General features: G+C 42.0%; 6 protein-coding genes across 13 annotated transcripts in view; 3 read left to right on the forward strand and 3 right to left on the reverse strand.

Moving 5' to 3' along the window:
- LOC109907012 (plexin A3) overlaps positions 1-44,988 on the forward strand; it is a 125,147-nt gene extending 80,159 nt beyond the window's left edge. Inside the window, exons 10-32 of the mRNA XM_020504815.2 lie at positions 9,102-9,302; positions 21,618-21,714; positions 22,547-22,737; positions 22,886-23,034; positions 23,192-23,312; positions 25,412-25,548; positions 25,770-25,940; positions 26,476-26,569; positions 30,517-30,756; positions 31,070-31,213; positions 32,578-32,812; positions 33,245-33,387; positions 33,951-34,207; positions 34,339-34,405; positions 36,215-36,361; positions 42,178-42,337; positions 42,712-42,815; positions 42,946-43,042; positions 43,150-43,340; positions 43,461-43,630; positions 44,268-44,480; positions 44,580-44,730; positions 44,865-44,988. Of these exons, the coding sequence (XP_020360404.2) occupies positions 9,102-9,302; positions 21,618-21,714; positions 22,547-22,737; positions 22,886-23,034; positions 23,192-23,312; positions 25,412-25,548; positions 25,770-25,940; positions 26,476-26,569; positions 30,517-30,756; positions 31,070-31,213; positions 32,578-32,812; positions 33,245-33,387; positions 33,951-34,207; positions 34,339-34,405; positions 36,215-36,361; positions 42,178-42,337; positions 42,712-42,815; positions 42,946-43,042; positions 43,150-43,340; positions 43,461-43,630; positions 44,268-44,480; positions 44,580-44,730; positions 44,865-44,960 (3,576 nt within the window). The 3' untranslated portion in view covers positions 44,961-44,988. The remainder of the gene's footprint in view (positions 1-9,101; positions 9,303-21,617; positions 21,715-22,546; positions 22,738-22,885; positions 23,035-23,191; positions 23,313-25,411; positions 25,549-25,769; positions 25,941-26,475; positions 26,570-30,516; positions 30,757-31,069; positions 31,214-32,577; positions 32,813-33,244; positions 33,388-33,950; positions 34,208-34,338; positions 34,406-36,214; positions 36,362-42,177; positions 42,338-42,711; positions 42,816-42,945; positions 43,043-43,149; positions 43,341-43,460; positions 43,631-44,267; positions 44,481-44,579; positions 44,731-44,864) is intronic.
- A 22,263-nt stretch (positions 44,989-67,251) lies between these two features.
- On the reverse strand, positions 67,252-90,077 carry pnck (pregnancy up-regulated nonubiquitous CaM kinase). 4 transcript variants are annotated; one of them, XM_020506376.2, is made up of 15 exons: positions 89,958-90,075; positions 76,937-77,072; positions 76,473-76,620; positions 76,024-76,159; positions 75,717-75,803; positions 75,269-75,400; positions 75,110-75,184; positions 74,860-74,998; positions 74,478-74,601; positions 74,300-74,375; positions 74,091-74,203; positions 73,795-73,873; positions 73,011-73,098; positions 71,389-71,491; positions 67,252-67,644 (listed from the first exon to the last, which is right to left on the reverse strand). In XM_020506376.2, exons 5-14 carry the CDS (start codon positions 75,791-75,793, stop codon positions 71,390-71,392), a joined length of 1,005 nt encoding a protein of 334 aa, XP_020361965.1. In that variant the 5' UTR covers positions 75,794-75,803; positions 76,024-76,159; positions 76,473-76,620; positions 76,937-77,072; positions 89,958-90,075; the 3' UTR covers positions 67,252-67,644; position 71,389. The 4 variants fall into 4 exon arrangements, with proteins under 4 accessions (XP_020361965.1, XP_020361964.1, XP_020361966.1 ...); XM_020506375.2 differs by lacking the exon at positions 76,024-76,159 and having other exon boundaries at positions 89,958-90,077; XM_020506377.2 differs by lacking the exons at positions 76,024-76,159; positions 76,937-77,072 and having other exon boundaries at positions 89,958-90,072.
- Positions 80,577-90,085, reverse strand: ppp1r3da (protein phosphatase 1, regulatory subunit 3Da). Its single transcript, XM_020506379.2, has 2 exons — positions 89,958-90,085; positions 80,577-83,592 (listed from the first exon to the last, which is right to left on the reverse strand). The coding sequence occupies exon 2, from the start codon at positions 83,562-83,564 to the stop codon at positions 82,656-82,658; it is 909 nt and encodes a 302-aa protein (XP_020361968.1). The 5' UTR covers positions 83,565-83,592; positions 89,958-90,085; the 3' UTR covers positions 80,577-82,655.
- Positions 90,086-90,720: 635 nt separating this feature from the next.
- Positions 90,721-98,641, forward strand: fam217ba (family with sequence similarity 217 member Ba). The gene is made up of 4 exons (XM_020506380.2): positions 90,721-91,194; positions 94,307-94,400; positions 94,519-94,583; positions 94,658-98,641. Exons 1-4 carry the CDS (start codon positions 91,088-91,090, stop codon positions 96,048-96,050), a joined length of 1,659 nt encoding a protein of 552 aa, XP_020361969.1. The 5' UTR covers positions 90,721-91,087; the 3' UTR covers positions 96,051-98,641.
- Positions 98,028-108,815, reverse strand: ttll9 (tubulin tyrosine ligase-like family, member 9). 2 transcript variants are annotated; one of them, XM_020506381.2, is made up of 14 exons: positions 108,482-108,765; positions 108,072-108,118; positions 107,473-107,565; positions 107,138-107,249; positions 106,220-106,405; positions 105,778-105,846; positions 105,489-105,579; positions 105,324-105,364; positions 105,040-105,127; positions 104,415-104,473; positions 104,080-104,276; positions 100,585-100,698; positions 99,047-99,171; positions 98,028-98,857 (listed from the first exon to the last, which is right to left on the reverse strand). In XM_020506381.2, the coding sequence occupies exons 1-14, from the start codon at positions 108,494-108,496 to the stop codon at positions 98,787-98,789; spliced, it is 1,308 nt and encodes a 435-aa protein (XP_020361970.1). In that variant the 5' UTR covers positions 108,497-108,765; the 3' UTR covers positions 98,028-98,786. The 2 variants fall into 2 exon arrangements, with proteins under 2 accessions (XP_020361970.1, XP_020361971.1); XM_020506382.2 differs by having other exon boundaries at positions 98,469-98,857; positions 107,171-107,249; positions 108,482-108,815.
- A 20,130-nt stretch (positions 108,816-128,945) lies between these two features.
- The window catches only part of si:dkey-178k16.1 (protein 4.1), a 102,137-nt gene continuing 86,903 nt past the window's right edge, over positions 128,946-144,179 (forward strand). For all 4 annotated transcript variants that reach the window (XM_020506383.2, XM_020506384.2, XM_020506385.2 and 1 more), the window contains exon 1: positions 128,946-129,287. The gene's annotated coding sequence lies outside the window, so the exon portion shown is untranslated. The remainder of the gene's footprint in view (positions 129,288-144,179) is intronic.

A 144,179-nucleotide genomic window follows, 5' to 3' on the forward strand; every position in this document is an offset into this window, starting at 1 on the left:
TTTCATATTGGCCTTTCCCAGAGGGCCCCTGAGATCAAACAGCGCTCTGCTGGGCTCTCGAAAACAACCCTCTGTTCCCCTCGGTGCTGTGTCTCAGTGGGACGGCCCTTTATTAACGAGTGATGGCCCAGTAATTAATTGTGGGATGAGTGACCGAGGAGCCATTAGCCCGGCAGGAAGCATGGCAGTGGTCCTGGCACTCAGCGGTGGGGACGGCAAAAGAGGTTCAGTGTCTCAGCAAGACAGGAAGTGACACTGTGTGCATCTGTCACCAGTAGCCCATTACCGAGCCCCCTCCACGGCCACAGAAATCAAGTTGGCCCATTACTCACTGTGTAACCCAGAGGCCACTGTACAACCCACTGAGGAGAAGCATAAGAACCCCCCCCCCTGTCTTCTCTTCTCATGCCAAACAAGAAAGATAAGCTACAAAAGACTTTGCAAGTAAAACATCAAGATCAGATTGGTTCCCTGCATGCTTTGTTATTGGTCACAGCCTATATGTGAGAACTTTCTATTGCCTCAGTCTACCGGTCTTTGTGGCACAAAGTGGCTTGAATCCTTCTCTGTCATCAAGGGTTGTTTCCATGTCAGCTATGATATCATAACAGTTCTTTTTTTTCTTCTTGGTTGCTTTTCTATTAGTAATAAAATAAAATAAAAATCTATCCATAAATTGTAGAAGATGCTGGAGTCCAGAATAGCAAACTGTGTTCAATCCATATATTTCCCACGTTGAGTTTAGATGCTACTAGTTTGAGTTTGATTAGGAAGAATTAGGAGCCTGCCGTGTAGCTAGCGTTTAATTGGAGCAGCTCTCAGATGATTTGGAGGGTTGTGTTTTTTTCTACCACGCGTAGGGAGCCCATTTCAAGGACTACAGCGAATGGAGACTGTAAATGGGATTAAGAGAGGAGAAATAGAAAAGGGAAAGAACAGTGGCTAAGCAATGGTGAAGGAGAAATGTACGCATATGTAAGCAGCAACAGCCCGATTTTGCTAGTCACTGCTTTCAGAGAGCGAGCGAGAGAGAGAGAGAGAGGGAGAGAGAGAGAGAGAGAGAGAGAGAGAGGGAGAGAGAGAGAGAGAGAGAGGGAGAAAGCGAGAGAAAAATTATACCTCACTACCATCTCTGGCTTTTAATGTTTCAACAGAGAAAAGTGCTTAGCTGTGTGATAACTGGGATATGCACAATAAGGTTAATGGAAACACTGTCAACAGGCTGTAAACTCCCGGGCTTTCTTAATGGGGTGCTAATCAGCATTAGGGAACGGCCCTGCTGGGGGAGAATATACAGCTGCCTCGGAGACTATACTGTTACTGTACTGTAGGCCTACCACCGAGGAGGGACTGCTCCTCTATTACATGGCTTATTGCATTAGCCTCACATGTATTACATGTCTTATAGCATAGCCAGCAGTGGCAGTCGTGAGGTTTAAGATGAGGGAGGACAAATCTTTTGTTATGAGCATGGCTATTACAGCATATTGGATGACTGTCATTCATATTCCATTCACCCAGCTCAATGTAACATTGATAGGTTTAAGCTACTACATGAGACTCGGGTTTTCTCTTTACCCATCATGAGGTTACGTTTACAACGTTCAAGGTCGAGAGGAAAATGAAAGTAATCATGGTGACAGACAGTGACAGATTCTATACCGCCTTATACACTCGAGCCAACATCTAGCTGATCTAGGGTGTAATCATTAGTCCAACAGTTACAAACAAGAGTTTCCATTGGACAAATTCAGGTATGTTTATCCCCGTTTCATTCCGTTTACATGCGTTTAAGAAACGATTTTCAACACAATCGGCAGAATGAATACAACCCTGATCACATACAAGCAGCATGATATCTATAATTCCTTCTCGCATCTATATGCTCTCCTCCTCTCACATTTTCACTTCGCTTATGGACTTCAGTGCAAAACACATCAGCTGTCACTGACCAGCTGAAGAAAACTTTCCAAGCCAAACTTTCATATCATATCCGATAACCGCTACACACAGCTTACATCGTTGTCACCATATTAGCTAACGCCATAGTCAACATAGCTACTAGAAGTAACTTGTTAGTAAACTCACTACAATCATGGAGTACAGTGTGCAGTCAGCAAGAAGTTTAGCAGTTACACCGGCTGGTCCCAATGTCAATACATTTATAAAACCAAAACCTTACCTTGACTTGGAAGAGTTCCAGTGTTGGATAGCCATAGCCAGCTAGCTAGCATAGCATCCCTCTCTGTTTCAGCCGGGTGTTTGAGTAGGCTAAACTAGCTAGCTGCATTCGCAACAAAATATACAGTGGCAAGAAAAAATCTGTGAACCCTTTGGAAATACCTGGATTTCTGCATAAATTGGTCATAACAATATACAAACACAGTTTGCATAAACTACTAACACACAAGCAATTATACGTTTTCATGTCTAAATATTCACAGTGCAGGGTGGGAAAAGTATGTGAACCCTTGGATTTAATAACTGGTTGACCCTCCTTTGGCAGCAATAACCTCAACCCAGCCAGGATAATAACCAGTTTAGACATCATACAGAACCCAGCCAGGATAATAACCAGTTTAGACATCATACAGAACCCAGCCAGGATAATAACCAGTTTAGACATCATACAGAACCCAGCCAGGATAATAACCAGTTTAGGCATCATACAGAACCCAGCCAGGATAATAACCAGTTTAGACATCATACAGAACCCAGCCAGAATAATAACCAGTTTAGACATCATACAGAACCCAGCCAGGATAATAACCAGTTTAGACATCATACAGAGCCCAGCCAGGATAATAACCAGTTTAGACATCATACAGAACCCAGCCATGATAATAACCAGTTTAGACATCATACAGAACCCAGCCAGGATAATAACCAGTTTAGACATCATACAGAACCCAGCCAGGATAATAACCAGTTTAGACATCACACAGAACCCAGCCAGGATAATAACCAGTTTAGACATCACACAGAACCCAGCCAGGATAATAACCAGTTTAGACATCATAGTTGCGGATCAAACCTGCATAGCAGTCAGGAGGAATTTTGGACCATTCCTTTTTGCAAAACTGTTCAGTTCAGCAATATTCTTGGGATGTCTGGTGTGAACTGCTCTCTTGAGGTCATGCCACAGCATGTCAATTGGGTTGAGGTTAGGACTGACTGGGCCCCTTCAGAAGGCTTATTTTCTTCTGTTGAAGCCATTCTGATTACCTAACATTCTCCTGCAAAATGTCTTGATAAACTTGGGAGTTCATTTTTGCGTCAATGATAGCGAGCTGTCCAGGCCCTGAGGCAGCAAAGCAGACCCGCATCATGATGCTTCCTCCACCAACTTTACAGTTGGGATGAGGTTTTGTTGTTGGCCTTTTTTCTCCACACATAGTGTTGTGTGTTCCTTCCAAACAACTCAACTGTAGTTTAATCTGTCCACAGAATATTTTGCCAGTAGGCCTGTGGAACATCCAGGTACAAGTTTTTTAAACTTCAGACGTGCAATGTTTTTGTTGGACAGCAGTGGCTTCTTCTGGGGTGTCCTCCCATTAACACCATTCTTGTTTAGTGTTTTATGTATCGTAGACTCGTCAACACAGATGTTAGCATGTTCAAAAGATTTCTGTAAGTCTTTAGCTGACACTCTAGGCTTCTTCTTAACCTCAATGAGCATTCTGCGCTGTGCTCTTGCAGTCATCTTTGCAGGATGGCCACTCCTAGGAAGAGTAGCAACAGTGCTGAACTTTCTCCATTTGTAGACAATTTACCTTACCATGGACTGATGAACATCAAGGCTTTTAGAGATACTTTTGTCAACAATTCTTAATCTTAGGTCTTCTGAGATCTCTTTTGATCAAGGCATGTTTCACATCAGGAAATGCTTTTTGTGAATAGCACAGTCAAATTTTGTGAGTGTGTTTTATAGGGCAAGGCAGCTCTAACCAACATCTCCAATCTCGTCTCATTGATTGGACGCCAGGTTAGCTGACTTCTGACTCCAATTAGCTAGGGGTTCACATACTTTTTCCTACCTACACTGTGAATGTTTAAATGATGTATTCAATATAGGGATGCACCGATATGACATTTTTAGCCAATACCGATATCCAATATTGTCCTTGCCCAAAAAAACGATACTGATAACAAATACTTAAAAATTTTAGCGGCCTTTTAAGCATACTAGTACAGTTAAATAGTTAACACACACACATGGACGCAGCAGTCTAAGGCACTGCATCTCAGTGGAAGAGGCATCACTACCTACAGTCCCTGGTTCGAATCCAGGCTGTATCACATCCGGCCATGATTGGGAGTCCCATAGGGCTGCCCACAATTGGCCCAGCGTCATCCGGGCCATCATTGTAAATAACAATTTGTTCTTAACTGGCTTGCCTAGTTAAATAAAGGTTACACACACACACCACACTGACCAAAAAGGTATTTTGTTCGCACTTAGGTATGTCCCCATTACCAGTAAAACATCATCAAAACCTATTTCTTTCAATTACTTCCTGTGCTGTTTCATTGTTCATTTGTTCAGTCATTTCATTCTCAACCAGGATTTCTATGGAACACCGTTAGGGTCTTTGCGTGTCAAAAAAGATACATGTCAAATAACACTATTTGACGTGTCAAATAAACTTGTTGACCAATCAGGATCTGAATATGACTGCACGTCACATAATAATTTAACGCGCTCATACATTTTTTACATAATTATTACACATTGATTACACTATCACTCGTATTTCATATGTCACAACGATTCATCAATACGTATGCTATGATGCTGGTAAAGTTGCTTCGCTCACCTATATTGATGTTCATAAAAAAAGCTAGCTAGCTCATGGATGCATAACACTGTTCTTCCCCAAAAACATAGCAAAATGACATAATCTGTTTCAGTAGCTAGGTGTCATCATCTAAAATAACCCTAATTTATAAGACAGTTCTTATTTGATTAATGGTGGTCGGACCCATCTTTGTGAAGCTAGCCACAATAGTGGACTTTGCGGTTAGCCTTCAAAATCAAAGTATGCCAAAGGTGTCAACCTAGCTAATACTTACTCACAACGATTCCTAAATCATTGCTAAGAATAATGAAAATGACTGTAGTTTCTACTGGTCATTGTTTTCAGGCTGGTTGTATTGGTGCTAGCTAGGTGCCAAGCTAAAGCTTGGTACCCCAGAAGTTGCGGTCAAACAAATGATGCTTTATTACCAACGCGGTATTGTAAACACATCCTTCGTGGCCGATGTTTGCTTGTTTGCAGACTTTTTTCTACAGCTTTGACAGTGCTACTGTATATTTTTTGACACGCAAAGACCCAAACGGCGTTCCATAGTATGTATGTCGTAAATCTAATAGCAGTGGCGCTATTACTGTGTAACTCCGGTAGGGCAACATCTGAAAAATAGTGCATTTGGTAGTGTGTACCGGTGCTCGACCAGTCGGCGAAATCCAACATCACCCACGACAGAGAACGGTTGATTGTCAAGGGCAATGAATTCCATTATCTTTGCTTCAATGGATTTCGCCTTTGAGTTGTCTTGCTGAAATGTTCTTACTCTTTAAAATGACTGCTCGACTTGTTGACTGCTCGATCCACACAGCAGACATTGTAGGCTAGGTTAGGAATGCGCAACATTTTACGTTCCGTCATTACATTATGTACCTACGTTATATAGGTATCCACGGTAACTTTGAAATCGGTTTTTAACATTGGTGTTAAACTAGACATCGGGCCGATACCGATGTTGGCATTTTTAGCTAATATCGGCCGATTCCGATATGTTCACCAATATATTGCGTATCCCTAATTCAATATAGACAAGAAAAATTATATAATTTGTGTGTTATTAGTTTAAGCACACTATGTTTGTCTATTGTTGTGACAGATGAAGATCAGATCAAATTTGATGACCAATTTATGCAGAAATCCAAGTAATTCCAAAGGGTTCACATATTTATTCTTGCCACTGTAGCTAGCTCTCTCTCTCTCTGTCACGAATCCCCCCGAAGATGGTGCCTCTTCCTGTTCGAGTGGCGGCGCTCAGCGGTCGTCGTCGCTGGCCTATTAGCTGCCATCGATTCCCTTTCCTTTTGTTTCTGTTAGTTGGGTCTAATTGGTTACACCTGTTTTGAGTTAGTTTTGTTTGTAGGTTATTTAAGGGCACTAGGCCCGCTGGGTATTGTGCGGGCTTGTTCTCTGTTTATTGGTGTTGGTTTATTAGTGTGATCTCTATTTTTCCGGACAGTTTTAGTCCTGTTTATTTTGGACGGGTTGTTTCATGCGCCCTTGTTTTGCATGTCCGTGTCTCCGCTGTCTTTGGTATAAAAGATCCACGTACGGAATTACCTGCTCTCTGCGCTTGACTCCTCCACTCATCATTCATAGAAGTCATAACACTCTCTCTCTCTCTCTCTTGCTTCTCTTTCATTTTTAAATACTTTTATTTGTTCAAAAGTGTTCAACTATTGTCTTTCTCTCTCTTTGAGTCAACTACCCACCACAGTTTGTGCACCGCAGTGCTAGCTAGATGTAGCTTATGCTTTCAGTACTAGATTCATTCTTTGATCCTTTGATTGGGTGGACAACATGTCAGTTCATGCTGCAAGAACTCTGATAGGTTGGAGTACGCCCCCCGAAGTTGTCATAATTATTGTGTAAGTGTATGGAAGGGGGCGAGAACCATGAGCTGTACCCAGAGGACGGAAACTAGCTAACCTACAGAGTGCTGTTGAGGCAACTGTAGACCTTCATTGCAAAACAGTGTGTTCTAATCAATTATTTGGTGATGTGAAAATATTCAGTATAGTTTTATCTAAAAAGGAAAACTTTTTTAGTGTTTCACTATTTTATTTGTATGAAATTCACTGAGGAGGATGGGTCTCCCCTTCTTTGTCTTCCAGTCAGCCTATGAAAAGAGTCCCAATTCATCATGACAAACCTCACTTACCTGCCCTGGGCTTTTTAGAATGTCACACAAACGTTTCTGATAAACAAACCACTTATCCTGTGCTTGCCGATTAAAGCTTGTTAATGTAATTTTGTAGACGGGAATGAAGGGGAAATAGTGGTGGCGTCTTGGGGTTACGCTTATATTCAATTCCACTGAAACACAGACAAGAGGAATTCATAAAAATTCAAACTTCACTGAGATAAACCAGTAGAAATGCCTTATACATGACAGTGTTGCAGATACAGAGAACACCGTGTTTCGACTTAGAGAAAGCTTAAAGTTTATTTTGAATGGCCAATAGAATGATACATTTAGGATTAAACACACTCTCGCTTTTCTGATAAAAGAAGCAGAAATAAGTACTTCCAAAGCAATGTAATAGTAGTTTGGGGTTTTAGAATGTGTCCACTCAAATAATTGAAAAAAAGAAAACATTAAGTTCCATCCTGAGTCCTCGCCTAAAATATGTCACAGTTGTGACTGTACTACTCTGTTAGATGAACCATGTGTTTCTGTTGTGCCAACCTCTCAAAGTATCTTTGTGATGCTACTTTTACTCTGATGTAGGTAGCCATAAAATCCAATAAACAGGCTCTAAGTAACCAGATCCACTGTACCTACTGTTTATGTCAACCATCGATTAGAGCTCAGAGATGTGCTACTGTACACCATCGCCTGGTTGCTAGGATGTTTCTAGTCTCATCTCATCTCAGTCTCATCTCATTTTTCACCATGAATCCAGTCAAAATTGACAAATGTGGTCAAATGTATTTATTTGGCTGTTACCAGGGAAAGTTTTGCTATTCACAAATGTTTTCACTCACATTACCTTTGATGTATACATTTGTCATACTGGACATAATTGTGCATTTTTTGGCAAACCAGGTGTTGAGGCTAGGTCCCTGATGACTCAATGTGGCATATGTGATATCAGTGGATCTATTTGGTGTTTTGAACGTCAATTTGCCAATTGACGAAGCAGGGTTGAGAAGCGATCTGAGCCATTCATCATTTCATCATTTCCAAAAGGCTAACCATCTCCAGTCTGAAGCCTTCTGTCCTCACTATGGAGATGGAGGTTATTCAATGGTGCTGCTGATAAATCGGATTCATATTGCAGGCAGAACCCTGCTAACACCACCACCTGTGCCCACCACCACCACCACCACCTCCCTGCAGGAAGTAAATCTTTCTCTTCATCCACAGAATATGAAAATGAGATTTATTGATGCACCAATATACAAACCTTTACAAATCGCTTGCCAGACGCAAGATTTATGGCTGTGGAGTTGCATCATTGTTACCATGGTGTTGGCTGGTGCTCGGTGTATCTGTCCTGCAGACAGAGGCTCCTCTCCCTCCCCTCCACCCCACCGCCTTCCTCGTCGCTTGCCGCCTCCACCTGCCCAGACAAGGCCTCTGATTTATCACCTCCAGTCTGGCAAATTGCTTTTACAGCCTCCTTGATTATTGTTCAGCGCTAAATGGATAACAGATTATTTCTAAAGATCCTTTAATACACAGGGGGTCTGAAGGGACATTAGCCTGCTGTGGCATCTCGGTTGGGGATGGGCACATCAGCAATTTTCTCGGATTGTAATCATTGCATCAATAGTGACTTTCCTGTGACTTCCGAGATCCTTTATGTGTTCTTTCCCACAATGTCACTAGTAATCCCTTTAATAAATGCCTGGACCCTAACTGGGCTCTGGAGCTGTGCTCACCTCACTAGCACAGGCAGACATGCAGGACTAAAGAAGATATTCATTTCCCGCTTCATCAGTATGATTTGTGGCTCATAAAATCAGAGATGGATCCAACAGCTGTGTAATAGGGATTTTAACCTCCGTTTGCTTTGGTTTCAAACTATTCCACTTTTAATGGCCTCTGTGCAGATCTTTCACATCTGGTTGGCTGTACCACTGCTCTGTTGGGAAAGTAGAGCTGCTAATGGACATAAATCACTGCTGCTCTCCGCTCAATAAACTGGAATCAATACATTTTCTTTAGGTATGGAGACCAAGTTTTAATGAATGATTATGTTTATTATTCAGTTCTGGCATCCTGTATTCTGATGAGTTTACAAAGAAAATTAGCTGTGTTCATTTGTAACTTTGTTTGTTGATTTTCAGGGCTGTCCTCAGATCCTGCCCACCAGTGACATCCTGGTACCTGCAGGGATCATTCGGCCAATCACTCTGCGAGCCCGGAACCTCCCTCAGCCTCAGTCTGGACAGAAGAACTATGAGTGTGTGTTCAACATCCAGGGCAAGATGCAACGCATCCCAGCTGTGCGCTTCAACAGCTCCTGTATCCAATGCCAGAACACCTCAGTGAGTACATGTCCTATAATTATGACTTACAGCCTTATTTCCAGGCCCTGCAGAATGTTGTTATTTATACAGTATTCACTGTTAAATATGATGTGAATTGTTGTTGGATTTGAGTTCTTGGTCCAATGTAAAAACTATTTTTTCTTACACCGATCTTTTGAACTAGTTTTCCACAGGTATTTTACTAATGCGTGTATAAAGAAAGAGTATGCCTCCCTCTCTTCCTCTCTGTCTCATGGAAATAATAGGCAGAAAAATCAAGGTGACTTTCCACTTTGTCACTGATCACAAAAAAACGTTATCCGCAAAATCAGCAAAGGCATCAATTCAGAGCATTAAACTTGTTTTCTCAATCCCAGTGAAAAATGTGGCATGTCAAAGAGCTGACATTGAGAGTATCATCTCTACCCCTCTCTCTCTACCCCTCTCTCTCTCTCTCTCTCTCTATTGCTCCTTAGAACCCCCTCTCTCTCTCCTTTTCTCTCCTACTCCCTCTGTCTCGTAGTAATGTTACAGACGGCTGCCTTCTGTGACCCATCTGGTTGTCACAGTAACCCCAGGGAATCTTGTAAAATAATTAGCCAGTCACAGGATGCGGGTCTTAATTTGGTTGGACAATGTGACCTAGGGAAAGGGAATGTGGTGTGGGTGGAGGTGCTGGAGCGTTCCTTGGGTAGGGTTTGACTAGCCCTCTGCCACGGAGTGTCTCCCCTCTAACCCCCTTAACCCCTGGAGGTCAAAGGTCAGGCTGTGGGCCACTGTCCTTTGACAGGACAATTGATGTCCCGTGGCAATTTAATAATGAGGATCACGTATCCAGCACACACGCCCTTCCCCAGCGGGTCGGGTTAGGATTGATTGTTGTCCTTTCCCTGGCTGACACATGCTGTCTGGCGCACTACATTGTGAAGGCCTTCGGAAGGACCCTGCCGCGAAGAGCAACTGTTGTCCTTCCATCTGTTTCCACTCATTTCCTCCCCCTCATCGTTATGTCTTTCTCTGACCCCCGCCCCGCGTGCTGCGGCTATGCATTTAAAATGAAATTGAAAAGTCGTTTTGTGGTAGACAATTATTAAGTGAGTGCACAAAGGTTAGAGGATTGGGCATTGGGGTTTGGATTGTTCAAAGCATAAAACTGCAGATGCTGTGTGAACAATGCAACAGCTCTATGAATATAGTGAGGAAATCAGCATTAAATAGATGTGTTCTAGTGTGTTAATCACTTCACCTGTGTAGGCCGTCATTGTAAATAAGAATTTGTTCTTAACTGACTTGCCTGGTTAAATAAAGGTTCAATAAATAAAAAAGTAAAAACCTAAAGGTAAACATTTGAGGCTGTTTACCACACGCAAGGACAGGCTGAAATATTGAGTATACCACATTAAACTGTAAATGTTAGTCCTCCCTCACACTCCCCTGCTTCATCTCAATCTGACAGAAAGAGAAACCACACTTTGAGATTGATATTCAGGCCCTGGTGTTTTTTTACTACTCCCCTCCCCCATTCTGACTGGTAACTACTACCCGCTATCTCTATCTCTTTCTTTCTCCGTCCCCCTCCCCCATTCTGACTGGTAGCTACTACCCGCTGTCTCTATCTCTTTCTTTCTCCCTCCCCCTCCCCCATTCTGACTGGTAGCTACTACCCGCTGTCTCTATCTCTTTCTTTCTCCATCCCCCTCCCCCATTCTGACTGGTAGCTACTACCCGCTGTCTCTATCTCTTTCTTTCTCCCTCCCCCTCCCCCATTCTGACTGGTAGCTACTACCCGCTGTCTCTATCTCTTTCTTTCTCCCTCCCCCTCCCCCATTCTGACTGGTAGCTACTACCCGCTGTCTCTATCTCTTTCTTTCTCCCTCCCCCTCCCCCATTCTGACTGGTAGCTACTACCCGCTGTCTCTATCTCTTTCTTTCTCCCTCCCCCTCCCCCATTCTGACTGGTAGCTACTACCCGCTGTCTCTATCTCTTTCTTTCTCCCTCCCCCATTCTGACTGGTAGCTACTACCCGCTGTCTCTATCTCTTTCTTTCTCCCTCCCCCTCCCCCATTCTGACTGGTAGCTACTACCCGCTGTCTATATCTCTTTCTTTCTCCCTCCCCCTCCCCCATTCTGACTGGTAGCTACTACCCGCTGTCTCTATCTCTTTCTTTCTCCCTCCCCCATTCTGACTGGTAGCTACTATCCGCTGTCTCTATCTCTTTCTTTCTCCCTCCCCCATTCTGACTGGTAGCTACTACCCGCTGTCTCTCTCTTTCTTTCTCCCTCCCCCTCCCCCATTCTGACTGGTAGCTACTACCTGCTGTCTCTATCTCTTTCTTTCTCCCTCCCCCATTCTGACTGGTAGCTACTACCCGCTGTCTCTATCTCTTTCTTTCTCCCTCCCCCTCCCCCATTCTGACTGGTAGCTACTACCCGCTGTCTCTATCTCTTTCTTTCTCCCTCCCCCTCTCCCCCTCTCTCTGTTTGGAGGGGATTTTTAGATGAATTGATAGTGTGATTACCTGTGACACAGTGGGCTGGGGCCACATCATCCCTTCTTCTCTGTCTCTGCCCCTATCTGATGGATCTCTCCTGAATAGTAATCTAGCCATAGTGAAGACATGCCGCAGATTACACTCAGTTCCTGGGGTGTGTGCTGTCCTCCCTCCCCTCACACTCAACGGCTATCAATCAGTATGGCCGTCAAGACGATTGGCTGTCAAGACTGCTGCAGCCAGGTGACTTTGAGGCCATGGGGTCCATGCTAATGCCATTGTGAGTGGCCTCAGATGGGCAATGCTGAATCAATCAATTTCATCTGCTGTTTAGTCTCCCCCTCACTGAGAACTTTCAGGTATCAGTCAGCACTTTTGCTCTGATGGGAGGCCACTGAGGTGGGGGTTAGTTAGGTTAAACATGCTGCTGGACATGTTCACCAGCTGTGACAGTATGTTTTACCAGACAGGGCAACTTCAACTTCTAGTGTAGTTGAATGTTGCAGTTGGATGTGATTTCACTGTCAGGTCTTGCTTTAAAACTGTTACTGTAGGTAGAGTAATGCGGAGATTGAGAGATCGTTCTGTGACTCAGCTGTAGCCTTGGCCCTAGCCTGGGTACCCGTCTGCTTAGTTAACATTTCACTCCTTGTATTCTGTGTCATTGTTTGGCATGACGATTCCATAAGGAGTTGACAGGAGAGCAGAAACAGACTGGCGCCCAGGCTACTTTGGCCCTGCTTGATGATGTAAACGTTCTCATGGGGGAACTAACAGAGATATAACTCTGATTTGATTTGATTCATCCTATGGGAACTAAACACACAGCCAGACCCCTCATATTACCCCATCACTGCCTCATAATTGTCCTCTTATCAGCACTCTTATCCCTGTGACGATCTTCTCTTCTAATGAGAGCCCCTTCCTGGCCCTCCCTGGGAGAGAGGGGCCGTTCTAGTGGCCTCCCGTCTCCCTCACTTCTCTGCTGTTTCCCGCCGCCTGGCCTTTCTCACTCTCACAATGCTCTCTCTGTATGTACACCCTTATCTACATTTAGAGCCAGCTGGTTTGTCCTGGTAAGTACATTTTAAAAGTCCACTATACAGTACATAGAGATGTCATTCACCAGAGAAACTAGCCCTGAGGCTCGTGTGTCCATGTTGGTGTGCGTGTGTTTCCAGGACTGTTGTATGTGAATTTGACCCGTGATGTGCAGTTCAGCATGTGAAAGATGCATCTGCCACAGATCTCGAGTAGCCCTGTGTAAGGGATGCAGACAGATAACAACAGTTTGCCCTCAGACAGACAGACCAGTGAACAGACCAGAGCAACACACATGTCTGACAGCACATCCTGCATAAATACAACACAAGGTTGTGCCCTTGCCTCTGCCCACATACAACTTGAAGTCAAATACATGCCATCCTCTTTCCATGCTCCACCTCTTCCGTCTCTCTGCCTCTACTTTGGCATTTCCATTCATTCATTTTCTCCAGCTAAATAGAATAGATACCGTTACGCTGTTGTACTGGCTTCCTGATGGCGTTGCTGGATACATGTCATTTAAATTTTACTGCAGCAGGTGCATCCTGCATCCAAACAGAAATACGTGACCTTTTTTTGTAAGGTACATATGCATAAAGATGAGACAACACTGTGTGATAATTCATGCTGATCCACATTAATCCATCAATCACATTCCCCAACTGTGGGATATCCTTCAGAAATGTGATTTGGGTATCATGTCAAAAGGCGTAGATGTACTGTAATTCAGCTCAAACGCAGGCCTGCTTGTTTCTTTCTTTTATCTGTCTCCCCGCTTGATTTGTACTGCAGACAATGTGCTGCCACAGCCGGAGTAAATCAGTATGATACACCCCCCACACATATACACACGGCCTTTCAAGTAAATGATAAGTAGGGTCTTTGCCGTTGAAACTCAATAAGCATTTGCTTAGATAATGTAAAGGGTTTTTGTGCATTTTTGCTTGACAGCACGCTTTACGTTGCAGATTACACATGGCACACATGTAAACCTTTGATAGGCTGAATCGGCATACATGGGACTTTTCATCTTTTGTATCAAGATGAGAGGAAATCCAAATGAATCCCATGGACGTAAGTGTTGCTAAGCGCTGCTGACCCCTTAGCGACAGGCATTGGCGGTGTTACCCAGGAAACGTACAGTAAAGCCTTTTGCACAATGACCAAGTTCTGAACTACCCTTTTGATGGAAAGTGCTCTCACAAAGAACACCATTATTCCCGAACGATGGTGGCAAAGCTTTTTTGAATAAAAACACTTACATGTTCTTTTTTTCAGGCTTTCTGAACCGGCATGCCCTCATTATTCTATTATTCTCATCAAGTGTCCAATCAGACTATCAACGTCTTTGGTGCTTCTAAGTGGAAGGTATAGAAATGACCTGCCCTTCTCTTGACACCAAAGGCCCCACTAATGGAAAAGATGTAGCATGGAACAATCTACATGTTAGTGATACTGTGGATATGTCACCTCATGGTCAATGGAAGCATGCTTCCGTGCACACTAAGTAGTAGGATATGATATATTGTACACTGCATGCATATATTTTCATGTAGGTTTATCTTACGCCTGCTCGTTGTATTTACCATAGAAAATGGCAGTCTAATGCTATGGTATTTATCCTTTCCATTTTGATTGTTGCATATTGCACCCCTGTCAGTCTCTGAGGTTGGATATACTGGATTGTGCCTGTGAGGCTCTGTAGCAGGTGGGTTCTGGTGGAATAAATTGTCCACTAAACGAGGTGATCAATCAATAGCATGAATTATGAGCCTGTTTCATCATGTCTGTGTTTCATCCTGTTTGTTTTAGGCACTAGCAATGGAAGGGGAGAGAGCCTCAGCTGTATTCCCCTAACTGAGAAATCAGGGCATTCGTTACCCCTGCTCTGACATTTTTTTTTAGATTCTCAAAGTCATCTACAAAGAATGCTTTGGTGTCCTCATGTGAAAAGTATGCTTTGGTTTTCTTGTGTTAAAGCACTTACCTCAAATATGATGACACAAGTTCAAGCATGGCCTCAACATGCAAGTCATATATTCTGTGTTTATGGAGTGAGCTCTGAACCAGGCACAATTCTTCACGGGCAATAAGACCACTCCATATTACCCTGTCTGTTTCTTTAACCAAAACCTGTGACCTTAAATCTGTCACCGTGACGAACTACACATTTTTTCCTAGTGCAGTAATCATAATGATGAAAGTTTGGTTTGCAGAAAATATAATTTATGTTCACTAATATGGACTCCCTATTAATTACTGTGTATGTTTATGAAGGAAAAAATGCCCTTTTTCAAAGGTAATTTTGCTGAAGTCGGTCGAATTTTGAAACTTAATTAAATGAAACAGGAAAGCCTTCATCATTAAGGTAAATAGATTTTCACTCTGTCACTACAAGGAGCCAGCATAGACGGCACAGTTGCAGCCAATTCTACTACTCACAGTATTTGTCCTCTTCATTTAGACTGATGGTTGAGCCGCTGCAGATAACTACAGTCGATCTGTGTCAATGTTCAATGGCTTAATTGAAATCTTAATGACTTTATTCTGAATAAACACAAATTCTAAATGTGTATTTTTTTTTCTCTGAACGTATCGTGTATTGTCTTTGATATATAGTATAAATATTTTTTGGTCACATACAGCAGAGAAATGTCTTGTTTTACAGGGTCAGCCATAGTAGTACGGCCATCCTGGAGCAAATTAGGTTTAAGTGCCTTGCTCAAGGGCACATCAACATATTTTCACCTTGTCAGCCCGTGTATTCAAATAAGCGACCTTGTTTGGCCCAACGCACTAACCACTAGGCTACCTGCCATTCCAATTCCTACAGTAAAATGAACTTGCTTACATTGTGTACCTCTCGCATGAATCCCTTCAATAGACCCAATTCTCATTCATCAAAAGGAATATCAAAAGGAATATCTTCCATTGTTGTTGTTTGCAACCCATTAAAACCGAAGGATAAGTAGACAATAAATCATGAAAATAGTGTCTCTGTCTCAGAGGTAGCGCAAGTTTGTATCTGTATCCAGTGATGGATTTGTTTTTTTAAAGGTAAGATTACCTCACTTACTCGCCTCGTTGTCATCCCAGAGACATGTCTGACAGAACCAGGCCAATTTGTCTCCACTCGCTAGTCTCAGATCCAGTGGAACCAAGGCCGGAGGAAAATCAATTCACGACTGGCAGAGATAAGCTGCATTGTATGGCCCAACACAAAAGTGTCCCCCCATTTACACATATCCACTAATCTCCTCAAAGCTGCCTGCCTTTCACTTGAAAAAGAGGGAGAAGGCTAGGAAATGCATATTATATTAATTCCAGAAATACATTGTATGGCTCTCCTGTGGCTTTCATTATCAGGGCCTTGGGAAGACTGCATGACAACAACCTAGATATTTACAAATGAATATCTGTTTCTGAACCTGCCAAGGCTTTAACGCTGCTGTCAACTCACCAACCTGATTTGGTTTACCTACTGAACAAATGTAACGCCTCATTGGACTGTGAAGAATATTGTTGGCCTTATCAACCATTTCACGAAATGCTGTTATTGAATGAGGCATTTTCGATAGACTTTCCCTTTTTCGGCTGAATAAACAGAGACCACAAAGGTTAACTAGTTTATATGTCTGTTTGATGGATAGGAGTGAGGATGGTCTCAAGTTGAGTTGAGTTTTTGTTGTGTGACACTGTGAAGCGATATGATTGGGGGAAGTTAATTCAGTGACCCCACCCAGGGAGCTGCAGTTACCTCAATTATGGACTGGTGCCTGCAGAACCAACTGGACCCTATAGAGATGTAAGAACATTTGGAGCCACGTGTCAACAGGTTCAGTGGGCTTTAGTTCAGCCTTTCAGCACCCACACTGTTGCATTCCCTGCTTGACTTGCTCCCAGATATTTCGCAGAGCAGCTGCACAAAGATTCAAGACTTCACACGTGTGCACACGCGTGCACACACACACACACACAGGCATGTGAGCGTACACACACACACACACACGTTTTATTCTTCTTTCCTCGTGGGGACCCAAAATGTATTTCCATTCAAAATCCTATTTTCCCTAATCCCTAACCCTAATCATAACCCTTACCATAATCCTAACCCAAACCCTAAACCTAACTCCTAACCCTAAACCTAACCACTAACCCCTAACCCTAATCATAACCCTTACCATAATCCTAACCCTAATCATAACCCTTACCATAATCCTAACCCAAACCCTAAACCTAACCACTAACCCCTAACCCTAATCATAACCCTTACCATAATCCTAACCCAAACCCTAAACCTAACCACTAATCCCTAACCCTAATCATAACCCTTACCATAATCCTAACCCAAACCCTAAACCTAACCACTAATCCCTAACCCTAATCATAACCCTTACCATAATCCTAACCCAAACCCTAAACCTAACCACTAATCCCTAACCCTAATCATAACCCTTACCATAATCCTAACCCAAACCCTAAACCTAACCACTAACCCCTAACCCTAATCATAACCCTTACCATAATCCTAACCCAAACCCTAAACCTAACCACTAACCCCTAACCCTAATCATAACCCTTACCATAATCCTAACCCAAACCCTAAACCTAACCACTAACCCCTAACCCTAATCATAACCCTTACCATAATCCTAACCCAAACCCTAAACCTAACCACTAACCCCTAACCCTAATCATAACCCTTACCATAATCCTAACCCAAACCCTAAACCTAACCACTAACCCCTAACCCTAATCATAACCCTTACCATAATCCTAACCCAAACCCTAAACCTAACCACTAACCCCTAACCCTAATCATAACCCTTACCATAATCCTAACCCAAACCCTAAACCTAACTCCTAACCCTAAACCTAACCACTAATCCCTAACCCTAATCATAACCCTTACCATAATCCTAACCCAAACCCTAAACCTAACTCCTAACCCTAAACCTAACCACTAACCCCTAACCCTAATTCGTACCCTACACCTAACCCCTAAACTTACAATAGCCTTTGTCCACATGGGGACATGGAAAATGTCCCAACAAATTTTCCTTGTTTTACTATTGTCGTAGGGAGCTTGGGAGATTTTAGGTCCCCACAAGGAGAGAAGAACCAACACACACACACACACATACACACAAATAGTCACACACATTCAAACACAGTCAAACATACCACAGCGTGTTCAAAGGCACTTGCATCGCAGTGCTAAATGCGTCACTACATTCCCGGGTTCGATCCCAGGCTGTGTCGCAGCCGACCGTGAGGCGGCGCACAATTGGCCCACCGTCGTCCGATTAGGGGAGGGTTTGGCCTGCTAGGCAGGATGTCCTTGTCTCATCGCACTCTAGCGACTCCTTGTGGCGGGCTAGTGCGGGTTAACTGCCTTGCTCAGGGGAACAGTGGGTTAACTGCCTTGCTCAGGGGAACAGTGGGTTAACTGCCTTGCTCAGGGGAACAGTGGGTTAACTGCCTTGCTCAAGGGAACAGTGGGTTAACTGCCTTGCTCAGGGGAACAGTGGGTTAACTGCCTTGCTCAGGGGAACAGTGGGTTAACTGCCTTGCTCAGGGGAACAGTGGGTTAACTGCCTTGCTCAGGGGCAGAACAACAGATTTTTGCCTTGTCAGCTCGGGGATTCGATCCAGCAACCTTTCGGTTACTGGCCCAATGCTCCTACCCACTAGGCAACATGGATGGATAAAGGTTAGGTATGGCTGGATAAGGGTGAGCTGTGGATGGATAAAGGTTAGGTATGGCTGGATAAAGATGAGCTCTGGATGGATAAAGGTTAGGTATGGCTGGATAAATGTGAGCTGTGGATGGATAAAGATGAGCTGTGGATGGATAAAGGTTAGGTATGGCTGGATAAAGGTGAGCTGTGGATGGATAAAGATGAGCTGTGGATGGATAAAGGTTAGGTATGGATGGATAAAGGTGAGCTGTGGATGGATAAAGGTTAGGTATGGATGGATAAAGATGAGCTGTGGATGGATAAAGGTTAGGTATGGATGGATAAAGGTGAGCTTTGGATGGATAAAAGGTTAGGTATGGATGGATAAAGGTGAGCTGTGGATGGATAAAGGTTAGGTATGGATGGATAAAGATGAGCTGTGGATGGATAAAGGTTAGGTATGGATGGATAAAGATGAGCTGTGGATGGATAAAGGTTAGGTATGGATGGATAAAGGTGAGCTATGGATGGATAAAGATGAGCTGTGGATGGATAAAGGTGAGCTGTGGATGGATAAAGGTGAGCTGTGGATGGATAAAGGTTAGGTATGGATGGATAAAGGTGAGCTGTGGATGGATAAAGGTTAGGTATGGCTGGATAAAGGTGAGCTGTGGATGGATAAAGATGAGCTGTGGATGGATAAAGGTGAGCTGTGGATGGATAAAGGTTAGGTATGGATGGATAAAGATGAGCTGTGGATGGATAAAGGTTAGGTATGGATGGATAAAGGTGAGCTGTGGATGGATAAAAGGTTAGGTATGGATGGATAAAGATGAGCTGTGGATGGATAAAGGTTAGGTATGGATGGATAAAGGTGAGCTATGGATGGATAAAGATGAGCTGTGGATGGATAAAGGTGAGCTGTGGATGGATAAAGGTGAGCTGTGGATGGATAAAGGTTAGGTATGGCTGGATAAAGGTGAGCTGTGGATGGATAAAGATGAGCTGTGGATGGATAAAGGTTAGGTATGGATGGATAAAGGTGAGCTGTGGATGGATAAAGGTTAGGTATGGATGGATAAAGGTGAGCTGTGGATGGATAAAGATGAGCTGTGGATGGATAAAGGTTAGGTATGGATGGATAAAGGTGAGCTGTGGATGGATAAAGGTTAGGTATGGATGGATAAAGGTGAGCTTTGGATGGATAAAAGGTTAGGTATGGATGGATAAAGGTGAGCTGTGGATGGATAAAGGTTAGGTATGGATGGATAAAGATGAGCTGTGGATGGATAAAGGTTAGGTATGGATGGATAAAGATGAGCTGTGGATGGATAAAGGTTAGGTATGGATGGATAAAGGTGAGCTATGGATGGATAAAGATGAGCTGTGGATGGATAAAGGTGAGCTGTGGATGGATAAAGGTGAGCTGTGGATGGATAAAGGTTAGGTATGGATGGATAAAGGTGAGCTGTGGATGGATAAAGGTTAGGTATGGCTGGATAAAGGTGAGCTGTGGATGGATAAAGATGAGCTGTGGATGGATAAAGGTGAGCTGTGGATGGATAAAGGTTAGGTATGGATGGATAAAGATGAGCTGTGGATGGATAAAGGTTAGGTATGGATGGATAAAGGTGAGCTGTGGATGGATAAAAGGTTAGGTATGGATGGATAAAGATGAGCTGTGGATGGATAAAGGTTAGGTATGGATGGATAAAGGTGAGCTATGGATGGATAAAGATGAGCTGTGGATGGATAAAGGTGAGCTGTGGATGGATAAAGGTGAGCTGTGGATGGATAAAGGTTAGGTATGGCTGGATAAAGGTGAGCTGTGGATGGATAAAGATGAGCTGTGGATGGATAAAGGTTAGGTATGGATGGATAAAGGTGAGCTGTGGATGGATAAAGGTTAGGTATGGCTGGATAAAGGTGAGCTGTGGATGGATAAAGATGAGCTGTGGATGGATAAAGGTTAGGTATGGATGGATAAAGATGAGCTGTGGATGGATAAAGGTTAGGTATGGATGGATAAAGGTGAGCTATGGATGGATAAAGATGAGCTGTGGATGGATAAAGGTGAGCTGTGGATGGATAAAGGTGAGCTGTGGATGGATAAAGGTTAGGTATGGCTGGATAAAGGTGAGCTGTGGATGGATAAAGATGAGCTGTGGATGGATAAAGGTTAGGTATGGATGGATAAAGGTGAGCTGTGGATGGATAAAGGTTAGGTATGGATGGATAAAGGTGAGCTGTGGATGGATAAAGGTGAGCTGTGGATGGATAAACGTGCCACATCTGATACTGCCATAAAGACTTAACGGTTCAACAGGAACCTACAGGTTCTACTGTATCTCCATCTTGGTGCTCATACTGTAGCTGCTCTCTCTCTCTTTGAATCTGCTGAGAGTCATCTTAATGTGGTTTGAAATAAGTTATATTTTTAAAGCTGAATTCAGGGCCTCGCTTGCTTTTAGTCTGCCCTCATTCCTGCATTGCCTCCTTAAGAACACCCATAAGTGTTCTGGCCGTGCATCAATGTGGCTGATCAGCGATATTCTCTCAGGGTTGCTGCTGGCTTAGTGCTCTGAGTATTGCTGCTAATTAAAACACAGGCAGTAAAACCACACCCCCTCCTTCACTTGACAGACACACAGCAGCAGCAACACACTCTCTCTCTCTCTCTCTCTCTCTCTCTCTCTCTCTCTCTCTCTCTCTCTCTCTCTCTCTGCAAAAAGCCAGATTAACTCAAAGCCTAGTCTGTCAAAAAAGCCACTATGTTTCCCTGACTCCCTCACAACTATGGAATGTTGTGACTAGTGGCTAGGCTGGTGGCTAATGGGTTGTTACACAGAGCAGATTAAATGTTTTTCGTTGTACAGTATAGTGTATAGTATAGCATTATGGTTTCCACTGCACTGTGCCAGCCAGCCATGCCAGCCATGAACTCAGTTTATACTGATGAGCCAAGTCATAAACCACAATAAGTGGAATGAGTGCCACTGTCTTTATTAATAGGGCCCTATGAAGGCTTGTCATGCTCTGAATGATGTTGGGCTTTATGCACCATCAGTACAGTATGATGATTGACTCATGGTTTATATGTGTGTGTTTCCTGCAGTACTGGTATGATGGGGACGAGACGGGAGACCTGCCTGTTGACTTCTCTATCGTCTGGGACGGAGACTTCTTCATCGACAAGCCTTCCACCATGAAAGGTATGTTGTTTTATCATTTTCAGAATTAAACGTTCTTCATAATAGTGTTGCAGCTAAGTAGTGTAAAGGACAAGTCGAAGACGTAACTGGCACACAGCAGGGAAACAGCAGACACACTGGTCAAATATGTGGTCATACCTTGCTGAGCCCTCTAGTGGCACTCTATGGGGATTGGGGCTATGGCTACCACAATAAATCATATTCAGTGGGATAATTCAGTCGCAAATGTGGATTAAGCCTTGGCAGTTTTTTATTTTATTATTGTCTTCAAAACTGTTAAATTGACAAAGATTTTTGTAGATGAGTAAGATGTAAAAAATACAGAATTAAATGTGCAGTCCCATGTTTTGTATGAACACACCTTGTATAACTGCAAGTCGGGGACACATAGTGGTTGTCAATACTTCCCTCAAAGGAGCTTTATCTCACTGGTTTCATCGGGCCACTCTGAAAGAGACTCATAGCTCTCCACAATCAGACTGCAGATACCATCTCTCCACTGGGCGATTGGCCCTGCGCGAAGACGAGCTGAGAGGAGAGAGCTAGTCATGTAGCTAGCTGCACAGTATTTGATTATGTTCTCCTCCTGAACTGGTCAATAACTCTGTGTACCATCTTCACCTTCAAACCTGTTTTTATCGAGGCGGCTGCGTAGGAGCGAGGACGAGGCTGAGCAAGGGGATAAAGGGAGATTAGCAGCTCAGGACGTGTGCTGTCACATACAGACAGCACAGTGCCGCGCACCTCACCACTCACCTTTCTGTCTCAGACTCCATCTTAGACGAGTGTTAACCCTCTCTGTCTGTCTGTCTGTCTGTCTGTCTGTGCTCAGCCCTGCTGTATAAGTGTGAGGCCCAGAGGGACAGCTGTGGCTTGTGTCTGAAGGCCAGCACAGCGTTTGAGTGTGGCTGGTGCCTGGACAACAAGAAGTGTCTCCTGAAGCAGCACTGCCAGACACCGGAGCAGAACTGGATGCACCCCGGCAGGCACAACGTCCGCTGCAGCCACCCCCGCATCACCATGGTAAGGCTGGAGCACAGAGATATACTGTGTATAATACTGTATGGGTGTGTTTAATTCTAGAGCCTCAGAACCCAGGCCTTCTGCTGTGTGCGAGCATGCTGACAGGGAGATTGCTTCTCCGTGACCTTGACCCTGTTTCCATGGACAGATCCGCCCGTTGACGGGGCCCAAAGAGGGGGGCACGCGAGTGACGATCGAGGGGGAGAACCTTGGGCTGCAGGTGCGGGAGATCGCCCACGTCCAGGTGGCTGGGGTTCGCTGTAACCCTGTGCCCTCCGAGTACATCAGCGCTGAGAGGTGAGTGTGGTGACTTTGTCAATAGGGTTTCACTTGAATGGTATGCAAGTAAATTAGTGATACTTGGTCATATGTCTTCTAACTTTATTTCCTTTTAACATTAGGCAACATAAGCAGTGGGCCTTTGACTGACAGCTGAGTGTATTCTGTCCCTCAGGATTGTGTGTGACATGGCCGAGGCGCTACTGCCCCACTCTCCAGGTGGCCCAGTGGAGCTGTGTATCGGGGTGTGCAGTGCAGAGTACCGCACTCAGTCATCCCAGACCTACTCCTTTGTGGTGCGTATGACCCCACATGACCCCATCTCTTCCCAGAAAGATGACTGTGAAGAAAGTGTCTGGCCGTTTCCGGAGGCGAAGGAAGGATACCCGATCAATTGCAGTGGTTCTTCCCCGGCAACTAACTAGTCTTATGCTGCAATACAGAGATGGTGAACGTGTTGTGAAAGAAAGTGTGGCCGATGTTACATGTCAGAGATTACAAAAAAAAACGGAAACTGTAATGTTACAGTTACCGGCAAAAAAAATATTGTAATCAGATTACAGATACTTTTGAAAAATTTGATGATTACTTTGAGGATTACTTTTAAATTCAGAAAGGATGTTTGCAAAAAAAAAAGGTTGTTTTCTCAATCAAATTCAAATCAGCATTGAAAAAAGGCGCAAGTTTAAGTTTGTTCCACCTGAGCGTGTCTGACCTCAAGTCAGAGACCACTATGATGACACACCAAATGTGTTTGATGGATCGCGGGAATAGAGCAAGAATAAGCTTTTGTAGACTACAGTCCAAGCTATGTCTTCCAATGGTGCAACTGCTGTCAGCGTCTGAAGATTATCCAACTTGAATAAACGCTTGGAGGTAAGGATGAGAGCAATGGTGCATTCTACAGCGATATTGATATCACTTATTATTGATATCTACATAGCACATTGATGTGAATCACACTGCTGCTCTCTCATTGAGCTATTTGTGCCTTATGGATTCTGGTTGTTGTGGATGGCTGTTCAGAAATCTAAATGTGTATTTGAACCCAATAATGGTTGAATTGAAGAAGTTTAAGCTGCCTATCAATCATTGTTTTTGAAACCAGTGGACAGCCAGTGAAAATGTGCTCTTGCAACAGCTGCCAGTAGGCTAGTGACTCAGCCCCTGTAATAGGGTTAGAGACAGAGAATCCCAGTGGAAAGAGGGGAACCGGCCAGGCAGAGACAGCAAGTGTGGTTCATCGCTCCAGAGACTTTCCTTTTACCTTCACACTCCTGGGCCAGACTACAATCAATCATAGGACCTACTGAAGAGATGAGTCTTCAATAAAGACTTAAAGGTTGAGACCGAGTCTGCGTCTCTGACATGGGTAGGCAGACCATTCCATAAAAATGGAGCTCTATAGGAGAAAGCCCTGCCTCCAGCTGTTTGCTTAGAAATTCTAGGGACAATTAGGAGGCCTGCGTCTTGTGACCGTAGCATACATGTAGGTATATACGGCAGGACCAAATCGTAAAGATGGGAGGAGCAAGCCCATGTAATGCTTTGGGGCAATCTTAAAGGGGCAATCTGTAGTTGCTACATCCATTTTTGAACTTATAAATTAAATATATTGATGTAAATATATAATTTAATCATATTATTATTATGTAGTAGAAAGCAATGGGTTAGAAGAAGCCTACATAACCAACCCAACAAAGTAAAATGTAACATCCATATATATGGCCAGCTATGTAAACTTTAACATTGATTTATCCTGCAATAGATGTTGTTCAATTGATAACATATTCTTCTTCTTATGCCTCTCAAGGGGAAAGTAATCTAAAAGTAACTGAATGTAATCAGATTACACTACTGAGTTTGGGTTCTCCAAAAGTACATTACTGATTACGATTTTGAACAGGTAACTAGTAACTAACGGATTACATTTAGAAAGTAACCTACCCAACCCTGCCAATGTGACATACAGTAATTACCCAGCTATCCCAACAGAGCATTAAGCAGCGGTGAAACAGGAATGTGGCGTTAGTTTATAATCTCCTCAGCCTGCAAGGTGGGCAGCTGACTGAAATGAATGGGCTTGACTGCTACCCTTAAAAAAGCAATCAATAGCAGTCCTGCAGTTCTATTCCACCAGAACCCAAACGCAGCTCCCAGCCAAATGAATACATGTGAATGGAGCAATTACGTATGTAGCTAATTACAGAAAAAAGTAACATTCTCACTCATGTCACTGTCACTGTGCTGTTGAAAACACTTACTGTAGTGCAGTGTGTTGCAGCAATTACCAGAAATATAATGGGAATCGGTTTGTTGTACTGTAGCTTTTCACAAAAACTGTATAATTGTTTTGTGTGCTGGGTGTTAACAGTGAGTTTCCTTCCTCTCTCAGACCCCCAGCTTCAACCGTGTGCGCCCGGAGAAGGGCCCCGTGTCTGGGGGGACCAGGCTGACAATATCAGGCCGTCATCTGGACGCTGGGAGCACTGTCACTGTATTCATCGCCCAGGAGGAGTGTCTGTTTGTTAAGTGAGTAGTCAGTCAGCTTGACCCCACCTCAGGGGAATGGACTGTGGTAGTATAGTAGTGCAGTGTTGTCTGTGCAGTACACTCAGAACTGAACATACTGGACACACTCTGTCTGTGACAGTGACAGTGTGACAGCATGACATTGTCTTGAGTGTCATTTCAGACAGTGAATTCATTCTATGAGATACTACTATATGACATTCTCTGCCTAACCCACACAGGAGGACCAAAAGGGACATTGTGTGTGTGACACCGTCGTCACTGTCTGGCTCAGGCCCCGCGTCACTCAAGCTGTTAATTGACAAAGCTGAAGTCACCAGCAGTGACACACGCTACATCTACACAGAGGACCCCACCATCTCCAGCATCGAGCCCAGCTGGAGTATAGTGAAGTGAGTGGTGGTGATCCCAGCCTGGCTCCTCTCCTCTCTTCTCCTCTACTCTCCTTTCCTCTCCTCTCCCAGCCAACGGGCTGGAGCCTCTCAGAGCATAACCAGGGTCCTGGGAGAGTCCTGAAGAGAAACTCAGCCCAACCATCTATTACTGCCAGTAATGACCCAGGAACACACAGAGATTACAACATGATCCCCAAAGCCACACACAGACGCCCACACAGTCCCATTGTAGCCATTTCACCATGACACTTAAAGCACAATAGACAGTATGGGGGATGATGTATCTAATGTATATAAAATCCGAATTCATGGGACCTTTGAGGGGACTGCTTCCCTTTCCTCTGAATCCCAACAGTACTGTAAGATAAATCATACAAACAAACATGCTGAAGCAAAATAGCACCTCTGCTACACGGAAGTTCTTATTTCATTCCTTTTTCTCTCTCTGCCCATATCACCAGTATGCAATAACTAGCAGGTCTTTAGCATAGCTTGATAGCTCTTAACCACCATGCTTCTGTTTGTGTTTCAGTGGTAGCACCTTGATCACCGTCACAGGTACCAACCTGCTCACCATCCAGGAACCCAAAGTCCGTGCCAAGTATGGAGGAATAGAGACTACTAATGCAAGTGTTCCAAATATAATACATTCCATGTTTGCACAGCATCGCTTTGATTATTACAGTTGGTTAACGTGTATAATAGCTACAGAAATTGAAAAAACGTTTGGTGTTTACACGTATATTTGTTTGATTTACAACTGCACAGGACCAAGAAGAAACTAATCAAAACTGAAATGGAGATTTTTCACTTTGAACTAAAAAGAATGGCCTGGACTAAATTATTCAACATTTAAATTAATTTGGTTGGAGACAATTATTCTTGTTTACTGTGTAATTTATCTCAACTGTGGTAAGTTGCAGGTGTCTACATGGTAAAAAATAGCTAATCAACCAGTTTTGAAATGGAAAATCTTAACATTCTGCTCCATTGCACTCCATTGTAAAGTGCAAGGGTGCCAATATATTTGACCACATCTGTAGCAGCAAGGACTTATGCAATAAGCTTTTGCTACTGAGCCCATGGAATTCTAGTGAAACATCAGTGTTGTGGTTTTACACAGTAATCTATGGGCTCGATTTTTGTCTGGCGCTAAGGCTGCGCAAATGTCAACACACTTTAGTTGGAAATGTCCATATGTGAAAAAGTACCCCTTGTGCCAGGTTCTGCAATTTACCCGTCTAACATCAGATTACTTGCGCTGAGGTGGGAGGATGGCAATATTTGAGGTGTATCCTTAAAAACAAGTGGAAAATGGCTATTTCATTCAGTGCAAATACGGAGATTTGAAGGCCCAAAGCAGCTGTTTGTCGCTGTCTTTTCAAACAGCTCTTATACTAAAAGGGCACTCTCATAATTTTCACAATTTCACAGTATTATTCCAACCTCATAATCAAATGGATTTATATCAATGAAATGGATTTATAAAGCCCTTCTTACATCAGCTTATGTCACAAAGTGCTGTACAGAAACCCAGCCTAAAACCCCAAGCAAGCAATGTAAGTATAAAAGCACGGTGGCTAGGAAAACTCCCTAGATGAGGCCGGAACCTAGGAAGAAACCTAGAGAGGAACCAGGCTATGAGGGGTGGCCAGTCCTCTTCTGGCTGTGCCGGGTGGAGATTATAACAGAATATGGCCAAGATGTTCAAATGTTCATAGATGACCAGCAGGGTCAAATAATAATAACCACAGATGGTTGTAGAGGATGCAACAGGTCAGCACCTCAGGAGTAAATGTCAGTTGGCTTTTCAAGGACGATCATTCAGAGTATCTCTACCGCTCCTACTGTCTCTAGAGAGTTGAAAACAGCAGGTCTGGGACAAGGTAGCACGTCCGGTGAACAGGTCAGTGTTCCATAGCCGCAGGCAGAACAGTTGAAACTGGAGCAGCAGCACGGCCAGGTGGACTGGGGACAGCAAGGAGTCATCAGGCCAGGTAGTCCTGGGGCATGGTCCTCCTCTGAGAGAGAGAGAGAGAGAGAGAGAGAGAGAGAGAGAGAGAGAGAGAGAGAGAGAGAGAGAGAGAGAGAGAGAATTAGAGAGAGTATACTTAAATTTGCACAGGACACCAGATAAGACAGGAGAAATACTCCAGATTTAACAGACTGACCCTAGCCCCCGACACATAAACTATTGCAGCATAGATACTGGAAGCTGAGACAGGAGGGGTCGGGAGACACTGTGGCCCCATCTGACGATACCCCCGGACAGGGCCAAACAAGCAGGATGTAACCCCACCCACTTTGCCAAAGCACAGCCCTCACACCACTAGAGGGATATCTTCAACCACCAGCTTACTATCCTGAGACATGGCCGAGTATAACCCACGAAGATCTCCCCCATGGCACGATCCCAAGGGGGGGGGGGTGCCAACCCGGACAGGAAGACCACGTCAGTGACTCAACACACTCAAGTGGCGCACCCCTCCTAGGGACGGCAAGAAAGAGCACCAGTAATAGGTAGGAGCAAGATAGATAGGTAGGAGCAAGCCCATGAAATGCTTTTTAGGTTAGCAATAAAACCTTGAAATCAGCCATAGCCTTAACAGGAATGCAGCGTAGAGAGGCTAGCACTGGAGTAATATTATCAATTTTTTTTGTCAAGGTTCTAGCAGCCGTGTTTAGCACTAACTGAAGTCTATTTAGTGCTTTATCCTGGTAGCTGGAAAGTAGAGCATTGCAGTAGTCTAACCTAGAAGTGACAAAAGCATGGATTACATTTTTTGCATCATTTTTGGACAGAAAGTTTCTGATTTTTGCAAAGTTACGTAGATGGAAAAAAGCTGTATGTATCATAGTATGTAAATATATATAAAACACTCCACTGGGACTTCAAGACTCACCAAAAGCAGGTCTTAGCAGTAACGTTGTTGGTTATTGCATGAATTTGGACAGTGGAACCGTAGCCTATCCAGCCGTGACTCATAGTGCCCATATGCACATGGAACAGAGAGATGTGCTTTTTGTGCCTGTGAACCTTGTATTTAGAAACACTTTGTTTAATTTAATAAAAACCCAAGATAAGCCTGACCTCCCCTCAATGAAGGCTGTTTTTTTGTCCTGCCAATGCATTCACAAAGTAGCCAAGTCTATCAAGAAAGGGTTTGGCTCGTGAGACCGCTTTTAAATAAATCTTAATCACCAAAGCTTTATTAAAAGATTACGTTTGGGAGCCGCAAATATCTAGCTGACATCCCCATTTCGTATATGTATTGTAGGCCTACATTGTTTCAGCCAGCTACTGTTATTATTTGTGATGTGCGTAAAACCCCCTCCAGTTAGGCTACATGTCCATATGCCCATCATGGAACGAGAGATGAGATGATGTTGATGACCCTCGTATTTAGAAACGTTTATGTTATTTCCTGTAAGAATAGCTTGTTTTCCGTTTCATTTTATTGAAAAACAAGCCCTCGGGAGCAGGGTTTAGGTCAATTCCATTTCAATTTCAGTCAATTCAGGTAGTACACTGGAATTCCAATTCCAATTCTCTTCCATGCTTTTCAATGAGGAAGATTTGGAATCGGAATTGGAATTGGGTTTACTTTCTGAATTGGTTGGAATTTAAATGGTAATGACCCCAACCCTGCTCAGTGAGCTACCCTTAAAGCTGGTTCCACAGCAATGCGTTGAGTGTCTTTCTTGTCCTGGCCATGCATTAGCAAAGTAGCCTATCCATAAAAGGTTTCCAAATGGTCTAATCGTGAGGCTTTTACAGTCATGCTTTTGCATTATTCACAATTCACATAGGCCTACCTGTATACTCCATTTCGCTTGTATCCATCCCCATTTCCAATAGTGCTCCTCTTGTCCGGTTACCAAAGACACGCTCCTACAAACAAAATGATTCAGTCTTACAACGCCACAACGGTGCATAGGCCTATATCTTGCTTATTGCGAATGTGACTCACACATGCAATAGGCTACATAACATTTTAAGGGGAGCCTAGTATTTTTTTATTTCAGGAGAATTGCGATACATCAAGACATGTATGGCCTATACTCATTGAAGCAATTACATCAATGTTGACTGCCAACTCTTCAAACATATTTGGCAAAAACCATTTGTATTATTTGTTACTGTAACCTATGCTATGTATTTAATAAACATATCAATATACAATGGACTAGGACGAGGATATTCCGGCCCCCAGACGAATTGCAGTTGATGACAAAGCAAAGACCGTCAATAACATACTGTAGGCTACACAACTTGAGAAAACCGCATGCAGTATTAAGCCATGGAAGCCGCTGATTGGCCAGTGAATGGTCAAGCCTTCCTCACACCTACAACTTATTTGTTAATCAAAACCCAGCCCTTTCACACCACCGCCACCTCTTGTGCCCATAATTCCCGCTGTGAAAATAGCAAAAAAATATTTCTGACACACCCCCAGACCTATAGCGCTACCGCCAGCGCTAAGATTTACCATTGCGATAGTTTTGGTAAGACAAGGCCCTTTGTCTCATACGTATTCCTGGTTTGACCCTTCATCTTCCTCTTTCTGTCTAGGTGTGCACTGTGGTTAATGATTCTGTGATGACCTGTCTGGCCCCGGGCATCATTTACACCAAGCACCAGGCGCCAGAGTCAGGCCTGCACCCCGACGAGTACGGTTTCATCCTGGATCACGTGGCCGCACTGCTCGTCCTCAATGGGACACCTTTCACCTACTACCCCAACCCCACCTTTGAAACACTAGGGAACTCTGGGATACTGGAGGTCAAGCCTGGCTCTCCCATTATCCTCAAAGTAAGTAGATTGTGTTCGTTTGATTTCATTTTCTGTTACTTTTGTCAGTTGAGAGAAAGGAGAAAAAAATCTCTAGAGATGAAGCGTCTTGGGTATTGGCCCAAAGCAAGAGAGGTCCTGTGAGACAGAACCAGTACAAAGACAACTTCCCTACATGTCTACTTACAAATCCCTGAGCTGAGGATGGACTTACAAGTCAGGATTGAAGACCCATAAAAACACTTTATTGTGTGTGTGCTTTAGTCTGATAAAGATATTATTGTCCCCAAAAAATGTCTTTTGAAAACTAACAACATGCTTCTTTTTAAAACAGGGAAAGAATCTGATTCCCCCTGCTCCGGGCAACACCCGCCTGAACTATAGTGTGATGATTGGTGAAACTCCCTGTCTGTTAACCGTCTCGGAGTCACAGCTGCTCTGTGATTCGCCAGACCTGACCGGGGAGCAGAGAGTCCTGGTAAGACCAGATGTCCCGCCCACCATTTACTGTAATTTGAGTATTTTATGTCAACAATAGCTTTTTGTGAAGTATCCTTTATTGACATTGTCAAAACTGCTCTGGCCATATCCCAGTGCTGTTATTTCCCTAAATATATTTGCCATGTAGTTAATGCACTTTTATCTGTGCTATTTGGGAACATGTCTGACTCTTGAGGGCTTTGTACATCCATAATCAATTCTATAATAGCTCTGGCTGTCTGGATGTTTTTTAACTTGAATGCTAATCCAACAAATGTAAAGGTCAAATGGGAAAGGGTCATCCTGCATTAAGCACTTATGATGATTACGGAGGCCTGCTGATACAAGCAATTTCCCATTTAATCTAACTATCTGTTGACTCCGCAGCTCGGAGCATTATCATCAATGCCAGACAGGACTACCTCTCTTTATTACAGGCACGCCTCAGCGCACAATGATTTCAGCTGTGGGCTTAAGCAGTAAAGGTGAAAAATAATCATCTTGGATTGATGAAATGCAATTCCTTTTTAAACAGTTTTATGGACAGACAACCGTTGTCGGAGCAGGTGATTTAATCGACAGAGGGCAGTCTGGTCAATTTGATAACTGCAAGTGTCATAAGCAGTTATCCATGTATTCTTATACAGTGCCAGCTGCCAAGACAATCATGGCACAGAATGATTAGAAGCAGGTAGATTTAGTCTGGAGTGTGGCAGCTTGTTTACTTTCTGTATCAAAGGCATCGTCCTGATCCTATGGTATTGACTTGACATTAACACGCCTGGACGAGGTAACTGGCTGTTGATTCAGTGAAACGCTCAGACTCAATTTCATCAGATCAATAGAGTCAGCTGTGGAGAGAAGGGTACGTTTACAAATCAAAGCTGAGATCAAAGAGAGGGGGAGAGAGGGAAGATAGAGAGAAGAGAGAGCAGTAGCGGTGATGGGTGAGGTGGAGTGATCTCCCTCCCAGGGGGAGGGAGGGATGGAGATGCATGGTATAGCGAGAAGGCTGGGCCAGCTGTGTTAATGACCTGACACACAGCACCGCAACAGTCAGACACACAGACAGACAGCAGAGTGGTATTCTCCCTGTTCCCTTCCATCCACGCCACTCAATAATTAAAGCACTCAGCAAGAGTGGAATGGGCGGGTAAAGGTGAAACTCGTTAGCCAAACCTGTTGGAGGCCATCAGTAATTGGCCTGAAGTTTAAAAAGGAGATGTTAGAAGGGGCTCCAATGAACCTGGGTCAATTCTAAAAACTTTCAACACGTATCTCTGAGTCTCTGCTACATACTGTAGTTATGAAGCCCTTCGTATCACAGAGACACATTTTTCCATCTCTGCGTTTCTCCTCCAGATTGTGGTGGGTGGTCTGGAGTACTTCCCAGGCACCCTGCACATCTACTCCGACAGCACCCTCACCCTGCCGGCCATCATCGGGATCGGGGCGGGAGGAGGGGTGCTCCTCATCGCCATCATCGCCGTACTTATCGCCTACAAGAGGAAGACCCGGGACGCTGACCGCACCCTGAAACGCCTGCAGCTGCAGATGGACAACCTGGAGTCCAGAGTGGCCCTGGAGTGTAAAGAAGGTAGGAGCACTGGTCTTCCTTCTCCTATTTCTCTCCTGTCCTTTTCACCATGACCACTAACAAACAGGTTTATGTGTATGTGTTCCACATACATGGCTGTCACTGAAATGACACCAGTGCTCGCAGGTTATTTTGATATTCTCTTATCAGAGAGCTGTGTGTACTTTTGTAAGAGTAGTGACAAGGGTGCTATCAGAATTTGCTTGCTCTGAACAGTTTCTGTTACTGTGATGCTCCTGTAGTCGATATGTGACAACATGATACAAGTGAATCCCTCCACATTCTTTACCGTATGTTTTCTCAGACGTTGACTCTGTACGAGGTAAAATAAGTATTACTCATGTCACACGGCTGACTGTGTACATTATGAGGATTATCAAAGCATCCAGACAGTGACTCAGAGATTTGTCTCCTCTGCTTCTGTCAACACAGCATTCGCTGAGCTGCAGACAGACATCCAGGAGCTGACCAATGACATGGATGGAGTGAAGATCCCCTTCCTGGAGTATCGCACCTACACCATGAGAGTCATGTTCCCCGGTATCGAGGAGCACCCCGTCCTCAAGGAGCTGGATGTAAGTGTAAGAGAACTACAGCACCAGTTCCCTTCACTTCACTGCCTTGTGTTTCTATCTTCATTTGTCTTGGTAACTTAGAAGAGTATGCTTTCATGAGGTTCAATTTTCTTGTACTGTAACTCACTGCCCAAAAAATAAGGAATATAAAAAGCGACAGATCCTGTTTCAAAATCCCCCAAGCTCAGTAGCCAGCAGTACTCCTCCTCTCTTAGTGCTGAGCTTCAGAGCAAACTCTTTTCTTTTCCTCTCAACCTCTTTTCTTTTTAATTAAAACCTGAGGCAGAATCAAAGCAGGAGCCCCACCAGGCCTCCGTAGACTACTCGTCTAGAGACTGCCGCAGAAATGTTTGGAAAATAGTGAAGTTTTTATCTGGTACTCCATGTAATACTCATACTACAAAAGACAAACCATTTTCTCTCCCCCTTTTTCTCTTACACTTTCCCCCTCTCTCCCTCTTAACCCTTTGGACCTCCTTTTGTCTATTCCCACCTCTGTGTACACCACCCCCTTTGAAATTTGATTTGTGTACACCCCCATCCTCCTGTGTCCTGTCCCTCAGTCCCCGGCCAATGTGGAGAAAGCCCTGCGTCTGTTCAGCCAGCTGCTGCACAATAAGATGTTTCTGCTAACCTTCATCCACACCCTGGAAGCCCAGAGGTCCTTCTCCATGCGGGATCGCGGCAACGTGGCCTCTCTGCTCATGGCCGCGCTGCAGGGCCGCATGGAGTATGCCACCATGGTGCTCAAACAGCTGCTGGCAGACCTCATCGAGAAGAACCTTGAGAACCGCAACCATCCCAAACTGCTGCTCCGACGGTGAGGCTACTTACCTGTAGAGAAACGGGCTGGGTGTTCTCTTCTCGCTCCCTCACTAACACCTCTACTCATGCTGTATGTGTACAGGACACGTGTTGTTGAAACTGACCGGTGTCTCATCTCTCCTGTAGGACAGAGTCTGTGGCAGAGAAGATGCTCACCAACTGGTTTACGTTTCTGCTGCATCGATTCCTCAAGGTAATTCTAATGGTGCTCCGATTTATTTCTAACTGAGGGTTAATGTTGGTTCAGAGAAGAGAGATTTAAGTACATAGCAGAAGATTTATGTTCGTGATTTATTCGAAAAATGTCTGTTTGGCTGAAACACTAGTAGGCCTAAAGCAACACTGTGGACTGTAGTATTCTTTCTGTTCACGTTTTCATTTTTGAACCTGAAATTCTGTAAAATGATCTTTAATGACTATTATTAGTGTAATCTATGAGTTGTAATTATATTTTTGAGGTGGAGTTCTTTGGCTAATCATGGTCCTGGTGCTGTTAATTCTCACTCTGTGTGACCGCAGCACAGTTGAGTGCACACACAGCACGGCCACAGCATGAACCATATCGGAGAATCACTCCAGGGGCAGTTGTGGTCATTTTGTCTAACCACATCCACCAACCAAAATGGCCTTTCTGTGTTTTTCCTGCCCATATGCTGCTCCTGCTTTACTCTGGGGTTGGATCGAAATGGCCATTTGCGTTAAGGACACGAACATCAGGCCCATTGAGCGTTCATGCCTGAAATGCCTCTTGGAATGTAGCTATGGATAGCAGCCAAGTAAATTTAAGTTACATCAGTGCAGATGTTAAAGTGTTCTGGCCATCTCCCCAGTCTCCCCAAGTAATTACCCTGAAATGTTTCCACAAGCCTTTACTTAAACTTCTATTCAGAATTGACTTTCACATTTTCATATTCAGCTTGCATAGCAATATTCATCTTTCTTAGCAAGGCTTATCACTGCAAAACATTTGTTTTAACACAAATATATATCTTAACTGGGGGAGTTCAGTACCTTATGGTAGATGGGGGTGGCAGGTAGCCTAGAGGTTAGAGCATTGGGCTGGTAACTGAAAGGTTGCTAGAACAAATCCCCGAGCTGACAAGGTAGGAATCTGTCGTTCTGCCCCTGAACAAGGCAGTTAGCCCACTCTTCCTAGGCTGTCATTGTAAATAAGAATTTGTTCTTAACTGACGTAACTAGTTCAATAAAAAAAAGGTAAAGGTTCTAGACTTGTTTAAAATAACAAATGTAATGCCATGTTAAGATTTCTAAAGTTCTGAAAACAAACAAAAAACTTACTTAGCAACATAAACACATTTAGTGAAGAATAAATTATCTGAGGATTTAATCTAATTGGACATGGTCTGGAAAAATATAGAAGTTTGACTGGTTTTCAACTGAGAAGAAATTCTGGAGAGTAACTTGAAATCTGTAGTTATGATGTTATTAAATATGACGTCAACTCAACTTTAAAGATTAAGACCACAGAAGAGCATGTCCTTGAAAACAGTACGGTAATACAGAAAATCCCTGACACATCCCAGCATGACCAATCAGTTTTACTGAATGCTGCTCATACTCTCATTGCCCTACTTACATTTGACAATTTGGGGTCGTTTGTGTGTTTGGGGTTTCCTTTGTTTGAGTATGGATTTGAATAATGCTCCATTTGCTCATTGACAGCAGGATTTGGAGGCCTGGTAGATTGTCCATTGTCCTCTGTGTGTCTGGGCTGGAAGGCCACTCTGTGCGAGCAGCTTGAGACTCAGGATGTCACATTGTAATTAATGATGTCAAATTAATCAGCCTTAAGAACTAAATAATAGTGTTCTCAGTATCACTGGTTAGTAATCAAAAGCCTGTAAGTGGGTAATTGGTAACTTCCCCACTCTTCACTACGCTGTCTGAAAGGGATGTGATTGCCGATCCCTCTCCCCTTCTCCCAATCACTCCCTCTCTTCCGCTTCTACTCTTTCCCCCTCTGACCCCCCCTCTCTCTCAGGAGTGTGCGGGCGAACCTCTGTTCATGCTGTACTGTGCCATCAAGCAGCAGATGGAGAAGGGGCCTATAGACTCCATCACAGGAGAGGCGCGCTACTCCCTCAGTGAGGACAAGCTCATCAGACAGCAGATTGACTACAAACAGCTGGTAAGGAAGGACCCTCCTCCACACACACACACACACACACACACAGCTCTCACACACCAGTTTCATTTGAGTGTGGCCCAACGGAGCCAACCCCCTCAGTCCCAGGACAGCAAGATGAATCCATGTACTGATTCTCTCTTAATGTGGTTGCAGAAGCAAAACAAACAGGAGGATGTTTAGCATGCTTTGCCATGGAAATCACCTGTCATGTTACTGAGGAAGTGATGTGGGCTGTGGCTCCCCCATTGGCTGTGGGATCCCAGTGTAGGCAGTGGTAGGCAGAGCTGGGGCTGTATGGGTGAGGGAGGTCTCTTGGAACAAACCCACTCATCACTCAATCACACAATGACCTGCTGCGGGCCAGTAATGATTCAAACAAATCAAGCATTTATTGTCTGCCCATAAAACAAACCTTCCCACCACATCGCTCTCTCTCCCCAACGAGGCGGCCAAGCAGCACTGCCAGGAAATACTACACTTAAACAATTATTGATTTACTCACCGTCAGCAACCCATTGACTTCCACATAAAAGCGTCACACCCACATTTGCGAATAAAAAATAGAAACAGCACAGGAATTCTCTAAATATTACCTCATATTAGTTATTTATATGGACCAATAACAATACTCTGACTTAGTAGGATACACTAGTAGCCCGTCCCACACCCACCCCTCCACTTCTCCATGAATCTGCATCCGAGGCCTTTCTTCACTCGCGAGCACACTGCCTGGTAAAACACTGCAGCATCAACTCAGGACAGGTTCATCTCTACCTCCTTCAGAGGGATCGATAGAAGGAATGGCAGATGTCAGAGGAATTAGCCCTAAAGAGACAGATGCTCCCCGAGGAGCTGTCTATATCTCTGGCCCTGGGGAACCCAAGTAAAGGTCAACCCTATAGGACGGCTTTATGCCCCCTGGTTCCATATACCCTTAAATCACTCATAATCTGTACCACCTATGGATGATGGAGGCTCTGTTATTGATAAATCTAGGGCCATCTGTGCACTCTATCGATAACTATCATTCATGGTTATCTCTTGTATCCCTTTAAATGGCATTAACCAAGACTGGCAACTTTACTGGGAAGTACTTCAGTATTTGATACTCTGATACTGTAAAGTTATCCTATGCACCATAGATACACAGATCGGATAGATATACAGTGCCTTCAGAAGGTATTTACACCCCTTGACTTTTTCCAGTTTTTGTTGTTTATTTTTTTAAATGTAACCTTTATTTAACCAGGTAGGCAAGTTGAGAACAAGTTTTCATTTACAATTGCGACCTGGCCAGGATAAAGCAAAGCAGTTCGACACATACAACGACACAGAGTTACACATGGAGTAAAACAAACATACAGTCAATAATACAGTAGAAATAAGTCTATATACGATGTGAGCAAATGAGGTGAGAAGGGAGGTGAAGGCAAAAAAAGGCCATGGTGGCAAAGTAAATACAATATAGCAAGTAAAACACTGGAATGGTAGATTTGCAGTGGAAGAATGTGCAAAGAAGAAATAAAAATAATGGGGTGCAAAGGAGCAATATAAATAAATAAAATAAAATAAATACAGTAGGGAAAGAGGTAGTTGTTTGGGCTAAATTATAGGTGGGCTATGTACAGGTGCAGTAATCTGTGAGCTGCTCTGACAGCTGGTTCTTGTGTCACAGCCTGAATTTAAAATGGGTTAAATTGATATATATTGTCACTGGTCTACACATAATACCCCATAATGTCAAAGTGGAATGATGTTTTTTTTATATATATATATATATTTTTTTACAAATGAATAGAAAATGAAAAGCGGAAATGTCTTGAGTCAATAAGTAAAAGAAGGGCAAAGAAGGGCACCTATTGGTACATGTAGATGGATAAAAATGAAAAAGTAGACATTGGATATCCCTTTGGGCATGGTGACATTATTCATTACACTTTGGGTGGTGTATCAATACACCCAGTCACTACAAAGATACAGGCATCCATCCTAACTCAGTTGCCAGAGAGGAAGGAAAATGCTCAAGGATTTCACCATGAGGCCAATGATGGCATGGCTGTGATAGGAGAAAACTGAGGATGTATCAACAACATTGTAGTTACTCCACAATACTAACCTAATTAACAGAGGGAACTGGAAGCCTGTACAGAATATCAATATTCCAAAACATGCAACAAGGCACTAAAGTAATACTGCAAAAAAGGTGGCAAAGCAATTCAGGATGTGTTATGTTTGGGGCAAATACAATACAATACTGAGTGCCACTCTCCATATTTTCAAGCATAGTGGTGGCTGCATTATGTTATGGGTATGCTTGTAATCGTTAAGAACTGGAGAGTTTTTCAGGATAAAAAATAAACGGAAGGGAGCTAAGCACAAATCCTGGTTCAGTCTGCTTTCCACCAGACACTGGGAAATGAATTCACCTTTCAGCAGGACAATAACCTAGTACACAAGGCCAAATCTACGCTGGAGTTGCTTACCAAGAAGACAGTGAATGTTCCTGAGTGGCCGAGTTACAGTTTTGACTGAAATCTACTTGGAAAATCTATGGCAAGACCTGAAAATGGTTCTCTAGCAATGATCAACATCCAATATGACAGAGGTTGAAGAATTTAGAAAATAATATTGGGTAAATGTTGCACAATCCAGGTGTGAAATGCTCTTACACCATTTTCAGACACATGGAATGTGCTGCCTTGAAAGCGTCTCGGCTACGGCGTGTCTGTAAGGGTACACTACAGCTTTTTAAATGCCAAAACGAAACCTTCTCTGGAGATAGTTTCGAAGCGCCACTGAACAGACATTTTACTTGTCTGCAAAGGAATGACGCTTTTGAAGCGGGACTAATGTCCATCACAAGGCAACCAGAACTGTCAATCAAATAAACTGCCTGCGCACGGCCTGCATGTCTGCTGCCTCCACAGACATCACTCTCTCCTAAAAAAATTTATTTTAAAGTTCAATAAATACCATGACATACCAACACATTTAGTCGAAAGAAAACACATCTAGCTTCCCTACCATAAAAAAACAGCATTTAAACAGCACAACAGCACATCAGTCAGCAACGTTTGTTGTTGTCAGGGAAACAATACAGAACATTCTATGCCAGAATTCTACTGTATAAAAAAATAAATAATAATAAAAGGTTATCAATTGTCGCTATCAGAACATTACTGTAGCGGCGTTACTGTAGCAGCGTTACTGTAGCAGCGTTATTGTAGAAGCGTTACTGTAGCAGCGTTACTGTAGCGGCGTTACTGTAGCAGCGTTACTGTAGCAGCGTTATTGTAGAAGCGTTACTGTAGCAGCGTTACTGTAGCAGCGTTCTATATCTTTAAATGCCAAACGTGCTTCTACAAACTGTTGACTCAGGGTTGTGAATACATACACTACTGTTCAAAAGTTTGGGGTTACTTAGAAATGTCCTTGTTTTTGAAGAAAAGCAAAAAAAAATGTCCATTAAAATAAGATCAAAGTGATACAGTGTAGATATCGTTAATGTTGTAAATGACTATTGTAGCTGGAAACGGCTGAATTTTTATGGAATATCTACATAGGCATACCTTGGCCCATTATCAGCAACCATCACTCCTGTGTTCCAATGGCACATTGTGCTAGCTAATCAAGGTTTATCATTTTAAAAGGCTAATTGATCATCAGAAAACCCTTTTCTAATTATATTATCACAGCTGAAAACGGATTAAAGAAGCAATACAACTGGCCTTCTTTAGACTAGTTGAGCATCTGGAGCATCACCATTTGTGGGTTTGATTACAGGCTCAAAATGGCCAGAAACAAAGAACTTTCTTCTGAAACTCATCAGTCTATTTTTGTTTTAAGAAATGAAGGCTATTCCATGCGAGAAATTGCCAAGAAACTGAAGATAGTCTAGAGAAGGCCCGTTTTCCTTCAAAAACAAGGACATTTCTAAGTGACCTCAAACCTTTGAATGGTAGTGTATGCAAATGAGATATTTTTGTATTTCCTTTTCAATAAATTTGCACTTTGTCATTATGGCGTATTGTGTGTAGATGGGTGATATTTTCAAAAATATTGCATTGATTTTGAATTCAGGCTGTAACACAACAAAATGTGGAATAAGTCAAGGGGTATGAATACTTTCTGAAGGCACTGAAGGCATCTTTTACCACCAAGGTGCCACAAATCTTCCCTTGTCAGAACTTGCTTGGCCTTGGACCTCCTCAAATGATGAGGATTCTCCCATTCCTTGAGAATTCCTGTAATTTGCTTTATAATTGGTTTTTAATCACAAATGCCCCACTTGTTAACTATTTCCAGTGCATGGCAAGAAGGAAATTGACTTTGCTAATGATCAGTGAGTGGCAGTGGTACAGATGTCTGTGGTACCCTGTGCCAGCTGCACACTGTGCTAATCACCTGATTAACGCACCCAGCCCACACCAAAGGTCTCCTCATGAATTTATATGGACTGGCAGCATGGTGTGTACATGCCCAGTATATAAATACATTAGAAGGACCCCTCTACTCTCTGGTCACTATCCGTTTTGGATGGATAGTACACCTTGGTTATTCCAAAAGGCAACGTAGGTAATTTGATGGTGTTTTAGTTAGTAGATTGTGTGAAAACAAGAATCAATGCTTATCCAATAGTCAGGATTCCTCTAGCGAAACAGTGTTGAACACAGAAAACCTGTCAGGCCTACAGCATCATTTTTTATCGTCCGTCAACATGGCACACTAGTTTACAGAAAGACATTAGCCAGTAGACAATACGGAATCTATTATTTATGTCCACTATACAGTGACATGGTAATCCCTGCATAGAGTTTGTATATGAACTCAGAAGACGGACTCGTTGTGACACCACTCCTCTATGCTAGTTAATCTGTCAATGCAAGTTGCAAATTCGGCTGAATGCATCTTCATTTGTTATAATGACAGTTTCCCAAATAGAGCCTGACTTCTCTATATTGTGACTGAGTGAGCTGTGAAGGGGTGCCAGAACTGTTAAACAGATGTTATGTGGTTGCTCTCTATCCTCAATCTCCTCCTTTTAACTATGGTACATTGTGTCATATAAATCCTTGTTTGTAGTTAAATCAATGTCCTCTGTCAGTTTTATATTGACCTGAGGATGGCTCATAAATGTGTCCTCCAGATCGGTTTTATTCTTCGGTGATTGTCTTCAAACAGATGAAATCTTCATTATCGACAATGCAGTTAATATATCTGGGGGGACTATTGATAAAATTGCATATAAAGTGTTTCATAAAAAAAAAAAACATCTGAGGAGATTGCAGTCAAAACCTCTCTCTTTCTTTAAAGAGATTGAACGGTACTTTAACGCCTAGTAAGTCTTTTTTTAAACCTCCCCCTTTGGGATGGTTGTGTCAATGTGTAGTTCATACATGCATAATCAATGAGCAGAATTACTGTTTTACCTCAACTAGCCACAAAATCCCTAGTTTGTTTTCTGGAAGCTGTGCAGCGCCATTTTTGCTCCATTTTACCCCACGTGCACCAGCCCCCTGGTAATTGGAGTTTTAGCCAATGAGCTTGCCCCTCGCCATTTGAGTGACAGCTAGCAAAAGGCCTGCCCAGCATTATCCAATGTGGTTGCAGGGCGGGTCCAAGTGGACACAGCAGAGAGAGATTGAGAGAGCAATAACGTGGTGCACATATCTGCTCACATGTGACGTAGTATGCAATTTTCGGCGACCACTTTCGGCTTGTGAGCGCTATTTTCAAAATGATTTTCTGAAGTTATACAAAGGTTTGACAGTGCGTCATCCCTAGTACTGACGGCCCTATGGTTTCTCCCTCCCCAGACTCTGATGTGTATCCCTCCGGAGGGAGAGGCAGGCACGGAGGTCCCGGTGAAGGTGCTGAACTGTGACACGGTCACTCAGGTGAAGGACAAGCTGCTGGACGCTGTATACAAGGGCATCCCCTACTCCCAGAGGCCCCAGGCTGACGACATGGACCTGGGTAAGAACCTTCGGAAAGTATTCAGACCCCTTGACTTTTTCCACATTTTGTTACATTACAGCCTTATTCTAAAATGGATTAAATAAAACATTTTGTCCTCATAAATCTACACATAATACTCCATAATGACAAAACTGAAATACCTTAATTGCATAAGTATTCAGGCCCTTTACTCAGTACTTTGTTGAAGTACCTTTGGCAGCGATTACAGCCTTGAGTCTTCTTGGGTATGAAGGATTTATTGTGAAGGATGTGAATTATTTATTGTAACTAATTGCAACATTGGTTAATAGTGATTCCCTTTTGAAACTAAAGATACAGATTAAACTAATCAGATCTAACCAATTTTCTGTTGTTTTTTTATGTCCTCACAGAGTGGCGACAAGGTAGACTGACCAGAATTATCCTTCAAGATGAGGACGTCACCACAAAGATTGAGAGTGACTGGAAAAGGCTCAACACCTTGGCCCACTATCAGGTCAGACAGCAACACCAGCTGGACACATCCACATAATACTCATCCACATTATTCACACACAAAGACAAATACTATCATATTGATGGTCATTCATTTGATGATACAACATTAAAGATCTCTCCTCCTTCAGGTGACCGATGGTTCTCTGGTAGCCTTGGTCCAGAAGCAAGTCTCAGCCTACAATATTGCTAACTCGTTTACCTTCACCCGCTCTCTGAGCCGCTATGGTACTTATCAATGACCCTTTCAGTTTTTCCATACCTACAGTACTGTTTGAAAGCCTGGCCCCACCCAGCCTCCTACAGTATCTGACTGTGTGTCGTTGTGTTTCCAGAAAGCCTCCTGAGGACGTCCAGCAGCCCAGATAGCCTGCGCTCCCGTGCCCCCATGATCACCCCTGACCAGGAGACTGGCACCAAGCTCTGGCACCTGGTCAAGAACCACGAGCACGCTGACCAACGGGAGGGCGACCGCGGCAGCAAGATGGTGTCTGAAATCTATCTCACCCGCCTACTGGCAACCAAGGTCTCTTTTCATTGTATTTTTGTGAATTGTCTCATAATGTGTCATGATAATGTATCATTGCCAGGCACACGTTCCTTTCTTGGACACTGTATTAACACCACTTGTCTGATCACCCTACAGGGAACTCTGCAGAAGTTTGTAGATGATTTGTTTGAGACGGTGTTCAGCACGGCCCACCGCGGCAGTGCCCTCCCTCTGGCCATCAAGTATATGTTTGACTTCCTGGACGAGCAGGCCGACAGGAGGCAGATCACTGACCCGGACGTCCGCCACACCTGGAAGAGCAACTGGTGAGCACAGTGTCACCTCTCTGTCTGCCCCTGTTTCTTATAGCTGCCCCTTAAATAAGCTTCTGGAACCCAAGCTGTATCTGTGCATTTGGTAAAAGAGTTTGGGACCTCTGTCTCAATCTGTCTCAGTCTTCTTGGCTGTTTGAAATGGCCACTAATGAGGCATTGCTACTAGCCTCGCAGGAATGGCACAGGCATACTTACAAGCCCACTCCATAATCAACTTTTCAAAGGAGGGAGTAATGACAAGAATTATGTGCAATTTCCGGTTCTTCCTCAACCAAAGGGAGTTTTTCCCTCACCACTGTTGCTTTTGGCTTTCGTTTTATAAAGGTATAGAACTGAGTCTTTTTAGTCAAGTGTTTATGACAAATGACTAAAATGGGACACTTGAAATATTGATTTAATTAATAAAAATTCATAAGATTATATCGTACAGTACCATGACTATGACTGATTTTATTGTCTCAAAGCTCTATTTGAGTTGTCCACAATGTGGTTTTAAAATCTGTATTTTGTATTGCCAACTATTGTATCATTCTGGAGTGACACTTTAATACATGTTTCTAACTCTAAGATTCCCTTATAATGGTCCCAAACCTTTTCTCCTACCTTTTCTCTGCTTTCTCTCTGACAGTCTGCCCCTGCGTTTCTGGGTGAATGTGATCAAGAACCCTCAGTTTGTGTTTGACATCCACAAGAGCAGCATTACGGATGCCTGTCTGTCTGTGGTGGCCCAGACCTTCATGGACTCGTGCTCTACATCAGAGCACCGCCTGGGCAAGGACTCCCCCTCCAACAAGCTGCTGTACGCTAAAGACATCCCCAACTACAAGAGCTGGGTGGAGAGGTATAATTTCAGTTACCATCAATTTTATTGGCTGTCATATCGACTTTTCTCTCAAAGAGTCAAACACTGAGCACTCTTGTGACTCTTTGCTTGTGTCAGGTACTACAGAGATATCAGTAAGATGCCTACCATCAGTGACCAGGACATGGATGCCTATCTGGTGGAGCAGTCTCGTCTCCATGGCACCGAGTTCAACACTCTCAGTGCTCTCAGTGAGCTCTACTTCTACATTAACAAGTACAAAGAGGAGGTAAGAGGCATGGGCCAATACTCTGCTTTATTATTCCTCATATTGCACAGGTTAACTTATTTTATACCTAAATGTAATGTAAATTAACGTTCTTATTAATGTTGAGGAATTCTTTCTCTTACTCTTCTGTTCAGATTTTGACAGCACTGGACAGGGATGGGTACTGCCGCAAACACAAGTTGCGACACAAACTGGAACAAGCCATTAACCTTATGTCGGGCAGCAGCTGAGGGCGGAGGATGGAACAGGGGGTCAGGGGTCGGGAGGGGGGGGGGGGGGGGGGGGGGGGGGGGGTTGGTTGAACTGGGGAACGGACCTGTGTTGGAACATCCGCAGCTTGTGCTAGTAAAAATGAAGACATGAGACACTGGACAATCAACACAACGAACCACAGCACAGCACATTAAGCCCAATGTCTACTGACCAGATTCTGTGCCCAATATCCTCACTCCCTCAAACCTCTACCTGCCATTGCCAGTGAAACATTCTGAGTCATTTTTTTCTCCACACTGGCCTTTTCAATGACAGACTCTTTAGTAACTGCCTAATCTAATGGAAGAGGACTACTGTGGATAATATGAGATACATTCCAATAGAGGCATACAGTAAGTTGCTTTGGGAACTGTTCTGAATTGCCAAGCTAGTGCCATGGGATGAGTAGCTTTTGGTCTGGGATAATAATTGTACAAAGTGCTGAAAAGTAACATTTAGGTGTGGACTGGATTTTATCTAGAAACGTATGGGCTTTACTACAAGTATTGTAAGATACCATAACCTATTGGCCCCAAAGGAAAGCTTTGAGGCTCTGTTTTGATGTGTTAGGGTGGGAGATTCAATGACAGTGCGTGATGAAGGAGGTAGTGTATGGACAAAAGAGACCAAATTCTGGAAGCACCAGAGGCCTAATTAAGTGACAAATTGAGGGGAGTGTTGGGGCTGGGCTGAGGCTGGGCCATCCCCCCCCGTCAAATGCCATAGCGACAAAGCGCCTTTTTCCTTTTCTTATGTTTTTTTGTTCTTGAAATTTGGGGCCAAATGGACCTTTGCTGATGGTGAGGCTCAGCTCAGAGTCCAGAGTTTTAAAGCTTGCCTTTGTGTTGCAGGAAGCCCTCTCCTCGTAGACGTTCCACCCCTACTGTAACTGTCCAGCTAATTATACTTAGATCCCCGTGTCAGTCTGCACCACTGTGAATCTGATCTGTCAGGATCTGAGGAATTCCCATCCAGAGCCCAGGGCCACTGCTGTCGGGGAAACAACTATTTTTACCCATATCAAGCATCCTAAATCTAATCGATCCGTCACGAGCAATAAGTCTAGTTCTAAAACAGCAAGCCATGTTTCATTAGATTACACTAAACCAATAGTTATGTTAGAGGATCTGTATGTTGCGATAATCATTCTGTGTAGTAATCTTTCTGTTCCAGATTTTTTCCGTATTGCAAATGACAGCTTGATCAAAATGTGTAACGCAACACCAAGCACAACAGACAGGGGACACAAGTATTCATTGTTTTTTTTCTTCTAGAAACAGAATGCGGTCTAAATACAACCTGTGTGGTTGTGAGTTCACTTCTGTAGGTCATTCGCAGTAGTTAATGGAGAAAATGCCTCTATGCTGTCCGTGTTTCCATTACCATGCTAGAGGTTACTGTGTTGAATTCTGATTCCCAACCCAGGAGACCTTAATCCTTCATTCTGTTTACCCCACAGTCCCAGAGAGCCAGCAGCAGTAGGCTGTTTTGTAGGTTCTGATCAGCTGGTAAATGCCATTGCTCTGTGTTGACTCCCTCCATGACAGACAGTAGAAGCTCTGTGTGTTTCAGTGGTGGTACAGCGGCTTACTGTACACACTCCTATGTTCCCTCTCCATACTTCTCTACTAGGAGGGAATGCAGTCTGGTGGTCTTATACCTCAACATTATTTGAGTGCATTTACATGTGGTTCTGAGTTCGGCCCTATCCAATGATGAAGTATTTATTGTTTTGTCTTTATTTATTTCATATTTATTTACATTTTACACAAGAATGTGAACTCTTGTTTTGTACAGTTTTAGTGACTGTACACCTGAACACAGTTGGTGTGCTCTGTACTGTACTATAGGCCGAGTCTGCAACACTGCTGCAGGAGTCTTTTTGATGCCAATTCCCGCACAGGGCCGGGTTCATTTAGGATACATCATAGATTCAGTAAATAACAGAGTTCCTTCACATCCATAACTGAAAAGTAAATCTTTGGTCGCCACATCAAGTGTTTGGTGACAACAGTGAGGAATGCAGACTGACCAAAGGAGGCACAGAGAACAGTCAGATGATCACGCTCTTGTCTTTGGGTTGAATAATGCCGTAAGGCTTGACCCACATGTTACAATATATGTTAACCATAGATTACACCACGTTTAAAAATTCAGCTAAAAACATACCTTTAAAAGATTTTTAGTTTAATAGGATAAAGCCTCAAATTCCAATGTTCCCCATAACTAATGTTAGAGAAATATGTATTTGTACTACTAAAGCCAGAGGTTTGTGGTAATCCTGGTTCCTGAATATAAATATTTCAGTATAACTAACAGTTATTTTATCCATTAATTCCTCGAAGATGAAATACAATTTATTGTTAATAAATGAAACCAATACTTTGGTCTATCAGTGTACAGGTGTTAGTCCTCTAGACACTGGCTGTGTGTTGTTTTTCATAGGGACCTTTAACACGGTTATGCTCTGTTTAGATCTGACCGAAATGGATCTGAAACAAACTCATTACTGTAGACTAATTAGGCTTGCTTATCAGCCCAGGAACAAAAGAGCCATTATTATATATTTTCATAACCCTGCACACATTTCATTAAATCCACACCAAGTGAGAGAGAGAGAGAGAGACCCATTTTTCTACATGGAAGATGCACATTGTAGATAACCACCAAATCAATTTAGAATTCGGTCTTGGAACTCAGAGGGAAATACATTTTCAAATAAAACTGGAGCTCATTAGCATGTTAAGAGCTGCAGGAGGATAATTAAGGAGAATTGGTTTCAACATCCTGGTGTTATTTTGGGGCAGAGAAATTGGGTCAGTGTATCTGGATCTAGCTCTGGGGGGGATATCACCTTCCACCATATGTGAAAATGACTCAGTCAGAAATGACGGCCTGGTTGCCAGAGCTGCCCTGTCAGCATTGCAGGTGTATTACAGATATCAAAGCTCTGCTTGAGCCACTTTACAAAATTAAAGTTTATCATAAATCTGGAAGAGAACGTCTTGAATTTTGACTTAGTACCTCTGGTTAACGCCATCTCATAGGGTTTGAATCTGGTTGCAATCTACCCACATAAGTAAACAATTCAAATAGTAACTGCAATAAGGTATCCATTTTTTGGGGTGAAATCTGTAATCATATCCAAAGTAGTTTGGCTGCCTGCCATATGTAACCGGTGTGAAATGGCTAGCTAGTTAGCGGCGTGCGCTAGTAGCGTTTCAATCGGTGACGTCAGTCGCTCTGAGACCTTGACGTGGCTCTTGTGGAGCGATAGGGAACAATATTTCTTGGGAGGCAGTTGCCAATGTGTTCAGAGGGTCCCTGGTTCGAGCCCAGATTGAGGCAAAGAGAGGGACTGAATCAACACTGTTAGACATACATCATATGTAAACTAGTGAAGGACCAGGTGATTGGGCTGTAGAACTCAGCCGTGGCCATACGTCTGGTTTTGTGATGTTGTATAAACAGCAACATAAAAAAAGCACCTGTAACATGTAAGGAAGAAAAGAGGGAGTGCAAACTTGTGATGTTTCTAAGTAGATACTGTAGAAGCTATGTCAGTTTTAGATCCATAATTACATTTCAGTCAGTGTTCTAGTAAAAAAGTTAAACTTTTGTCTCAGATAAATTAATTATAATTTATTTGTTGATTTTGTCTGTTTATCCCAAATGTTTTAATCGATTTAACGTAACAAATTTCTTTACTGCTTCAAAGATATATGGAATTTATTAACTTTGTCTGGAGAGAAGGTAGCTTTGTGACTGACTGACGAATGGATGATTGCTCTGCCTAGTCCTTAATTCTATATAAATATATAAATATATTTTGTATAATTATTTGTTTAAAATGTTTCCTTTTAAATTATTGTTATTTCTTTTTATATTTTATTTTGTTAGTTTGAAGGAGTTGTAGTAATGAGTCCTTTAAACGCTGGCTGCAATGAAGTGTTTTGTATATATTTGCACTTTTTTTTACTCAGTCAGAGGTTTTTAAAAGATTGGATTCTAACTTAATGTTGAAATGACAAGCATGGTGTTTTGTTTTGCTAATTAAAATATGTGGATGATGCTGTATGTTCTTGAATGTTTTATTCGTGTATGATCCTCAATGATTATTTTCTCTGAACAATGTTTGAATTCAAATAAAGGCAAGTGTTTTAGTAAAAATTCCACAAAGATTATCCAAAGTGGACCACGTATATGGAATTCAGTGTCCTTACTTTGCTCCTTCAGTACACAAAATACTGTTACAAAACGAACCGAGGAGATCAATTCACAGTCTAAGAAGTATACACTTGAAATGACCAGTGATGCTGTGAGCATGTTCATAATAAAAACAGAATATGTATCACATCTTTTTAAAAGATTGCAAATCTATCCCACCTTTCAGATATCATCTCTTTATCATGAAAGGGGGATATTGTGTTTTCTTCTCTGCCTTCCTGGATTAAAAGCAGGGCAGAGGATTTGGTATACAGATCAGAGAGAAAAATGGGATTGCAGACCGTTTTATGTACAGGGATTTCCATATTCACATTTCATCAAAAACAGATGAATTAATCTGGGCCTGACACATAAAGATGGGCACTTGTGGTACAGGTATGCATGGAAACAGTATCTAGGTGTGGAATATTAAGAAAAAATAGTACCAGAATCCTCAACTTCATTAATTAGGACAGCAGATCAAAGATGTAGAACATCAAGCAGGATTATAAACAAAGCTGAAAAACAGATCATTACAACCATATTCCCCCTAGAATATGGATCAAAACAGTCAAGGTGGGATGCTATTCATATTAGTGGTTGTGAATTGATACACGTTTTCTATTTTTGTTATAACAACCTTTAACAGTCTTTATTAGGGATTTGTATACGGATGATGTTTGATTGCATTGACTATCTCGGATTGACAGACCAATCGTAGCATATTACCTAGAACAATCTACAGTTTATACGGCAGTTTCATATATTTTTTTCTCCAAATCGTGGCATGCACAGTCAGTTATATATATATGCACATTCCTCTACAAATCAATGGTGACTCGCCCTTTCACTGGCTGATATTTTTGAGAAAGGAAGTAACACGGTCATGAATATTTATGTGTGTGAAGGTGCAACTTCTGAGGAGGGATAAATCGAGTGAGAGCGGAAGAGCTGCTCCTCCAGACAAAAGGGAAGGATTACAGAGAAAGAGGAAAACAGACGGCAAAAGGCAGGCTGCCTCTGGGGGTGTGGGGTTTATAAATAAGTAATGCATGCTGGGGGGTGCTCATTAGCAGAGCACTCTCAATACTAAGGGGAACAGAAATGTGTGGCTGCAAAAAAAACACAAAATAACTGCACACACAAGCACAGCTTCTACCCCCGTCTCCACAACATACACCTAAAGCGCTGCTGCTACCCCATCACAATCACACTCCTAGCTGGGTGACTCCAGCACACTCTTCACCTCTTCTCTAGTCTTTCAAGCCACTGTGTAACTTCTTCAGTTAAAAGGAGACCCCAGCAGAGTGAGGAGGATATTGCTGTCTTATGCCACGGGCCACAAGTGCCGCCTCACAGAAGAAGGATGTTTTTATAATGGTGATGTGTTTTAGCAGGTCTGTGTACACACTTTATAAATGTCAATTGTGTTTTCATCTTGAAATCAACTGAGGGGGAACATCGCCACATTCTTGACCTTTAGATATCATAATATGATCCAGATGTTGTATCCACAAAAATTACTTTTCTTAGGTATATTGAAGTCATTGTGAGACACTATTGTTAAATGTGGAGAGAGCTATCTCCAGGGGTCCACAGTAGGATGGGAAAAGACAAGGTACCACTCTCCCAGTAGGCAGTGTATGGACAGAAATATGCCTTGGATATCCAGGGATTACAAAGTCCAAAACACACAGCTCCACATAGGTACTATTAAAGGTAATTACTCTTACTATAGCGATAGATTCCCCCAGGACAGGCCCAAACCCTGCAGATACAGTCCTGACCAGGAAGAGCAGGCATGACAGTTTAGCCAAGCCCAGCCAAAAGCTGTTTTCCAAAACACTGATTTATAAAGACACTGGGAGAAAATAACAGAGGTGCAGTTTATAAAAATAAAAAAAAATCTGTGAATAAAGTAAATGTGGAAGAACATGAAAGGCAGGAAATAACTGTGCTGAAAATGAAGTAGAATGAAAAAAGAGGTCTTGAAGTAGTCTTGTATGCAGAATTCAGACCTCACTTTCAGCCTCTTACTGTCAGACAGCAGTCACATTCAAATATCATAAACCTGGGTGTTTTATGAATAATTCAGAGGAATGGCTCTGCACAATTACAGAGGCCAAATCATTTATATCTCCTGTATAATCTCTGGATAGGTAAGAATATTTTCTATCTATCCATCCAACTCAATTCATTCTCTGTGGAGAAGAGCTACTTTGTCCATGCAACCCATGGGGTTCTCAGGGGTTAGTTTTCTGGGAGCACATTTTTCTAAATGGCCCTATGCTCTTGTGTCCATTCCATTTATCCAGGAGCGAGTCTGAAGCCCCAGTTAGCTGTCAGGATGGATGGAGCCAGGGATTCTGGGTGCATCTTTCTGTCATTGCGGGCCTAATTTAATCCCAATCCACAGGCGTGCGACTGCTTTAGAACCACTCTGGAAAATTAAAAAGTTGCCTTCTGCCTCCAATTACATTGTTTGACAGTCAGCCCGCAACATACCCACATACACTCAGAATATGTTTCACTTTTTCCCTCTGCATTCCCCTCTATTCATTGTCTGATTAATGAGCATGGAGTCGTATGAGTGACATACAAAACAAGGGAAAAGACTTAAAACGGCAATGAGACTGGGTGTCTTGTTTACTTCAAGTGGAGAAGAGACGTGTAAACAGCTTTGCCGAATCATGTTGCTGTTATGAACAAGGTTGCATCCAATAAGGTAATGGCCTTTTAAAACACACATTAGTATCTTCAATCAATTTGGATAAAGGATGAGAATTGGATCGAATACTTTCACAATTTCTTCTAAGCATGTCTTCCATTTTACTTTATGATACACCACTCTACCATATATCACAAAATGGTGTTGGGTGTAGAAGTGCAATATCATGCCAGTTGACTACCTCTTGCATAATTTACTGATATAGGGGTATAAACACAGCAAAAGCAAGGCCCTGCCAGAATATGAACTCAGGAGTACAGGTGTAGGATCTTAATTTGATCAGCCTGTTGCAGGAGAGCTATCCTACAATGCAGGAAATGTTCAACTTGTATTGTATTTGAGGTTTATTGGCTTATGAAGTTTGTAATTTCCACTTTCAGACTTGATTTTCCGTTACGAAACATGTATCAACCCCTACAACAATTGCCAATAATTATAATCCATATAATAATTGACATTTCCTGTATTTTCCTGCTGTATCAAACTGGCTCACATGAAGATCATACACCTGTAAGATAGACAGAATGGCACAACCTCAAAACATTGGCAGAGAGAGTCTCCATAGGGAGAGCGTTCTATGGTTGGACTGAGATGAAGGAACACTTTTTTCAGGCATGTGCTTTAAGGAATTCTGCTTCTTTTGGGAATCCTTATCATTCTCAAAGTTCTGGTTGGTGGAATCAATGAACAAGAGCTTGAAGGAGCAAATTGGCAAATTCATCACCGAAGGGCTTTTGAACTGAGTATCAATGCAAATACAGGTGCTGCTCAACTCAAGGTCCAGGAGAATCCCTACAGCTGGCTCTCAGCCACTAACTTAATGATTTCACTAACCAGAGAGTTTAGGAAATCTGGACCAATCCAGACTTGGGCCCATAGTCCTACACTTTAATTGCTTTCACTCTCTAAGGACTGACAGAAGTTAGGAGATATGTGTGTTTGGAGATAAAAAAAATATTTAAAAAAATTAAAAGTCAGTTAAGAACAAATTCTTATTTTCAATGACGGCCTAGGAACAGTGGGTTAACTGCCTGTTCAGGGGCAGAACGACAGATTTGTATCTTGTCAGCTCGGGGATTTGAACTTGCAACCTTTCAGTTACTAGTCCAACGCTCTAATGTGTGTGTGTTCACCGTGTGACGTGATCTGGTGCGACATCCAGGGATGAGCAGGAAAGATGGGTTGCAGAGGGATTATATGCCCATATTTTGTTATCACACAAAGCATTGACTTGACCCAGCCTGAAAGCCCATGTTATGTCTAGACTCAGAGAAGGTATACAAGGAGAATGGTACACAGGCCCCATTGTTGTGTCTGTATGAGGTGGGATAAAGAGGAGGTCATGACCAATCATCAGCTCCAGATCCTGATTGTGTAGTGATCATCAGCTCCAGATCACTACATTGTGTCAACACATGGGAGGTGAGAGGACACAATAAGTGATATCATCTCTTATAGATACAGAAGCTGGTGAAACGTCCTTCAAGGCTTTGCTGAAGAGGGTTTTAGAGCAGTTGCATGTGCTCATATTTACACAATGCCACTGTGGACCTATGTGTGCACTGCCAAGGTTATTTCACTCCTCTTATAGCTACAACAATGAGGTGATATTTCACACAAGAGTGAACAAAAACACAGCAGTCATGTATTACAGAATAATTCAACAATGACTACCAGGCAGCTATGTGATCATAGCTGGTTTTACCCATTGTGGAAGTGATGATAAAATAATTATGAGTAAATTATATACATTTGATGAGCATTGATTACTGAGATTACCATATTGTTATCTTGTTAAAAAATGGACTGGCAACCAGTCATGACTCATATGCCATCACTCATATCATTTTCAAAAGGCACTCAAAGCTATATTTCTGGCCAATGATGTAGCCTACATATTCTACCATAAAAACTGCATGGCACCAGTGAAGAAAGTCTTTGAATCATTTATTGAAATGACTAGAAGTCACCAATTCTGCCCATATTTAATTCATAAATATATGACATCATATTTGTAAAGATGTGAAATGAGATACGAATAATGAATTGAAGGCAGCCATATTTAGTTTCCTCGTCAATATGCCAGACTAGCTGCCTTTTGTCCTCTACCTCCTTGTCTGACTGGACCAACCATTACAGCACATTGCTCAAGGAAATGTCCACTTTCCTTATGTCCTTACTTTCACCCTTCACCAGATCCCACCCTGATAGATTCTATGCCAGAATAAACAACAAACCGAGCACATCCTCGGTCAAAGTACACTTATGCCCTTGATCCTCCAATACTTGTCAAACTGTAAACTCCAAGAAGCATTGTTCAAAATACAAGGAAATATGGGGCTCAATGATAAACTCTTTGGCATTTTAATGCTGAATGATAAATAACAGAGCCTTTTAATGCTCTGTTAACGTCTGCCTCAGAGCCACAGAATTGGTACTGAGATAACACTCATTCATCAATTAGGCTCTTTTCATAGAGCAGAGCAGAATAAATCATTAATCCCCTCCCCTGACTTCATATACATACCCACAAGGCCCATTATCTCACATTCTCCGCAATATTGACATGATTAGCAGCTCAATGCAGGTGACCTACAGCTAGTTCTAAAGCCTTTTATCAACAGGAGCAATAGAAAAATGCTGTCGATATTCCTCAACAACTTAACCAAATCCTCCAGAATGATGAACTAATCAGAGAACATGGGGATTGTGACACATCAACAGCCTCTCTCTCTCCTAGATTCCCCCACTGCGGCTTGTGCCAACTGCATTGCGTTGTTGAGTAAAATCCCGGCCAACCGTCCTCCAGATGGAAGCTGCAGCAGAGCCAGACCTCCTGACTTGGGGGAAGTGAGGGGAGAGGTGAGTCGGTGTTTGATGCTTGGCCTCTGTGATTTCCCTTCCTAGAGGACAGGACTAAAGTTATCCAGGCTAATTAACCAACAGGCTCAGCCCTCACATGCCCAGATTGGGATTCAAGAGCCAACAAGATGTATGGTGTCACCTTTAAGATTAGCCTGCGCCCGCCTCAGAGTTAGCAGTGAGTTAATCGCCTGCACTCTTTGATGTCCCTCCCCTTTTCCTTCACAAACTTTCAGTAATAATTGAATCCGTCAAAGACTTCCCCTCATCTAATCCCTGGCTATGGCAAATCCCCTGTTCACTCCTCTGCCTCTTTTTTAAACCACACAGAAAAAATGAAGGGGTCTTAAATGAATGTGCTTAGCATTTCCATCAAGACATGACAGATCTTTGCAAATTATCCATTTGAATAGGTCATGGTTTCACATTTATTCCAAGCAGGCTGCACGTTCCAGTTAGTAGCGCCCTCTTTCTCTCTTCTCATATTTTATGTGGTTAATTTTTGTCATCAACACACTGATTTGAAAATGCAATTCATTCTGGTTCTCTTGAAAGCCCTAATACTCACTTAATTTGCCTGAATAGGGAAAATGTAAGTACAGTATGCATGACTATAGATTCTTGATGTGTGTTGTTGCTCAGGCAGGATACACTGGTTCTGAGTTTTCTAAGGGATTTAGGGGAAGAATATCCAAATGTACACTACCATTCAAAAGTTTGGGGTCACTTAGAAATGTCCTTGTTATTGAAAGAAAAGCAATTTTTTTGGGCCATTAAAATAACATCAAATTGATCAGAAATACAGTGTAGACATTGTTAATGTTGTAAATCACTATTGTAGCTGGAAATGGCAGTTTTTTTAATGGAATATCTACATAGGCATACAGAGGCCCATTATCAGCAACCATCACTCCTGTGTTCAAATGGCACGTTGTGTTAGCTAATCCAAGTGTATCATTTTAAAAGGCTAATTGATCATTAGAAAACCCTTTTGCAATTATGTTAGCACAGCTGAAAACTGTTGTTCTTATTAAAGAAGCAATAAAACTGGCCTTCTTTAGACTAGTTGAGTATCTGGAGCATCAGCATTTGTGGGTTTGATTACAGGCTCAAAATGGCCAGAAACAAAGAACTTTCTTCTGAAACTTGTCAGTCTAATCTTATCCTGAGAAATGAAGGTTATTCCATGTGAGAAATTGCCAAGGAACTGAAGATCTCGTACAATGCTGTGTACTACTCCCTTCACAGAACAGCACAAACTGGCCCTAACCAGAATAGAAAGAGGAGTAGGAGGCCCCGGTGCACAACTGAGCAAGAGGACAAGTACATTAGAGTGTCTACTTTGAGAAACAGACGTTTCACAAGTCCTCAACTGGCAGTGTCATTAAATAGTACCCACAAAACACCAGTTTCATTCACACTCTAATGTACTTGCCCTCTTGCTCAGTTGTGCACTGGGGCCTGCCACTCTTCTTTCTATTCTGGTTAGAGCCAGTTTGCGCTGTTCTGTGAAGGGAGTAGTACACAGCATTGTATGAGATCTTCAGTTTCCTGGCATTTTCTCGCATGGAATAGCCTTCATTTCTTAAAACAAGAATAGGCGCATGAGTTACAGAAGAAAGTTCTTTGTTTCTGGCCATTTTGAGCCTGTAATTGAACCCTCAAATGCTGATGCTCCAGATACTCAACTAGTCTAAAGAAGGACAGTTTTATTGCTTCTTTAATCAGAACAACAGTTTTCAGCTTTGCTAACATAATTGCAAAAGGATGATAAAATGATAAACTTGGATTAGCTAACACAACATTCCATTGGAACACAGGAGTGATAGTTGCTGATAATGGGCCTCTGTACGCCTATGTAGATATTCCATAAAAAATCAGCAGTTTCCAGCTACAATAGTAATTTTCAACATTAACAATGTCTACACTGTATTTCTAAACAATTTTATATTATTTTTATGGCCCAAAAATAGCTTTTCTTTCAAAAATACGGACATTTTTAAGTGACCCCAAACTTTTTAACGATAGCGTATGTGATCACAAATAGCTACTGTTCTATGAACTCTTGTAATGGTGACCTTGGGGAACACACAAAGAGCATACAGACAGTACCATCTGTAGTGTGGGGAACAAAACATCATTCAAAGTGCAAAGTTAGGCAAACTGTTACACCTTGGTCAACTTATAACTGCTTATAAGTGCTTATAACCTCACTCTTAAATCCTTATTACACTTATGAGAGTGAAATAAACGCCCCGAACAGTACCTTAGAGTAATGTCTCTATAATAAGTCCAGAGGGCATTCATACAGCACACCACCCACCAGAGTCCTATTTATCTCCTCACTACACCAGTGTCATGCCCAGACACACTGGCTTGCTCTCTGAAATTACATTCCTAATCTCTCCCACTGCCATGCCATGGCCCAAAACCCTGACTAATTGGGATAAAATTGAATTCATCATCACCCTTGCCTGTCTGAAATCTGAGTCTGAAATATTAGATAATGATGTAGATTGCTCATGAATACCGGTTTAGCTAAATCAAACTTAATTCTAATACACTTTATCAATAATGGTCGTCGTTCCTGAGACAGTGATGAACCACCTGTCTTTATCAGAGGCTTATTCTGTCTAATGTCCGGGGACTTGAGGGAACCTGGCCAAAATGTTGGCCAAAATGTTATGTACCCTGGTTCATCAAGAACAATCTTTTTGCTGATGAACGTGAAATCCAGACAAGGTGACAGATCAATATCAATACTGGAAGACTGTCTGTCTACAAAAAAACTTGTATCATTATGGAACAGCCCAGCGTTTCCAATAAAATACTCCACACTCCCCAGCCCCTTCCTTCTCTCTTGACTCAATGTCAACTGCCTTCCCTGGTCCCTGAAAGCTGATTTTTACACCACGGCAGGATTTCCATAATCGCTTTATCCATGTGATGTGATCGGCCTCTCACACAAAGAGGAAGACATTAGCCCCAATTTGAACTGCCACGGATTTGCCAAACAGAGGGTTCTGTTTGCCACTGATAAGGGAGGAAAGGTTTGGCAGGACTCTGACTGAAGGGTAGGGAAGAGTGGTGAAATGCCAAGCAAGACAACCAACTTGCGTTTTCTATTGGCAATCAATAGTTCTTCTGAAGGATCAGTCTGTTTTGATAAATTCTTTTGAGAGTTTGGATATTTCCTCATGGAAAAATCTGTCTATGAAATTCAGTAATTGGATCTAGCATTCCAACAGGATCCAATAGGTTGTGTGTGCAAGAAACACACACAGACAAGTTTAGACGACCTAATGAGATACACGTGTGAGTGCAAGCAGACATATTGGATGTGAAATCAAACACATGTTCTAAAACACTGAGCTACTGTAAATAACCAATTTGTCCTTCCAGTAGGCTGAGAAAGAAACAGATCCTGTCGACTCACTGTTACTGTACCAGAACTCATAGGAGACCACCTGGACGAGAGAAAAACAACATGGTGTCAGTCTAGATTTTTTTGTGGGACAATTACACACATACAGAGTACTGTTTTCACATGGTAAAAAGCAATAATGGATGCTTCTGCTGTCTCTGTAACGTCCCAAACATCTGGCCACAGAAGTGGGCAGTGAAGCGCTGGAGAGAAAGAGGAGGGGCTGCATGTCTGAAAAGGCTGCCTGGCTGTCGGCTGCAGCAGTGTGGAGAGGAGAGGAGGCTGGGAGGTGGAACCAGCCCGGGAGACGGACGTCTGACAGGTGTTTGGGCTCTTACCTGACCCAAGCCGCATTGGGCATTGTCATCAAACGTCAAGAACAAACAAAAACGTGGATATTTTAATGATTAGGCCTCTGCATTTTGGGGGAGGGAATTACCCGTCTTAATTAAAATGAGTTATACCAGATGGGAGGCAGATTGCATTATGGAAATGAGCCACATTAGCTGTAAACACAGTTCTGGTAACAGTGTGGAACTTACAATAGCTAACATGTATCCATGTGTGTGTGCCAGAGAGGACATCTCCATCCCGAGGTATCTGTGACACCATTAGGGTCATTTGCATATTTTAAAATGATTACACAGTAGGCTTTTGAACACTATGCTCTCTATTAAAAAACACAAATGGGTGTTAGTATGTTAGTAGGAACATAGACTTGTGTTGGGTCTCAAATAGTGCAGCCTACACGCACGCACGCACGCACACGCACACACACACACGCACACAGGCATGACCTCACACCTATTCCATGCAGGCTCGATAATGTGTTGAGGTGCTACCCGTCTGGCTTCTCCCTTGTTAGCAGCACTATAATCCAGGTCACCCTGTGTTCCCAAGGACCTGCCATCCCAGATCTCCATCATTCCCATGTCAGTTGATTAAAAACCTCCTCCATGAGTTATTTATTCACTGCATTAGCCATGGCTCTCATACAGAAGTGTGTGCACATTTAAAATAATCTTTCCGACAGTTACTCTGTTATTGGTCAGCGAGACTTCAGTGGTACCCAATCAGGGTTCTACCTCAATTTCTCTGCCTTGGAACATCTTGACAACACAGTAAAGTGCCCTTTACAGCCCATTTAAAATAGTTTAATATATAATTGCTTTGGTGCACACTAAATAGCTTCCACATGAGTGCTCCTAACCAGGATTTCATAGGGTGATGGAAAGGCAAGAGCTGCTTTATTGCTTTATACCCATTGATGTTTTATATGGGCAACACCAGACAGACCAGAGAGGAGTGAGCTTTACACAGCCTTATATTTGTCCCTTTAAAGTGGAATTTCACCCTAGGGGAATCTGGGCTTGTTGTCATCATATCTGAGGCATTTCTAGGACAGTGAGCTGTGTTTCACACATAATTGCCCAGGAGGAAGGCAGGTCAGGGCTTCGCCTGTTGAATGACACACCCTATGACGTCTTCCGGTGTATTGATGGGGGTGGGGGGGAAGGGGGGTATTGATATAGCCCTGCTTAGTGGTATTTTGCGAAGGCTCAATGATATACTGATCACTCTATACGCTTTTGTGGGTGTAGATATGGTTGTCCTTGTTCGATAGAGCCATTAGACGTTCTTTTGAAAAGGAGGCAGACACTAACAATCCTTTGGGCAAAACTGAAAGAACTGACCAGATACAATGGCTTCAAGTGATTTCTCTCATCAGCACGAATTCGACGATGGAGCATCTATTAGCTACATGGAGACATTCAACCATACATATTTCAACCGGAATAGAGAGAAGAGAATTCGAACAAAGAGTTGGATTCAGCTAACATTAGAAGCTCAGCTACAGCCGATGCCAGCATCAAGAGGGCAGATGACAAATACGGTGCCTAGCTGACTTATTTTTCCTGGATGCTACCAGGCTAGTTAGCTAACTTAAATGATCTACTGAAACCCATATCGTGTATTGCTGGATAACATACACTATATGACCATAAGTATTTAGACACCTGCTCATCACATCTCATTCCAAAATCATGGGCATTAATATGGATTTGGTCCTCCTTCGCTGCTATAACAGCCTCCACTCTTCTGGGAAGGCTTTACACTAGATGTTGGAACATTGCTGCGGGGACTTGCTTCCATTCAGCCACAAGAGCATTAGTGAGGTCGGCACTGATGTTGGGTGATTAGGCCTGGCTCGCAGTTGGCGTTCCAATTTATCTCAAATGTTTTCGATGGGGTTGAGGTCAGGGCTCTGTGCAGGCCAGTCAAGTTCTTCTACACAGATCTCGACAAACCACTTTTGTATAGACCTCGCTTTGTGCACTGGGGCATTGTCATGTTGTAACAAGAAAGGGCCTTCCCCAAACTGGCGGCAAGCTTTACACCACTCCAGCCAACTCTTGGCATTGCGCATGTTGATCAAAAGGCTTGTTTGTGGCTGCTCGGCCATGGAAACCCATTGATGAAGCTCCCAACAAACAGTTATTGTGCTGATGCTGCTTCTAGAGGCAGTTTGTGTTGCAAGCGATTTTTGCACGATACACGCTTCACCACTTGGCGCTCCTGTTCTGTGAGCTTCTGTGTCCTACCAGGTTGTGGCTGAGCCATTCTTCCTCATAGATGTTTCCACTTCACAATAACAGCACTTACAGTTGACCGGGGCAGCTCTAACAGGGCAGAAATGTGATGAACTGACTTTTTGGAAAGGTGGCATCCTATGACGGTGCCACGTGAAAGTCTCTGAGCTCTTTAGTAAGGCCATTCTACTGTCGATGTTTGTCTATGGAGATTGCATGGCTGTGTGCTCAATTTTATACACCTGTCAACAACAGTTGTGGCCGAAATATTTGAAAGGGTGTCCACATACTTTTGTATATAGTGTAATACTGTGTTACAGTGGGATGTAAAAAAAGATTTTAATTCATTTAATTTAGCTAGCAATGTAGCTAGCTAGGTAGATAGTTAGTTAAACAACAACCGGTAGCCATATCTATGACAAAAAAAATAGAAGAGGTTTTACAATCTGAGATCTTTTGTATCTCGATTGTAAAATATGTCGATATGGCTAACTACTTAACAGCGAGCTACAACGCTACAACCAGCCACCTAGGATTACCAGCAAACGATAGCACATGACTGGAGCTGACTAGCCTGGAGTTGGCTAGCTAGTTCGTCTGGCGCCTAATAACTTGTTATGTGCCACGCCTCGCATTTGTAAGCTGTTAACAAACATCAGCAACTGTAAATAATAAGCTAGCTATGTAACATAATTGGCGAGGGTTGACATTGGTTATGATTATGACATTGGATTCATTTCGTTCTCACAAAATTATATGATGCAAGATAGGATTCCCAACAGATTACAAGTATTACATATTCAGCAAGCTAATTAGCTACATTTACTAGCAGAAAGTGAGGAGAAACAATAATATTTACTGTTGTAAATCTCTAAAACTGAAGCTGGTTTTATGATAAAAAATATGTGCTTAAGCATGTCTGATAGACATGGCTGTAGGTAGATACTGTCTGCCTACCTACCTAGGCTCATTTGTACGGTTTGGTGGCTGTGCAAAGGTTGAGGGTTATACAATATTTCTTTCTATTAGGCTAGACATGGTTGTAAATCCAATCTCTGTGCCTGTGCACATGTATGCATGTTCAACTAGTCTACCCTAACGTTGATGTGATGCTGGCACGGTTCAACTGTTGTACAAACTGTACAATAGAGTATTATTTTATTTGTTTTTAGTCTTACATACAATATCGTGTGGCGCCTGGTCGTCTTCCTGGAGTGGATTTTAGACACAGGAACAGAATTCCTTTGCCTGCGCCTGTCAAATCAAATCAAACTTTATTTGTCACATGCGCCGAATACAACAAGTGTAGAACTTACCGTGAAATGCTTACTTACAAGCTCTTAGCCAACAGTGCAGTTCAAGAAGAGTTAAGAAAATATTTACAAAATAAACTCAAGTAAAAAATTTTAAGTAACACAATAAAATAACAATATACAGGGGGTGCCAGTACCGAGTCAGTGTGCGGGGGTACAGGTTAGTTGAGGTCATTTGTACATATAGGTAGGACATATAGGTAGGGGTGAAGTGACTGTGCATAGATAATAAACAGCGAGTAGCAGCAGTATACAAAACAAATGAGGGGGGGGGGGGTCAATGTAACAGAACTGTATTCCTCTCGAGGGATTAGACATTATGCTGGATCTCAAGCAAATGACTGCTGAATGGCAGTTTGGTCATGACAACACTCCTCCCGCAGCTTTACAAGTATTCCCTGAACATACTGTATGTTTCTTTGTGAATAGCAATTTCATCATGAAGATCTCTCCCATCACCTGCTGATCACCAGGTCTCTTAGCTACAGATTGTTACACCAGATAATGTGATTTAACCAAAGATTTTTGATATACATTACTGGGCATTACAAGATAGGTACTGTTTGGTGAAACAACATTGTGTCAGCGGTGCTGTCTTCGTCCTTGATTTGGGGAAACAGGAGTCTCATAAAATGTCTGTTACCAGTTGCAGGGGGTCAGTTTGAATTTAGAAAATGCTCCGTTATTAAAATAAATACTTTTTTTGCTCCATAAAGTAATCCAACAATATGTGCACCGCCATCGTTTCAAGTCTTCTCACTCATTGATCGAGACGGGTCGCTGTCATCATGACATGCAGCACTTTGGGGTGGACACCCACATGTCTCAATCAGTGAGAGAAGATTTGAAATAGACAAGATGACGGCAAAAATCTTTGGGCAAATCACATTATCTGGTGTAGCAATCTGCAACTACAGTTCTCTGCACTTGTTTGTCTCTACACCTGAGACACACTCGGACATACTGAACTGTACTACACTGTTTTTGGTATGTTACTTTTACCATATAGCATTGTTGAATACCCAGTTCTCTTGAGTTAGCATTAAACAGTGTACACTCTCCTTTATTTCAGATTTTGATAAATAAACAAACCTTCTTTGGATATCTGAATGTCTAGCGTCTGTTTGATGCTACAGAGCCCTGTACAGCTGATATACATATATTCTGTGAATCCATAAGATCAGACAAATTTCAAAGATTGATAGAAAATATCCATATTTATTTTATGATGGTTCTACATCAGGGCTCTCCAACCCTGTTCCTGGAGAGCTACCTTCCTGTAGGTTTTCACTCCAACCCTAATCTAGCACACCTGATTCTAATAATTAGCTGGTTGATAAACAGAACCAGGTTAGTTACAACTGGGGCTGAAGTGAAAACTTACAGGAGGGTAGAACTCCAGGAACTATGTTTGGAGACCCCTGTTCTACATGGTCTTATGCTGAGCCACACTGGCTGTGTTCACAGCCCATTTCTGATATGTTTTTTCCATGAATTGGTCTTAAACACATCAGATCTTTTTCAGAACTGATCTGATTGGCCAAAAGACCAATTAGTGAAAAACATATCAGAATTGCGCTGCCTGTGTAAACGCAGCCATTAACCGGCTTCGGTACGCTGGCAATGGTGGGCTGGGGAAGCTGAGACTCTTTGTGCTTATGGCGATGCGCTTGTCCTGTCTGCAGTGAAGGGCCAGCTGGATAAGACTGCCCGAAAGTGCCGTAGGGCTTCTTAACCACCAACTGTTCGGTCCTCTTGCAGAAAATGTACTGGTACTGCACATCTCGACCAGCCAAACCCTCCCCTAACTCTGACGACGCTGGGCCAATTGTGCGTTGCCTCATGGGTCTCCCACTCACGGCCGGCATGGGTCTCGAACCAGCATCTGTAGAAACGCAGTTTACACTGCGACTCAGTGTCTTAGACCGCTGTGCCACTTGGGAAGTTCCAGCCGCAAAGTTTTTAATGCTTATCAACTGCCTTGCACAAAGTATCAAAATACTAAAATACTACACAGGACTCCTAAAGAATTTCATATAAATGTTAATTATATTTTTTGATCACAGAAACAATGAGAAAATATGGAAAAATAAATAATGAAATGTTAATTATATAAAGCGTGTTATCATCTGTCAGAGAGTAGCCCCAATCGGCCCGAACCCAAAGTAATACATTTGGGCCAGATAACTCTCACCAGAATCGTCCCGAGCCCAAAGTAATATATACATTTGGGCCAGATAACTCTCGCCGGAATCGGCCCGAGCTCAATCCCCGCATCCTAGCAATAAGTAATACTGCCAAAGGTGGCCCAGACTCGTGCCACATGATGTCGGCCGAGTCTAACTCTTAGCCGAGTTCCCCGACTCTCGAGCCGGAATAGGCCTAGATCCATTGTGCTAGCTGGGGAAGGTTAGTCAATACGGAACATTTCAAGAACTTTGGAAGTTTCTTCAAGTGCACTTGCAAAAACCATCAAGCGCTATGAGGAAACTGGCTCTCATGAGGACTGCCACAGGAATGGAAGATCCAGAGTTACCAGCCTCAGAAATTGCAGCCCAAATAAATGCTTCACAGAGTTCAAGTCACAGACACAACTCAACATCAACTGTTCAGAGGAGACTGTGTGAATCAGGACTTCATGGTCAGAATTGCTGAAAAGAAACCACTACTAAAGGACACCAATAATAAGAAGAGACTTTCGTGGACCAAGAAACACGAGCAATGGCCATTAGACCGGTGGAAATCTGTCCTTTGGTCTGGAGTCCAAATTGGAGATTTTTGGTACCAACCGCCGTCTTTGTGAGACGCGGGTGAACGGATGATCTCCGCATGTGTATTTCCCACTGTAAAGCATAGAGGAGGAGGTGTTATGGTGTGGGGGTGCATTGCTGGTGACACTATCTGTGATTTATTTAGAATTCAAGGCACGCTTAACCAACATGGCTACCACAGCATTCTGCTGCAATACGCCATCCCATCTGGTTTGGGCTTAGTGGGACTATCATTTGTTTTTCAACAGGACAATGACCCAACACACCTCCAGGCTCTGTAAGGGCTATTTTACCAATAAGGGGAGTGATAGAGTGCTGCATCAGATGACCTGGCCTCCATAATCCCCTGACCTCAACCAAATTGAGATGGTTTGGAATGAGTCGGACCGCAGAGTGAAGGAAAAGCAGCCAACAACTGCTCAGCATATGTGGGAACTCCTTCAAGACTGTTGGAAAAGCATTCCAGGTGAAGCGGGTTGAGAGAAAGCCAAGCGTGTGCAAAGCTGTCATCAAGGCAAAGGGTGGCTATTAGAAGAATCTCAAATATAAAATATTTTTAGTTACTACATGATTCCAAATGTGTTATTTCATAGTTTTGATGTCTCACTATTATTCTACAATCTAGAAAATAGTACAAATAAAGAAAAACCACCTACTAGAACACTCATTGCTTTTACTTTTAGAACACCTACTATGTATATATATATATGTCATTAGCAAGAGGTTGTAAGTAACATGAACATTTCCCAGGACATAGACATATCTGATATGGGCAGAAAGCTTAAATTCTTGTTAATCTAACTGTACTGTCCAATTAACAGTAGCTATTACAGTGAAAGAATACCCTGCTATTGTTGGAGGAGAATACACAATCATGTATTAATAAACCAATTATGCACTTTTGGGCAGTCTTGACACAACATTTTGAACATATATGCAATGGTTCATTGGATCAGTCTAAGAGGCTAGCTAACGTTAGGTTACCTCTAATTGAGAAGCTTCTGTTTTGTTGTGAAGGGTAAAAAATAGATGGTATCACATCACTTCTCAGCTGTCATCGAAATGCATTCCCAATTAGTTCAGCCTGAAATTCCCTCAGATTATCTTTGGTCACCGCATCATTCTTGATAGTCGCAAGCCACTGACAGAATCGGGGGGAATTTCTGGTAGGTAAAATGGTGAAAGATTTTCACACTTGTTTGTAATTAGCACAGCCAGGCACAGAACACAACATGAGCATGATGACAAACACTGAAAAACTAATGTTTTCAAAACAATCTTGCCTAGAAAAGTTCTGGGATTTCTGTGTGCTGGTTGTTCGAAGTAAACAACGTCAAAGCATTCGCTTTGAATGCCGGACTTTGTGGTTCGCTATGAGCAGACGAATACACAGGTATTTGCAACTTCACCATTCTAGCAGTGAAATGAAAATGTGCTAGTTTTAGCTTGTGGTTTGGATAATTGTGACGTTTATGATAAAAACGTAATGTTGTTAGTATAGTAATGACTATATTCTGTGGCAGAGCCAGGGTGAAATTCCCCTTTAAAACTCTTTCCAGGCATTGTTCTAATGAAAAGAGAACTGCTCCATGTTCAAGAGCACTCTGATGCATTCTGACCCAAATGTAAGATATTATGGGTTCTTAGGTCACTAGGACAAATATGGCTGCCTCTCTCTCACACACATACAGCGGAGTGCTTTCTAGGAGCTGTCTCATTAGTTTAGGGTAAGCATGGTTTGTTTCTCCTGTCAAAGGCAATATGTATTCTGCCTCTATCCCACATTGTTGCTTTAAAGGCCCAGTGCAGTCAAAAAAACATATTTTATATACATTTCCACACTATGAGGTTGGAATAATACTGTGAAATTGTGAAAAGTATGATAATTCCCTTTTAATGTAAGAGCTGTTTGAAAAGACCGCCTGAAATTTCAGTGGGATGGAGTTTTGGCCTGCCTGGTGACATCACCAGGTGGTAAATTTGTTAATAGACCAATAAGAGCGAGAATTCCAAACTTCTCTGCCAATAATAGCTAGTTTTCAGTTTTCCCCTCCCCACTTAGACCACTCCCAGACAGTCCTAGCAAAATTCCTGCTTGAGAAATTGCTCTTTGCTAAGAAGCTATTTTTGTTTATTTTTGACCATTTTAATTGAAACAATCACAGTAAGGTACTTAATTGTTAATCGGAAATTATTTGCTATTGAGATAAAAAAAACAGCTGCATTGAACCTTTAATTTGGAGTTCGTCATTTTCAATGCTGCAGATTTAGTCAATTTCATTTGGTCTTATTCTTCCCAAGACAATCAAGAATGCCAATGACTGTGTCAAACTCAACAAGAGGATGATCATAGATCAAACTAGGAGTAAAAAAATCGTGTTTTCTAACATTTTTATTGTTGAAGAATACAAGGGTCTATAGAGACTTAATAACATTCAAGAAAACATGTTTACATCCATGCATGGTCAACAGATACTAAGCCTATATGGATTTATCAACAAAATTACACTTGATGAGTCAAATGAGTCTTATTGCTGAAGTGTATGGGGCCCAACCAGAGTTTGAGCAATGTTTAGATGACAGACAACAAAAAATAGAACTTAAGCTTGATTAAGAGTGCTCTCTGCTGGCAGAAAGAAAGTTTCACACTGTATTTGCTTTTTATCACATATAGAGACGCTTGAGAGCCGAAATGACCACTCTGACTGGTCTGTCACAGGATTCTTCTGGGCAAATTCTCTTCTACCCATGGATTAAAGGTCACAACCTAAACCAAGAGAAAAGAAACACAGGTTACTGTAGCTACTGTGACCAATGTCTGTTAGCTGCGGGATTGTGATACTGAGCTATTTATGCCAATCAAATTAGTCACATGTGCCGAATACAACAGGTGCAAACCTTACAGTGAAATGCTTACTTATAAGCCCTTAACCAACAATGCAGTTGAAATAAGTAATTAAACAAGTAATTAAAGAGCAGCAGTAAAATAACAATAGTGAGACTACAGTATATATAGGGGGGTACAGGTACTGTAACGGTTTTCTTGTGGTGAAGGAGAGGCGGACCAAAATGCAGCGTGGTTTCTATTCATGGTTCTTTAATAAAGAAAACTATACATGAACAGACTAAACAAAACAATAACCGTGAGAAAACCTAAACAGCCCTATCTGGTGCAAACACAGAGACAGGAACAACCACCCACAAAACCCAACACCAAACAGCCTACCTAAATATGGTTCCCAATCAGAGACAATGACTAACACCTGCCTCTGATTGAGAACCATATCAGGCCAAACACAGAAACAGACAAACTAGACACACAACATAGAATGCCCACTCAGAACACACCCTGACCAAACAAAACATAGAAACATACAAAGCAAACTATGGTCAGGGTGTGACAGGTACAGAGTCAATATGCGAGGGCAATTGTTAATTGAGGTAATATGCACATGTGGGTAGAGTTATTAAAGTTACTATGCATAGATGATAACAACAGAAAGTAACAACAGTGTAAAAGAGGGTGAGGGGGGGCAATGCAAATACTCTGGGTAGCCATTTGATTAGGTGTTCAGGAGTCTTATGGCTTGGGGGTAGAAGCTGTTTAGAAGCCTCCTGGACCTAGACTTGGTGCTCCGGTACCGCTTGCCGTGCAGTAGCAGAGAGAACATTCTATGACTAGGGTGGCTGGAGTCTTTGACAATTTTTAGGGTCTTCCTCTGACACCGCCTGGTATAGAGGTCCTGGATGGCAGGGAGCTTGGCCCCAGTGATGTACTTGGCCGTTCGCACTACCCTCTGTAGTGCCTTGCGGTCGGAGGCCGAGCAGTTGTCATAACAGGCAGCGATGCAACCAGTCAGGATGCTCGCGATGGTGCAGCTGTAGAACCTTTTGAGGATCTGAAGACCCATGCCAAATCTGTTCAGTCTCCTGAGGGGGAATAGGTTTTGTCGTGCCCTCTTCACGACTGTCTTGGTGTGCTTGGACCATGTTAGTTTGTTGGTGATGTGGACACCAAGGAACTTGAAACTCTCAACCTGCTCCACTGCAGCCTCGTCGATGAGAATGGAGGCGGCTCAGTCCACTTTTTCCTGTAGTCCACAATAATCTCCTTTGTCTTGATCACGTTGAGGGAGAGGTTGTTGTCCTGGCACCACACGGCCAGGTCTCTGACCTCCTCCCTATAGACTTTCTCATCATTGTTGGTGATCAGGCCTACTGTACCACTATTGTGTCATCGGCAAATGTAATGATGGTGTTGGAGTAATGCCTGGCTGTGCAGTCATGAGTGAACAGGGAGTACAGGAGGGAACCGAGCACACACCCCTGAGGGGCCCCTGTGTTGGGTATCAGCGTGGCAGATGTGTTGTTACCTACCCTTACCACCTGGGGGCGGCCCATCAGGAAGTCCAGCATCCAATTGCAGAGGGAGGTGTTTAGTCCCAGGGTCCTTAGCTTATTGATGAGCTTTGAGGGCACTTTGGTGTTGAACGCTGAGCTGTAGTCAATGAATAGCATTCTCACATAGGTGTTCCTTTTGTTCAGTTGGGAAAGGGCAGTGTGGAGTGCAATAGAGATTGCATCATCTGTGGATCTGTTGGGGCTGTATGCAAATTGGAGTGGGTCTAGGGTTTCTGGAATGGTGTTGATGTGAGCCATGACCAGCCTTTCAAACACTTCATGGCTACAAACTAGTGTGCTGTGGGTTAGTCATTTAGGCAGATTTCCTTTGTGTTCTGGGGCCAGACATTATGGTGGTCTGCTTAAAACATGTTGGCATTACAGACTCGGACAGGGAGAGGGTGAAAATATTAGTGAAGACACTTGCCAGTTGGTCAGCGCATGCTCGCAGTACACGTCCTGGTAATCCATCTGGCCCTGTGGCCTTGTGAATGTTGACCTGTTTAAGCTCCGGAAAGCGTGATCACACAGTCTTCCGGGAACAGCTGGTGCTCTCATGCATGTTTTAGTGCCATTTGCCTCAAAGCGAGCATAGAAGTAGTTTAGCTTGTCTGGTAGGCTCGTGTCACTGGGCAGCTCTCGGCTGTGCTTCCCTTTGTAGTCTGTAATGGTTTGCAAGCCCTGCCACATTCAACGAGCATCAGAGCCTGTGTAGTACGACTCAATCTTAGTCCTGTATTGACGCTTTACCTGTTTGATGGTTCGTCGGAGGGCATAGCGGGAGTTCTTATAAGCTTCCGGGTTAGAGTCCCGCTCCTTGAAAGCGGCAGCTCTAGCCTTTAGCTCAGTGCGGATGTTGCCTGTAATCCATGGCTTCTAGTTGGGGTATGTACGTACAGTCACTGTGGGGACGACGTCATCGATGCGCTTATTGATTAAGCCAATTACTGATGTGGTGTACTCCTCAATGCCATCGGATCAATCCCTGAACATATTCCAGTCTGTGCTAGCAAAACAGTCCTGTAGCAGCATCTACAGCATTATTGATCTAGTTACTGGTGCTTCCTGCATTAATGTTTGCTTGTAAGCAGGAATCAGGAGGATAGAATTATGGTCAGATTTGCCAAATGAAGGGCGAGGGAGAGCTTTGTATGTGTCTCTGTGTGTGGAGTAAAGGTGGTCCAGAGTTTTTTTCTCCCTCTGGTTGCACATTTAACATGCTGATAAAAATTTGGTAAAACGGATTTAAGTTTCCCTGCATTAAAGTCCCCGGCTACTAGGAGCGCTGCCTCTGGGTGAGCATTTTCTTGTTTGCTTATGGCGGAAAACAGCTCATTCAATGTTGTCTTAGTGCCAGACTCTGACTGTGGTGGTATGTAAACAGCTACGAAAAATACTGATGAAAACTGTCTAGGTAGATAGTGTGGTCTACAGCTTATCATGAGATACTCTACCTCAAGCGAGCAATAGCTCGAGACTTCCTTTGATATCGTGAACCAACTGTTATACAAAAATACATAGTCCACCGCCCCTTATCTTACCAGACACTGCTGTTCTGACCTGCCGGTACATTGTATAACCAGCCAGCTGCGTGTTGATAGTGTCGTTGTTCAGCCACGACTCCGTGAAGCATAAGATATTACAGTTTTTAATGTCCCGTTGGTAGTTTAATCTTGCGCGTAGGTCATCTATTTTATTCTCCAAAGATTGCAGGTTTTGCTAGCAGAATGGAAGGAAGTGGAGGTTTATTCGATCGCCTACGAATTATCAGAAGGCATCTCGACCTCTGGCCCCTTTTTCTCCACCTCCTCTTCACGCAAATCACAGGGATCCTGGCCTGTTCCCGAGAAAGCAATATATCGTTCTCATCAGGCACATCAGACTCTTTAAAGGAAAAAAAGGATTCTGCCAGTCCATGGTGAGTAATCGCAGTCCTGATTACCAGAAGTTATATTCGGTCATAAGAGGCGGTAGCGGCAAAATTATGTACAAAATAAGTAAAAACATAAGTTACAAAAAACGCAAATAAACCAACCAAAAAACACAATCGGTTGGGGACATGTAAAACGTTGGCCTTCTTCTCCGGTGCCATTATTATTTCATCCCTCACCTTACAGTGTAGCCTTGGTCTCTGCCTTATCCTTAGACTCCTCCTCTACTACTAGATTCTTCTTACTGAGGTGCCGCACCACCATTGTGGCATTGAACGCCCTCTGAAAACATATAGTCCACAGGTACAAAAGTGTGCTTTTAGAAAAGGTACATTTTGCCATTATTCCACAGTGTACCACAGTGACATAGTCATATGTTCCTAGTGATTGACAAAAACGTACCTCTACCATAGACTACTTAAACTGGTACAACACTTCCACTCAAAAAGAACTAACTGAAAGAACAGGCAGAGCCACGTATCCAATATAATTTCCCAGTGTGGCTTGCTTTGTTGAGGAAATTGTAGCGTTACCACCCATGACTGTATTTGTTAGTGAAATGGTTGTTGAATTTGTTCATTTTCAGTCCCGTGGCTTTCACCAAGTGAGTTCTTAGGTGTATGTTATCATTAAAATTAATATCTTTATGACAATACATTACATATCTCATTAGAAAACTCATGGTTTACAGGCCACACCAGGCCTGCAAGTAGGGTTGCAATATTCTGCTAACTACAAATCCTGGTTGAATAATTTCTTGCTTATTCCATCTGTTTTCCATGAATTTTCCAACTGTGATTTCTGGAAAACCTGCGAAATTTGGGAACGTTACCAGAATTTTGCAATCGTACCTACAAGTCACATTATGCTGGCTTGCAAAGTGATATATAATTCCTATTAGAATCCAGACAGATTTTGGATATCCAACAGCTGGAATTTTTATTCACCTGCAACATGCATTCTTTATGACTGCCAGAGTTAGGAACATTTTTCTCTTGTATTATTGACTGTACGTTTGTTTATCCCATGTGTAACCCTGTGTTGTTGATTTTGTCACACTGCTTTGCTTTATCTTGGCCAGGTCGCAGTTGTAAATGAGAACTTGTTAAATGAAGGTGAAATCAAATCAAAAACATTACGCCATTTAAACTGGAACAAACATTTCAATAACAGGTGCAAAAAAATCTAACTAACTGATTGGATTGGTTTTGAAAAATGTATGTTATTTATCTTTATGTAGCATAAGATTAATCAATCAATGAATGTATACGCAAAAACAAAGATATTACAAACTATTCAAAAATTATCTACCTGCAGTAGACTATGCTGGCAAATATGATAATGATTATGGTACAAATGTGGCCTTTTAGGGTACCAACCCATTGACAAATCTGTTGGTATCCTGGGAAACAGAAATGTATCTTCACATCGTACCCCTTTTTTGGAGAACGAGAGATAATTAGTGTAGATTTATATTCAGAATATTGGGTACAAAAATGTACCACCAGGCTCTTTATCCACATATGTACCCTAAAATGTACTAAGAGGTACCATGTGAGATCATTATGTGTACCTCTGAAGGCACATTGTGTATTTTGATATTTTTGTTCCCTAGGGAACAATATTGTACCCTAACTGCACCCTTGTTTCTAAGAGTGTAGTGCATTCCTGCACACAGAATAATTGATTTACATAGTCAATGTAACTGGGCATATATCTAGATTCTAGTTTTATGGGAGATATTGTATTGTGGAAGATGATTTGGACATTTTAAACAGTGCCCAGGCAGGACTAATCTTACCTTCCACTGGCTCTTAGCAAAGTTCTTCTGGATCTGCTTACTGACTGATCCATGAATGTTCTTCTCCAGAGCGGCTCCTCCTGATATCCTGATTCAACAACACACACAGCACCAATCAACAAGCCATCAATACCTCACATAACTTTGGAGTCATTAGCCCGCTATGCAAAAACTGGTTGAATCAAAGTTGTTTCCACATCATTTCAACAACCAAAATTCTGTGTTATGACATTGAATCAGCATGGAAAACTGATTGGATTTAAAAAAGTAACCAACTTTGAACCTAAATCCAATGACATGGTGATGTTTTGTTGATTTCACGTTAGCTGACAACCACACCTCAACCAAATGTAAATCAAAACTAGACATTGAACTGACATCTGTACCCAGTGGGATGCTATGTGTACCGTATACTACATGTGATATAGTGACAGACCTACGGAGGCTTTTCATCGAAATTCTAGAGGGAACATAAAGTGATATGCAATCAATATAGATCAAGAAAATTATTATATTTTGAGCAGAAAGAATCTATTGTATGTTTGGATTAAAGTGATCTATGTTTAAAACTCAACTGCCATGGACATTACGATAGGCTATAGAAGTATAGAAAAACTTGAAAATATCCCTAAATATCAAAGTACCCATTCATTGTGTTGTATAGAACATCTCATTCTTTACTTCAACTGACCAAATACATGCACACTGATAGTACTGAGAATGTTTACTAAACATGTTATAGAAAAGAATACACACAAAGCTACTAATCTTTTTTTAAACTCACCAAAGATGCTTCAAGGCCTGCTCACAATTGTACCTCTCCTCTGGTTCTTTCTGCAACATGTGCGGAATGAAATCTTTTGCTGAACGGAAAAATGTGGAGAGAGAAGCAGCATTCAGGAGGACATACAATTTCAAGACAAAAGAAAGTTAAATTAAAAGCACGTTGAAAGAAAGAAAAACAAGACTTTATTTCCGAGACAGTGATAACGTTGCGTGACAAATAGGTGTGAGATGTGATGTGATGAACTAATACAGGCTAGCTAAAAGGATCTCTCATAGACCAAGGTCATACTTTACCTGAATTAGAGATTTCATCCCAATACGGGGAGTCAAACTCATATTCAGCCTTCATGATCTGCCTGTACATATGTGACTCACTCTCGTCATAAAACGGAGGGTAGCCACAGAGTCTGGAACGTCAAAAAGAAATCCTTTTAGCACAACATAACTTTTCACTTGCCTGTATTAAGTCAACTGTGAGGAATGAACCATTACCATACACTCACAGTATATAGGTGATCACCCCCAGAGCCCACAGATCCACTTCTTTGCCATATGATTTCTGCTGCAGAAGCTCTGGTGCTGCACATAAAATGAAAGAGAAGGTTCATGTATGAGGCTCAAACTGCTTTAATTCTACATGATGAGGGTTCAGAAGTGATCTATGTATTTGGGGATCCTCACCCACATACGCAGGGGTTCCACATGCTGTGGTGAGCATCCCCTGCTCCTCCATCTTGGACAGGCCAAAGTCACTGATGACAATCTTGGAATCTTCCGACGGAGTCTGATACAGTAGGTTCTCAGGCTGGAATGATAATAATAGAAGGTCTAAAATAATTGACAATTAAGCTGCATCTATCAATCACTTGAACACTTGTACCAAACAATAAGAAAATCACATGAGAGTGTTGATCATTCAGCACATTGACCATCTACCTGTGAACTCTCAGATACATTCTATTCTCTTTTATGTTGATATACCTGGGGGACATATAACAGTAATCCTACGATGCTGTTTATAGTGAGGTTAAGTGTTTTTCTAACAGCTAGTGGACAGTTGTACCTTCAGGTCCCTGTGCACGATGCCCAGCTGGTGGAGGTATTGGACTGCCTCCAGAAGCTGTTGTATGACACGGCTGGCATCCCTCTCAGTGTAACTCCCCTTCTCCAGAATACGGTCCAGCAACTCACCTCCTGTAACACTGTGGTAACAAGCCATCAATTGCATTGTAAAATATAAGCAACAAAATAATCAACAATTCATCTTGGATTAGATCATTTCAGGATATCTAAATTAAAATCCCACCACCCACAGAGTCATAACCAGATAAAGCTTTGTAGATGTCTCGAAGGTCTCCTCCAATGCCACAATGTTGGGATGGTTGATTCTGAAGGGGAAACAATGGATACACTCTGAACCATTGATTTCATGTCTATTTTGGATTAGCTAAAAGTGCAGATGTGACACTAACCTGCGTAGCACTGCTATCTCATTCTCCAACATGGCTTCTTTGCCCTTTAACGCCCTCTTGCGGATACACTTGACTGCTACAAGTTTCAGGGTGCGGCGGTGCTGAGCCACGCGCACCTCAGAGAATGATCCCCTGAAACACACCCACGTCATATTAGTAACCATTCATACAGGCTTTCGTTCTCATTGCTTTATTTTGGGATGATAATTATTCAGTCACCCGATGAATTGGGATGGCTTCCCCCTCTGACAACTCCGGGGGCCTCTGCTAGAGAATTGTAATACTTCATAATGGGAAGAATGTGCCAGGATTTCAGTAAGCATCAAGGCATCAAGGTAATGGCTCTCACAGAATTGTATGGCTCTCACACCAAGTAAAGAGCCTTATATCTGTGTGGAAACGGCATGTAGATCTAATCCTATGTGGCAAAAATATAACAGACACTCACTCTCCTAGCTTCTCTCTCAGATCATACACTGCTGTGATGTCCTCTGCTTTCTTCCTGAATTCCTTCCCCAGAGGCATCTTCAATAGGCTTTATGCAATGGGGAAAATAGAAAAACGTAATATCTCCTTTATTTGAGCAGAAATAACTCATTCACAATTCAAAGGAAAAGCAATAAGGTTATTCACCCAATCCAATTACACTGGTTAGTTATTTGGCAAGAAATAACTCTAGGGTCTGCACATCTTTAGTATTAGGTTAAGAGTAGCATTTATTTATATTCTAATGTGTGTAACTTGCCAAATCTTACTTTTAAACGGTGTTGAAATGAAATAGCCATCATAAGATAGGTCTGGAAGTAATCGGAATCATCTTTATACTGCTTTGAAGGTTTCTGAAGTTTCCGTCACTTTCCATCGAATGGTCATGTTCCATGCCAAATATGTCTGTACAAGGACTTCACTATTATATTTTTCCAACAGTGTAACCAAAATGTTAAATGCAGAATTCAACTTTGCAGCCTCAGGCTCATTTTAAATATATATTTTGATAGCGTTCAAGCCTATAACATACATGTGTTTATAACCTATTGTATTAACTCCAAATAGCACGGCAGAATGACTTGGTCAAATCTAACCTCCTAGTCTAAATAGGACATGACTATTCAAATCAACTTTAATCTACCTGTAAAGTATATATAACATAAAACAAGTGTGCTGTTTGGTTATATGTGGCAAAAATAATAGGATGCCAGTTTACCTGTTGATTGCAGTGGCAGAGAATAATCCTGACTGTTAGCGTTCTTCACAGTTCTTCTCTCTGTACCTTCGTCACCACTGTCCTCTATGAGCATTCATTGAAAATCACACTTTTTTCCTGAAGCAACCTTGTCCACTCCACCCACACACTAACAGTACAAAGAGAAAAGCGGATGGAGAAAGCAAAGATGAAAACTGCCTCTCACAGTTACTCAACGCATCAGCTTCAAGAAAACAAGCCATGTGTAACAGCTTACTGTCAAGAGGAACTACTCAGTAGAACATACAGTGAATAGTACATTTCTCTGCATCTGGTACATTGCGTTTGGTAGCACTGTTTACAATTTGATCAAGGAGAAAGCCATGTGCACCGGTTTACTTGCAGGTTGTCTAAGCCTGTGAAAGGAACACCACAGGCCCCATATTTACATTATGTAACCTGGCTTTTGTCTCTGCAACACCAACCTGCACTATCCTTCTATGGGCACAGGGTTATCCAGTGAATCTCATCTATCCAATCCATCTGGCACAAAGAACTCAAACAATCCTCTCGGCCAGAAGAACAGTCTATCCCACATTCTGCATGCCTTTCATAGCAGAGCTGCAAAACAGAGGAAGATGCATTTACCCTGAGGACAAAATCATGCTTCGGAACAAAAATAAAAACAAATAATTGGGCTTAATTACTGTGCCTATTCCATCTGAAATCAAAATATATACTCATTACTAATATTAATATTATTACACTCTCTATTGTAATCTATAATCTGCTGTTAGACACAGTAATTTCAAACTTTTAACTGCAGTGTAGAATTCAAACTGTCCTAAGTGATAACTGTCCACATTTTAGGCATGTTGATATTGTTGTTATTGTGCCATCCAATACTGCCAATGTAAATGTGAATACTATTACAAAATCATCTTTCTGTGATGTTTGGACATTTTAGCCACTAGAGAGAAACATTGTCTGAATACATATGATGTCTTAATGTTTCCAGTTGGACTTTTGAGAAAGTATCTGTAAACTCTTCACTGTAGCACAATCAAAAAGACTAAAACTAAAAGACACCTTGATTTGCAGACAGGTTCCCCCAAGATTCCATTCATAGATTTCTATTGCTCCTGTAGCCAAATTCCCTAGTATATATATATATATATATATATATATATATATATATATATAAAAATAGGTCTTAATTTATTGCAAAAAACCCTCTCATTACACATTGGACTCAGGCCAAATTCCGCCAGAGGGCGCTATTGTTCCTGATGACGTTTGTCCTCTGACGTCCAAACATAATCTGCCCAGCTGCTGATACACTCCATGGTTGAGGTCAGTTCTGAATTGAGTTGCGAATTGCTCTTTAAATGCAATTCAATTATTGAATTTGAATTGAATTGGCCACATCCAACAGAAAAAATAATTTGAATTGAATTTGAATTAAAGAAAGTATAATTTAATTTTATGAAATTCAAATGGTTTATTTATTCTACACATCACTATACAAATGTTTATTTTGACATCATGTATGGCTACCAATGCCATGTAGCATATGGTTGAATTTTTGGTTGAATCATTTTTAAAACTCATTCTCCTAAAACAATTTTAAATAATTACATGTGTGTTGTCAATAATAATTGATCCTTCCTTTAATGTTTAAATATCAGAAACATAAATACATTTCTCAGAATGCATTAGCTCAAAAGCTGCAGTATGAAACGGAACAATCCAATGCAATGTCAATATTAATGAGACTTTAATGTCTCAGTTGAATTGGTTTGATTTGTTTTTAATTCAATTCTACTTCCTTACATTAAAATGATGTTTCCTTTGGGGTGTGGCCAATTCAAATTCAATTCATGGATTAATTTCAGAAATTCCGAATTGACGCCACCCCTAATACATTTGTGTCCCCCCACACCACTTCGTAGATCCTTCACTCAGGATGCAAAGGTATCGGTTTCCTCTTTAGATTTAATGGCATGCCGACCCTTAAGAGAGTCCACTGTCCCACTGTTGCTCCACAGCCTAAGTCCAGACCTCCTGGCCGATACTCCCTGCTCAGGGAACATGCCCTCTCCCTTGGCCTGGGAGTCCAGGTTACTTCCACCTGACCTCCACTTTTCCTCCACAGCCCAAGTCCAGACCTCCACACAGTGCCACGCCATCACGCCTCTCCCTGGGCATCACCCACCACCCTGTCCATAGGTATCCCTGTTACATGCAATCCGTTACTACCCAACCCGGGGTATGAGTCTGAAATGGGGAATTGTACATTTGGGTACACCTTCTTTCCATGGTTATACTAATGTTCTCCTGTGTCCTTATTTCTCTTGGTTAGCCTACTGTCTGCAAATGCTGTTACATTGTAAATACATAGCAATTAAAAATACATGTTTCACTTTGCATCAAATTGCTTGATCCTGGGTAGAAACATTATAATGTATCACTAGCCACTTTAAATAATGCCACTTTTATATGTTTACATACCCTACATTACTCATCTCATATGTATATACTGTACTCTATACCATCTACTGCATCTTGCCTATGGCGTTCTGTACCATCACTCATCATATATTTTTATGTACATATTCTTCATCCCTTTACACTTGTAGTTGTTGTGGAATTGTTAGTTAGATTACTCGTTGGTTATTACTGCATTGTCGGAACTACAAGCACAAGCATTTCGCTACACTCGCATTAACATCTGCTAACCATGTGTATCCTTTGCAACAGCATCGTAGTAACATAACATTTGATTCAATGTATCCTTTGGGACAGGTTATAACATGGCAAGGTGTGCCTTGTTTAAGGGTTGTTACCCTAGTCTATTAGGATACACATATCAACAACATAGCTAGCTGGGTTTTTTGTTATACTTTCCCTTGTAGTTACATGTAACAATGTCACACTTTGTTTGGAGTTATTAACATGGTAATTCACAGGTGACTTTGAAATGTGTAATTACAAAACATAAGTTTGCAAAAACATGAAGTAGATCCTGAGTAATTACACATGTGGAATACCCTTCAGCAAGTGGACTTGTAATCACACTAGTTAACTGGCCTTCCATAGCTCTTCGGAGACTAAGTCATTGGTACATTTTTATTTATAAGGCCATACTGAGACAGCTCTCATTCGCGTACTTATATTGTCCAGCAGACTAACGCCAATGATCAACTACAGTGTCTTCAGATAGTATTCATACCCCTTGACTTCCTCCACATTTTGTTATGTTAAAGCCTGAATTCAAAATGGATGAAATATATTATCTTGTCACCCATCTACGTACAATACCCCATAATGACAGTGAAAACATGTTTTTTGAATGTTTAGCAAATTTATCGAAGTAGTATTCACAACCCTGAGTCAATACATGTTAGAATCACATTTGGCAGCGATTACAGCTGTCAGCTTCTCTGGGTAAATATCTAAGAGCTTTGCACACCTGGATTGTACATTATTCTTTGAAAAAGTCTTCCAGCTCTGTCAAATTGGTTGGTGATCATTGTTAGACAGCCATTTTCAAATCTTACCATAGATTTTCAAGTAGATTTTAGTCAAAACTGTAGCTCAGCCACTCAGTAACATTCACTGACTTCTTGGAAAGCAACTACAGTGTAGATTTGGCCTTGTGTTTTAGGATCCTCTAGGATTTTGCCTGTGGTTAGCTCCATTACATTTCTTTTTCATCCTGAAAAACTCCACAGTCCTTTAACGATTACAAGTATAACCATAACACGATGCAGCAACCACTATGCTTGAAAATATGGACAGCGGTACTCAGTAATGTGTTGTATTGGATTTGCCCCAAACATAACACTTTGTATTCAGGACCAAAAATGAATTGCTTTGCCAAATTTTTTGCAGTATTACTTTAGTGCCCTGTTGCAAACAGGATGCATGTTTAGGAATATTTTTATTCTGTACAGGCTTCCTTTTCATTCTGTCAATTAAGTTAGTATTGTGGAGTAACTACAATGTTGATTCAGCCTCATTTCTCTATCACAGCCATTATTGTTTTAAAATCACCGTTGGCCTCATTGTGAAATCCCTGAGCGGTTTCCTTCCTCTCTGGCAACTGTATTTATGTAGTGACTTGTATTGATACACCATCCAAAGTGTTAGTTAGAACTTCACCATGGGCCTCCTGAGTGGCGCAGCGGTTTAAGGGTTTGGGTTTGGCCGGCCAGAATGTCCTCGTCCCATCGTGCTCTAGCGAGGTGCATGCATGCTGACTTCGGTCGCCAGCTGTACTATGTTTACACCATTCTAAAGAAGATTAAACTGTGTCACAGGATAATTATTTTGTTGTTGAATTGGGTCCATTTTAGCTGCAGTGTAAAGACAGCTTTAGTGTTGTATTGTAAGCAACAAAGGCAAATAATTCACAACAGAGGTTTCTATCATCAACTGTGCTTTAATGTAAAAAGAACAAGAAACAATAGTATTAACTTTTCTAAGTACTACCAGTTAAACAGTGTATTTCTTTTGTTAGTAGCTAAATATTTTCAATTTATATCATGAGTAATATTTGAACTAAAAGCTGCTTGGTTGCATAGTTTAAATGCTTGGCTGATCTTCTCTTGAAGAGAAATGAATACATTAAATTAATATAAATTGATCTCTACCAGTCACATGTGTTCCACCTGGCAAGCATGGCTAGTTCCGAGGACCAGAGTCAGAGTAAGTCCAAATGATTTTAGAACATCCGACAAGTAGAAACCATAAAGTAAGTGCATTATCCAGAGGCACATTGCCACAGTGAAATGTGTACTCTGTGTCAGTCTTATGTGAACAAGTGCTGTATACAGTGCCTTCGGAAAGTATTCAGACCCCTTGACTTTTCCACATTTTGTTACAGCCTTATTCTAAAATATATTCAATTGTTTTTTCCCCCTCATCACTCTACACACAATACCCCATAATGACACGGCAAAAACTGGTTTGAAGAACTGAAATATCACATTTACATAAGTATTCAGACCCTTTACTCAGTCCTTTGTTGAAGCACGTTTGGCAGTGATTGGCACACCTGTATTTGGGGAGTTTCTCCTATTCTTCTCTGCAGATCCTCTCAAGCTCTGTCAGGTTGGATGGGGAGTTTCCCTGCACAGCTATTTTGAGGTCTCTCCAGAGATGTTAGATCTGGTTCAAGTCCGGGCTCTCGCTAGGCCACTCAAGGACATTGAGACTTTTCCCAAAGCCACTCCTGCGTTGTCTTGGCTGTGTGCTTAGGGTCATTGTCCTGTTGGAAGGTGAACCTTCGCCCCAGTCTGAGGTTCTGTGTGCTCTGGAGCAGGTTTTCATCAAGGATCTCTCTGTACTTTGCTTCGTTCATCTTTGCCTAAATCCTGACTAGTCTCCCAGTCCCTGCGGCTGAAAAACTTTGCCACAGCATGATGGCGCCACCACCACACTTCACAGTAGGGATGGTGCCAGGTTTCCTCCAAACGTGACGCTTGGCATTCAGGCCAAAGAGTTCAATCTTGGTTTCATCAGACCAGAGAATCTTGCTTCTCGTGGTCTGAGAGTCTTTAGGTGCCTTTTGGCAAACTCCAAGTGGGCTGTCACGCGTCTTTACTAAGGAGTAGCTTCCGTCTGACTGACACTCTACCATAAAGGCCTGCTTGGTAGAGTGCCACAGAGAGGAAGTCCGGAGCTCTATCAGAATGACCATTGGGTTCTTGGACACCTCCCTGACCAAGGCCCTTCTCCCACGATTTCTCAGTTTGGCCAGGAGGCCAGCTCAAATAGATAAAAACCTGTTTTTGCTTTGTCATTATGGGGCATTGAGTGCAGATTTTTGTCCATTTTAGAATAAGGCTGTAATGTAACAAAATGTTTAAAAAGTCAAGGTGTCTGAATACTTTCCGAAGGCACTGCATATAATAAAGTGCATTTGCATTTGAAAACATGCACTCCAATACTAATAGGTGTGCTCTGTTAAAATAAATGTGTATGAATGAATAATAAACATGGCTTCCACCACAGTCACAGACAACCATGACGTGGTTCTCTATTAGCTGAGTGCTCCAATAACATGTTATTCATATATACCAGATCTGTCTTTTTCTGAACACTACTGCTGCCTCTCAGGTCTGATGGTTTTGACCTTATGGCCAAATTATTAATTGGAACTTATGAGAGCAACCAGTAAATGCTCCTTGTTGAATGAGCTCAAATAAAGTGCACCATGCTATGCTCACACTCCTTGGGCACAGTCAGCTTGTAGCTATGGCAGACCAACTTATAGTTTTGCCCCTCGTTGTTGTCCCAGTGCTCTTTCCCGGACACTTTGTATCGGACAGCAAATTCCAAAGCAGCTCCAGGTAGCAGGAAGGGAGGAACAGGCAGGTGGAAACGAAAGGTGTCACAATTGAGCTGCTCCTGCGTTCCATCCCAGGACTTGCAGGTGGTGGATACCCAGGAGGCCTTGGTTTCTGAGCTGCACCTCCATCCTGTGAAAGAATAGCGCACGCTCACCTCTTTCTCAAAATGGAGGTTGAGGACCTGAGTGATCCCGATGATGCCCAGGTCAAAGCACAAAACCCTCTCCAGACAGACCCTCTGCTGGCGCAGGCGGCTGAAGAATTCAGGTCGATCACCGGGTTGCTGAGGGAACACCGGCTTCAGATACGGCAGCGAGATTTCCAAGTTCTTCCCCCCAGCCAGCTCTGCACCCATCAAAAGCCTGAAGGAGACATGTTGTGGCACAAAGGGATCCTCTCCGGTTTTGAAAACCTTAACGTCCTCTAGGTCCAGGCCCAGACAGTCTACAAAACGCACCCCAACATTACGAGTGTGCCTCTTCCACTCTGTGGAGGAGGACAGAGATCGTGCACGTCTTCGGATAATGGGTTTGGGCATGGGCTCACACGAAAGGCCTCGACTAAACTCCAATTCCCTGGGTGCAGGGGCTCTTGGGTTGGGTGGGCGGATTGGAACACGCTTCCTTTCCACGGCAGCTTTTGATTTGAGCATTTCATTCAGATTGATAGTGAGGTTGGTTCCGGAGGCATTCTTTGAGGCCTTAGGCAGTTCACTATTACATGAGGGAATTCTCTCCTTCCCAATAGTCCAATCCATGATGTTAAATTAAAGAGGTCCTTCACACCTTATAAAAAAAGTGAAGGAAAAAGTTATGGGTGCATAATCTCAAATCTGGTGAGTTTTGTAATGTAAAAACACATTTAATTTAATAAATATTTTTTTTATAAATCATTTAATAAATAAAAATGTATCCTGTTTTATCTACATTCTTCACCATATGCTTTTGAACAGTGAAACATTTTGGCTCTATATGTCAGTATTGTACTGGATAGTACCATGGGAATCTGGTGTCGCGTCAACGTGCTAGTCAGAAATAGGAAACTCGGAAGTATCCAACTTGCTAACTGGTTGAATGCGACACGTGTATAACCAGTTATCAAGTCGTAAATGTCTGAGTTTCTTATTCCGACGAGCACGTGAACACAGCACAAATATCACACACTTTGCTAGCTTTTTATTTTTCAAATTGGCAGGCATTATGCATTCTCAATCATGAAAATGACAAAGCAATATATACCCATTTAGCTAAAGAAATTGCAAACATGATATTGATTTATCATTTGCCCATCTGCACATTTTCTCCTACATGAAACATTTAATCTCAACACAGTTCTGTTTCCAAAACTAAAACCTGTAATAAACAGAGTGGACTATGTTTTGTAGACTTTACCCTTTGCCAAAGTTTGGAAAAATGTTGTTTAGGAGTGCAAGGGCGAATTGAGTTATTGCACACGGGCACTTCACAGAATAGGTGTTCCCTAACAAAAATACGCAATTATATTCTAGAAAGGTTAGTTATAAACATGTTTGGCTATATGCTTCCAGAGACTTCCAGTCATTGCGCTAACACTAGTTAGCAATGGCTCGCAAAACTACCTTCAACTTCCCTCAAACTGCATGCAGACATTAAAATGGTAGACCTATCCATGAGTTCATCTGACTATAGGTAAGTAGAAAAAAGGGCTTAATTGCCAACATTTCACACTATCCCTTTAACTATTAAAATGGGTGGACTAGATGGGCCTACCTAAAGTGCTTTTATTTCTAAATGGCATTTTCATCATTTGATCTCAAATCCAAAATGGTAGCATCGACCCATCGAGACAAAATATTAGCTTCACCGTCCAAATACATATTGTATAACATGCACAAAAAAGAGCCAGTGTAAAACAAACAATTCATGGTGTGACTAGTCTGGGCTACAAAACGTGATATATAGCATACATATATAGCATACATTGCATATATAGCATACATACAGTCCCCAAAATTCCTGTGTGGGGGAGGGTGATTCAGCACTGAAATAGAATGAACAGAATGGACTGTCATAATGGGTGGACTGGCAGCCATAGAGTGGTGAGGAGGAGGAAAGCAACTTCCCTATTCATTTTCTGTATTCTGGGTTCACTCAAGGTTTTAAGCTTTGTTTTACTATTGACAGTTACAGCTGTTTAGGTGATTGTATATCGATTCATTCTCCTTAAACGTAAGTCATCTGATTTATTAGTGTCACACCCTGACCATAGTTTGCTTTGTATGTTTCTATGTTGTGTTTGGTCAGGGTGTGATCTGAGTGGGCATTCTATGTTGTGTGTCTAGTTTGTCTGTTTCTGTGTTTGGCCTGATATGGTTCTCAATCAGAGGCAGGTGTTAGTCATTGTCTCTGATTGGGAACCATATTTAGGTAGCCTGTTTGGTGTTGGGCTTGGTGGGTGATTGTTCTTGTCTCTGTGTTTGTTACACCAGATAGGGCTGTTTTTGATTTTTCACGTTTCTTGTATTTGTATATTGTTCTAGTTTCATCTTTATTAAAGATGTATCTAAATAACCACCCTGCGTTTTGGTCCGCCTCTCCTTCAACAGAAGAAAGCTGTTACAATTAGCTTCAGTCTCTGAATTGTTTAATCAAACTTTTCACTGCCAGCTCCTGATATCAGAGCATAAAAACTACAATCTGTCCCCTGAATTAGCCTAGTGCGCCCAGTTGGGCACACATGCGCACTAGGCCCGAGTAGTTTTGACCGTTTTCCCCGGCTAAACTACACTGAACAAAAATACAAAACGCAACAATCAGAATGAGTTTTTCCACACAAAAAAGGGCTTTATATCAGACAGAAATACTCCTCAGCACCCCTCCCCTCCACCCTGCTCAGGCAATCCCGCAGGTGAAGAAGCCGGATGTGGAGGTCCTGGGCTGGTGAGGTTACACGTGGTCTACGGTCGTGAGGCCGTTTGGACGTACTGCCAAATTCTGTAAAACGATGTTGGAGGCGGCTTATCGTAGAGAAAGTATGATTCAGTTATCTAGCAACAGCTCTCGTGGACATTCCTGCAGTCAGCATGCCAATTGCAAGCTTCCTCAAAATTTGAGAAATGTGGCATATTGTCCCCGGCACAAGGTGCACCTGTGTAATGATTATACTGTTTAATCAGCTTCTTGATACACCACACCTGTCAGGTGGATGGATTATCTATTATCTAGTCATGGCCAATGGTCTTGTGCAATGATGTCATAATTTCCTCAAAGTTTGTACAGCAGATGTAGCCAATTGAATAGTCCACCATTTAAGAATATGCATAAAATGCATCCTCCAAATCCAACATCTGCCTATGCCCACACATATTGTCTCAATAAATGTTTCTATTTTGAATACCCTCAAACACCAAGTTAGGCATAGGCTACCAAATTTCAAAATAGGCCATCATCACTCTTACTCATGAATTATAATTCTTCACGTTTTAAAGGTGGAATGTCCTAACTGCATCTCCATGCCATTAATTTGATTGATCTCAATCGGTTTAAATGGGAATATGCAATTAGATCCTCTTCAATTACTGTTTCGTGAGTGAATTAGAGCAGATGGTGTTAACAAACTATTAGCCTTTCTTGTACTTTGTTTCAATCAAAGCATATATACTGCCTAATAGTGCATGTACAGTGCATTCAGAAAGTATTCAGACCCCATTCATTTTTTCCACGTTACAGCCTTATTCTAAAATGGATTCAATCTACACACAATACCATATAATGACAAAATAAACCATTTACATTTAAAAAAATAAAAAAATAAAAGTCTGAAATATCACATTTACATAAGAATTCAGACCCTTTACTCAGTCCTTTGTCGAAGCTCCTTTGGCAGCGATTACAGCCTCAAGTCTTCTTGGGTATGACGCTACAAGCTTGACACACCTGTATTTGGGGATTGTATTTGGGGATTTTCTTCTCTGCATATCCTCTCAAGTTCTGTCAGGTTGGATGGTGAGCATCACTGCACAGCTATTTCCAGGTCTCTCCAGAGATGCTCGACTGGGTTTAAGTCCAGGCTCTGGCTGGGCCACTCAAGGACATTCAGAGACTTGTCCCAAAGCCACTCCTGCGTTGTTTTGGCTGTGTGCTTAGGGTTGCTTTCCTGCTGGAAGGTGAACCTTCCCCCAAGTCTGAGGTCCTTCGCCCCAGTCTGAGGTCCTGATGCTGCCATCACGCTTCACGTAGGGATGGTGCCAGGTTTCCTCCAGACGTGATGCTTGGCATTCAGACCAAAGAGTTCAATCTTGGTTTCATTAGACCAAAGAATCTTGTTTTGGCAAACTCCTAGTGGGCTGTCAAATGACTTTTACTGAAGAGGGGATTCCGTCTGGCCCCTCTACCATAAAGGCCTGATTGGCAGAGTGCTGCAGAGATGGTTGTCCTTCTGGAAGGTTCTCCCATCTCCACAGAGGAACTCTGGAGCTCTGTCAGAGTGACCATCGAGTTCTTGGTCATCTCCCTGACCAACGCCCTCGACACAATCCTGTCTCAGCACTCTACAGACAATTCCTTCGACCTCATGGCTTGGTTTTTGCTCTGACATGCACTTTCAACTGTGGGACCTTATATAGACAGAAGTGTGCCTTTCCAAATCATGTCCAATCAATTGAATTTACAACAGGTGGACTCCAATCAAGTTGTTGAAACATCTCAAGGAGGATCAATGAATAGAGGATGCAGCTCAATTTCGAGTCTCAGGGCAAAGGGTCTGAATACTTATGTAAACAACGTATTTATTATGGGGTATTATCATTATGGGGTATTATTGTGTGTAGATTGATGAAGATAAAAAAAAAAAAAAAATCAATTTTAAAATCAATTTTAGGCTGTATTGTAACAAAATGTGGAAAAAGTCAAGAGGTTTAAATACTTTCCGAATGCACTGTATGGTCAACTTCAGCTAACCATCCTAAAATATAATTTGAAATAATTTTTTGGGTGTAACTGTGCTATTATGCTATTATATTCGGTTCTGTTATATAAAATGCAAATTAATCATTGTGATCTTGCAAGAGATTGATTCAGCTTTGATCTAACTTTACAAAACAAGCACCATTGTGAGAAGTGATACTTTTCTATTTGTAATAATAAGAAGTGATGAGTATGACTATTGAGTAGGCAACAGATCTTGATGAGATGTCATTTTAAGCGATTGTAGCACCCTTTGTGGTCCTGAAAGGACAGCGCCAGAATCGCGCAATGACGTTAAAGAAGTTGAACCAACTTGTGGTGCTGAAGGATAGCTCTGACATTCACCCAGTTCAGGAACAAACAACAATCATTTGCAGTAGGCTTATAGCCTAATAGTCCTACGACTACATGGTACAGCTATTTGTAGGCTATAGCCTAATGTAAATACAAATAGCTTACTATCATGGCACTGTTGATGAGGATAGCTTTATTGCGAGTAAGCATTTTGTGTAGCTTATACACGGTATCATAATCAATTGACCAAGTAGTAAATCAATTGACCAAGTAGTAAACATAAATCCTTACTACAGGGGCCTCCCAAGTAGTGCAGCGGTCTTAGGCAAGGCGTCACTACAGATCCCAGTTCGATCCCAGACTGTGTCACAACCCGCCATGACCGTGAGTCCCATGGGGTAGCTCACAATTGGCCCAGTGTTGTCCGGCAGCACTACACCCCTGGTCATGACTGGATCTAAATATCTGTTGTAAGACGACAGTGGCGAAGGATATCAATACTACTTCATGCGGATCAAAGTTCCGTTTTAAGATTCATTGGCGTAAAGTTAACTGGACGCTTCTGACTGATCTTGGAACTGTGACAACGGGCAGCCTCTCCCCGCTTGGTTAATCTGAGACAAAATATCCACAGGGAAGCCTTATCAACCCAACCTTCAGTATGCTATCCTGTATATCGTTTTTCGCATGAGACAAACACTTACTACAATATGGCCGAGCCTAACCAAACCACAGACTGAACATTGTCCCATGCAATCAGCTGGCAAATTTGACAAACACTTCCAGCTTATTGCAAGGAAACGTGCTTCGGTTGACTACATTCGGTTCCATTAGGCTATTGTTTACATATTGTTCATCACGCGCATTGCATCAGTATGTTGAAAATACAAGTGACAGAACCTACCACCGCAGCAAAAAGTCAGGTAAATAACACTTTCTCCTTCTCCTACTGTCAAAAGAACCAACAGCACTGACAACGGTAAATATAATTTTATCCTACATTCTGGAACATTCTGGCTTGTAGAGTCTAGCATATTTTTTAGGCAGACTTCTTTCAGACTGCATATCCCTGGGTTAACAATGGTAAGAGTCTGATGTTTTGGAAATGTACCCTTTACCCCTTTCAAACTGACTATTGTCATAGATAGAACAATGAGAAAGATATTTCACCGGATGCGCTTGGAATTTCCACTCACTACCAAATATGGAAGTGAGAGGAAGCCTAGTCGCCAGCAGTGGGAGAAGATGGAAGGAGATTGATTTCTCATCGATGAAACAATACAGCTTTCAGTTCCCAAAACTAGAATCTGTTTTAAACAGAGTGGATGAAGTATTTTAGATTTTAACGTTTGCAAAAAAATGTTTTAAATCGCGTTGCTTAGTGGGTGTGAAAAGGCGAATTGCGTTATTGCACACGCGCGCTTCACAGATTGTGCGTTCCCTAACGGAAATATGCAGACGTCTGCTAGAATAGGCAAATAGGATCTCGCTGACTCTGCCCACCTCCTTGCTTGTTCTGCCCATTATGACTCATTTGTTTCTATTGGAAACGAGAGGCTGTGGTCTGTCTTGGTTTCGTTATAAAAATCTTTGCTATCGTATTTGTTTATTAAATCAGACTTAATTAACATAATCTACAAATCACCTTACACCATAACGACTCATTATTATTTGTAGATCAGTCAGTCAGTCACACTCTACCCATGATACATCACGGTTTTGTTGCTCTCGAACACAACCTCGATCGTTGTAGTGCGACTTCACTTTCAGACAGAAAGGAAGACTTGGCGTATCTTTGTACAGTCTATGGCGTATCCTCTCGAGTCAGGAAATAAATATTATATTCTTATGTTGATCCCTTGAAATGGTTGGCTTATTCAATAAAAACGAATGAACAAATCACAACAGCTCACCATTTGTACGAAGTATGTGATGATTGTCAAGTAGGCTATATTTTGTAGGTTGAACCCGAAGACTGATCCTCCATTTACTAGCAACCTACATATTTCGTAGTTGGCCATTCGCGTGCGTGTGATTACGTGGACTGATTCGCACAACATGTGGGTAAATACTCATGTAGCCAATACACAGTTAGGCCTATCCCGGATGCGAAACTCACAATGTGTAGATCATCGAAGATGCGCCACATACTTCAATTTTGCCATGCCAACGACATACCTGATTTTATCAGGTTGTCTTATGGGAAATGCAGTGCTTGAGCACATGATAGTAATATTTGTCACCGTTTTAGTGTGAATTTAAGTTAACATAAATGTACCTACTGAACCTGAAACATATTTAAACGTCTGTATGGTTATGGATTAAATAGAGAAAACAATACAGCATGTGTGTCCTTAAAGCGTCAGTTGTAATGACATCAATTCCCATAATGCTCTTCTCTGCTAACACAACAGGGCCGCATTCAGCAGAATTAAGCGTTGTGTTAGAAACGGTCCTGTTCTGAACGACCAGTTGAATGTTGTGAATAGGCTATGGTGGCATAGGGGACGATTGTGTGCTGCACGAATTTTGCGATTTGAAATGGGCAGACACATATTGATCACACCTGTCAAACGGGAGCAAACACACTTCAAATAATGTTGAAGAACGGTGCGCACCGTTTTAGGAAAACGTGTACGTCATGCAACGTAGCAAATCGTTTAACGAACTGAACGCATCCCAGAAGTGGGCTACGGAACTGTGCCAGACAGGGACCGCAGCAAGTAAACAAGCCTATTCGACACAGTGATAGCGGAAACGAATTTAGGATACAGTTGTTTTATTGATCGGGGCTCACGTTAGCTGCCGTACACGACACGGCAGTAAACCCTTGAGAAAACTGGAATATTATTACAGTATTTGTTTTCGCACGGGAATAGACTCCTGATATGCGCATTATGCACTGCATCACTTTCGATAATATGGACGATTTTACCCTCAACATGGAGTACCTCATATGGGATTTAGGTTGGCATCTATAGCTACAGTAGGACGTTATTCCGTTGCATTGGACTGAAAGCAGCTGTCCTTGAGCTCCAGGATCATGGGCCCCATTATGCAGGAACGCACTGCCTCCACGGCATTGAAACGCGTTGTTTCCAAAGAGAAGATACGTACGAAGAATTCTGAAAATAACGAACCGATTACGAGGTAATCAATCAAATGTATTATAAAGCCCTTTTTACATCAGTAGTTGTCACAAAGTGTTTATACAGAAACCCATCCTACAACCCCAAAGAGCAAGCAATGCAGATGTAGAAGCACTGGCTAGGAAGAAACCTAGAGAGGAACCAGGCTCTGAGAGGTGGCAATTCCTCTTCTGGCTGTACGGGTTAATATTATAAGGGTACATGGCCATTAAGGCCAGATCGTTCAAGATATTCAAACGTCCATAGATGACCAGCAGGGTCAAATAATAATCACAGTGGTTATATAGAGCAGTTGTTTCCAGAACTGTAGTAATGTTCGAGCCACTCAAATTTCATATGAATTTACATTAGGCGTGGTAAAATGTATAGAATTGCAAGAAAATTGGTTTTAAAAGTATTTTTTTTATCTGCACTTCATGACAAAATGTGTAGAATTGCAGGACATAAGCTTTAAACCTGCAAAGTTCTCTATGCCAACAAGAGGGGTGTGAACAGTTTGTGTCATGAACAGTGCTTGTGCCCATATAAATATAAATAGGGGGGGGGGGGGGGGGGGGGGTGGATAGAGGGTGCAACAGGTCAGCACCTCAGGAGTAAAAGAGCTGGCTAGCACTTCTTGGGTTGATAATTAATTCAAGCATTCCCCACAATTTCCCAATAGTGTGTGATTGCGGCCTGCAATTGTTTCTGCTTGTGGGCATTCCTGCATCTGCAGGCATGCCCCCTCCCAAAGAGCAAGATATCGTCATGCTTGTGTGACACTTTTGATATTCTGGATTTCCCCTGATTATCTACGTTATTAAAATCTGGGTCAAATGGGAAATAAAAGTATTATTTGAGTTTTTCCAGGGCAAAGGACACTGTCTACTGGTGTTCTAGCTAGCTACCTATCCTACCTGCTGTGTACCTGTGTCCTAGCTAGCACCACTTGTCCTTCGGGTAAATCCATATGAATTCAATCACTTTTTGACAGCTTCACTTTTGATTTAAACAAAACTTTGTATATACATGTTTGCCCATGGAAGAAATGGTCAGTAAGTTACTTTTTGGACCTCAGTGCCAAATCATTCAGGAGATAGAGGTGCTCGAAGTTGACCCATTTTCCATACCCCACCATACCAAGAGACATCCATGTCTTCATCACTGGAAAATATACAGTAAATGGTTGATATCATTTAAGAGCTTACAAACAGGATGATCAAAATGTTATAATTTCATAAATAAGTTCCATAAAAATGGTTTTAAATGTACCTTTAAATGTGAAAGATAGAGGAGTAGGTGGCCAGCACGTTGCAATACACTTTATTGAACTTTAAACATAATGTATGTACAAAAGAGTACATAAGGGAGCAGTCAGCATAGTACATCAGGATGCACAACTGCAAAGCATTAACGCGTTGAACACACCGACAACATCATTGCATTTTGGTACACCATAATTACATTCATTTCCAATGAAACGTTGCGTTTGCAGCATTGCAGAGGCAGTTGCAGTGCGTTCGGTGTCGTGCATATGTTGGATTTATCGAACGTATGCGTCAAACTGTATGTGTAGACGGCTTGACAGAAATGGTAGCAGAAGGTGAATGTTGAACTTTTGTTGCATACATATCCAGATGATGCTGCGTACTATTTTGCGAAATCGAAGCGTCAGAGTTGAGTGCGGAACGCCTTGATCACACAGATACTGTGGTTGCGCAAAATAGTATGCAGCATAATGTGGATGTGTGCAACAAAAGTTAAACATTCACCTTCTGCTACCATTTCTGTCAAGCCAGCTACGCACACTGTTTGACGCATTCACCACACAGAACGCACTGCAACGTAACGCTGCAAGGCAAACACATCGTTCCATTGGAAATAAAGGCACTTCTGGTGTACCAAAATGCAAACACTGTTGGTGTGATCGAGGCATAAAAAGACAGATTATGCACTGGTACGTAAAATACATTGTATAAAAACACAGGAAGTACACCGTGGCAGTAATCAGCAATTCAGCAGAGCAAGGAATTACACTGTTTGTATACACTGAATCCACATCAAAGGACCTTAACCTTTTAACATCAATTATCTAAAAACTCGTAAATGCCAAGTTTTTCAGAACCGCATATGTTGTAGCTTAGAGTCTTCCTCTTAGATTTTTCTGTTGTGTCCCCAATCGGTTGAGACACAACATGCTCTTGAATACAGGGTGGGTGTCATTTAAATCATAGAATTATAATTCATATAATGGACCTGTTCCTTTCAGACCACTGCAATTTAGCTGGTACACCATTTAAATTGAATTGAAATTGTAACTTCTAACTACTACCACAAGGATCCAGCGGTCATGTATTTTCTATTATCTATATTTTTATGATTTCAATAGTTTCTTATGGAGGATTGAGTATAATTTAAAACAAGATATTCCCATTCAAATCAAAATTATTCTATGTGTGGACCTATAACTATCTTTGTCATACTATTTGAAAGTCAAAATTTCAATTTGATTCTATTTTACTACATGTCTTGAATGTTTTAGCATTCAGGCCAAAAAAGTCACTTTCTGAGCACTTCTACAATGGACAAATATGTATGGAAGGTTTTGTTCAAATCAAAAGGGGGGGGGGTCAAAAAGTGATTGAATTCAAATGGATTAACTCCTTCTCTAACGCCTGCTGAACACCTGCCCTCACCGTGGTTAATAGACCTGTGGAAAACAGTGTCCTAGCTACCTACATATCCCGCATCCTGCTTCCTATGTACCGCTTGTGTCCTAGTTAGCTACCTAGCATCCAGTGTCCTTCGCTAACATTTGTCGAACACCTGCCCTAGCAATTGTTAACATAACTGCAGGATAGCAATGGCCGACAGGCACTTCTTCTTCTGTGGGGTTTATTGGCGGTTGGCATGCAACGTTATGGTGCATTACTGCCACCTACTGTACTGGCGCGCCACCGCCTCCTGCCTGTATCCCGGAGTCGTAGCTTAAAAAGTGACCAATAGAAGTATAAAGAGGGGTTTCTGCAAATTCAGGAATGCCCACTTGCAGGAACACTCCAAATTGCATATAGTGCAAAGAGATAATTACAAGCTCTCTCCTGTCTCCTCACTCCACTCTCTTGTTTCAACAGTTCAAAGAAAGCTAACAAGGTGAAGAAGGCAGGAGCTCAGCTCAAGAATGCCCTTCCAGGTCAGGATAAGGACACTGTGTCGACAATCCAGAGGGTGAGTGACTGGTGATGAAATCATCTTGCAGATCATGAGGTCTTGTCATGTGCACAATTACCATTAATAACCAGACTAGTGTTTGGCAAATAACTTATATGGTACATTTTCTCCTCAGGGCATTCATTCAAAGGGAAGCAGAGTCAAATCTGGCACTACTCGAAACACTAGCAAACTGGCAAGGTAAGTTTATAGGGGAACCCATTCTTAAAATGACTCAGTCCAGTCAAATCCTTAATAACACTAACTCTCCACAGCCCTCAAGAAGGAGGCTTGAAGTCTAAACCACACACACACTCCTCAACACAGAGGCAAGAGAAGCGAGAGGTTCAGCGAACGTCCCCATGTTGCGGTGAGTTAGATCAGAACCATGGGGTACTGGGCCGAAGTCGGAAAGCTCTCTCTCTGCCCCTCTCCCCTATACCTGGGCTGCGCCAGGGGCCAATGCGGCTTCACACACACACTCAAGTCCCCACCCTGGAGTCCCTCAGGCAGTTTGAGCAGAAGGAAGTCGACTCGGACAGCGCCAGTGACCTGTCAGACTCAGAGAGACTGCCTGTACTCCCCTCCCCCTGTACCCCCTGCACCCCACCCCATCTCAACCTCCGCGCTGAAGTGATCAACTCCAGCGATTTCCCCCCAGCCTTCCCAGGACCACACGGGGCCACGAGCGACAATGACAGCGTCAGCTACAACTACCCTGACTTCCTGCCTCCTCCCTTCAATACCTGGAGCCTACGCCAGCTGGCTGTGTTCCTCCACACGGAGGGCCGAGGCGCCCCTCGCCCCAAACCTGTGGGGCCCCTGGAGAAGTACCTGGAGAGGCTGCTGCAGTTGGAGTGGCTCCAGATCCAGACTGTGCAGGCGGAGGCCTGCCGACCTGCGGGGGGCCGTCCTAGGGCCCTGGGCTTCCCCTCTGCCACCACCACGAACGCACCTCGGCCCCACACGGCACCACCCAGCCGCCTCAGCTCCCCCAAAGGCCTGCGGCAGTGTCAGCGCGCCTTCCCACTTGCCCCTCACAACCCCCCCTCGCTGGCAGCACAGCAGCTCTCCTGCCTCCCAGTCTGCCCCCATTGTCACATCCGCTACCCTCTGTGCAACGGGAGCTGCTCCTCCTATGCCTACCAGCGCCACTCGCGCCTCAGTCCCCTTCTGGAGCGCCGAGCCAGGCCCGGGGTTCCCCCGAAGAGGAGCAGCAGTGAGAGCCGGGTCACTTCCTCTGAGCGTAGGGCTACAGGCTGCAGTGGAGGAGGACAGACTCCAGGTAGCCCCTCGGCAGGAAGAAGCCACGTCAGACACATGCAGGCGGTTGGCAACATCCGTAAACCCGCCCAGGAGCCAGGCACTAACGGTAAAGGTCAGGCCAGTGTGAAGAAAGGCCGCGCCAGAGCAAATTCAGAAGCCGAGGTGAAGAAGGAGTCCAGTACGGCTAAGGCGGGAGTGGAGAAACACACACACTCTGGAAGTAAACGAGAGGCTAACACCATCAAGAGGGTCGAGAAAGACAGTCAGAGGACAGAAACAGGAAGTCAGGCATCTAAAAGTGGGGTTAAAAGAACAGTAAAAGAGCCACTCTCTCTCTTCAAGGCACCGTTGTCTGCCAAAGCGAATGGAAAAGCAAAGAATGTTCACTTTATTGCAAAGTAACCACATTTCCTGGCTCAGTACAGGAGCTTAAAGTTATGCTTGATAAAGTTCTATATAATATACAGTGCCGTCAGAAAGTATTCATATCCTTTTACTTTTTGTCATGTTACAGCCTGAATTCAAAATGGATTAAATATATTTTTTCTCTCACCCATCTACATAAAATGCCCCATAATGACAAAGTGGAAACATGTTTTTCGAAATGTTTGCAAATGTATTGAAAGTTAAATACAGAAACATCTCATTTATGTAAGTATTCACACTCTTGAGTCAATGGGGCTCCCAAGTGGCGCAGCGGTCTAAGGCACTGCATCTCAGTGCAAGGGGCGTCACTGCAGTCCCCCATCATTGTAAATAAGAATTTGTTCTTAACTGACTTGCCTAGTTAAATAAATAAAAATACATGTTAGAATCACCTTTGGCAGCAATTTACAGCTTTGAGTCTTTCTGGGTAAGTCTCTAAGAGCTTTGCACATCTGGACTGTAAAATATTTGCACATTATTATTATTATTATTTTTATTTTTTTAAATCTCTGTGAAGTTGGTTGTTGATCAGTGCTAGACAGCCATTTTCAAGTCTTGCCCTAGATTTTCAAGCCGATTATAAGTAAAAACTGTAACTAGGCCACAATGTCGTCTTGGTAAGCAACTTTTAGGTTATTGTCATGCTGAAAGGTGAATTTGTCTCCCGGTGTCTGTTGGAAAGCAGACTGAACCAGATTTTCCTTTTGGATTTTGCCTGTGCTTATCTATATTCTGTTTATTTTTATCCTAAAAAGAACTCCATCGTCCTTGTCGATGACAAGCATACCCATAACATGATGAAACCACCACCATCATGCTTGAAAATATAGAGTGGTATTCAATGATGTGTTGGATGTGCCACAAACTGAGTTAGGAAGGACGCCTGTATCTTTGAAGTGACTACATTGTGACTACACTGTATTGATACACCATCCAAATTGTAATTAATAACTTCACCATGCTCAAAAGGATATTCAATGTCTGTTTTTTATTTTATTTGTATCTACCAATAAGTGCCCTTAGCAAGGCATTGGAAAACATCCCTGGTCTTTGTGGTTTAATCTTTGTTTGAGATTCCTGAACTTATTTAGGCTTGCCATAACAAAAGGGTTGAATACTTATTAACTCAAGCTTTTCATCCGTAATTAATTTGTAAAAATGTTCTAAAAACATAATTCCACAGTGAAACAGGCTCTGCCAGTGATACAAAATCTTAATTTAATCCATTTGAAATTCAGGCTCTAACACAACAAAATGTGAAAATGTCAAGGGGTGTGAATACTTTCTGAAGGCCCTGTAACTGTTTTACTGCTGTTTAAATCACTACGCTAGCTGTTTGCAACTTTCAAAAGGTCAAATAAAAAATATATAATCATCTATTTCATGTAGACTTGATTTTAAGTGATACTTTAATAGGTCAAAGAATAAAAACATTGCCAACATGTTGTACTGTAACAATCTTGCACTGTAACAATTTTGGTTTGGCCAATACATGCAAGCCTTTACATGGAGCTTGGACCATGATATCTGATATTATGATCTAATGTGTGGAGCAAGATTTTTTTCCAGACATGTTTATTTCAGACTGTAATCAATTCAGGCTTTTAGGCAAACTGAAGACTTTGGGCTCAAGGCACTTTGCACTGTACAGCCAGTTTTGTCAGTACAGGTTATTGATGTTGAAAAGTAGACAACATATAGGCCTATTATTAGTCAACCATTAATTATTTAGTCAGCAAGTAGGCTGATCCACAGAGCCTGAGGTTCACTCAAAATAGCCATCATCACCAGTCTAGTGGAGCTGTTTCTGGTGTTGGAATGTATTTATTCCTTTATTCTCTCACTGTATGTTTTTCCTTTGTTGCTTGACCATCGTGTATCTTTCTTTGGTGCCTCATTTGTTTCTGTGTCTAAGAGTTTATGGTTGAATACGGGGAGAGACACACTTTGAGATAGTTGGAATGATGGTTTATTGGTTCAATATGAATGATATACTCTATTCAAGGTATACTTGTGTAAGGGCTTTCTCTTGTTTGAATAGACTTTAATTGACATTGTCTATTACAAGTATAATTTGCATAGGGCTAAGCTCTTTTTTTTGTTCCAGAGAGACAGTCTAATGTTTGCTACGAATGTAAATGCATATTTTTCCAAATTTTGTACACCATAGTTCTATTTATGATAGATATTGTGTTAATCACATTTTGATTCGCATTTGTCATTGACATTTATGTTTACAGTTTTGGGTAGGAAAAATGTTAAGCAAAAAAGCTGAAGGTATATTGTTTTGCATAATTTAACAGTTATTCCATTTGTTTACATTAGAACGTCTATCAATGTATTGTACTTTATGTGGGATTTATTCATTGAAACGCTACATACATGTAATAGTCGTACTGTGTTAAATTGCACTTTATTTATTCAATATTAATGTAAAGTATCTAAGCCATAGATCAGGGAGTAGAGTTGTCATAAACATTCACACGCACACAGAAAGTGGTGCATATTTTCTCAATGTTGAATGCAGTTGTTTGTAAGGCATAGAAATAAATATGCTTTGCACTGAATCATCGAGTGATGTCATTGTGTGAGTGTGACCTCACCATCTATGAGTGAGGTTGTAAGAAAATACATATTTATGAAATATTGATGGAAACTGTGGTGATATGTAGGCTTGTTGATTTCAATTGGAAAATCTTTTTGGGTAGTGTGTCATATCCTCTTCTTGCCTGGAAATGGTTTTAGAAGCTGACGGAGTTGCTTCTTTCTGTCGTTTACACAGCCTGTTGTGGAGAAAACAGTTGTCAAAACACAACCTGATATTATGCTCTCTCTAAGGTGAGATGTATTGAAGTGTAAAAATTCATTTTTAAGAGACAATCATTTTCTATGAGGCTTTTTTGTTTGACTGACATGAGATGAACTTGAACCCAAGTGTGGTGACTGAGAGTAACAGTTTAAGCCAGACTTACCGAGGTGTGTGTTTGCAGTGAAACAGGCACTGCCCAGTGTCTCTAGGTTGACATCTTCCCTGTAGACGGGTCCATCGTTCCACATAAGGTCATAGCCACCAACCCTCTTCTCTCTGCCAGTCAATCTAAGGAGAACAACCAATGAGAGAATATAGATGATAGGAAAAATAACACCAAATCACTTTCCCCTATTAAGTAGTCTCGGGAAGTGCTGTTACCTTAGGTCTGGGAACAATAGGGGATTTTCTTGGCAACTTCGAAAGGGGAGAAATAAAATCTTTCAGGGAGGGTGCTCTTCAGACAGACAACTCTCCCAACAAATCATACATTGGGTAGGCTCAGCTTAAAATGCAGGCGGGAATTGAGCCCTTGATATACTATCACCCCGGAAACATGAAAGAGGTGGACCCAACGTGAATGCAGATAGCTAGGCTAATTATAGCCACAGCCAGTCAGTGGTGGAACGCTTGTAACACTAATGTTCGCTGTCATGGCTCATGCAAACTACTAACTTGGAAAATACACATTGAAAATATTCTCTGCCAGCTCCATCTAGCTAGCTGTCCGGTGGGGATATTTATACCAGTGTACAATTGGAAAAGGTGGTGAAGTAAGAAAGCTGGATTTCCTGCTTTCCTGTCCATTTCCGACTATACCAACTGGACGTTTGTATCGGTGCAGACATGTATGTTAGAACATTGTTCATGCGGGAGGTAATCCATCTGCACAGGGAGACTACCAATCAAGTCTTCTCATCAGTGGAAAGTAACGAAGATAGGAAAGGAGCACGCCAATATTTGGATCCAATTCCATCACTAAAGGCAACCACACTGCGGGTTACTCAGAATGTTGATACTGTATATTTTGAGGCTAGGTCAATGTCAAGTGTAACGTGGTTTATATTAATACAGAGTAAACATTCTGAGTTGAACCTAAAGTGTGGTTTCCCTTTTAAAAGGGAAAACTCAAATTCATGCCTACTGGTTTCCCAAATGACGTCTACCCTAATCCAGAGATATTCAGCTCTATCACTAGGGGGCCATTTTGTCTGTGGATTTTTCAGTAGCTGTCCAGTATTTTAGCTGTCCAGATCTTCTAGGAAATATGACCTATACAAAATGAGTGAAATAGATTCTCTCTCTCCCCCCCTTCTGTGAACCCCTGTCTGAACAGTTGATTTGCCAGTTCAGCCAATGAGACATATCGGCCAAAGTGTGAGAGGTCAACTTTTTGAAACAGTCTGTTTCAGATACAGGTTTGAGGAGGGGTATTACAGTGGTTATTCTCTAATTTATGCTTTGGCCACAAATACAAATAAAGGACTTGTGAGTCAACAACATTATTTGGCTATGAGTTCACAGAATTAGCTTTTAAAAACTATATTTTCCCTGGAGAGTTACTTTAAAACCCAAATAATGTCACCAATTGGCCTGAGAATCTTGATTTCCGAGGTCTAAATCAGTGGCTAAATCAAAAGCAAAGAAGGAAACCAGTAGGCATATTGGCCCTGGGTTGAGTATCCTTTCCCCATTCCCTACCTGCCCTCCATATCCACAATGTGTAAGGTGTCCTCCAGCAGACAACACTTCATCTCGTAGTCCTCTTGGCTGCTGGCGGTGAGAGAGGGAGAGGCGTTCACCTCTATCAGCCACCTGTGGAGAGACACAAATTAGGAATTGCAATCTGACTTGAATGTTCGCACCAGTCTCCCATTGACATCAATGAAAGATTAAGTGAAGAGTTGCGTCCGCTTATAATTCTGAATTGGCCTAAAAGAGATTAAGGACGACGGCAATGATCTAACATTAAGATGATCCAAGAATTGTGACAGACCTAGCTACCACTTTACATTGTGGACACACCAACAGATCCACGGATGACGCAATCGCCATTGTACCTGCAGACTGCCCCTAAATACCTATGTCAGAATGCTGTTCATTGACTACAGCTCAGCCTTCAACACCATAGTGCCCTCCAAACTTTTCTTTATATATGAAAGGTATTGTCGGTGACAAAGCCTATACTTATATTTCTTCCAACCGACCTAGTCATGATTGCAGTAATGTTCTGCCTACGCTCTTAAACTCTTGATGGTTGCTAGGCAGCGCCCGTTACTACTATCATCCCGGCAGTTCTAAACTTTGCGAGGCATGTCTCACCCATCTCTTCGCATAGCTCACCACATGCACTGCTTTCTTAACCACAACTGGATGGATCCAAAGAATTACTGTGGGACTAAATATACCTGAACGACAAAAATATTGGAATAAAGTAGGCTAATACAATTGATGGCATCAAATTGTTGCTTGCTAAAACTTGCTAAAACTAAAAGTCATCCAATTGATTGAAGCAATAGCCTACCCGCGTGTGGTGAACTATTTCAGCACTGTTTTGCGCTGTTTTGAGACAAGCGTGGGGTCTTGATAAATCAACCAATATCTCCATTTGGATATTGTTTAGGCTACAATTAGGCTGTGGAAATGTTAGCTAAGTTGAGGTGAGTGCTGCGCATGATCATCTTGTCTAGTTGACTGATTTATTAGCACTGATCAGAACATTTTGCCAGCATGTTGGGGCTCCCAAGTGGCTCCCGAAGGCACTGCATCTCAGTGCTTAAGGCGTCACTACAGACACCCTGGTTCGAATCCAGGCTGTATCACAACCGGCCGTGCACAATTGGACCAGCGTCGTCCGGGTTTGGTCGGTGTAGGCAGTCATTGTAAATAAGAATTTGTTCTTAACTGACTTGCCTAGTTAAATTAAGGTTAAATTGAAAAATTAACAAGTGGATTATTTTGCTCTTCACTCTATGTCAATTAGTAGCCTAGGCCTACTCCCGACCAAAAGACTGTGACAAGTCTTAACAAATCAATGTGATTCGTTTCACTGAATCTCCATCTGTATATTTGGTTAATTCTCTGGATGGGCAAATAAGTGGAGGGGGTATCACTCATCTATTTGTTTGCTCATCTACAGTGCCTTCAGAAATAATTCTTTTCCACATTACAGTCGTATTCTAAAATGTATTAAATATTTGTTTTCTCTCATCAATCTACACACAACATTCTATAATGACAAAGGGAAAAGAGATTTCTAGAAAATGTTGCACATTTATTAAATTTAAAAAACAGATATACCTTATTTACATAGGTAGTCAGACCCTTTGAGACACGAAATTGAGCTCATATGCAAACAATTTCCATTGATCATCCTTGAGATGTTTCTACAACTGGATTAGAGTCCACCTATTGATTGGACATTGGACATGATTTGGAAAGGCACACACCTGTCTATTTAAGGTCCCACAGTTGAAAGTGCATGTCAGAACAAAAACTAAGCCACGAGGTCGAAGGAATTGTCTGTAGAGCTCCGAGACAGGATTGTATCGAGGTACAGATCTGGGGAAGGGTACCAAAAAATGTCTGCAGCATTGAAGGTCCCCAAGAACACAGTGGCCTCCATCATTATTAAACTGAAAAAGTTTGGAACCACCAGGACTCGACCGAGAGCTGGCCACCCGGCCAAACTGAGCAATCGGGGGAGAAGGGACTTGGTCAGAGAGGTAAACCAAGAACCCAATGGTTACTGTGACAGAGCTCCAGAGTTCCTCTGTAGAGATGGGAGAATCTTCCAGAAGGACAACCATCTCTTCAGCACTCCACCAATCAGGCCTTTATGGTAGGATGGCCAAACGAAAGCCACTCATCAGTAAAAGGTACATGACAGCCCGCTTGAAGTTCGTCAAAAGGCACCTACAGGATTCTCTGATCTGATGATACAAAGATTGAACTCTTTGGCCTGAATGTCAAGGGTCACGTCTTGGAGGAAACCTGCTACCTATGGAAAAGCATTGTGGTAGCAGCATCATGCTCTGAGGATGTTTTTCAGTGGCAGGGACTGGGAGACTTGTCAGGACTGAGGGAAAGATGAACGGAGCAAAGTACAGAGAGATCCTTGATGAAAACCTGCTCCAGAGCGCTCAGGACCTCAGACTGGGGTGAAGGTTCACCTTCCAACAGGACATCGACCCTAAGCACACAGCCAAGACAATGCAGGAGTGGCTTTGGAACAAGTCTCAATGTCCTTGAGTGGCCCAGCCAGAGCCCGGACTTGAACCCAATCGAACATCTCTGGAGAGACCTGAAAATAACTATGCTGCGACGCTCCCCATCCAACCTGACAGAGCTTGAGGATCTCCAGAGAACAATGGGGAAAAACTAAAATACAGATGTGCCAAGCTTATAGCGTCATACATACCCAAGAAGACTCAAGGCTGTAATCGCTGCCAAAGTACTGAGTAAAGGGTCTGAATACTTATGTAAATGTTACATCAGTTTTTATTTTTAATACATCTGCAAATGTTTTTGTTTTGTCATTATGGGGTCTTGTGTGTAGATTGATAAGAAAAACAAACATTTTAAACCATTTTAGAATAAGGCTGTAAAGTAACAAAATGTGGAAAAAGTTAAGGGGCCTGAAAACTTTCCAAATGCACTGTATATATACTGTGCATATATATAGTACCAATCAAAAGTTTGGATACATCTACTCAATACATGGATGTTGATTAAGGCAGCCCACCGTACCTCTCTGATTCAGAGGGGTTGGGTTAAATGCGGAAGACATATTTCAGTTGAAGGCATTTAGTTGTACAACTGACTAGGTATCCCCCTCTCCCTTTCATTCAAGGGGTTCTTTATTTTTACTATTTTCTACATTGTACAATAATAGTGAAGACATCAAAACTGTGAAATAACACATATGGAATCATGTAGTAACCAAAAAAGTGTTGAACAAATGAAAATATATTTATATTTGAGATTCTTCAATGGAGCCACCCTTTGCCTTGATGACAGCTTTGCACATTCTTTGCATTCCCTCAACCAGCTTCATGAGGTTCCTTCCTACATAAACGTCAGATTTATAAAGCAATTCAGTGGTTACATACTGGGCTCAGACTGGCTAAGGTTTTGCATTAGAAATGCAGTCAGTCAGTGGGGAATAATGAGGAGGGAGGTGTGCGTGTGTCTCACGGTTTGAGGTCCTGATCCAGTAGGATGTCATAGCCATAGAGCTCAAAGCAGTGTTTGTCGTTGATGATTACTTTCTGCACACTCTGCAGGCTACGGACAAATATGTTGTCAACGTCCTTAAACAGAGCCTCTATGGTCTCTGTGCCATGCCTCGCAGTCAGGTATCGCCGAAGCTGCTGCATCTGCCACTTACAGCCCTACACACACGGAAGGGAGAATAGAGAGAGATTCATAGCAAAGTAATTTATTCTTAAATTGTGTTTAGCAGTGGTCTTACTAAACATTCGGATTAGATTACCCCACAACATTGTGACTTTTGAAGGAATTCTACACACCTTTTCAGGATCATAATCTGGCGCTGTTTTTTGCACTGCCACATTGGTGAGATGGACATCTTAGAAGAAGCATTAAGGAGACGTTCTATTTGCCTAGTCCCAGATCTGCTTGTACTCCTGCCAACTCCATTGCTGTCATTGCCAAGTCAAACAATTTCTTAAAAAACTGTTTTTGCTTTGTCATTATGAGGTATTGTGTGTAGATTGATGAGGGGAAAAATTATTTAATCTATTTTAGAATAAGGCTGTTACGTAACAAAATGTGGAAAAGGTCAAGGGGTCTGAATACTTTTGGAATGCACTATATGACAGGATAACGAGTGACAAGGAGTTGGCATGATGGCACAAACAGACTGGCACTGGAGAAAGAGATGATGGAGAAATAGTAGAACAGAATTTGGGTCAAATGTATTTCAATTCCAGGCAATTCAAAAGACTCAAATTGTTACAGACAATTTATTATTAGGATTCCAGGTTTAGAGCCGACCGTTGGGAGTTTGTTTCTAAGGAAAAGACAATTATTATTATTTGGCTGCAGAACAGTCGACTACTGTGTGCAGATAACTGTTCTTAGACAATAACTCAGCTCACATACAAGGCTGTAATGAGGTAAGGAGAAGGATACACTGGTCATCAATGCTGGTGAGAGAGAATCGGGTGCTGGAGAATCGGGCAAATCCATCTCGATATAACCATGCCTTCAGTGGGATATACTAAGACGCACACAAATGAATTCTAGTTAACAGTGTTAAATTGACATATTTTACAGCATGTGTTGCTTACTTCATCAGTTGACGTGTGTCAAGCCCATATGAGTGAAGTGCTTTAATCCAATGATCTACCAAAATGGTTTTAGATTTGATTACTTTGATTTTGATTCATTTAGTGATTGAGAAGACCGAAACTTACTGATGTAACCAATACATAAACCCTCAAGTCAAATTTTCTCCCTATTTAAGGAAAGGTCATAAAAAGAGAACATTAGAGAAGAGCAATGCAGAAATATCAAAATAATCCATTGTGTAATAATTTATTCCAAACTTAGACCTATTATCAAACTTAAATTTAATGCACCACTGATAAGGTAGGGATTTTCTATGTAGCGCTGTGCAACGTAGCTCTCCACTTGAGTCTCATCTCTCTGCTCCTCTGAGCGACTCCCATCCTGTACAAACACAAACATACAGTGTCAGTGTGTGTTTGTTTGTCTGTCTTTTAAAAAAATGTTTGATTTATTTTTATTTTTTACAAACATGAACATAAACCATGTAAAAGTTAAGGGAAACAACCTATAAGACATCTACATTGCACAACAATCATATCATGTCATGTTTCTATTTATTACATTACCGCATGGTGTTACCTTTTTCCAGTCCATGATGTCTTTCAGTTTTTGAAATAGGAAAATGCCCTTCCCCTGAGATCTTGCAACCTGAACAAAGATTGATAGAGGGAGTTGAACTTCATAACTATAGTATAAATATACAACTGTATTATGTTAGTGCATAATGTAAAAGCAATAGTTTTGTCTACTCTTCTTATTACTGATGGCAACCTAATGCTAAACTAAGCTTGTGTGAATTGTCACATTCACTGTTGAAAATAATGTATTTGTAGACTTATAGATTTAGTGCACAGGTATGTTCTGGTTGTATGATTGTTCTGTGTTTTTTTAAACTGGAGCTGCCTTGTTTGCCACATCTCCCTTGGAAAATATATGTTTTTGTATCTCTGATGGGAAGGGATTAAATAAAGGTTCGACGGGCCTATATTAAACAAAAAAACTAATCTGCAGGTCCTCTCACCGGTTTCATGATCCAGGTGCTGCCCGGGCTCCGTTTGAACTCTTCCACAAAGAGGTGGTATTCACTGGGTAGTTCAAAGGTCCGGGGGAAAAAGTCACATTTGGACGCTTCAATGCGGCCAGCTTCCCTCTCAAGGGTTTTGCGGTACCTCTTTAGGTTTTTCACCATTAGGTTCTTGCGCGTCAGCTGCATGATAAAACAAATTAAGATTATGATACAGTACAAACATAAGTGATACGTTATGAGGGGCAATCTGCGATTGGTACATCCATTTTTTGACTCTTAAATTAATGATAGCCTGTATACACATTGACTCTTTAAGAAATGCCTTATGATCTTACTTAAACTAATAATATTTTTGATATCAGAGATGGATGGTCAGTCCCTTCATCCATAAGTCTATCTAACTATGAATTTGAGAGTGGTTGCCTTTCTCCAGCCCCATTCCTCAGCTGTTTACCAAAACAGTGTGGGGTGAACTCTGTTGTTTGAACTGCAGATTGCCCTTATAATACATGACTATAAATAAGAGCGCCACATGGGAAAATATGTTCAAATCACACCTGCTGTCCATATATGCTAACAGCTATTTTTACAATACATGGTAACACTACTGTATGATCCTCGTGCATCATAAAAGCCTTCATAACAGCTCAGACATGATGTCCCCCATAGGCAGTGATAAACATGAACCTTATGGACACCGGCAAAATATTCTATGAGGCTAGTTAATGAGGCTAGTCAGGCACAACTTCTGCACATGACAACAGATTTGCCTGTCATCTAACAAGCATACATATGAAGGCTGTTATAGCCTAATGTCTTTTGTAGGCTAGTGTTGTAAAGGCTTTATGAATACATAGATAAGGGGGCCCCACATGAAGTGTTACTGACTAATCTATAATGGTACTGACTGACCTCATAATGATTGCGAAAATGGCATATCCTCACGTGTTCTTCCATGTAGGAGTGGTCGAAATTCTCCCTCAGCCACCCAACATCACACCAGTTAAAATCCCATTCTCCATCACTGCGCTCACAGATATATACACACACAAAAAAAAAAGGGCATTTGACGTCTTGTAATGTAGGCTAAGTCACTCAGGATACAATACGCTATTTAAAATGCTCACACACACTCTGGATACAATATGCTACAAAGCCTAATCACAATTCAATGTTGTGGATGCACGCACGCACGCGCACACACACACATTGTGGTTACATCATTAGGTCTAGCCTACACAACTCACTCTTTGACCTCCATCCAGCCTGGTCTTTGTCGCAAGACATCCTGAATGGTGTTTGTTAGGCCACATTTGTAACGTACACAACTTCTTCCATCCCTATGGAGTCAACAAGTGGTTTGTTAGTATCTTCCATTGCCAGGCTATGTCACAAACATCATCCATCCAACATCACACCAGATAAAATCACATTTGCCATTACTGTGATCACATATCACAAATCATATGCATTGTATTTCTTGTCATGTAAGTAAGTCCGTCTACACTAAGAAAAAAAAGTAAATCTAGAACCTAAATGGGTTCTTCGGCTGTCCCCATAGGAGAACACTTTGAAGAACCCTCTTTTTGGTTCCATGTAAAACCTTTTCTTCTTAAAGTGTGTACACACAATATATCTAGTAAAATGCAAATAAACAAAACACACACACACACACACACAGCTAATAGCATTAGCCTACAATGGCTATCATCAATTAACTAGCTGGGTGTCAAAATGAATGTAAAATTGTCTATGTACTGTCAGATGTTTCCAATCATGCTAGTGAGTAACGTTAAGTAGCTAACGTTAGCTGGTTAATAACAACCATATTTGCAGAACAACTCACCCCTCTCTTCTTTTTTGATAACCATAAGGACCCTTGTATCCAGCAGTCTGGTAAAACAATGAATGATTTAAGACAGCTAGCCATTCACAATTGCCTAAACAAGCTAATAAGTTAGCTAGCTAGACATTGAACGTTAGTTGATTATCTTCGCTAAAGTTCACAACAGAGACAAAGCTAAATATATCTGCCTCTGAGTCGGACACAATGAAGTCGTGACCAGACCAGCCTAGGCAGCTGATAATCGGCGCTAGATCTGCTCTAGAGCCCACTATCGGCTGCCTAGAAGAACCAGAGCCTTAAGCTTCACCAGTATCAGAACCACAGGTCAAAATGCGCTAACAGTAACGTTAACGTTGCTAAAGTTGGCTACACAGAGCATGCATACATTTTCATTTGAAGGGCTTTCCCACCTTATTCCTTGACATGTTGTCGTGGTAGCAATCGCCACATCTGTTTACCGGGGTCAGCTAAAAGGTTAATTAGCTAAATGTTTAGCTAGCAGCATTAACGTTAGCTAGCTGTCGATTAGTTTGACCAGAGATACTAGAAAGGAGTAGCTAGTTCGTATCTACCTGGTTTGACAACACATGTTGTCATGGCAACCTCATGAATGGAAAAAGCTGTATTTATAATCATGAATTCCAATGAATTACACACAATCTTTGAACATTTATTTACATATTTCCCAAATCATAGGAAGAGAGAAAAAGCGTACAGCACTGGTAGACCCCCTTTTAAGTCAGTACAAGACACACTGACGTCACGCACAGACGCGCTTGTCTTTTGGATGCGCTACTAATGCAGCCTTCAAACCAACTGGAAGCTCGGAAACCTCCATATTCAGTGCGTTCAAGACAATTGGGAACTAGGAGAAAACAAGCTCCGACTGGGAATATTAGTTTTCAACGGTCCTCTACCTCGGGAATCCAAGTAGGGAACTTGGGCCTCTTTCTAGAGCTCCGATTTTACGACTTTAAGATTACTGACGTCAGTTTACCTCGTTTTCCCCAAAATTCTCAGTTGTCGTGAACGCACCATAAGAAATCCGTCATCATCATCATCATCATCATCATCATCTGCGCCCATTCAACATAGCCTAGATTTACGTTTTTATTACTTATAAACAAACAAACTTTTTAAGGTTCTCATACGCATTTAATTACGTTTTGATTATTGCTTTAATAACAGTCGCTAAGACTATATTTGGTTGTGATCTTTGCTTAAATAACTATTTTGGATGCAGCATTTGTTAGCTAGAATGCTAACGCTCATTGACATAGGTTGTAGCAAAAGCTAGCCAAAGAGCCAATTTACTACAGCTAGAACAACGAGACAGATATTTCACCTGATGTATAAATGTGAAGCATCCGCTTGGCGTTTCCACTCAGTACCATATATGGTGATGAACGAAAGCTCAGGGTCCGGCTACGAGAGATGGATTTTGGGCGACATTCTGCTCATTTTCTTATCTATGAAACATTTGATATCCATACAGTTTTCTGTTTCCAAAACTACAACCTGTAACAAACAGAGTGGACGGAGTTTCTAAAAAGTGCGTTGTTTAGAAGGAGTGCACACGCGCACTTCACAGAAGTGCCAGGTCGCAATTGTAAATGAGAACTTGTTCTCAACTTGCCTACCTGGTTAAATAAAGGTAAAATAAATAAAACAGAACTAGGGTTCGCTAACGAACATTTTAAAATAAATGCTAAAACGAGCCAATAGGATCTCACTAGCTCGTGCTTGGCTCTGCCCACCGAGTTTTCTGCACACTATGATTCATTTGCTTCCATTGGAAACGACGTGTTCTGGTCTATCTTGGTTTATTAATAAAAATATTAGATTGCACTGGTTGACATTGAAGTGTTTAAAAAAAAGTATAATTACAGAAAATACAAGCAAGTAGAAAAACTCTGTAATGAAAAAGAAATACATTCATCAGTATAATGTCCTTAATTCGATTTCTGAATAGCACTACAGGAACCAAAACATCACATTTAAGAACATTTTTAAGATTGTTCCACAAATAAGTTGCAAGAAAAGTTAAACCTGATTTACCTAACTTGGTAAAGACCAAATACATTTTCAGAGATAGCCATCCCCGAGACCGAGTGTGGTCACTCATAAGACTAATGTTTAGTAATGATGCTAGGTAAAGTGGGAGTATTTGTAAAAGAGCTTTATACATGAAAACATAGCACTGTATCACCCTATGTGACATCAAAGAGGGCCAACTAACTTTCTGGTAGAGAATGCAGGGATGAGTACTAAAACTGTCGCCAGTAATAAAGTGCAGTGTGCTATGTTAAAATGCATCTAACGGCTTTAATGAAGTGGCAGGTGCGTTCATATAGCCTGGTCTAAGCCAATTGAGGAAAGCTTCTGGATTAGCAGTGAGTGATCAACAGTATTGAAGGCCTTTGACAGGTTAATGAAGAGGACAGCACAATGTTGCCTTTTATCCACATAACTTATACCTAGGGATGCAGCAGAGATACTGATATGACCTGTTGAAAACCTGACTGATGTACATTTAGAATACATTTCAAAGATAAGAAAGATTTTAGCTGAGAATTAATGAAGGATTCAAATATTTTAGCTAGGCAAGAAAGTTTAGAAATAGGTTGATAATTAGTTAGGTCACAGTGGTAACCACCTTTGTGAAGGGGGAGTACGTGTCAGGTTTAAAAAATATGGTTTAATGATTCAGCAATCAGGGGGGCAGAGAGCTGCAGCAAAAATGGATCAAGCATATCAACCCCAGTGGATTTATTTTCTCTGAACTGTTTAAAAGAGGCATGTTTATCTGCCAGAGGAATAAATATGGATGATACATTTTCTAGAGCCAACTCAGGGTCAGGAATACAGGAGACTAGATGTATGGCTAAATCAGAGTAGAACATGTAATGTCAAAACCCTTGAGGAGAAAACTTTCAAAAATGTGTCTTCTTAATTAAACAAGGATTAGAATTTAGCTGTTTGGTATCTCTAACACATACTACGGGACAATGATCACTGAGATCATATGCAAATACTTCACTAGACAAATATTTATGGGGGTTATTAGTAAGAATTCAATCAATCAGGAGTTAACAGCGTTTTTCACATTTAGCTGTGGGGGTTCACATCAATTGAGTCAGACTAAAATCAATGCATTTACTCTTAAATTGATTGAGGTTGGGGATAGCCAATCCAGATTTCAAATCCTAAAAAATGACAAACTCAGAGAAAATAAAATGTGTTCAACACTTAGATGTAGCACCAACAGCATCTGCCTTGGCAGTATTCTGGTTTATGGACACATCTACAACCAGGAGCTCAAATGACTTGGGAACAGAAATATTTCAAGAACAGGGCGCCATGAAATTTTACATTTTAAAATATTGATTTGAGATATATAGCCACAACTCCCACTTTCTGTAATATGTCAAATCTAAATACATTATAATCATTTACTTCAATGTCTTTATCAAAGACAGAACCATTTAACCATGTTTCTGAGAGAACCACAATGTCAGGACACAAGTCCTGTACCCAAATGTAAATCATGTCAATTTTTTTTATCATACTTCGCACATATAGGTGCATTAGCCCAAGCCTCCTACATGACTTAAAGTCAGAGGGGGTATTCAGCTCATTCCCATAAGAGCTAACAGGGGCGGCAGCGTAGCCTAGTGGTTAGAGCGTTGGACTAGTAACCGGAAGGTTGCAAGTTCAAACCCCCGAGCTGACAAGGTACAAAATCTGTCGTTCTGCCCCTGAACAGGCAGTTAACCCACTGTTCCTAGGCCGTCATTGAAAATAAGAATTTGTTCTTAACTGACTTGCATAGTTAAATAAAGGTTTAAAAAAAAATATATATATAGTTATCTGTAGCTATTTGTTGAGTGAGCTGAGACTTTGCCAAGGTCCCTGGCCAACCACGTAAGAGCAGACTGAGCTGACAGACCTCCCTAAAGTCGCTGGTGCGGGAACTGGGTGAGCAGTGTTGGCAGAGATCAGTCTGGCCGGATGAAGCTCCCACCAAAGGAGTGAAGCTGTTGCAGGAGACCGGAGTGGCTGCCAATGCTCCATTCTGGGTGTGCACATGAGGCCTTGCTGTGGCTCTTGTTGCAGGGTTGGGGCTGCCATGGGCAGTAGTGTCCCAGACCTGTCCTGGGGATGGGAGTAGGGAGGGTAACCAAAACTAGCCTGGGAGGGAGGTTGTGGGTGGTGCGGAGGGCAGTGTAACTGGCAAAGCTCCTAATTCTCAGCATATGAGGGCTGATGATGTGAATGATACATGGTGCGGACTGCATCATGTGGTGCACTACCCTCGACAGTGTTTTGCCAAACCATAGGGTATTGGTCGGTCTTGTGTAGAGCTGGACTGAGTTGATGCCTGCCTGGTTTGGTAACATGGGAGGCAGGTTGTTGGATGAATTGAAGAGGGTTGGTGTGGAAGGCAGTGTCGCTGGCGATGTTCCAAACTGCGTGGGGCCACTGTGAATGGCTTGAGCATAGCTCAGTGTATCTGCATGCAGTTCCTGGGAGAGAAGTGATGACTGGTGATGTGGGGGGCAGTGTTGCTGGCTGTTCTCCAGTCTCTGTGAGGCGTCATCAGATGCAGGTCTAAAGGAGCCTCTGATTTGTCTCAGGGAGTTGGTGGCTGGTCTGCTGCTCCTGTAGGGTGAGGTGGACTGGCCACCCAGAGAAACATCCTGACGAAGGTGGGTACACCCTCTTTGAACAAGTGTACATTATCACACAGACAGTCCAGACTAAGGGTGGGATGGTGGGTCAATTTCACATTTGGCCAGTTAGCACAGTCCCAAGGGAGGCTGGCATTTATTCCCTCGATAGTGGCAGGTGAAACTCTCTCCTCCGGAGCAAGGTGTACAGTACAATCCTGGCATCTGGGGAGGTGGTAGAGGCCCTCTCCACCATCCTCCCATGTGATGTGGCCACCTTTTCCTGTCTGCAATGCACTAAATTAACTAAGCTGTTCACATATAATAAAATAATTTAACTAAAAATTTAAGGAGGCAATTTAAGGAGGAACCCTTCTTAAGTCTTGCTGCACATGGAATTGGTTGCCAGGAGATGATCACCCTTCGCGGCGGTGGATGAAAGCGGGTGTTGCCAGTTTCAGGGATACAATATTTTTAACCTAACATCTATTTCCCCTGCTACATTAAGTTAGTTCATGGTTTACACAGCTTGTTGGCCATTACCCAATCAGTGTTTCTCAACAAGTTCAAAACACGCGAATGCATCCAATTGGTATTTACAACTTCAGAAATCGTAAATTTCCACCTTCCTCTTGCGAACGCAGCATTAGCTTCCGAGATCAGACGAGAATAATATGGTCGAAAGAGTGCGTGTCACCAGTCCGGTACCACCTGTGCCAGCTCCACGCACCAGGTCTCAAGTGCGCCTCCCCAGTCCGGTACCACATGTGCCGGCTCCACGCACCAGGCCTCCAGTGCGCATTCACAGTCCAGATCTTCCGGCGACAGTTCCCGGTCCGGAGCTTCCGGCGACGGTTCCCGGTCCGGAGCTTCCGGCGACGGTTCCCGGTCCGGAGCTTCCTGCGACGGTTCCCGGTCCGGAGCCTCCGGCGACGGTCAACAGTCCGGAGCTTCCAGGCAAGGCGTCCTGCTCCAGGGCAGGAACCTTCCTCTGCGCTGGTGGCCAGTCCAGGCACGGCGTCCAGCTCCATGGCCGGAGCCTTCCTCTGCGCCGATGTCCAGGCACGGCGTCCAGTCCCGCTCCAGGGCAGGAGCCTTCCTCTGTGCCGGTGGCCAGTCCAGGCACGGCACGGTGTCCAGTCCCGCTCCAGGGCAGGAGCCTTCTTCTGCGCTGGTGTCCAGTCCAAGCATGGCGTCCAGTTCCGCTCCATGGCAGGAGCCCTCCTCTGCGCCGGTGCCCAGTCCAGACACAGCGTCCAGTCCCGCTCCAAGGCCGGAGCCTTCCTCTGCGCCGGTGCCAAGTCCAGGCACGGTGTCCAACCCAGCTTCATGGCCAGAGCCCTCCTTTGCGCCGATGCCCAGTCCAGGCACGGCGTCCAACCCAGCTTCATGGCCAGAGCCCTCCTTTGCGCCGATGCCCAGTCCAGGCACGGCGTTCAGCCCAGCGCGGGGGCGGGGGCTACAACCTGCACCGGAGCCGCCACCGACACTAATCACCCCCCCTACCCTCCCCATTTGGTTTTAGGTTTTGCGGCCGGAGTCCGCACCTTTTGGGGGGGTACTGTCACGCCCTAACCATAGAGAGCCTTTGTTTCTCTATGGTGTAGTAAGTCAGGAGTTGACTAAGGCGTGTTCTGGTATGTCTATTTCTATGTTGGTGCTAATATAGTTCCCAATTAGAGGCAGCTGTTTATCGTTGTTTATCATATTTAGGTAGCCATTTCCCTACCTGTCTTTTGTGGGATATTGTTTGTGTTTAGTTGCCTGTGTGCACGTCAAGACTTCACGTTTTGTTGTTTTGTTTGTTTCACGGATATAAAAAATACGTGGAACTATACTTACGCTGCGCCTTGGTCCGCTCATTACGACGATCATAACAGTGCAATGTATTAATGTTTTCAATAAACTTTGGAGACTAAATATATTATATTTGCATGTTATCAACAATCTAAGCCAACCCTGTTTGTTTTTCCCAATAGTTGCGCATGCATCGATTTTGTTGCCTAACAACTAAACCGTCTGAGCAGAATTACTGTCTTACCTCAATTAGACACGAAATCCCTAGTTTGAAAGCAACAGTTTTTCTGGAAGCTGTGCTGAGGCATTTTCCCTACATTTTCCCCAATGTGGGCCAGCCCCCTAGCAATTCGAGTTTAACCAATGAGCTTCTGTCCCTCGCCATATGAGTGACAGCTAGCAAGTTGCACATGATGCACCCACAGCAGAGTGATAGAGAGCAAAGATGTGTTGCACGTCTGCACATACGTAGCGTAGTACGCAATTTTCGAGGACCATTTTTGGCTCGTGGGCGCTAGTTTCAGCACTACTGGTGAAAAAGTATACAATAGTACAGGAAAATCCCTTTAACTGTGACTCTTAGTATCTAATTTAAGGAAATGTATCAACAACAAATATGAAGGTGACTTCCTTATTTCGCTGTCTTGATCCAACCACTGTACTGTACGTGACCTTACGTGACCTTATGCACTTAATCTAGCATATCATAGGCTAGCAATCTGCCTACACCCTTTACAATTCACAGGTCAATGATAGTCTTTGGTTTGACCCTGCAGCCTGACCTGGTAGTGAGACCTTAGGGCTGCCACATCATTGGAACTCCCTACAACTCACTCCCATCTCTGGAGAGCAAACGGGATGAAGCCACAGTCAAGACCTTCAAAGTGCTCCTGCATGACAATAAGACCTCTGCACAAGTTTACCCAACAGGCAATACTCTATTGCAACAAGCTGCACTACAAGGCACCAGACATTTTTCTTGGCAAGTGCTCTCAAACTATGTTTAACATGAGAAGTAAGCCTTAATAAATGCAATGTACAGGTAACTGCCAAAATAAAGAAACATAAATCATCTTAATGGGGTGTTGGGCCACCAAGAGCTAGAACCAACTTGGCATAGATTCTACAAGTATCTGGAACTCTATCGGAGGGATACGACACCAATCTTCCATGTTGTTGATGGTGGTGGAAAACACTGTCTCAGGCACCGCTCCAGAGTCTCCCATAAGTGTTGATTTGGGTTGAAATCTGGTGACTGAGACGGCCATGGCATATTGTTTACATTGTTTTCATGCTCATCAAACCATTCAGTGACTACTTGTGCCCTATGGATGGGGGAATTGTCATCATATAGGGGCCATGGTAACCAAAATAATAACGAAAATAATGGCCTGCCCAGCATTTTTATACATGACCGTAATGGGATGCTAATTTCTTAATTAGCTCAGGAACCACACCTGTGTGGAAGCACCTGCATTTAATATACTTCATTTACTCAAGTGTTTCCATTAGTTTGGCAGTTAACCCATATTTGTGAGTCCACAGAAATACTTGGCAGATACAGTGCATTCGGAACGTATTGAGTATTAAACATTTTGTTACATTACAGCCCTATTCTAAAATTGATTAGATGCCAAAGCGAAAACAGGTTTTTAGAAATGTTTGCAAATGTACTACAAAAAAAAAATAGAAATACCTTATTTACATACGTATTCAGACCCTTTGCTATGAGACTCGAAATTGAGCTCAGGTGCATCCTGTTTCTATTGATCATCCTTGAGATGTTTCTACAACCTGTGGTAAATTCAATTGGTTGGACATGATTTGGAAAGACACACCTGTCATTCTTAAATGGAAGAAGTTTGGACCCACCAAGACCCTTCCTAGAGCTGGCCGCCCGGCCAAACTGAACAATCAGGGGAGAAGGGCCTTGGTCAGGGAGGTGACCCAGAACTCAATGGTCACTCTGACTGAGCTCCAAAGTTCCTCTGTGGAGATGGGAGTACCTTTCAGAAGGACAACCATCTCTTCAGCACTCCACCAATCAGGCCTTTATGGTAGAGTGGCCAGACAAAATCCACTCCTCAGTAAAAGGCACATGAGTCTCTCAGAACATGAGAAACAAGATTTTCTGGTCTGATGAAACTAAGATTGAACTCTTTGAACTGAATGCCAAGCGTCACATCTGGAAGAAATCAGGCACCGTCCCTACGGTGAAGGATGGTGGTGGCAGCATCATGCTGTGGGGGTGTTTTTCAGCAGCAGGGACTGGGAAACTAGTCAGGATCGAGGGGAAGATGAACGGAGCAAAGTACAGAGAGATCCTTGATGAAAACCTGCTCCAGAGAGATCAGGACCTCAGACTGGGGCGAAGGTTCACCTTCCAACAGGACAATGACCCTAAGCACACAGCCAAGACAACGCAGGAGTGGCTTCGGGACAAGTCTCTGGATGTCCTTGAGTGGCCCAGCAAGAGCCTGGACTTGAGATTGATGGAACATCTCTGGAGAGACCTGAAAATAGCTGTGCAGCAACGCTCCCCATCCAACCTGACAGAGCTTGAGAGGATCTGCAGAGAATAATGGGAGAAACTCCCCAAATAAAGGGTGTGCCAAGCTTGTAATGTCATACCCAAGAAGACTCGAAGCTGGAATTTCTGTCAAAGGTGCTTCAACAAAGTACTGAATACAGGGTCTGAATACTTATGTAAATGTATTTTTCAGTTTTTATTTGAATACATTTGCAAAAATGTCTAAAGAACAGTTTTTGCTTTGTCATTATAGGCTATTGTGTGTAGATTGATGAATAAGGCTGTAACGTAACAATATATGGAAAAAGTCAAGGGGTCTGAATACTTTCCGAATGCACTGTATCAATGTCTAAACAAATAACATTTTGACAAAAAATTGGCGGCAGAGAAGTCAGGCGCAAGAGAGCAGAACTGGGTGATAACCGGAGATTTATTATGAAAAACCAACAGCATCCAGAACAACAAGATAAATAGGCACAAAAAGAACCAGTTGTGCGCTCACGGGGAACGTACACAAGTACTACAATAAACAATCCCACACAAAGACATGGGGGGAACAGAGGGTTAAATATACAACAAGTAACTGAGGGAATTGAAACCAGGTGTGAGAAAAAAACAAGACAAAACACATGGAAAATGAAAAGTGGATCGATGATGGCTAGAAGACCGGCGACGCCGACCGCCGAGCGATGCCCGAACAAGGAGAGGACCCGACTTCGGCGGAGCGGAAGTCGTGACAACCAAAAGTTATGGATGGCTTTATCCAACAAACATCCACTAAAGGGGACAGGGATTGATAATTCTTGACCCAAGATCACCTTTATACATTAGATCCAGCTAATTCTCACAGCAAAACATTTGAGCTTCACCTTGTATGGGGGATAATCTTGGTTGATTGATTGATTTGAATTCATCTGATAATTAAAAGTAGTAGGCTGCTTCAGCCGGAGACGACATTAAATACATAAAAATGATCAAGGTTAAAAAACGGAATAATTTCCATTGCGGTCCTCATATAATCTTGATATAACCAATATGATTTATCAAGTTTATAAATCTCTGTGACTGTATGAACAAGGAAAATGTTTGAAACCTTCAAACTTTAAATTGTGATTGGACCAGTGTGAATAGGAATGCATGAACGTGAACACTGTGGTAGATACTGCCCCCATGTGGATCCAGGCTCAAACATAACTTTATTTCATTATCTATTATCTATAAGAGAGAACGTGTGTCACAATGTTTGTAAAAGCTTTTATCTCCTTGTTTTCTTCTCTTTGATATGCCCTCCACTATATTGCTCTCCTCCAACCAGCCTTTTCAGATCACTGGACATAGAGGAAGCCAAGAAAAGGGGGAATTTACAAGTATGACTTTTTTTTCCCAAGCGGCAACTTTCGACGGCTGCCTGTGACAATGTGTGAGGTCAAACTGATTAGGCTACTTCCTAGCTCCCACTCAACATAATTGTCAACAAAATATCACGCCTACGTCAAACCAAGGCACAGCCAAGTTGTGTTAATGTTCCGAAATAGAAACATTGAGCCTGAATGACATTGAATTACCATAGGCCTATGCATATTACATATATTTGTACATAAACACTCTGCACAAAACCCAAGGAGGGCAACCATTACCCAAGCTTACTATGCTCACATCCAGTGCAACATATCACCTACTTAGCTTTCAATAACTGAATGCATTTGACTATGCAACATATGCCAATTGCTGTTTATATGAACTAATGTGTGGAGAAATACTGTACAAATCATATTAATGCTAAATGCTTGAAAGCCAATGTCATTTTAAAGGAATACATGGTGCAGAGGTGAGGTTAACCTCAGAACACAAGTTAAATTAACCACAGACTATGAACAGAAAACATAACAATTCAACTGAATGGAGCTTACTAGAATCGACCTCAGCTCTGGCTATGTGCCCATTAGTTATTTTCTCAGAATAACTTTGCAAGAGAAAGAACGCTTACAAGCCTGTAATGGTAAATCTAGCCATATATCCCACTGAATGGTAATAGGATTAGCCATTAGTTTTATGCAGAGTGAGGAGCAATGATTTGTCATGAGTGACACCCTTAGAAAAAAAAAGTGCTATCTAGAACCTAAAAGGGTTCTTCGGTTGTCCCCATAGGAGAACCCTTTGAAAGAACTTTGTGACCACAAAGTAGAACCCTTTTGGGCTCCTTGCAGAACCCTTTCGACAGAGGGTTCTACACTGAACCCAAAAGTGTTCTACCTGGAACAAAAACATGGTTCTCCTATGAGGACAGCCAAATAATCCTTTTGGAACCCTTTTGTCTGAGAGTGTAGTGTCCATACATCAAAAATGCAAGTGGATTTTCAGTAACTGACAGCTACAGATGACGTCTGCAGGAACATTGGCAAGCACAGACCACAGTATTGTTATTTATTGCCTTGCTCACACATCTGAGCTAGTTGGAGTAAATTACCAGGAGTAGACCCCCAGACCCCATAGCTCAGCACATTGGAGAATATCCTGGGTCATTTGTTAGAGGGGAGGAGTGACTGTTGATGTAGCCGACTGGATTTTTTAAAAGTGTTCATACTAAAGCCTATAGGAGGATAAAGAAAAATACTTATTAGCTTTATAGGGAAGATTTATTAGCTTTATTAACAGTCAGAGTTAATACGATTTTAATAGGCCCCATGGTCAGTTTGTTTTTCTCAAAACCTTTATTCTATCACAAATCGCAAGTCAGCAGGATTTTTACACAACCTTTATTCAGTTGTAGCATATAGCCTACATTTTGGGAGATTTGACTAAATATGAAAGCCTGTAGGCTTGACTACAATTCCTCAAGTGGTGCCCAAGCAGGGCCGGCAGTTTTAAAGGCCAAGTGCAGTCAAAAACGTGATTTTTCTATGTTTTATATATATTTCCACACTATGAGTTTGGAATAATACTGTGAAATTGTGAACATGATGATAATGCTTTTTTAGTGTAAGAGCTGTTTGAAAATACCATTTCTGTTTGAAAGGACCTGACATTTCAGCCTGTTTTGGTGGGATGGAGATTTGGCCTTCCATGGTGACATTACCATGCTGTAAATTAAGTGAGTTAATTAAGTGATAATGCCCTCGAAGCCGGTGTTTGGAGGATATATTGGCATGGTTCGTCTAGGGCCGGCAAACCGTGCCAATATATCCTCCAAACACCGGCTTCGAGGGCATTAACACTTAATTAACTCACTTAATTTACAGCATGGTAATGTCACCATGGCAGGCCAAACGGGTTACCAACATATTCAAATAAAGATTTAAATATTTTTATTAAAAACATTATTTTCATTAATTTATTCACACTATTTCATCCTTCCACAAGATATAGTCCTGAAACAAATCTAGGGTTGCTACCCAAGCTGGCTGGTCATTCGTTCTATCGGTTCGGTTGCCAGAGATCCGACCCAGTCGTTCAGTCTTTTTGTTCTGTATCTATGGACGTGACCCAGTCATTCATTCTAAATGTTCTATTGCCATACTGGCTGACAATGTTCTTATGCCTTGCTTTCTAGCTAGCCAACTACAGCTAATTTAGCAAAATAGCTGCATTTGCATTTGTTTAAGCTGTTTTCTATAGACATGTATTTGGATACATCCATAACAATGAGCTAATCAGGCGCGATTTTGCCCTGGCATAGAAAATGTGCAACACTCATCAGGATACTGTTGTTCAGAGGTGCTAGCCAACAACACATGCCATCTATTTTGTGAAGTGCACCAGTCCCTCTTGCAGCAAACCACCCCCACAACATGATGCTGCCACCTCGTGCTTGGGATGTTGGGATGTGTTCTTCGGCTTGCAAGCCTCCCCCTTTTTCCTCCAAACATAACATTGGTCATTATGGCCAAATACTTCTATTTTTGTTTCAACAGACCAGAGGACATTTCTCCAAAAAGTACAATCTTTGTCCCCATGTGCAGTTGCAAACCGTAGTCTGGCTTTTTTATGGCTGTTTTGGAGCACTGCTGAGCAGCCTTTCAGGTATTTTTTTTTTAACCTTTATTTAACTAGGCAAGTCAGTTAAAGAACAAATTCTTATTTTCAATGACGGCCTAGGAACCGTGGGTTAACTGCCTGTTCAGGGGCGGAACGACAGATTTGTACCTTGTCAGCTCGGGGATTTGAACTTGCAACCTTCCGATTACTAGTCCAACGCTCTAACCACTAGGCTAGCCTGCCGCCCCATTATGTCAACATAGGACCCATTTTACTGTGGATATATATACTTTTGTATGTTTCCTCCAGCATCTTCACAAGGTCCTTTTGCTGTTGTTCTGGGATATATTTGCACTTTTCGCACCAAAGTACATTCATCTCTAGGAGACAGAACGCATCTCCTTCCTGAGCGATATGATGGCTGCGTGGTCCCATGGTGTTTATACTTGTGTACTATTGTTTGTACAGATGAATGTGGTACCTTCAGGCGTTTGGAAATTGCTCCCAAGGATGAACCCGACTTGTGGAGGTCTACAATTTTTCTTATGAGGTCTTGGCTAATTTCATTTGATTTTCCCATGATGTCAAGCAAAGAGGCACTGAGTTTGAAGGTAGGCCTTGACATGCATCCACAGGTACACCTCCAATTGACTCAAATGATGTCAATTAGCCTATCAGAAGCTTCTAAAGTCATGACATCATTTTCTGGAATGTTCCAAGCTGTTTAAAGGCACAGTCAACTTAGTGTATGTAAACCTCTGACCCACTGGAATTGTGATACAGTGAGTTGTAAGTGAAATAATATTTCTTAAAACAATTGTTGGAAAAATTACTTGTGTCATGCACAAAGTAGATGTCCTAACCGACATACCAAAACTATAGTTTGTTAACAAGAAACTTGTGGAGTGGTTGAAAAACGAGTTTTAATGACTCCAACCTAAGGGTATGTAAACTTCTGACTTCAACCGTAGGTAAAACAATTGACCCAAATGTTTTTCGGTTGTAGAGTTAGTCGTGTTTAGTTTTTAAGGTTCCAAACACACAATGTCATTTTCTTAACGCATCTAGTGACTAAATGAGAGCATAGGTTTCAAGGATTATGCTAGCTAGTCTGTTAGCCTAGGAAAGGTTACAGGAGATACAGGTGGGATGAAAGTAACACAATGTTAACTGATAACCTGGAATAAAATAAAATAAATGTTTAGGGCTAGGGGGCAGTATTCGGAAGTTCGGATGACTGATGTGCCCAAAGTAAACTGCCTGATACTCAGGCCCAGAAGCTAGGATATACATCTAATTGGTAGCATTGGATAGAAGTTTCTAAAACTGTTCAACTAAAAAAAAGTTTCTAAAACTGTTAAAATAATGTCTGTGAGTATAACAGAACTGATATGGCTGGCAAAAACCCGGGAGAATCTATGCTGATTTTCTTTTGAGGTCACAGGCCATTTCAATACTAGTCTAAAGGATATTCAAAATAATTCCTCCCAGATTGCAGTTCCTATGGCTTCCACTAGATGTCAACAGTCTTTAGAAAGGGTTTCAGGCTTGTTTTTGGAAAAATTAGCAAGTAGTTGTAGTTTTTCAAGGTGTCCCTCATTAGGACTCTAGTCTTGTGGCCCACGTGAATGAGTTTGCGCACTTCATTTTTTTTTATCTCCGGTATTGAACATACTACATTCCATCTTAAATTTGAATCATTTATTTACATATTAGGGTACCTGAGGATTGATTGGGATTCCTTTGTCTGCATGTTGAACGAGTGGAACGGTGGATTACTGAGTCAAACGCGTCAACTATATAGATTTTTTGGGATATAAAGAAGAGCTTTATCAAACAAAACAACCATTTGTTGTGTAGCTGGGAACCTTGGGATTGCAAACAGAGGAAGATCTTCAAAGGTATCGCTATTTATCGCTATTTCTGATTTTTGTGACGACCTCTGCTGGTTTGAAAAACGTTTTTAATGCTGGTGTATGCGGGGCGCTGTCCTTCTCTGACAAGAAGTTAAGCTTTTAAACAATGTAAGACACTTGTATTTTCATGAATGTTTAATAATAATTACGATTTTTGTATTTTTAATTTCGCGCTCTGCAATTTCACCGGATGTTGTCGTAGTGGGACACCTAGCCCAAAGAGGTTTTAAGCACAAGCCATTGTCTCCTCTAGGGCTGTTGCAGTGACCATATTACCGCCACACCGGCAGTCAAGAGTCATGACCGTAGTAAAATTCCATGTGACCGTTGAGTCATGGCAATCTCCTATTATGCACTCAGGACATTCGTTGGTAGTATTCTACTCGCTCATGGCCTGGTCTCAGGGCTCTATTGTCCTTCTAACCACTCTGACATCAATGCAATCAAAAAACACATCAAAAGCGTATCATCAAAACAGTAATGTGCTTTTAAAACGTACCTCACTGTGACTGATCAAGAAGAAAGAAGTTCAACAACAGGTTGAAACTGAGTGGAAAACATGGTCATGGTGGATGTTATTTCAAAACCTAGCAATGAAATGGACAGTGCTTTCTAAGGTAATGATTAATTCAAAACACCCATAAACAGCCTGAGGCAAGGAACAGAGAGCAAGCTTTTTTGTGACTTTCTCAATAGCCTATAGTTGCATCATGCAGCCCATATATGTTTGGATTTCTATGACATTCTAAGGTTTGTATCATTATCATTAAAGTTCCCAAATAACTCTAAATCTAGCGCAACCTATAGGACCTGTTTCAAATGTTCCTTTTTACGCTTGTCGTGTCTTTGGCATCGTTAAATTGAAGACTGTTATTTTATCAAATCAATTCTCTGTAATTATTATTACGTGATTAAACTAATCATGTAAATGTAATTAACTAGGAAGTCGGGCACCAAGGAAATTCTTCAGATTACAAAGTTATAATTTTCCTAATATAACTCTTCAGATATTTTATTATCTGATCAATTAGTCTTCTAATTAATTATTCTTTACCTCACGTTAGTCTCATTCCGAACGTCGTAAATTGTTGGTTATCTGCACGAACCCAGCCTTCACTATGAATCATCAATACATCAATTGTCTTAATCATTTATTTACTAACTAACTAAATAATCACATAAATGCATAACAAACAAACAGTAGATATGGTTACAAGGAAATGATAGGGGAGGTTCCCTAGTGGGCTAAGCCGATATGACGGCTTGGTAGACAAAGGGAAGTGGGTGTGGACTGAGAAGGGAGCGAAAGACAAAAGTCACTACACAGTTGATAATTATATTGATTGAAATGCATTGCAATCAATATATATTTACACTCAGTATGTCGTCGTGATCTCTGTTGGAAATGTCTGTCTTTCTGTTGGAAAGTTCACCCGCCCGTCTCTCTCTCTCCCATTAAGTATTTTGTGGTTAGAATGGATACTTCAGATATTTAATTTTCATGAAATCACAAGTGCAAATAGCAAAACACAGCATAGCGTGTTGTTAATCCACCTGGCGTGTCAGATTTCAAAAAAGCTTTTCGGCGAAAGCTATCCAGGTGTTTATGTAAGGACATCTATCTCAGCAGACAAAACATTACAAACAGCTTGCAGCAAAGTAGATTGGTCATGAAAGTCAGAAAAGCAATAAAATGAATCGCTTACCTTTGATGATCTTCAGATATTTGCACTCACGAGACTCCCAGTTACACAAAAAATGTTCCTTTTGTTCCATAAAGATTATTTTTATATCCAAAATACCTTGCGTTCAGAAATCCACAGGCTCGAGAGGTCACGACGGGGCAGACAAAAATTCCAAATAGTATCCGTAAAGTTCGTAGAAACATGTGAAACATTTTTTATAATCAATCCTCAAGTTGTTTTTACAATAAATAATCGATAATATTTCAACCAGACCGTAGCTTTTTCAATAGGAGTGAGAGATAAAATGTCTGCTCCAAGCTGCTTGCGCATGCAAAACACTGCTGGCACCCAGCCATCCACTGACGTGATGTGATCTTTCTAATTTTCTAATTTTTCAGAATAAAAGCCTGAATCTAAGTCTAAAGACTGTTCACACCATGTGGAAGCCATAGGAAAAGGAATCTGGTTGATATCCCTTTAAATGGAGGGAAGGCATGCAATGGAACAAAGAGGTTTCAGGAAAAACAGCACTTTCTGGTTGGATTTTCCTCAGTTTTTCGCCTGCAATATCAGTTCTGTTATACTCACAGACAATATTTTGACAGTTTTCGAAACTTTAGAGTGTTTTAATTATATTATATAACATATATATATATATATATATATATATATATATATTATATACAATTATATGCATATTATAGATTCTGGGCCTGAGAAATAGGCAGTTTAATTTAGGTACGTTTTTCATCCAAACATCAAAATACTGCCCCCTACACTCAAGAGGTTAAGACAACGGACGTAGTTAATATAACTATTTGTTCAGCACTTTTGAAATGTACAGCGACAGAATTCAGAACATGGGCCGTTTTTACTGTGTTCTCCCTGTACAACAAGTCAGAACTATAGGTAAAAAAATAGGGGGCATATAAACAGACAATGAAAGCTCTTACAATATTTGATGATTACATTTCTCTAAAACAGGTTATAGGCTACATGTGCACCACCAAGTTAGAACAGTAGGCGAAATTAAGAGAAGCAAATATCAGTAGCACTGTCAAAGCTGTACAAAAAGGTTTGCAAACAAGCACACACCGGCCACGAATGATGTGTTTACAATACCGCGTTGTTGAAAATAGACCAAATTATTAGGGTGAGGCACATGGGCTTCGAACAGCTTACTACACAACATATACACTTAGTATCACTCTCTTAGCTACAGTATAAATATCTCCCTTGCATATTACATCCTTTATGCAGCAGCATACAATCATTTTTTTGTGAAGGTCCTTTGTGGAAAAATTTTGTCATCAAACTTTGTCATAAAAGTCTGGCATTCTCTAGATTTACAGTGGCAAGAAAAAGTATGTGAACCCTTTGGAATTACCTGGATTTCTGCATAAATTGGTCATACATTTGGATCTGACCTCTAAGTCACAACAATAGACAAACACAGTGTGCTTAAACGAATAACACACAAATTATTGTATTTTTCTCGTCTATATTGAATATATAATTAAAAATGTTACAGTGAAGGTTGGAAAAAGTATGTAAACCCCTAGGCTAATGACTGCTCCAAAAGCTAATTGGAGTCAGGAGTCAGCTAACCTGGACTCCAATCAATGAGATGAGATTGGAGATTTTGGTTAGAGTTGACCTGCCCTATACAAAACATTCACAAAATTTGAGTTTGCTATTCACAAGAAGCATTGCCCGATGTGAACCATGCCTCGAACAAAAGAGATTTCAGAAGACCTAAGATTAAGAATTGTTGACTTGCATAAAGCTGGAAAGGGTTACAAAAGTATCTCTAAAGGCCTTGATGTTCATCAGTCCATGGTAAGACAAATGGTCTATAAATGGAGAAAGTTCAGCACTGTTGCTACTCTCCCTTGGACTGGCTGTCCTGCAAAGATGACTGCAAGAGCATGGCACATAATGCTCAATGAGGGTAACAAGAATCCTACAGTGTCAGCTAAAGACTTACAGAAATCTTTGGAACATGCTAACATCTATGTTGACGTGTCTACTATACGTAAAAAACACTTAACAAGAATGGTGTGCATGGGAGGACACCACGGAAGAATCCTCTGCTGTCCAAAAAGAACATTGCTGCACATCTGAAGTTTGCAAAAGAGCACCTGAATTTTCCACAGTGCTACTGGCAAAATATTCTGTGGACAGATTAAATTAAAGTTGAGTTGTTTGGAAGGAACACACAACACTATGTGTGGAGAAAAAAAGGCACAGAACACCAACATCAAAACCTCATCCCAACTGTAAAGTATGGTGGAGGGAGCATCATGGATCATGGTTTGGGTGTGCTTTGCTGCCTCAGGACCTGGACAGCTTGCTATCATCGACAGAAAAATGAATTACCAAGTTCATCAATAATTTTTGCAGAAGAATGTAAGACTATCTGTCTGCCAATTGAAGGTCAACAGAAGTTGGGTGATGCAACAGGACATTGAGCCAAAACACAGAAGTAAATCAACAACAGAATGGCTTCAACAGAAGAAAATACACCTGGAATGTCCTGACCTCAACATGATTGAGATGCAGTAGCATGACCTCAAGAGAACGGTTCACACCAGACATCACAAGAATATTGCTGAACAGCCTCCCGGGTGGCACAGTGGTTAAGGGTGCTGTACTGCAGCGCCAGCTGCGCCACCAGAGACTCTGGGTTCGCGCCCAGGATCTGTTGTAACCGGCCGTGACCGGGAGGTCTGTGGGGCAACGCACAATTGGCCTAGCGTCATCCAGGTTAGGGAGGGTTTGGCAGGTAGGGAAATCCTTGTCTCATCACGCACCAGTGACTCCTGTGGTGGGCTGGGTGCAGTGCGCGCTAACCAAGGTTGCCAGATGCACAGTGTTTCCTCTGACACATTGGTGCAGCTGGCTTCCAGGTTGGAGGGTGCTGTGTTAAGAAGCAGTGCGGCTTGGTTGGGTTGTGTATCGGAGGATGACTTTCATGACTTTCAACCTTTGTCTGTCCCGAGTCCGTACGGGAGTTATAGTGATGTTACAAGATAGTAGCTACTAAAACAATTGGATACCATGAAAAAGGGGTAAAAAAGAAGAATATTGCTGAACTGAAACAATTTTTTAAAGAGTCGAAAATTCCTCCTGATCGTTGTGCAGTTCTGATCCGTAACTACAGAAAATGTTTGGCTGAAGTTATTGCTTCCAAAGGAGAGTCAACCAGTTATTACATCCACTTTTCCACCCTGCACTGTGCATGTTTACACAGTGTGCTCAATACATGAAAACGTATAATTGTTTGTGTGTTATTAGTTTAAGCAGACTGTGTTTGTTGTGACTTAGATGAAGATCAGATCAAATTCTATGACCAATTTAAGTAGAAATGCAGGTAATTGCAAAGGGTTCACATACTTTTTCTTGCCACTGTATGGTGGGAATTCATGTTAATTCATGCTAATGTTAGTGGTTGCTTTGCAATGCTTGCAGTTAGCCACTGATTCCTTACAAACCACTCATTGTTGAATTTGATATTTCCAACTTGTTGTGTTATTTTTATGTCCAATGGCTGAAGAGCCCGGAAGTTTTATCTATAATTTATCTTCATTATTTCTCTTCATATGACAAGGATTGAAAATAATTTGCCAGTAGATTGTCAACTTGATTAATGATGATGGCTGCTAGCTAAGACCTTGAAAGTAAGATGTTGACATGATCAGTCCAATCAAAGCTACTGTACGTATAATGTGATTTGATGTCATTTTTATCTGTGGCCAATGACCTTGAGCCTTCTTGGAAGGGCACTTGTAATGGCAGGACCCAAAGGGCTGTAATTTTGGATGTCTACCCTTACTAAGGACTTAAACTTGGTGATGACGTAGTGTCCCCATGAGTGATAGAACACTGAGCCAATCACGGTGCAACGCTCCTATTTTCTGATGGCTCGCCCCACCACCACAGAAAGCACTAAGCTAGGCTGAATTCACCTGCATTTTGGAGCTGCCTCACTCAAGGAAGAAAAAAAGAGACCATGTTTGTATGTGGCTTTACAAACTCAATGATATATATATATATATTTTTACATTGTTTGTAAACTGTTATTTGACACATATTAATGCCAAAATAACATGCAAAACAGGCAAGCCCCCCCCCCCAAAAAAAAAAATATATTTATATTTTATATCAAAACAGGTGCGGCTCTGCCCTGAATGACGGATCGCCACTGGCTGACATGGTTAATTGAGTGACTGTCAGCGACTGACATAATAAGAGAAAAACTGCTGATGCACAACCACATTTCGAAATTGCACCTGTTCTATTCTGCTATTCTTACTTTCATTAGTAAATTGAGACCCGACTGAGTAAAAAATAGTTGTGTTGTTGTTTTTTATGTCTGCATCGGCCCTGTGTCCAAGATATGGTAGCTGGAGCAGTCGACACATCACGCGCGTCGCTGGGAGTTCCCTTGTCCCCTATAGCACGCCCCTCCGTCTTTCCTCCGCGCCTTCCCGGTCGTGCCTCCCATCTATTCTCTCGCGCCATCTCCCGGGGAAAAGAAGCTGAGGGGCGGTGGCGGCGTCGGTGTAACGTTGCTTCGCTGGCCTGTAACCTCAATGGTCCACATCTAGACTGAAGACTGACAGTTGGACCCGACAGGACAGGTAGCCTTTATTTAATTGTTCTGCATTCTCTGGCAGTTATCTTGCAGTGTATGGGAGGCACAGGTGTAGCCTGTGTATCATGTGAGCATGACATTGTAGCCGACACCCGGAACGTTTTGTTATTCGTACAGTAGTGGAAAATAATGCCTGCACAAAACCGTGTGTTGACACCTTCCCATATAGGCTACCGGTGTTAAAGCCACCGCCGGTTTCGTGGAATGATTGCAAGGGTGTTGCCAAAGGTTTCATCTGTGCAGTATGATCGGTCCGGTGTTCAATAATATGCCAAGACCAACATCCTTCTTCATGTATGATATGCTGGGTTATAATGCAGCGTAGCCTACGATAGCTAGTGTCAGTGTTGCTTATAGTAATGTATATTAGGCTACGCGCGTAACAATGCGTTAGGACCCTGCGAGTCAGATGCAAGTGTGTCAAATCTGTTGTCCGAAATATTCTAATATCCAGTATTGAAATAGGCAATTGACCCATGCAGTATATTTGGCTGTCATGCCTACGGCTTTACTTGTGTGCGTTTTAAATGATTCAAATAGCCATTGTCTCACCTCTAGACAAGAGAATGAAGCCGGAGTATTGGTGCGGGTGTGGCAAAGGGGACAAGCAGCATGCGTGCCAATCTGTAAATGAACGTGCATGCTCTGGGTAGGCAACAACTGTGTAGGCAAAACGCTAAATAAATAGTTTAACTGAAATCGTTCAAAATCAAGAAAAGAAGGTAGAATTTAGAATCCTCGAGATGCACCTGCTACAGAATAAGAATATTTGAAAGCATGGCTAGGCTAGCCTAGTTTTGAGTTCACATCCACAGCTGTAATCTGTTGTAGCCTATTCAATGGTTATTTAAATTAGGTAATGACATAGCCTATTACAAATATACCAATACCCCCCCCCCCCCACCCCACCCCCCCCACCTACCTGCTGCTGCTGCACCCCCCTTCCAACAACGGAACCTTTTTGTCCAGTTCTTATTTTGGATGTGAGTAAAAACCTCATCATTCATTGTTAACACATCATATTCACCACCAACTTGTAATTCAAATACAATTTCTGAATGGGGTTTGAGTAGCTAGGCCAACAATAAAAAAGCAGACCACTCATAGGTAGATGCTTCCATTTTTCAGTGTAGGCTACATTTGCACTCACTGAAAGTTTGTTTTTCCCCAACCATACAATTAAGTGAGTTTTAATAGCAAAGTTGCAAGATGTGAGGCTTTCACATGAAGAAATTTACAGTAATGTTGTCAGGTATTTATTGAATTTACATTAGGGATGATAAAATATCACACATGAAACAACACTTAGAAAACAATGGCTGTGCAAACGACAATTGTTCTTCCGAGACAGCGCCACAATCTAACTGTTCAACAAACAGAATGGTAAGACTGATGTTTGAGCGGGCAGTGGTTGTGGGATTGATTAAATATTGTAGAGACAAGCCAAATCTAGGTGAAAATGTAGATTTTTGCATGACGGCTGTTAGAGAACATTATACACTACATGACCAAAAGTATGTGGACACTTGCTCGTCGAACATCTTATTCCAAAATCATGGGCATTAATATGGAGTTGGTCTCCCCTTTGCTGCTATAACAGCCTCCACTCTTCTGGAAAGGCTTTCTACTAGATGTTGGAACATTGCTGCAGGGACTTGCTTCCATTCAGCCACAAGAGCATTAGTGAGGTCAGGCACTGATATTGGGCGATTAGGCCAGACTCGCAGTCGGCGTTCCAATTCATCCCAAAGGTGTTCAAGGGGTTGAGGTCAGGGCTCTGTGCAGGCCAGTCAAGTTCTTCCACACCGATCTCGACAAACCATTTCTGTATGGACCTCGCTTTGTGCATGAGGGCATTGTCATACTGAAACAGGAAAGGGCCTTCAACATTGAGATCTGTGTATTACAGCAGCTAGCTCTTATTGGTGAGCTGGTCTATACATACTTTCATTGCATCAGACTGAGCTTACAGTACCAGCTACCGACTCATGCCTCCTCTAGTCTCACAACACAGTCCTATTTCTTACTGTCTGGATTCAATCTGATCTTCTTTTGGATCCTCTCGTTCTTTCTCTCCTAGCTAATCTACTGTCTACTCTACAGTATTCGACTGAGCATCTGTGTGGGTGTCAGTGATCAGTCTAGTGTGCGTGTTCACTCACCGTGCTTCTCCACTGATCGCACACAGCAACTGAAGCAGGATTTCACATAATTTCTCTATCCCCCCTATTTGGGGCCTGTTCAGAGGGAGGCAAGCCTGCCACTCCTCCATCCCTCTGTCTTACCTCTCCTTGATTACTGGCTGTTTCTGCTTCTCCAGAGTGCATTCTAGTCTTTGTGCCAACCAATGTCATTGTTCTGTGCCCCTTGTGTTATTATGCCTCCCTGCGAAAGAGGGTTGCTTATGAATACTATTGATTTGGAGATAAGGGTTATGATCAACACATAACACGTCCAGTAACATACTATATGAGGAATTGCTGTACAGGAAAATTCCTACAGGAATATTCCTTAAAGCCTATGGTTCAGTTAGTTTCCTTGTGAAAATTGCATTTTATTTTCATGTCACATGGAACACATTTCCCAGAAATAGAAGCCAATTGTCCATAGAAGATCATTTGGAACAGTTCGTGCATATATTATGACGACATTTTCTGACGTTATTGTTCGTTTTTGACTTCGGCAAGTGTTTCTTCGGCTGTTTCGGGCACACAAACAACTTTCGCGAAGGCAAGCCGAAGTCGTCAGCCGAAGTCTACACCCCCTCGTTGGCGATTGGTCAACTGAAGGAATTCTTCAATGATGTGCTTGTTGTCATTCAACAAGAGACGACTTGTCGTCACGCAATTTTTTTCCGGTTTGCCTATAGGCGCCAGCCAAACTGTAGCATGCTAACGCCTTTACAGTCATGCATGACACACTCAGACACACTGCCTCCCCTGTGTCAGCTCTATGTCATTACATGATTGATTTTCAATCCATGATATTTCATTGCATCTGCTGGAACAGTTATTTGTTCACAGCCATATTGAATTCACCACTAGATAAACTTACAGTCTCAGAGTCATAAGATCGATTGTAATAAACAGTCATTACACATTACAATTGACAGATGTTTATATCTTTCGAATGACGACATTGTGTTGTCTTTACGCCACTGAGAGGTAGCTAGATGACTGTATTACATCAATTTACCTCAGGAAGACAATGCATGTCCAAGATCATTCTCGTGTCAAGCAATATTGTCTCGAAAGACCAACAAAGGATTTTGCTGCTACCTGGCACATTCCTCTTGCAATGGCTGTTTGCTTTTGCAGACACTGTTTTGAACGTTTGATTACACTAACTCACAGTCTGAACAGCTATTGGTTCACAAGTGTTATGCTCATTGCTCACTATTTAGGTCAACAAATTAATATGAAACAAACTGCCTCAGTCATGATGTAGCATGTGTATTTGTCACGCCCTGACCTGAGATATCTCTGTTTTCTTTATATTTTGGTTGGGTCAGGGTGTGACTAGTGTGGGTACGCTAGTTTTTGTATTGTCTAGGGTTTTTGTATGTCTAGGGTTTTGTAGGTCTAGGGGTTTTTGTATATCTATGTTGGCCTGATATGTTTATCGTTGCTGTTTATCGTTGTCTCTGATTGGGGATCATATTTAGGTAGCCATTTCCCTTTGGTGTTTGTAGGATCTTGTTCTATGTTTAGTTGCCTGTCTGCACTATTCGTATAGCTTCACGTTTCGTTTGCGCTTGTTTGTTTTGTTTTGCTGAGTTTCGCTTTTATTAAAAACACGTGGAACTCTACTCACGCTGCGCCTTGGTCTCATCTTTATAACGAACGTGACAGTATTACATCTTCCAATTAGAGGAACTAATAAACTATGAGCCTATCCTGTATTTGTCTATGACATCCTCTGCTAAACTAGCTGCTCACTATTTTGGTAGTGTGGCTGCATGTACCTATAGAAGGATAATTCATATTTTTATAACTGCACACATCTGTACATCAGCTAACACCAATATAGCCTACAGAAAGAGGTACTGTTCCATGTCCTGTGAAGGTTCTCCCACTTGACTGCACATGTGCGCCCACCTCTACTACAGTAGGTAGCTCGAGCCAACTTCCTCTCAGCATAGATTGATGGACTAGCCACAAACTCCATTAGAATAAAATATCTGATTAATACAGCTCCGATAGTGTATGGACTGGCATACTAAACAGGCAAGGTTGTGTGAGGAAGGTCCCGTGATTGGCCAACATTGAGAATAAATAGGTTGGGCTCTATAATCATGTGGATCAAGGTCTTTCACTTTATGTGAACTAGATATTTCTTTTATTTATCCTTTATTTAACTAGGCAAGTCAGTTAAGAATAGGGTTGAAAAGGGTCGAAAACTTTCCAGTAAATTGCCGGAATTTTCCATGGGAAGTTAAGCCCTGGAATTCGGAGAATTTTGCTTAAAACTTCTTAGGGCTGAAATCCCGTTAACGGGATCGATATGACAACAGCCAGTGAAAGTGCAGGGCGCCAAATTCAAAACAACAGAAATCTCATAATTAAAATTCTTCAACCATACATGTATTTTATACCATTTTAAAGGTAATCTTGTTGTTAATCTCACCACAGTGTCCGATTTCAAATAGGCTTTACAGCGAAAGCACCACAAATGATTATGTTAGGTCAGAGCCAAGTCACAAAAACACACACAGCCATTTTTCCAGCCAAAGAGTGGAGTCACAAAAAGCAGAAATAGAGAGAGAATGAATCCCTAACCTTTGATGATCTTCATCAGATGACACTCATAGGACTTCATGTTACATAATACATGTATGTTTTGTTCAGTAAAGTTCATATTTATATAAAAAAATCTCAGTATACATTGGTCACGTTATGTTCAGTAGTTCCAAAAACATCCAGTGATATTGCAGAGAGCCACATCAATTTACAGAAATACTCATCATAAATGTTGATGAAAATACAAGTGTTACAAGGAATTAAAGATATTCTTCTCTGTAATGCAACCGCTGTGTCAGATTTCAAAAAGGATTTGAGTCCCTGGCGGCGTAGTGTATTACTGATGGTAGGCTTTGTTACTTGGGTCCCAGGTCTCTGCAGGTCATTCACTAGGTCCCCCCGTGTGGTTCTGGGATTTTTGCTCACCGTTCTTGTGATAATTTTGATCCCACGGGGTGAGATCTTGCGTGGAGCCCCAGATCGATTATCAGTGGTCTTGTATGTCTTCCATTTCCTAATAATTGCTCCCACAGTTGATTTCTTCAAACCAAGCTGATTACCTATTGCAGATTCAGTCTTCCCAGCCTGGTGCAGGTCTACAATTTTGTATATATCCAACATGGCGGATACATGTATTTGTATATATCCAACATGGCGGATATATGTATTCTCTGAGCGCCGTTCTCAGATTATTGCATGGTTTGCTTTTTCCGCAGAAAACGTTTGACCTCTGTCATTGCCAACAAAGGGTATATAACAAAGTATTGAGATAAACTTTTGTTATTGACCAAATACTTATTTTCCACCATAATTTGCAAATAAATTCATAAAAAAATCCTACAATGTGATTTTCTGGATTTTTTTTCTCATTTTGTCTGTCATAGTTGAAGTGTACCTATGATGACAATTACAGGCCTCTCTCATCTTTTTAAGTGGGAGAACTTGCACAATTGGTGGCTGACTAAATACTCCCCCCCCCCCCTGTAAATATTCACTTACCATTGATGATCTTCATCAGAATGCACTCCCAGGAATCCCAGTTCCACAATAAATGTTTGATTTGTTCAATAATGTCCATTATTTATGTCCAAATAGCTACTTTCGTTAGCGCGTTTGGTAAACAAATCAAAACTCACGAAGCGTGTTCACTAGTTAAAGTTCCGTTACAGACCGTAGAAACTTGTCAAACGATGTATGGAATCAATCTTTAGGATGTTTTTAACATAAATCTTCAATAATATTCCAACCGGAGAATTCCTTTGTCTTCAGAAAAGCAAAGGAACGGGAGATACCTCTCATGTGATATGTGCATGACCAGCGCGTTACTGCTGCCAGACCTCTGACTCATTCAGCTCTCATTCGGCCCCACTTCACAGTAGAAGCATCAAACAAGTTTCTAAAGATGATTGACATCTAGTGGAAGCCTTAGGAAGTACAAGATGACCAATATCCCACTGTAACCTCAATAGGGGCTGAGTTGAAAATCGACCAACCTCAGATTTCCCACTTCCTGTTTGGATTTTTTTCTCAGGTTTTTGCCTGCCATATCAGTTCTGTTATACTCAGACATCATTCAAACAGTTTAGGAACTTCAGAGTGTTTTCTATCCAAATGTAATAATAATATGCATATATTACCAACTGGGACAGGTAGTTTACTCTGGGCACCTTATTTATCCAAGCTACTCAATAATGCCATAAGAAGTTAAATTCATCAAAGAGTTAGCTTATAAAAGTTAACCTTTTTTGTGGGATACACATAAGGCAATTATAGGTCTTGTAGCATATTTTGGTTAAACTTTCCCCAATTCAATGGAATCTCAACCCTCTGCATGCACAGTGCATTCTTCCATCACATGTCCAGTGCACTTTTCCATCACATGTACAGCTGATTCTCAAGATCTTGCACACTAATGAGATGCTATTGAGCCCACACCACTAGACTGTCTGAGCCAAGGACTACATGCTTTCTGGTAAGTTTGATTACAATACTGGGTGAGGTGAATATATTTGATATGACATACATAACTAGTAATTAGTAATTAGTAGCCAACAGCAAAGTGTCTTTAAATAACTTCTAACTTGTTAACAATTTCTGCTAAGTAGTTTTTGCTATCATGTGGATTTTAGCTTGCTCGAGCCTGCTAACTGAGCAGTGTTAATTCACCTGTTTCTATACATGTTTCATTTAAAAAAACATTTATCTAACAAATTAGTTGTTTAATCTAACTGCTTAACTATTTATCTGTACATGGAAATGTATTATTATTATTACTCATTTTTTTCTAATCTTTACAGGAGATGCCACAGGCTGATGTGTGGAGAAATTCCATTCCAGCTAATGTAAAAGGAAAAGCTGTGTACATTTGCAAATACTGTGCCAAATCATATGTGAAGAATGCAACAAAGATGCAGAATCATCAGGCCAAGGGCATGAAGTTCCCTCAGCGCTCACAATAAGCAACCTCTGACAAAATGTCCACTACTTATATTCAAGGTGAAAATGATGAATCAGACACCTTATCGATAGCAACAGCTCATGGTCCTACTGGAATCAGATTTTTTTTTTGACTCAATGGAGGAACGTAGTATGCAACTCAATGGAGGAACGTAGTATGCAACTGGATCACCCCTGATGCTCACAGGCAATGTGTAATGAAAGAGATTTCTGAATGTTCTTTGTCCAGCATACACCCCTCAGACATGCTTTATCTACTAACTTGCTGGATGTAGAGATCAACAGAGTTCAAGTGAAGATCAGGAAAATCATAGAGAAAGCTGACTGTATTGCAATCATCTCTGATGGGTGGTCAAATGTTTGTGGGCAAGGAATTAACTACATCATCTCCACCCCTCAACCAGTATTCTACAAGAGCACAGACACAAGGGACAACAGACACCCCGGTCTCTACATTGCACATCAGCTGAAGGCAGTCATCAATGACCTTGGACCACAAACAATTCTGCCAACATGAAGGCTGCTTGGTCTAAAGTGTAGGAGTCCTACCCTCACATCACATCCATTGGCTGTACTGCTCATGCATTATATCTGCTCTTCAGGGACATCATAGCACTGAAAACAATGGATACACTCTACAAGAGAGCCAAGGAAATGGTTAGGTATGTGAAGGGTCATCAAGTTATAGCAGAAATCTACCTCACCAAGCAAAGTGAGAAGAATAAGAGCACCACATTGAAGCTGCCCAGCAACACCCGTTGGGGTGGTGTTGTCATGTTTGGCAGTCTCCTGGAGGGGAAGGAGTCTCCAAGAAATGGCCATATCACACTGCCGATATGGACAGCCCCAACAGACCCCAAGTATGCTGGCAAGATCATCCTGTCTGGTGCAGAGATCAACAAGGCCTATGGTGTCATCACTACCGTGTCTGGCCACCTTGGCCTGGATGAGGGCAAGGTTCTTGGCAGTCTGGCAAAGTACACTTCCAAGCAAGGGCTTTGGGATGGAGATGCAATATGGCAGTCATGCCAACATATCTTATCAGCCACCTGGTGGAAGGGACTTTGTGGATCTGAGACTTTTTCTCCTGTTGCCTCCATCATCCTCCAAATCCCACCATCATCAGCCAACTCAGAGCGCAACTAGTCCTTGTTTGGGAACACACATACCAAAGCAAGCAACAGGCTGACCAATATAAGGGTTGAAAAATTGGTGGCCATCTGGGCAAATTTGAGGCTTTTGAGCCTGACACCGAGCCATCCTCAACAAGGTTGGAAAGTGACAGTGAAGATGAGGCCTCAGAGTCTGATGTTCAAGAGGAGGAGTTGAGGAGGTTGAGGAGGTTCAGGGAGAAGACATGAAAGCCTGAGAGGGAGACAAACAAAGCTTTAGTTTCTAGACTATCATTTAACAGATGTATGTTGAAAATGTTTTTGGGAGATGTGATGAATCATTGTGAATCATTCAATATTCCCTTTCTTTTGTTGTTCAGTGAAATCATCCCATGTGAAGAGACAAGTCATTTAATTAAAGTTCAATTCATAACTAAATTATATATATTTTTTCTATTCGAAGGGTTTAATCATTTGCAATTTTGTCTTTTAAAAATATTTTTACCTTTATTTTACTAGGCAAGTCAGTTAAGAACAAATTCTTATTTTCAATGACAGCCTAGGAACAGTGGGTTAACTGCCTGTTCGGGGTAGAACGACAGATTTGTACCTTGTCAGTTCGGGGATTTGAATTTGCAACCTTCCGGTTACTAGTCCAATGCTCTAACCACTAGGCTACCCTGCCGCTCTACTTATGATAAGGTAAAATATTTATGTTTCGGTCTCCATATGATATGGGAAATATATCCAATGTAAAAAACATCTACATTTAAATGGTATTAATATTCATTTGCACATGTTTCCGTTAATTCCCATATATTCCCGTTAATTCCCACAGAAAGTTTCCACCTCTGAATATTCCTCAAATTGTGCAACCCTAGTTAAGAACAAATTCTTATTTATAATGACGGTCAAACCTGGACGATGCTGGGCCAATTGTGCGTTGACCTATGGGACGCCCAATCACTGCCAAATGTGATGCAGCCTGGATTCAAACCAGGTACTGCAGTGATGCTTCTTGCACTGAAATACAGGATCTTAGACCACTGCGCTACTCGGGAGCCCTTGATTCTATACTGTCACATTATATACTGTCACCTCATATATACTTTTACCTCATATAAAACATTTGATCTCCCCCCAAAAATGCTGGAGTATTGAGGCCCAATTTTTATTTTATTACATCACTGTCCAAATAGATACGGAGGTGAGTGTAAATAAAACCAACATCTATTTGCACCTCTATCTGTCTGCCTGAATCTTTGCCCTTACAGCTGCTACAAGGTATTTTACAAACAATGAATGTGCCCTAATTGGAGGGAGATAGACAATACATTCGTAGAGAGAGATGACCCTATCACAGTCCTCGCCTTCTTGTCTTTCGTATTCTGGACTGGTTCTTAATCAGTTATGTTTAGGGCTGTTGTTGTTAGACCTAACAGTTGTATATTTCTGTACAATGAACTGTGTATTTTGCAATAAATAATGTTATTTATTGCATTTATTATTAGACCTTTGTAGAATATTTATTATAAATGACATTGAACTGTTCCATAAGAAAAGGTTGCCGACCCCTGTATTATAGCTTCATGATATCTGGACAATCTTTCATATGCCAAGTATTTTTGTCTCGTGCTTTAGACCCATCAGCTGAAATGTTATGGCAAACTGTGTTTGACAACCAGAGTCTTCACTGTGTCTTCCATGTGCCTTCCCTCTCTGCTGTGACATGACACTGAGCCACCATGTTTGATAGATTCCTCCTGCCACCTGCCGAGCAGATGAAGGATTGGCCCCAGGCCGCAAATTGTCAGGGTCTCTGTAAGGAAGAGGGCATGATGACAGATAGGCACCGTCAGGTCATGACGGATGGCACGTCATGGCACATCATTCTGCAGAAAATGATCCCCCCCCATTATTTCCATTACAATCTGGGCATTTATCTTAATGCTAAGCTACAATCGACGAGCCTTTGTTGTGCTACCATACTATATCTATACTCAACCTCCATTGTTTGAAAGTGACATTCTGCAGTATGAGTTAGGAGTCTTTCTACTACAGCAGATATATGGTTTCAACATTTCAATGACACTGATGTTTCATTTCAACGGAGCTGACGCAAAGTGGGGATTGTTATCTGGGCTCTGTCTCAGGAAATGAGAGCAGAACAGAGGTCATCTCACACACATAACGGAGTCTCTGATTGACATTCCAGACTCACAAAGTTCCAAATCCCTCACTATCCCTTCCCCTAATACTCCATTGTTTGCAGATCTGTAATGTGTAAGCAAAAGGGCGGAAGCTCCACCACACACACACACACACACACACACACACACACACACACACACACACACACACACACACACACACACACACACACACACACACACACACACACACACACACACCACAGGGGGTGTATGTACAGAGCAGATATTAATAAGCTCCCAGACATTACTTGAAATGTCAAAACGTACAATAGATTAATTGGCCGACAACACAATGCCAAGTTGGCATCAAGAGGACATTGAAATCCATTGCCCAGAACGGTAAACTCTATTGTATTACATGCCGGTATTGATGCATGGACTGAGGTGGATTTTTACCTTGCCTTAAATAACGGTATTTTAATGTTTAGTTTCAAATCAAATCAAGTTGTATTAGTCACATGCGCCGAATACAACAGCTAATGTGCGATCCAGAACACAGCCTGTAGCCCCAGAGTCTATGAAAGCAGGAACTGCCCATTGCCCAGAAACACTGGAAACAACTCGGAACCCCTCCGTCCTCTCACGACGACGTTCCCAAAGCCGGTTGTCAAATCGGATGGCCAGAATGATAAGTTCATCCAGAGTGTCAGGGTTGTCCTGGGAAGCCAGTTCATCCTTCAGAACCTCACGGAGTCTGTTCAGAAAGGCTGAGTGAAGGGCTTCTGTATTCCAACTGCTCTCAGCAGCGAGCATCTGAAAGTCAATGGCGTAATCAGCTACTCTCTGGCTGCCCTGCCGAAGCGCAATGAGTCTTTGAGCAGCATTCCTACCACTGATGGGTTGATCAAAAACCCTCTTCATCTCCTGGGTGAAGCTTTGCCAATTAAAACAAATGTCTGATTGCTTCTCCAATATGGCCGTGGCCCAGGCCAAAGCCCGTCCTGAGAGCAAGGAGATGACGTATGCCATTCTGGAACGCTTGCTGGGAAACGTTGATGCCTGGAAAGCCAGCAAGCATTGGAGCAGGAACCCACGACACCTCCCAGGAGGCCCCTCATAGCACTCCGGTGCCGGGAGATGAGGCTCCCGAATGGAGGAAGACGCTTGGGCTGGTAGGGAGTGGAGGATTAGGAACAGCCACAGGTGCAGCAGCCATTGCTCCCACCTGTCCTGTCTGCAGAGTGAACACAAGAGTTCTTAAATCATCTGACAATGTCTGCAGCCAAGCCTGCAGCCATGGCAACCAATCACAGTTCCATGGTGGGTGAGATCCGACTAGCAAGCGCTTTGGGTGTGCACATGTACATTTTTTACCATGAATAGTGCCCGTTAGGCAGCACTGGAGCCAAAAGCATCCTAGAAATCGGGACAATGCCCCTTGTGGCAAAAGTAAGAACTGCCATTGAATCCATTGAAAATGCATGGTCAGAAGCTAGGTTTCCATTCAATTAGCGACAGATTTTCATGCGAATATTCTAAAATCTGCTTAAAGAAATGACATGCATTTCCTCACCAGTCGTGAGTTTCCACACGTAATGCACACAAAAAGTGCTTTTATGCTTAATCTTTCATGTACCGAATAAAAATCGAAGCTTCAATATATTTCCATCGCATTTTCAACTCTACTGATAGTTTTGTCACAGAAAGCCCCGTTAAAATATTTTTTGTTGTTGCCACTCTAGGGTCATGCACGATTCATTAAGCATATTCAAAAACAAAATATATACCATAAAATATATACCATAACACTGTAAAAATAAATAAAATATATTGTGATATAATACAGTATTTTGGCCATATCGCTCAGCGCTAGCCCAGCCTCTAGTGTTCTGCAACATACTTCTGGCAATGATCTATGAACAGTAAGCTCAGCTGCTTTGCAGGCCACAACAACCACCTAACTGCCTCATTGTCTTTTTAATCAAGGGGATTTTCTTATGTAATCTGCTGTCATTTACGTCACTCAGAAAACAGGGTTCCCAAAAGGGTTCTTTGGCTGTCCCCATAGGAGAACCCTTTTTGGTTCCAGGTAAAATCCTTTTTGGTTCCAAGTAGAACTCTTTTGGGTTCCATGGGGTTCATGACTTAATGACAAGGAGCTTCTTTGAAGAGATAAACAGTCAAAAGAGTTGTGCACCTAAGCACCTGCCGTCCCATTCCCTATTATCTCCTCTAGGCTGAAGATTAAGTGTGCAGTGACCATAACAGATGTGGAGCTTTCAGTAATTGAGTTGCATTGCGGCCTAAATGAAAGAATTGATTGGCCCCCACGTCTTGACATTTGAAATGAGCACCCACGCTTCTGTCACTGATCAACTTCTAAGACCATTTCTCTACACACACACACACACACACACACACACACACACACACACACACACACACACACACACACACACACACACACACACACACACACACACACACACACACACACACACACACACACACACACACAGACACAGAGCATATTACATACACTCTTAGAAAAAAGGGTTCCAAAAGGGTCTTTGGCTGTCCCCATTGGAGAACACTTTTTGGTTCCAAGTAGAACTCTTTTTTTGTTCCAGGCGAAACTCTTTTGGGTTCCATGTAGAACCCTCTGTGTAAATGGTTCTACATGGAACCAAAAAGGGTTCTTCAAAGGGTTCTCCTATGGGGACAGCCAAAGAACCCTTTTAGGTTCTAGATATGTCACGGATCCCCCTGGCACTGATGCTCATTCTGTTCACCAGTTCCGGAGGTCTACGTCACCGGGTTTCTAGGCTTCACTGAACGGGATTCGTTATCATCAACCCCGGACTGTCTTGTCTGATTACACACACCTGGTTCCCATTTCCCCTGATTAGTATGTTATATATGTTCCCTCTGTCTTTGTCGGTTATTGTTCCCATGTCCGTTGGTCGTGTGAGTGCCTATGCATTGGTGCAGCTGTTATGCTGCTTGCTTTATATATTGTGTACTATGGGTATCGTCCAAATCCTTTATACCAGATTTTTTTTCTAAGAGTCTAGGCTACCCATTGCATTAACATGACCTTACTGATGTAAAACTGCACAGTCCTGACATATAGCTCACTCACACTCAACACAGTTTCAGTTTGCAATTTACAGCCATTGTTGAGGAAATAAAGTAATTATACCCTATTTCTTATTGTTAGGTGCTGGTCATGAAGTCACTTCATAAAGGGTTCAAAGACACTCCATGTATTACTTTCTTTGTCCACACTGAGCTTTGAAATTGAGGGACTTATCACTAGACTTGGGCGCTATCCAGACTGTCATACGTTCCTACTGACCTTGTGCCATATTCAGTAATACTGGCACTGAACACAAGGGAAGCTATTTTCAAACCCCACTGAGCCTTTGTAATCCGAAGGTTAGCAATGCTTACAAGTACATGTAAAATCCCATAGAGAATGATAACGAAATGCTCATGAGCACTACATGTTATACAGTCTCTAACCTGAAGTATTTGCAGGACAGACATCCCAGATCAAAGTTATACAAGTAACAAAAAAAGGCTACTTACAGTTTGCTGCATGCACAAAACAAATATTATACAGCAAGGCTCTTGATCCAGGAGAAGATTCTCTGCTGTTACCAAGCGCAACTTGATTTTGTAAGAAGCTAACTACTTAGCTAGATAACTAAAGAGCTAATAAATTAGCAAAATTATCTGACAGGTAAAATGTAGAACGCGATCTTCGGTATTTCCTAATGTATTGCACAAGTTGACTGCATGTATTTACTTAAAGGGATACTTTGGTATTTTGCCAATGAGGCCCTTTATCTACTTCCCCAGAGTCAGATGAACTCGTGGATAACATTTTTATGTCTCTGTGTCCAGTATGAAGAAAGTAATGACCATTTTTTTGTGTGTTTCATTATTATAATTTTTTTGCCATATTTCTCCCCCATTTCATGATATCCAATTGGTAGTTAGTCTTGTACTATCGCTGCAACTCCCATACAGACTTGGGAGAGCTGTGCGTCCTCCAAAACACGACCCCGCCAAGCCGCACTGCTTCTTGACACCCTCCCCTAACCCGGACGACTTTGGGCCAATTATGTGCCACCTCATGGGTCTCCCAGTCGCAGACGGCTGCGACACAGCCTGGGATCTAATCAGTATGAAGTTAGTTTCTCAAGCAAATTCTAACTAGCCTTAGCACAATGACTGGAAGTCTATGGGTATCTGCTAATCCTGAAGTAGCCTTTAAAAAGTAGCTGCAAATATTAAAATTAATAAAAAAACTACTTCAAAGAAATAGTATCAAAGGTATTGAGGGCAATGAAAAACCATCCAGTGGCTATTTCCAAAAACCCTGGTATGGGTATATACGGTATACAACCCA

Source organism: Oncorhynchus kisutch, linkage group LG17 (genome assembly GCF_002021735.2).
Source record: "Oncorhynchus kisutch isolate 150728-3 linkage group LG17, Okis_V2, whole genome shotgun sequence".
NCBI lineage: Eukaryota > Metazoa > Chordata > Actinopteri > Salmoniformes > Salmonidae > Oncorhynchus > Oncorhynchus kisutch.

Excerpts from the sequence above, each read along its gene's own strand:
- ttll9 (XM_020506381.2), bottom strand. Across the intron at positions 107,566-108,071 it reads TATCAAAAAAGAAGAGAGGG|GGATGGAAGAAGTTGTGTAC; the intron begins GTGAGTTGTTCT and ends TTGACTCCATAG. Across the intron at positions 105,365-105,488 it reads AAATCCCTACCTTATCAGTG|GGAGAAAATTTGACTTGAGG; the intron begins GTGCATTAAATT and ends TTCCTTAAATAG.
- pnck (XM_020506375.2), bottom strand. The coding sequence starts at position 75,793 with ATGCCTCTGGGGAAGGAATTCAGGAAGAAAGCAGAGGACATCACAGCA. Across the intron at positions 75,401-75,716 it reads CTGAGAGAGAAGCTAGGAGA|GGGATCATTCTCTGAGGTGC; the intron begins GTGAGTGTCTGT and ends GGTGTGTTTCAG. Across the intron at positions 73,099-73,794 it reads CAGGCCTTGAAGCATCTTTG|GATATCAGGAGGAGCCGCTC; the intron begins GTGAGTTTAAAA and ends TTGTTGAATCAG.
- fam217ba (XM_020506380.2), top strand. The coding sequence starts at position 91,088 with ATGGGCCCCATTATGCAGGAACGCACTGCCTCCACGGCATTGAAACGC. Across the intron at positions 91,195-94,306 it reads AATAACGAACCGATTACGAG|TTCAAAGAAAGCTAACAAGG; the intron begins GTAATCAATCAA and ends TTGTTTCAACAG. Across the intron at positions 94,584-94,657 it reads AACACTAGCAAACTGGCAAG|CCCTCAAGAAGGAGGCTTGA; the intron begins GTAAGTTTATAG and ends AACTCTCCACAG.
- ppp1r3da (XM_020506379.2), bottom strand. The coding sequence starts at position 83,564 with ATGGATTGGACTATTGGGAAGGAGAGAATTCCCTCATGTAATAGTGAA.